We start from the raw sequence: 122,495 nt of genomic DNA on the forward strand, positions 1-122,495 counted from the left end.
CAGCCAGGCTTTGAATTCACTACAAAGTGACTTGGAAATAAATGCTCTCACTTAACACATCCTCTGTCTGTGGTGCCACCTCTCTCCTAGGATTTGTACTCTTTTATCTAACCTATTACAAGGCTGCACTGAGAAAGTAAATATGGATTAAAGGGCCTTACTTCTTGTGTTTTTACAGTTCTGTGGGTAATGTTTTGTTTCCCTCATGCTATTCCTCTTCTGCTGTTACCCCCAATTCCACCGATTTCAGCAGGTGTTTGGCCAGAGCAAGGAAGGTGGGATTTGTTTGTTTCTGAAAGAAACCGATGAGGGGTAACAAAAATAATCTCTGTCGATTGTTTTGGTTTACGATAACAGGACTTTTAACATGTTGACTATTTAGGGACATGTTGATTGACTGCAGTAAATTCTGTTTATTCAGATCTGCAAGCTCCAGGAAGCATCACCCATCCCCATGTGCAAATGGTCACCCAGAGGCAGCACCAGGGCCCTCTCTGGTGAAGCAGACGAGGGGTTTTTGGGCAGGGCGGAAGCTCCTGTGGTTAGAGAAGAGAACCACAATTTGCTAAAACAAAAAAAGAAAAGCTCACCCTTGGGCATTGGGCACTCTGGTGGGTTTCTGGTCACAGACCACCTGCCTTGCACAAAAGCAGCTTTCCCCGAGTAAATGCAAAGAAGAATTGACCAAAGAGGAATTGCAAAGGGAACAATCGAGCACCTGAAGAACCCGGCTGTGTGCCAGCAAAGCCTGTGCTTGGAAATAAATGATACACATGGATCTTTGCCATGAAACATCTATGTTTCACTGCTGCCTTCCACATGAGACCCCCTGAGTGTGGTCAAGAGAAGGATGAAGAATCCCTTCTGGGGAATGCAAACTGGGACCTTCAGCCAAAGGACAAGGCTTGTCCATGACTTCTGTGGAGCTGGAGCTGCTGTGGACCCCCAGAGGGCTGGGGGACAGCAGGCTGGGGCACCTGACCCTACCTCAGGCATGAGGAGCAGAACTCTGGATCTCTAGGGAAGTCATCAAGGCAAACTCTGTGAGATACCATTAAGAATTGATATGGATAAATGAGCCCAAATTCTGGACTAAAACGGAATTTTTTCAGAAATTTTGTTTTCCCCTCCATTTTGCCACAGATGCTGAGCATCACCTCTTTAACCAAGAGGGTCTTGATGACATCACATCCTCCCCAAAGTGTGACCCAGCCTCCCGAGTCAAGTGACAAAGATCATCTCAGCAGCACTGCGCCGTCTCCAAGGACAGACACCCCCAGCAGAAGATGGACGGGTCTCCTGCCCTGCTCCTCCTGCTCACTCTGGGACTCTGTGAGTATGGACACAGGGTGGTGCAGCCCCATCACCCAGAGGGGCAAGGAAAAACCTTCCACTGAATACAAGAAATTGGGCTAAAAATTAAAGGCTGGGGGGGGGGGGCAGAGGGGGATGGGGTGGGAAGCAATCCAAACAAGCTGACTGTGAGATGTGCTCAGTAACTGTGGAAGAACAGCCATGATCACCTCAGCCAGTGCAGGGCAGCCAGAGGGGTGGCTGCAGCATCACAAGCACCAGGAAGGGACCCTGGTCAGACAAGGGTTATGGAGGGGAGGGAGAAAGGGGAGAAAAGGGGATCCAGTAGAGAGTAATTTTAGGGAGTCACTTCAGATAAGCTGGAAAGGAGTAACATCCCTGAGAAGGCAGCTGGAAGGGCAGCACCCATCTGTAAAGCCCACATGGCTGATTGATGAGCACCCTCCATGCATGATCCCAGCAAGGACTCCAACAAAACCTTCCAGTCATCCAGACACCATGGTCCTCCTTTGCATTTGTTCTTCCATTCCATGAATAGGAAAGGTTTCTTCCAGAGGGGCCATTGGCTCTTCCCAAGAGGTTCCAGCAAGGATTTATCTCCTCCAGGCTACCCAGGGATCCATGGCCAGATGTATGAGATGAAGGTCAGGTTTCGTGACATCATCACCCAGCTCCAGGTGGGACAGCAGCTGGAACTGGAGTGTCAGACTGACAAGAAGGACAGTGGCATGTTCTGGGTCCACCAGGACAAGAGTGGGACCCTTCACTTCATTGTCTTCATCTCTTCCCTGTTTCGAGTCACCTTCAAGGGGAATCAGAGAACATCCACACGCTTTGAGGCCAGCAAACACAACACTATCTATCGGTTGGTAGTGAAGTCTTTCACACAGCAGGATGAGGGGAACTATTTCTGCCTCATGAACATCAACCAAATGTTGTACTTCAGCCCTATCTTCTCTGCCTTCCTGCCAGGTGAGCAACATCTCCACCACTCAACCTCGCTCAGCTTTGCCAAGGTGGACAGCACATCCTGCCTGTGCCTTTTTTACCCAGCCATTTCTCCCACAAACTACATTTCCCTGCTTGCTTGCCCAAGGCGTCTTGGGACCAACCCACTAATCCTTCTGCCAGAGGCTTACTTCTTGCTCTCTCTCCTCATGGTATTGCTCCTGCCCAAAAGCAAAGATGATTGGGCAGACCCAGCATCATCTCCCCAGCCTCACTTCTCCATTCCATCCATCGCTCTGATGGGAGAAGATGAAAGCAAAGTCCAGCACTACCCCATCCTTTCCCCTAAACATCGGTCCCAGAAGCCCTAGCAACATCAGGGTGCTCAGGCTTTCTGGGGAGGGTGGCAGATAGAAAGAAATAAGGACCATGCCATTCCTTAGCGGCTCTTGGGAGACCCTCCTTGGGGGAGTCACCATCCAAAAGGGGCTCTATGAATTCCATATGGATCTGAGCTCTCTGCTGTGAACAGGAGCAGACAAACCTTGGCAGGGCTGGGAGAGCAGAAAGGGCAGGAGAGATCTGTTTCACTGTATTTGCTTACATGCTGAATTTTCATTTACAGTCACTACCACACCAGGACTCATCACCCAGCACAGCATCACTGAAAAGGACCCCTGCATCAAGACTCCAGATCCAGGTACCCTGGATGTAGGGAAGGAGAGGGAAAGAGCTGGGATCTGGCCCACTGATACATAGGGGGATCCTGAAAGCATTTTAGAATGGGAAGAGAGTGAAAATCCATAGAGATTTACCAGAGCTGAAAAGATTAAACTTCAATTTTTCATCCCAAGTAGGAAAGACTAAGGATGGGGAAAAAAGTATGAGCGTGTCTGGGCACACAGGGAAGTGGGGGGAGAGGACTTTTACCCTTGCTAGGAGACATGTGAAAACTATTGGCTATGTGTCCTCCCCCAAGCGCCCAAGAAAATGCTGGAAGCAGCAGCATTAAGGAAGAACATCCCTGCAGGCCCAGGGGAAGCCCTCTGCCTCACCATCAGCCTCATGGAATGCCAGGCAGAGCACTTGGTAGCTCCCTTGGCTACAGCAGAACTGGCCCCAACACCAGCCCTGAGCATCTGATGCATCTTTCCCCTTCTCTATTCCTACAGAGACAACAATGCAGGAAGAGCTGAATTCCTTCTGTCACATCTTCATCTGGGTCCCCTTGACAGGCCTCTGCCTCCTGATCCTCCAGCTCCTGATGATCACCATCATGCTGTGTCAATGGAAGACTCACCAGAACCCCTCTAGATCCACCTCTGGCCTGAAACCACAGCCCTGTCCCTCAGGGCCACGGATGTTCCAGTGATCTGCTTTGGGAGGCATCAGAGAACCAGGACACAGGCAAGGTAAGACAAGGACCACTGTTAAAATCACTGTCTGCATATCTTCCAACAAATTGCCTCCACATTTCCACAGTGACCTTCCCTTCCCACTCCAGCTCTTTCAAATGGATTTGTAGCAAGAAGGTGCAATGATCTGACTGCAGGCATCAGGGGTTGTTTCTCCAGCAAAAGGCCTCATGTTATCCCTGGGAAGCATTTCCTTGAAAATGTGTTTTCTCTGTTGAGTGGAGTTGAATGTGAACTGTGACACAAAACAAAATTAAATGAATACCAAGCAGCAGTGTTTTTGCTTATTTCTGTAGTCCCTGTAAACTTTTTTATACTTTCAAATTAATTTATTCTTTCATGATCCACAGACTGAATATTTATTGCTAGACCTATTGCTATGAGAGCCTATAGATGTCAAACCTGTAAGGAAAAATGGGACATGGGTGTTTAAATCAAAAAGCATTTCAACAAGAGGAACAAATGTACAGCAAAGTCCTCACTACTGCATGGAATCCTAATGTGGGATAAACAGAGCAAAACAAAACTCTAAGCCATGTAAAATACACATATTTGGGCATTATTAACTGACATTACTGATAGTGACGCTCCACTGTGCATTGCTGCACTAAGATCACGGTCCTGCAGTAAGGTCGATGCAGCCAAAATCCTCCTGACACTGCAGATGACTGTAAGGATGAACTGGAAGCAGGATATCTTTGGGTTTGGGGGGTGTTTTTGTTTGTTTTGTGGGGTTCAATTGTTGTTATTTCAGTAGTCTTCTTTTGCACAAAAAATCAGCATCCAGGAAAAGAATTACACCACTGAGTTGTAAGCTCAAAATCCACTGCATGGTGGAATCTACTGACTTTTGATCAGTAGTTCAGAAACACAGAACACAGCTGCTCTCTTTCCAGCCCCATGCCAAACCCAGGAGGCTCTGGAATGGCTCCTGCCTCCCTCAATGCATCTTCACACCGATCATCCAACCCACTCTCCCCAGGGCACAGGGCACGCAGCACCAGAGAATTTCACATATCTCAGCAGTCTAACAACACCTTTCCTCACTCACCAACATGTTGCAAGGCCCAAATAAATAAACCCAGTGCCTAAACCATTTTCCATAACTCAGCTCTGAGTAGCAGCCCCAAGAACAAATTGCAATGAAATCACCAGCACCAGCTTTCTCACACACTCAGGAAAAAAGAGCTTTCTTTGCAAAGGAGGAGTTAAAAACAAAAAAAGAAAGAAAACAAGAAAGAAAAAACACACAGAAAAATAACAACAGGAAAGCCTGTATGTGCAAAGCTCCAGGAAGCATCACTCATGTGCAAGTGGTCACTCAGAGGCAGCAGAAAGAGCCCTCTCTGGTGAAGCAGACAAGGGGGTTTTGGCAGGGCGGAAGCTCCTGTGGTTAGAGGAGTTGTCATAAGATGTTAAAACAAAGAAAAAGCAAATCATACACCTGGGCATTGGGCACTCTCAGTGTGTTCAGCTCACTGACCACCTGCCTTGCACAAAGTAGTTTTTCCTGAGCAATTGCAGAGAGAACAATCAAGCACCTGAAGAACCCGGCTGTGTGTCAGGAACGTGTGTACTTGGAGATAAATGATACATGGATCTATGCCATGAAACACCTGTGTCTCACTTGCTGAGTAAAGATAATATTCTGGACTCTGCCATCCACACGAGACTCCCTGAGTGTGCTCAAGAGAAGGATGCAGAATCCCTGTCAAGAAACACAACCTGTGGCCTTCAGCCAAAGGATGGGACTTGTCCGTGACTTCTGTGGAGCTGGAGCTGCTGTGGACCCCCAGAGGGCTGGGGGCACAGCAGGCTGGGGTGCCCAATCCTACCTCAGAGATGAGCAGTCATCAGGCGGGAGGTCTAGGGGAGTCATCCAGGCAAATTCCTTCAGGCACAATTAAGAACTGATAAGGAAATATGACCGCAATTGAGGACTAGAACTGAACTTCAGGAATTTTCTTTTCCTCTGCATTTTGCAACAGATGCCGAGCACCATCTCTTTGCCCAAGAGGGTCTCGATGACATCACATCCTCCCCAAAGTGTGACCCAGCCTCCCGAGTCAAGTGACAAAGATCATCTCAGCAGCACTGCACCGTCTCCAAGGACAGACACCCCCAGCAGAAGATGGACGGGTCTCCTGCCCTGCTCCTCCTGCTCGCTCTGGGACTCTGTGAGTATGGACACGGGGTGGTGCAGCTCCTTCACTGGGAGAAGCAAGGAAAAATCCTTCCACTGAATCCAAGAAATTGGGATAAATAGTTGAAGGGGGAAAAAGAGCAAACCAAAAAATCTGACTTTGAGGTGTGCTCAGTAATTGTGGAGGGAAAGGTGGCATCGCCTCAGCTGGCACAGGGCAGCCATGAGCACCAGGAAAGGAGCCTGGCTGGACAAGGAGTTCGAGAGAGCAGAAGAAGGTCAGGAAAAAGGGGGACTTAGCAGTAACTGGGTTTAGGGAGTCACTTCAGATAAGCTGGAAAGGAGTAACATCTCTGAGAAGGCAGCTGGAAGGGCACCACCCATCTGTAAAGCCCACATGGCTGATTGATGAGCACCCTCCATGCATGATCCCAGCAAGGACTCCAACAAAACCTTCCAGTCATCCAGACACCATGGTCCTCCCTTTGCATTTGTACTTCCATCCTATGGACAGAGCAGGAGATTTTTCCCAAAGGGATCACTGGCTCTTTCCAAGTGGTTCCACAGGGATTTCTCTCCTCCAGGCTGCCCCGGAATCCATGGCCATATGTATGAGATGAAGGTCAGGTTTTGTGACACCGTCACCCAGCTCCAGGTGGGACAGCAGCTGGAACTGGAGTGTCAGACTGACAGGGATCATGGAGTATCCTGGGTCCACCAGGACAAGAATGGGACCCTTCACTTCATCGTCTTTATCTCTTCCCTGTCCCGAGTCACCTTCAAGGGGGATCTGAGAACATCCACACGCTTCGAGGCCAGCAAAGACAACACTATCTATCGGTTGGTAGTGAAGTCTTTCACACAGCAGGATGAGGGGAACTATTTCTGCCTCGTGAGCATCAAGCAAATGTTGTACTTCAGCCCTGGCCTGCCTGCCTTCTTCCCAGGTCAGCAAAACCTCCACCACTCAACCTCTTTAAGCTCTGCCAAAATCCCCAGCACCTCCTGCCTGTGCCATTTTTAACCAGCTGTCTCTCCCACAAACTCCATTTCCCTGCTTGCTTGCCCAAGGCATCTTGTGACCAACACACTCGTCCTCCTGCCAGAGGCTCCCAGCTTGCTGTCTCTCTTCATGGGATTGCTCCTGCCCAAAGGCAAAGATGATTAGATAGACCCAGCACCAACTCCCTATCCCCACTTCTTAATTTCACTCATGCCTCTGAAATCAGAAGACTAAAGCAAAGTCCACCACCTCTCTCTCCTTCCTCATCACACATAGGTCCCAAAACTCAGTGTTCAGTCTTTCTGAGGATGGTGGCAGACTGCAAGAAATAAGGAGGGTATTGCTCCTTACTGGCTCTTAGGAGACCCTCCCTTGAGGAGTCCCCATCCAAAATGGGCTCTCTGAAGTCCCTCCAGAGCTGAGCCCTATGCTGTGCACAGGAACAGCTGTGCCCTGGGCAGGGACAGGAGAACAGAAGGTCAGGAGAGACCTGTTTTATTGTGTTTCCCCACGTGCTGAATTAATCCATTTTCATTCACAGTCACCACCACAGTGGCACCCAGCACACCAGGACCCACCACCCAGCGTGGCATCACTGAAAAGGACCCCTGCCTCAAGGCCTTGGATCCAGGTAGCCTGGATAAATGGAGGGAGAGGGGAAGAGTTGGGGTTACATCCACTGATACTGAGGGGGATCTTGCAAGCATTTTGGGATGGGGGGAGAGTGAAAATCCACAGCACTTCAGCAGATTTGGAAACATTAAACACCACATAGTTTCATCCCAAGTAGGAAAGGCCCAGGATGAGGTACAAAGCAGGAGTATGTTTCATGCCTGGGCACACTTGGAAGAGGGGGAGAGGGGGAAGAGCCTTGCAAGCTCCGGCAAGTTTTACCCTCTTCAGGAGACACAAGAAAATATTTGGCTATGTGTCCTCCCTCGAGTGCCCAGGAAAATGCTGGAAGCAGCAGCACTAAGGAAGAACATCCCTGCAGGCCCAGGGGAAGCCCTCTGCCTCACCACCAGTCTCGTGGAATGCCAGGCAGGGCACTTGGCAGCTCCCCTGGCAACACCACAACTGGGCTTAACACCAGCCCTGAGCACCTGCTGGACCTTTCCCCTTCTCTATTCCTACAGAGACAACAATGCAGGAAGAGCTGAATTCCTTCTGTCACATCTTCATCTGGGCCCCCTTGACAGGCCTCTGCCTCCTGATCCTCCAGCTCCTGATGATCACCATCATGCTGTGTCAATGGAAGACTCACCAGAACCCCTCTAGATCCACCTCTGGCCTGAAACCACAGCCCTGTCCCTCAGGGCCACGGATGTTCCAGTGATCTGCTTTGGGAGGCATCAGAGAACCAGGACACAGGCAAGGTAAGACAAGGACCACTGTTAAAATCACTGTCTGCATATCTTCCAACAAATTGCCTCCACATTTCCACAGTGACCTTCCCTTCCCACTCCAGCTCTTTCAAATGGATTTGTAGCAAGAAGGTGCAATGATCTGACTGCAGGCATCAGGGGCTGTTTCCCCACCAAAAAGCCTCATATTATGCCAGGGAAGCATTTCCTTGAAAATGTGTTTTCTCTATTGAGTGGAGTTGAATGTGAACTGTGACACAAAACAAAATTACATGTATAAATGCTGAACAGAAAACTGAGCAGAAGCGTTTTTCTGTATTTCTGTACTCCCTGTAAACTATGTTATACTTTCATTATTCTTTCAATATCCACAGATTAAATATTTTGAGTTGGTTGTATTTCTAAGAGAGCCTACAGAGGTCAATCCTGTAGGGAAAAATGGGATATGGGTATTTAAAATCAAAAACTGCTCCAATAAGATGAACACGTGTACAACAAAATTCTCACTACTGCATGGAATCTTAATGTAGGATAAACAGATCATAATAAAACCTAAGCCATGTAAAATACACGTATTTGGGCATTATTAGCTGATGGTATTAACAGTGATGCTCCACTGTGCATTGCTGCACTAAGATCACGGTCCTGCAGCAAGATGGATGCAGCCAAAGCCCTCCTGACACTGCAGATGAATGTATGGAAGAACTGGAAGCACGGTATCTTTGGGTTTGGCATTTTTGTTGTTTGTTTTAGGGGGATTTGTTTGTTGTTATTTGAAAAGTCTCCATTTGAACAGGAAATCAACATCTAGGAAAAGAATTTCAACACTTACAGTGGTAATTAACCCCCTGTACGCAGCTTGACAGTTGAATCTATTGATTTTTGACCTGTAGTTAACAATCACAAGAACGCAGCTGGTCTCTTTTCAGCCCAATGCCAAACCCAGGAGGCTCTGGGATGGCTCCTGCCTCCCTCAATGCATCTTCACACTGATCCTCCAACCAACCCTCCACGGGGCACAGGTCACATAGCACCAGAGAGCCTCACACATCTCGGCAGCCTAACAGCACCTTTCCTCACTCACCAACATGGTGTCATACCCAAATAAATAAACCCAGTTCCTAAACCATCTTTCATAACTCAGTTCTGAGTAGCAGCCCCAACAGCAATGGCACCAAAGTCAGCAGCACCTCCTTTCTGACAGACCCAGGAAAAAGGGACTTTCTTTGTGAAGGAGTAATAAAAAAAAAAAAATGTAAAAAAATTAGGAAACCCCCCCACGCACACACACAGAAAACCCCCCACCTTACACTGAAGAATAATCAACAGGAAAGCCCATATGTGCAAAGTTCCAGGAAGCATCACCCATCCTCATGTGGCAGTGGTCACCCAGAGGCAGCAGCAACGGCCCCCTCCAGTGACACATACAAGGGGCTTTCTTGGCAGGGCGGAAGCTCCTGTGGTTAGAGAGGAGAACCACAAGTTGTAAAAGCAAAGAAAACGTAAATCATACCCCCTGCAAAGAACTGACCAAAGAAGAATTGCAAAGAGAACAATCCAGCAAATGAATAATCCAGGTGTGTGCCAGCAACTCCTGTGCTTGGAGGTAAATTATACACATGGATCTATGTCATGAACCACCTGTGTCTCACTTGCTGGGCAAGACAATACTCTAGGCTCTGCCTTCCACATGAGACCCCTTGAGTGTGCTCAAGTGAAGGATGCAGAATCCCTGCCAAGAAATGCAACCTGGGGCCTGCAGACAAAGGATGAGGCTTGTGCATGACTTCTGAAAAGAGGGAGCTGCTGTGGGCCCCCAGAGGGCTGGGGGACAGCAGGCTGGGGTGCCTGATCCTACCTCAGGCATAAGCAGCATCAGTTGGGATCTCTAGGGAAGTCATCGAGGAAAAATCCTTGAGGCACTATTAGGAATTGATAACTATAAATGAGCCCAAATTCTGAACAAGAACTGAATTTCTTCAGGAATTTTCTTTTCCCCTGCATTTTGCCACAGATGCCGAGCATCATCTCTTTACCCAAAGTCACAGAATCACATATCCTGAGTTGGAAGGGACCCCCAAGGATCCTCAAGTCCAAGCCTTAGCCCTGCACAGGACCATCCCCAAGAGCCACAGCATTTGCCTGAGAGTATCATCCCGATTCTTTTTGAACTCTGGCAGGTTTGGTGCTGTGACCACCACCCTGCAGAGCCTGTTCCAGTGCCTGACCTCCCTCTGGTGTAGAACCTTCTTCTAACATCCAACCCAAGCCTCTCCACATCCTCCCTAAAGAGCCACCCAGCCCCCAAAGTCAAGTGAAAGATGAGGGAGGCATCAGATGCTCCCACAACACAGACCATCTAGAATGTGTTTATAGACCCCTGCTTCTACCCCTTCCAGTGCTTCACTTGCCCAGTAATATTTTCTGGGTGATAAAGGAGTTAAATAAGTTCCAAATACAAAATACAGCCAAGATGACCCCAGAAGAGCCAGTAACTGGACTGGTCAGTTGAAGTCACTTCATCTGCCAACATCTGTATTTGATAGATGACCCAGCACGGGGAAGGCACCTGAGCTCCACCCAGACTCCTCAGATGAAGCACTTGAATGTTGTGCAAGTGCTTGGAAGCCACTCCCAAAAAAACCACACCCCTGCTGCTGTTTCTGCAGATTCAGGACAGAAAAGCAAATCAGGCAAGTAAAAACAGTACAGAAATCCTGGAAGAACAGTAAAGAGGCAGTGCAACATGACCTTCCTGTAAATAGGTTTCTTCCTTCTGATTCATCTGACATCAAATCTGTTTGACATGTAGGGTTAACATGATCTATCCATCAGTGGTTTCTCATCCTGAGCTGTGTTGACTAAATTGAATACATGTAAATTTTTGTCACGGGAGATCAATCATATCTGTTTGTGCTCCATATTCCTGGAAACCTCCTGTGTAAATCAGAAACCTTGGAAAATACTGAATTTGCTCTTGGTTCTGGAGGGGAGTGGGGGGGATTGTGTTTGTATATTTATTTCCTCTCCCTACAACCAAATGTCTCATGGATGATGCTTAATACTTGAACTGAGACACTATTTGCACCTTCCCCATGCCTTTGTTTCATTAACCAAAGTAAAGGAAAAGTCACAGCCATAACTTGACACTTACTAAGAAGGAAGAAACCAACAGCAGTGTCACAGAGTCTGCAAACAAGCACAAGGCAGAGGAAATACAGGAGAAAAGGGGATCTCCATTTCAAAAGCTGAACTCGGGTAAGGTTTGCTCACTGCAATCCAGGTCACAGCACCCACCAGCTTCAGCACTGAGTCTCTGTCCCAGCCTGCACTGGGACTGTGCTGTTTCAAAATAATCCCCTGGAAAGTGAAAACCTCTTAGTTCTACAGTGGAATAGGAACTGGACAACACTTCCAGGCTTTTTGCATTTGAATACACAGATACAGCTGGTCCTGTAAAAATTACAAGTGAGTGTGAGCCAAAACAGCAGTTCCTACATACAGGCCCAGCATGACTCAGTAAGAGCTTGTAGGAGGCTGTAAACAACTCCATTTTCTCTATTTCTCTATAGAACTCCTAATTTATTGCAAATTTGAAGTCATAAAGAAAGATTAAGTCACTGTTATCTCACATTTTTGTAAATCACTCTTCCTTTTTATATATTAAGACTTGAATTAAATGCAGAATAGTGATGTAACACCACATTACAGCTTTACTCACTATAAATCATTGCTGCCACACTTTTTTTTTCTCTTGTTCTCAAAGTTTCGTTCCCTACACTGCAGTCTCCTATTCACAAAAAGAAAACAGCATGAGTTGGGATGGATTAAAGAGCATGATATCCCTCCCCACTCAAGATTCAAATCAACCTCTGAAGTGATAAGCACAGAAAGAAAAATTGTATCTTGCAGTGGACAAACAAACCTTGCAAGGAAAACCTAACCCAAACTTACTGCATTAAACCAGGCAAGTTGGCTCTGAGTGATAAATAACTTCAAGCTCGAATTTTAGCAGCAGCCATCCTGTAAACTGTCAAGAAGAAAGAATCAAAGCAACAGGAACAGGGATCAAAAGCTCTGACTCGTTAATGGTAACACACAGTTTTCACAGCAGCTTCTCCACACGTTAATTAACCTTACAAATAGGAGACTGAAATCAATACAGTGTTTCCACAGAGGAAGACTGATTTTAGGAGGGAAGATCATTTGTTCAGCCATATCTAGCTGCAATGTGCAGTGACAAGGTCACTGCAGGAAAAGACTTAATTAAAAAATACTTCACAGAGCAGCTGAACATCGAGAGTACTAACAGGAGGTGAGGACATGAGCTAATGACAGCCATAGTGCCACAAAAATGAGCACTACCCTCAGAGATCAAAAAGGCCATGCACTATTTTCATTTCCTACTACCTGCTTTTAAGGTTTGATTATGTTTTATAACATAAGTCAGACTTGAAACCCCACAAGAACATATTACAATAGATTTCCTATTTCAGGCATTTCTAAAAACTAAAACTCAGCCTATTAACAGGCATAGAACTAACACGACTAACAAGCTGCCACTACGAAAATCAAGTTTATAAATATCCATTACTTTCAGAGTGCCCATAAGCTAAACTGAAATGTTCCTACAAGCATGGTCAAAAACTTCTTGGCTTAAGGCCCATCTACACGACTAACTGGTGCTCTTGCTGCTACAGAGAAGTTCTGGCACCGTTTGCAAAGAAGGGAGGAAGCACCAACACCAAGCCCAGCAGAGCCACAGGAGTGGCACAGTGATTTGGATACAGACAGAAATCTTCTGAGTCTCTTTACTTCCCTCCCACAACACTCTCACTAAAAGGCACTTCCTGCACACAGGGACTAGTTAAAGGTTTCACAATCAGGTCCAAAAGTGTAATGGAGACAGACCTCAGGTACCCCTGTGGCTCTAAAAATAAATACTTTTTTACTATGGATATTCCCAAATCCTATTAGGGACAATACATGCACACCACCATATTTTATAAAGAATTAAAACCTCAGAGTATTATTCACTTTTCCTCTGCAAGCACTTTCTCCAGTTACCAGAATCGTATCAGGCAGTAGCAGGAGAGAACCCCCATCACCTCACAGGGCAAACTGGGAATCTGTGCCAACCAAACTGCAGAGCTGTTTCCCAAATGCCCACCCAGCACAGCATCCTGTTATGATGAGCACACAAGCTCCCAATACTGAACGGTGAGCACCATCTCTTGGTGGAACTACACAACTGCAGGCAAGGATTTTGGAGTCTGTAACATATAGGCAGATAGGAAGAGAATTGCAATCATGTGGTAAAAACAGTTGAGCTTTTGAATTAGCTATGGATCTGTAGCATGCACTAGTTCAGGTGATATTTAATACCTAAGGCGAATTTGTACCCTAATTCCATTTAATAACTGTGCCATTCTTGGACTCTAAGCTATCAACACTGGTTGGTGTTCACACCACTGCCAAAATACCAGCAATGTAACAGAGGAAGATGCAGCACTCATATTTCAGGCCAGTTTTGGGGAGGAGGTTGTTATTACTGGTTGTTTTTCTGTTGTTTTTTATTTTTTATATACTTCATATGCCATTTCTATAAATCCAAAGCATTAAGCAATTGCAGTCAACAGAAAAGATTAAAAGCAATTCCAGGAAGACTAGGAAATCTACATGGAAAATAATATCCTCACCCGTTTATTGTTGATTTTACCACTTGGTAACGCCGCTGTTTTGAACTCAGTGTGAATACAATGTAAGTTTTGCAGAGGAAAAAAAAAAAAAATCACACACCTGTATTTTTCACGTTATCAAACACATCTGAAGTTTAAAATTTGTGTGCCTTGACTCGCTCCTCTTTTTAATGTCTCTGTAGGTTTGTCCATTGTCACTGATCCGATAAGAGTCCGACTCAGCGTCTCCAGTCAGGTGACAGACAAATTCAAAAGGTGTAGATTTCCCAAAGACGGTCTTCTCTGTAGTGCATTTGTGCTAGTGCATTCAACCAGTGTGTCAGTGTTCAACCACAGAAGCTTGGGGTTGGTTGGTTGGTTGGTTTTGTTTTGTTTTTTTTTAACTACACAATACAGAAATATAATTTTACATGTAGCTTTGCATGCCTTATGGCTGCTTGCCCTACTATAGGACAGTACAATAAATACAAATATATGCACACTAAAAAAGATTTAACTGCCATGATCTACGTCTGCATTATGAGTACAAATTTACCTAGTCAACAATATGACAAATTCAGCAGAAAAAGTGGCAATGGCAGTAATATTCTACTACAAAAACAAGGCTAGAAGCAAAGTGTTCTCAAGCTACAGAAAACTTGCTACCTCCTAATAAATGATGTAGGGCCCAGTTCTGCCAAGTGCAGAGTTGTGATCAGTAGGTTGCATCAGAACATGCTTTCCCCCCATTTAACAATGAATACTTCTACAATTTATTTGGTTTTGATAACTGTTTATAAATAGCACACTATAATGACTATTAAACTATACAGCAACATGACATTTATAGCCTAATCCTGAATACAAAGTTCAAAGAACATGACTACAAAGGCCAGAGAGCAAATGTCATCGACTAAAAGCATTTCCACTTCAGAATTTATTGAATGTTCTCTTACACAAACACTTCTCCATCGTGAAACCAAAGGAACAGGATTTCCTATTCCCTCTCTGCCCCAGTAGTAGTTTAGCCACACATCACCCTTATAAATTAGTGATGGATTTTAACAGGTAGCCCCTTGGGGCTATATTTTATATACTTTATATATATGCACATTTACTTTGAATTCTATGTAAAAGTTGAAAAAATGTTTGAAAGAAAAACTCAGAATATATCACAGCATTTTCAGCGAAAAAAATACAAATTAGTTTTATAACGACTATTCAATTTATCAAACCTTTTTTTTCTGAAGTATTTACCTTTAATTATGTACACATTACAGGAAATAAAGCTTTGTCCACAAACATTCTCTAAGATGACAGTTATCAATAAAATGATAGAATAATAGCAGGAAGAATATTAAACAAATGGGGGTGATCAATTTCTGCCTTTAAAAAGTAAAAAGTCACCGTATAATTAAGTACAAAAACCTGCATTGAATGACAACTGCTGGTGTAGTAACTTGATCAGGTATGGAGACCAAGAGTATAGTAAAGCCCTATGGTAATAATATTTCTGTAGCATTTCCACTTGGTATGTATATACTAAATGTTGGCAAAGTTTCTGTAGCATTAGCTTATACAAACACAGGAGTCCTCAGTCTGCTGCATAAAAGGGAACAAATGTGTTTTAATTCTCCTGAAATGCACCTGAAATCCAGAGTGTCACTTACAAACTGCATAATGAAACTTTTCTTCAGAAAAATATCTGTTTGGCATCTCCAGGGCTCTGTTCCATTGGACAATAGGGGCATTTTAATCTGGGGACAAAAATAACGTGTTAGAATTGGGGCAATGTGTGACAACTGAGCATTAAAGGTATCGAGTTTTACCACTGTAGCATGAAACAAATGCATTCTTAAGCCACAACACTTTACTTGGCTCCACTGAAAGTCACTTTTAGCTGAGAGAGACCTTATGATGTTTTTCTTTCTAGTCTTTCTCACCTTCCACCCACATGCCTCTGAATTATTAGATTAATCATGAAGAGGAATTCTTCGTAGCTATTATTTCTACTTCTGGATTCTCTTGTTGTATTTTAGAGTGATAGAATGGTTTGGGTTGGAAGGGACTTAAAGACCGTCCAGTTCCATCCCCCTTGCCATGGGCAGGGACACATTCCACTACACCAGGATGCTCAGAGCCCCATCCAGCCTGACCCTGCAGTAATTTTAGATCAGCTGGTGGCTTCCCTCAGCACCCAGTGCATTTTACCGTCTGGTTCTCAAAACGCTGTGATTTTACAACCCATTTAGATCAGCTCCTGCAGGTTATGACTGAAGACCTCAGCCTGGCCTCCCTGCTGAGGTGTCTCCAGTGATACAATCCTACTTGCTTATAATGTCTCTTCTAGCACTGGTCCATTTCCCCCCCCCTTCCCATCTCTCACATTTGGGCCTTTTACCTTTTCCACCCTCACCCTGAGTTAATATTGTCAGAGCTGTGCTGTCACTAAAGCTGATCAATGAAAGCATCAGAAATGAGTGATGGGGCACAGGAATGATGGAACAGCAAGCTTACTGGCTTAAAATGGCTAAAGTCACCCAGAAAGGCATCCCTTCAGGCTTCTCTAACAGGGCACAGAACACAAACATCAGTCGGCATTTTCATTCATGGCCTCACTTATTTTCACACTGAATTTCCCAAAACAACTCACAGCTCTAAATTAAGCTGACAGCCTCCACGGAAGCTGCATCTATTCCATCCAAATAACCACCAGTTCTTCCTCAAGAAAATCTGTATAGCTTTCTCTCTCCCATTTTCTGCTTCCCAAAAGCCTGCAGGTACGCCACACATATCTGAGGAGTATTTTCACAGTGATAATTCCCCTACCTGCTCAATTACTAAGCTGTATTTCCCCAGAGGTTTGATTTTATTTTTAAGGGATGTTTCATGCATTACTAACCTTGTTCCCAAGGAAAAACTGTGTCTGTAAAGGCCTCCGTTCTGATTTAAGACAACACAATGGGACTTACAACTTGAAAAATTACTCTCCTCATTAAATGCCTTCACATAAACTTGCTTTTCACAACACCAGAGGGTTTATTATGTTTTTCTCCAGTGCATCAACCTGGCTCATCTGGCTTTTAAACCATTCTCCAAGATTAACAACCTTCCACTGATTCTGTAATTATGGACTCAGTTTTCCCAAAGCACAGTATTCTAGTCTTAAGATTTGCCCTTGTCTGTATGTTGCTTGAAATAAAAGAATGGTACTTACTTGCTGCCATTAAACATTTTATTCAAAGCGTCTCTTGATATAATATGACCACAGACTAATTTCATAGGTGGATTATTATCTGTTGTTTGCTGACGAAGGATGGGACAGGCAAATATTGAATGATACCAGCACTTTTTACCAAGGTCCACTTCAATCTGTGAAAGAAATCAACAGAAAAATTTATCTTGGGAAACTGCATTTCCAGATAATTATCCCTTCAGGTCATGGCCCTTACTTAACAGATTTCTCAATTCAGCTGTGAAGGCAGCAAAACCCATTGTGTGGATGCCTGACAATTTCCCAGCCAAAAATACTTAACTGTGATCTTAAAATGGTGATTTATGTTGGGCATGGTCAGAAGCAACAAAGCAGAGTATTCTGCCAAGGGACAAGTGCATATGTCCGTGCAAATCTATGCCCTGGCAGGAAAATTGAGCTGTGACCCAGCAAGACTTTCTGGAAATCACTGGCTAGGAAATACAAAGTGGTTTAGATGACAGACTTTATTTAAGGGGGAAAGAAAAAAAAAGAGAAAAATCCTTGGATTGACTATGTTAATGTTCTACAGCTTCTTGAAAGACTCTCCCAACGCCTTCATGTCTTGTGACTAATGAAGTGGGTTAGAATCACTAATTTTCAGTACCAACACAGAAGACACTGGTGCAGCACAACTCTTGCCCCAAGAACAAAATGATTTCAGGAAGGGGCATGTAACAGAGAAAAACAGGCCTGTGGCTTCAGCAATTAACTGAGAACTGCAAAAATAACTGCCTGTGTACCTAAAGCTGCTGGCTCTGACCAGTCCTCTGTTCCAAAAGGTTTAACCTTCAACCAAACCCAACAATGTGACCTTTTCATGCTACTTAATCTCTGCCTTTGCACAATGAAAATAAGGCTTTCCACACCCCTACTGCCTCAGCAGAACACACTAGAGATCCTCCAGTTTAGAAAACGCAAGGAGACACGTGTATTATTAACTGCTGTACATCAGACAGCAATCTTTTTCCAAATTCTCCCTAGGTAATCATTCCTATCTGGACAGCAGGGTAAGAATTTGTCACACTTGGAGGTTACATTCTCAGCATTACAGAAAACACAGCTGGGAGAAACTCAACACACATCTTTATGCTATAAATGAATCTCTTCCAGCTGCAGTCGAAGAGGGTAACTCAGTTCATGCCCAGTTTGCACTAAATACGTTTCCTTTCCAAATCAGGAGCAGGTCACTGGAGAGCTGCACACGCTTGGTAAGAGCTATAAAGGGAAACTGGGGTTTCATAACAACTAAACTTCATTTCTACTGATATAAATGAGATGTGCTGGAAGCATAACGCACTGGATCCCAACTCCTGTGTCCCCAGATGCAGCACTAATTCTTTCATCTCCTGTCTGCCTGATAAAGAGCCAGTGCAAAGCAAGTCCTGGACTAAGCTCAAGCCTAGGTAGGGGAAGTTAATGTTTCCCTGTGGGATCCATTTTCTTTCCAGTTATACAGAAACAGAATAAGTGAAAGGAAAGAGCGCCTGTTTCTTTAAGGTCATTTGATCAAAGACCCTTTCAATGTGAAAGGGGATAACAAGTGAAAGGGAGAGCATCAAACAATACCCAGAGGTACAAACCTGACAAAGAGAGAGAATAGAGACAATAACAAGAAACAACCTTGACAGCCACACTAACTAAGAGGTCATCAATAAACTGCAACCAAACCTGGACTTTGCAGGAGATATTAATGCAAACCTGAGGGTCTCAGAGGACAGGGGGTCAGCAGAACTATAAAAATTGCAGGAAGAAAGTGCAGGGCAAGGGGATTGGGAAGGAATGGCCAGAAAGGGGTATAAAACAGGCCAGAAGGGCCATGCCAATATTTGAGTGCCCATGAACACATACCTGCTTGTGAATCTGGAGTGGTGCATTTCTGCTTTCACTAGTGGATTTCAATCTCTACCAGCCAAAGAGGAGGAAGGGACCTTGGCTATCTGTACTTATGTTTTATGCAATCCTTGTGTGTGGGTGCTGCTGAAGGCAGAGCTGTGTCTGTGGCAGCCTGTGCAGCTGGTCTGGTCGTGTCAGTGTCCTTTGTGTTTGTGTGTGTGGGTGTCTATGAGCCAAAGAGCCCTCCAAACCCTCAAGCTGCTGGAGGTGGAGGCCGTGTATAACATCCCATAACATTCAGCACAAAAGAAACCTGAAAACAACATTTGCCATCAGAAATCTGTCCTGGGACAGCTCAGCATCAACTCACCGGGAGTTCGTCCTTCTGGTTCCAAACACCCGTGCACTGCCTTTGTTCAATAACTGCCTTGATATTAATTAGAGCTGGTAATGCTACACAACCTGCTGAAAAACTGCAGAAAAGGGAAATGTTAACATAAAGTACCTGCTAGGAAACAAGCATTTTTCACATTTCTGCTTCAAAGGTTAACTGGGACACAAGAGTTTTGTACTATTTCATCCAGATCTCGTTATAACTGGAAGGAGCTCAGAAGAAGAGACAAGCAAGGGCTCAGGGGCGGGTTATCAGTTATCCTGTATTTTAGGCTGAGGCCCTCAGGTACTACATTCTGGACAGAAAACAACATTTAATCCCCCCTCTGAGTATTGTAATAAATTGATTTTCTCTAGCACCTACTTTGACTTTGAGCTGTACAGGAGAAAGACACCACTTCAGCTTATACAAGTGGTTGTTCTCAGCTATGGAAGAGCACATGCAGCTTCCACATAACCCACACATACACACAACCCATAAAATCTTTAATTATACCTAATTACCATGTAAAGAAACATGTCCTTCCACCTTCACCTTAAATCAAGAAAAGAAATGTAGAAGAACCCTAGGAAGGTAAGTGAAGGAGGGAAAGCATGCCCTGTGACAAGAACAGCAGTATAAAACTGCCCAGAGTCTGTGTCCCAACACTGCAGCCTCCTCTGGGAGTTGCCCGTTACTGGAACTTACCACATCATTTGGAAATATTTCAGCATGTTACAAAAGAAAATATGACACACAGTTTCCACAAATTAACAGATGATTTGATGGATTTAAGTCTAATTGACACTACTGTGGGCCTGGAAATCACCAGCAACAGAAGATTTGACATTGGTATCAGCCTGCTCTCTCTGTTTGGCAGATTATTTTACTATTTGTGCAAGTTTTATTGTCTGCAGAAGTCATGCCCTTCAACTCCACTCTGTCCTTCCAGACAATTGTTTCTATGTTTCTGCAGGAACATTCTGGCTGATTTACTTGGGAGGGATATGCCTGAAACCTACAGATCTCTTGCCTAAGCTACAAAAAAAAATTTTAAAAAAATCATATCCTCACCAACTGGCCATTTCAATCCTTACACTTTGCTTTTTGGTTACTTCAGCCCTGACTGTAATTTGTATTAACCCTGTGAAAAAGTTCAGACAGATAGTATTTGTAGAAAGACAAGCATTACTGCTTTAATGGTTCTGTAAGAAAACATCTCCCAAGAGCCCTTTAAAAGTGTAACAATTCAAGTAAACAGTAAATTCAAATGGTGTCCTGTAGTCCTTCAAGACCCTGAACCACAACCTCCATAGTACAAGAGTTATCCCACTGTCTCCACACTTGAACTTAGACCATGAGCCTGTATAGGATTAGATAAATATTGGAGAAACCAATCAGCCTTAAAAAAGTGCCCGTTGCTCATGTTCTAGGAAGAATGTATTTTATAGCAGGGATTTCACTTCACGCTGGTTTAATTCCTAAAGGATCTGCAGCACTCAAAGGTCACACCCATTTAGAACAGTCTTATTTATGACAAGAGTATTGATACCACCTATGCAGTAAATACATTTCAGAGCAATCAATTCCACATTAGGAGCAAAGCAAATGTCCAACCCCTTCAAACATCAGTAACAGGGATTTTCCACTTCACTGAAAATCTCTTGGCCATTTGCACTGAAAACTGCATTGCAGCATCAGTGCACGAGCAACAAAAATGAAAAGGACTGTTGTTAATTTGAATGAAGCAGGAGAAAGATGAAAGCCAAAAAACAGAGATATAAGCTTTGGATATCTATAAAAACCTTAAAATGAAACTTGAAAGTCTATTGTAGAAAGACAATCTGAAGTGCTCCTTTTGTTGTTTCTGTTGTATTCTGTGACTGAGATGCAAACAGGAGAAGCAGAAGGCTTGACAATTTACGAGTTCTCAACTAAGCACAGAAGTCTAACAACAGTAAACAGAAACAGGAAAAAAAAAGCCCCCCCAAAACGAGGAGGTAGTGAAGCTTCTGCTAAGTACCAAATCTAGCCATGAAAGATATATATCATTTATTTTCTATTTAATGTCTGAAATAAAAATGAGAACATCAGGTGGGTATATTGGGGGTATTGACATGCAAAGGCTAAATAGCAGCTAATCTGTTTTATCTTTGGAGCTCGAAGGAGATTAGGTTGGGTTTCCTTCACATTTCCAACTGCCTCCTACAGATTTGCAGTTTGTCAGGTTAGCTACTGAGCTTAAAAGTGCCTCTTTCTTCTTTGCAAATGAGGTCCAGCAAACAATTCAGAAATTTTAGCAGCTGAAATCACAACATAACTCTTAAGCATTCTTCTAAGAAGACCAGTAATGTGTGGATTAAAAACCAAAATTATCAAATGCTGACAGAATCATGGCCACAGTTCTAGGTTTTTTTTTTTCAGTTAAACAGCAGGGACAGTTGTCACAATTTTGCTGAGAGTAACTGGCTGATTGCCATCCTCATCTTTCACACTTATGTGTAAATTTCAGAAGCCAAATTCCATTCAGGAATGGTTATTCTTGAGCTGCAGTGGTGCAGGGTAAAGCTCAACACACAGGAACCCCCTGATTTCCAACCTTTGCAAACCTGGTTAGAGCTAAATGTAATTATATATTCTTTATTTAATGCAAGTTAGATGACACTACTTCCCAAAGGCCATTTCTTTGGTCCTCAATAAGAAACAGAAACCAAACCATAATGAACCTGGTTCCAAAAGCAAAGGAAAAGCAGCATTACCTAACACTGAGAGGTGATTCCACTGAGAGGCCCAGGAGAGCACAGGCATCCCTCGTGAAGATGTCACAGATGTCAGCCCACTGGTTTGCATCCAACAGGTGAACGTACGGGGAGTTCTCGATGCCTTGCCGCAGGTACACCAGGCTGCCCATCAACACCTGAATGTCTGGGAGGGACCAGGAGCAGGGAGATGCTTTATGCAACAAATAAAAGCTCGTGTCTGCAGTTCGAGCTTTCACATGGGAAACAGGCAGAATCAGTGACACACCCCCTCACCTCTACAGGACACTCCATTCCACTACGGACTGACTGGGGAGTTGTCTGCCCCACCACAGGCAGGGTGTGCTGCCTGGGAATCTGCTTTAAACAGGTTTAGTTTTTTGTAAGCTTTCTGACACACACACACTACCCTAAAAAAGTAGGCTTTGTTGGATTCAGATTGAGATCATTCATTTAACTCACGTGTTCCCCATTTTTCAAAAGTTTCACTTCTTTGTATTACCCCACGCAGCAGAAAGTAGTAGATGACTATTCCAAGAACATTTCTGTGCGTTTTTAACACTTTACCCTGGCACAGACCTATTACAGATGTAATCTACACATTTATTTGAAGAGTCAAAAACCTTAATGTTAAGCAAATATGCAAACATTCACATTTATTCGTGTCCTCTTAAGAGAAAAAAAGATGATTCAAATTGTAAGGATTCGGGTTATACACATTAAAAACAAAAATAAGAAACCTTTAACAAACTGATAATAATGGAGTAAGGCACATTTGGAACATGATTAATATTTTACTACAAGGTGCCATATCCCAGTGCTTTAAATCCCCTTAATGTGACCAAAAATGTACCTTTCTGATGATTTAGGGCGAACGGCTGGAAGTTTTTCGCGTACTGAAGTGCTTCTCTTTGATTTGCTGTTCCCCCCATCAATAAACTAATGAAATATAATCTGTGCAGCTTAAATTCCAACGAACTGTTCTGTGCCATGAGCATTTCTCTGTTGGATACCGCCCACCTGGAAGAAACGAGGAGGCACAATGGGACGTGACACAAGAGTAATTAAGTGTCAGCCTACACCCCATGAAATTACCACAATTATCTACCCTCTATTTCAAGGGAAGTATGACTGTTCCCTGAACTTTTGAGAGTCTCTACGGAGCAAAGAAAATGGCAGGACCTTTTACAAGTAAAGGAGCTACACAGGGTGCACAACACATGGACTGTGGTACTTCTGGTGCTGCTGTAGAGGTTAAACTCTGCAAAATTCAAAACTCACTGGACGGAAGACAAGGCTAAATTAGGCACAACAAAAGGTGGAAATAGCTAGAATCTACTGTATATAAATTAGTAACACTTGATCTTAATTTTAACAATAATTGACAGTTCTTCAGCTGCACATTGAAGAAGTTTGACCAAGCCTTTCAAGAATATTTTCTTATGTCCTCATTCAACAAACATGTTCTCCAAGCCACTATGTTTATATGTGTGCCCTGGAGAGAGGAATTGCATCTATGGGACCTCAAAGACAGACATTATTAAGACCTTACAATGGGAGAAGGGAAGTCAGCCTAAATATCATCCTTTACCCTAGATAAACTTTGCTTTCTGTGTTATTTTCAACTTGGACAATAAGAATATTTCTCACTTGCTGTGTCTCGTTCACCATGACAACACTAATGTTTGGCTCCTAAATAACATGAAAGAATTCTTAAACACACATTGAGTAAAATGAACTGGAATTTTCAAAGCATTTCATAAAAAGTTTTTTTATTATTTAGAGTTCATCCATCCCTTTCTTGTTTTTTTGAGAGGCTCTTTGGGTGTTGTTTCGGGTTTTTCTCCTTAATTCAATTTAGTCAGGCCTAAATCAATCCAATCTCTCTCTTAAGAACCTCAAATTTCAATGTTCTCCAGTACATCTGTTTCTCATTAGTGTTCATTAGTTCTACTATTTTCACTGTGGGGGCCCCATTAAGAAAAAAGCTTTTCACTTTTCAGTAACGAACTGAGGAAGTCTCTGTTCCTTAAAAAAAAAAAACCAAACAAAAAAACACAAAACCAAAAAGGGTATGTGAGGCCTCTGTTTTCTTCAATCAATACTAAAATAAGAAAATTAATCATCCTTACAGTATTGGTAAGGCTTTCAAAGCAAGAAGGTAGAGCATTAATGAGCAAGTATCCACTTTCAATTTGTTGTGGTAGAAGTGTCAGTGGTCTGACTTCACTGACAAGGCTTTGTAAAGACCCAGGAACCTTTCAGTAGGAAACAGTGAAAAATGGAGCCTTTGAACTAAGAACAAGCCCTACTGTCCCTAATTTCAAGCAGTTTCAGATGAGCAGCCTCATAAGACTGTCAGCACTGTCATCTCCACCAGGAGGGAAGAGCACACTCACTAACCAAGGGTTGTGAGTGAGGTTTGGGGTGCTTTTATAAGTTTTTTTGGTTTTTTTTTTTAACCCAGTTTCAACGAGGTATAGTGGCAATAAAGTTCAATCCAGGCTACAAAAACTAGAGCCTTAAGTTAACAACCACAGACTAATAAGCAGCTGAAGGACAAAAAATTATAAATAAACACTAAGGCTAGTCCACAGTCCCATCAATGAGATATTAATCTCTATTGCATCAAAAGAGCCTCCATCCTCTCCCTGCCAATATTCACACCCACATGACAGAGTGCTTCATCTTGCTGAGGCCGAGACTATTTTTCCAAATGAGCTTTTAGGCAGCCTTTCCATTTTTAGTTCTTTGAGTGGCAGCACAGATTTGTATCAAAAGAAAGCAACCACAGAAGCAAGGCCTGAGGTGTTTGGTCTGGGACATGCTGTTCCTACTTCCAACAGAAAAACAAAAAACCAGCAAGTGAGGTTTAAAACATCCAACCCACACACTCTCTAGCACTGTCCAAAATTGTTGGTAATCACATCACCTGTCTTCTTACCTCCTCTCAAAATGATACTCTAAGTGTTTTCACTTCTGAGTGACCTGTGTACCCTCTTGTTTACAGACAGAGGTGAAGACAAAATTACAGACAAAAGCTTGGAACCTGGAAGTCATTCCCACCAGACCTTCACATGGAGACCCAACCTGACCTCCAGAGGGCCAGAATCCATTCAGAAAAAAACAAACAAACATGTATTTCTCCTCCCCATCACCAAATTACAGTGAGAAAAGTCAATGGAAATTAATGGGATCCTGAAGAGGTACAGAGATGACAAAGTTTATGGTGCAGGGCCAGACTGGGCATCTACAAAAGTCAAGCTGCACACCCCACAAGGGAAAACAATAATGTTATAGCCAGTCATATTCTGTTTGAATCTGAAATGACGTATTTTTAAGTGTTGGAATTAGTATTAAAAGAAAATCTGGGAAAAAAAAAAGTACAGTTGGGGTCTGTTTTCTTCGGAGACACAAATATTAATTTCTCTCTATCACCTCAGCAGGGGTTTGAAAGTCTATTGGAAAAGTCACTAATCTGACAACTCCCTTCCCATGGCAGTGACCAGGAGCCACTTGTGTTTGTTTTGTTTCCAACACTGAGTTAAACCAAGCACAGGCACAGAGCACTGGCAGAGCCTGAGAGACTGGTTGTTGTTTTAATCCCAACCTTCCACGATTTTGCATGGATAAACCCTGCTATACTCCCCTTCCTGGTTCATGGGACTGTAATTAATCATCCTTGTGTGACACCTTTCTGCTTCAACACAGCCTGACCCTGCCATGGGCCAGTCTGGGACTCCTTTATGCACCCCTGGAGCTGTATTTACTGATGCCAATTTTAGCCCAAAGAGCACAATGCCACTCTCTAAGCTCCTATCATACGGAGATCATCCATCCAGGATTGGTTTCCATCCCTCCTCCTGAACACTCACCTCTGCTAGGAAATAATATGGGAAATCCCTTTACTGGCATCAGCAGTTCTGTGGAGTAACTGAGCATTTAAGACACGGGTTATCTTCTACACCAGACCATGACATTTTGTCACATGTGGATCATCCTCCCTATGGTTTTTACACAAACATCACTACAAATAAGGTCCCTCTGTGCCCAGCAGCAGGAAAGAGAAGCAGATAGCTTTTGCACTGTCCAGTTTAAACAGAATAAACATTATACACAGAAATAAGACAGTGTGGGGGAGGGAGACCAGCACAAAAACTATGCTGACAATACAACCTATTGTCTGCTCATTCAGCTGGAATAAGAATTCCTTTGCAGGACAACCATGCCTTCTCCTTTGTTTGAAAAATATTTAACTCATTGCAGAAACTAAAAGATACAACTAAGAAGCAATGGGTAAGGCATAAAGCCCTGCAAACTGGAGCTAAAATGAACTGAGGGACTTCAAGGGAACAGATATAACAGCAAATTACTGTTCCTTGGAGATTATCCTTCACAACAGCTCTGTTACTATTTGAACTATAAGAAATACATGGTGTAGCTGACAGTAAATCCTGTATCAGTTTAACATCAGCGTTGCTTCCCTTCAATTTAGTCAATTCAACTGCAATAAACCACCCCACCTTTTCACCTGTGCAACTATATTCAAAGGCCAAGTATTTAGGTCAAACTTTGCATGACCTAGAGGCATAATGCAGGATTTAGTTGATGAACTTTGGTATCAGAGTGTCCCTGCACCTAAATGCCAATAAGCACTGAATTGACACACCTCTGCTGGTTCATGTTAAAGGGAAAAGAAAATGTTTGTTAATATAAAAATGTACTTAACTGAATAATGCAAAAAAGATATGCTAAATATGTGAATTATGCTCAGGAATTAAACATGGAAATTTTGAATTTGCTTTTGTTTCACGGTTTCTGTTTTTAAAAGGTTGCTTCGGAGTTGGTTTAGTTGTTTTGTTTGGTTGGTTTGGGTTTTTGTGTTTTGTGGTTGTTTTTTTCCTTACTTCTGAGATCAACCCAGGCTTATGAAAACTTAAAAATTAGGCTGAGGGTTTTTCTGGGGCTTTCTTATTTTTAAGTTAAAAGCTATTCTGAAATGGCATGCAGTTATGTATCCACTACTGTAAATCATAAAGCAGCAGCCCTTGAGACATTTATCACCTTTCCCTCCTCACTGTTGCTTTTAGCATGAGCCTACATGTCTAAGGGTTGTAAAGTCTACTGAGGTCGAGAAAATATCCTGGTCTAAGGCTGACTGACAGATCCCAGACATTACCAATTCCCAGACTTGGTTTTGGTCTGAGCAGTCATCATTATCCACTGACTTGCAATAACTGAATTGTTTTGTTCAGAAGAAAATCTCACTAACAAGTGTCCCTTTTGTTAAAAGCATTAAAAAAAAATGGGGGGGAAGGAAAAAAATGAGTAGACTCACTCTAGTGCAGGTCTCAAAACTCTAACTTTTAATGCTTCCAATATTCGATTTAACTCCACAAATGGTTCTTTTTGACTTTGATCTATCGATAGACCAGATTCCTGGAAAAAAAAAAAAAGGCAGTTTTTAGTGAAAGCATGAAAAACACAGTGGGATTGATCTGTTGGTTTTCTGACAGTTTAAATATTGACCTAGAACATTCAAATAAGGAAGATAACACAGAGCATCTTTTCCACAGTTGATAACCTTCAACACCCACACTTATCCTTACCTGACAAAGTTCCTCAGCCACATCCAGCATTCCCTGCCGGAAGAAGTGCTCCACCATCACCTCGTTGAGGATCCTCTGGCTGTCAGCCTGCCAGCACCCATCTATGCCCACGCTGCTGATGTCCGAGTCAAAGTTCTGAAACACACGAAATTATCAGTTAATGGGCTGGAAAAAATCACCCCACAATCCTTTTTCCTTAATTATGCAGGACACCTGTCTCTCCACCCTGATGCCTTCTGCCTATTACTCAGTTGGCCCTCAATTACCTCCAAAGTGAAATGTATCTGTCAGCTGCTTCATTATCTCCTGTGTATGGAAGAACAAATCCTTTGGATTGCTTGTTTCAAGTCTGAATGCTATTCACTGTAAGGAATTACACTGGCAAATTACAAGTCCAGCTAGAAAGTTAGAAATCTAGTTAACTAACTAAAAATGGCTTTCAAGCCCACAGTGAATTTCTGAAGGAAGTATCTGCAGAAAAAACTTTTTCCATATGTAAAAACTGAAAATGTACAGGGAACAGAAAACAGAATAGTGTACACCAGAATCAAGACAGTGTTATCAGTGCATCACTGTCACTGCAGCACACCAAACTGGAAGTAAAGTTTTAACTCAAGATTATTTTACATAACTGGGGAGGGGGAGGTAGACAATGCTGAAAAAGGAAAAGGTCATTCTCCCCACCCCCAAACAACAATGAAATTCAAATCTCTGAAGACCTCAACATCCCAGCAACAGGATGAGCTTTGAAAGTCCAAGAGATCTTTTACAGCTCTAACCCAGATGATCCTACTGCTGAGTATTTTTAGGCCAGTGGCCTATGGACATATTCCAGGAATAACTAAAGATATTGTCACGGTGACTCTTTGGTAACACTTGGCACTGCTTGGCACTGTGCCTCTTGGCAACAGGAGAGAAACATTTGTTCCAATCCAAGATATAAACCAGGATTTTAATTGCTAACATGGTCTATGATGAGGGCAGGCAGGTTAACTTTAATAAAAATCCTCCTCCGTTGCCTAAAACAAAGCTACTGCAAAATAAAAAGCCTAAAAGTCAGCTCCTTGCTTGCTGCCTGATGTGATCACTATGGCCCTCTCTCGAAGGCTCTCTCCCAAGAAGGAACTTCAGAAATCAGGAGTTTAGTGAAAACAGCAGTGCTTCAGCTGCAGCTCAGTGAGGATCCACAGCCCTGCACATCACAGGAACGCCGATCTCACACAAACACCGGGTTCTGTCACAGCAGATAACACACAGCTGGCACGAGCTGCCTTCCTGGGCACAGCTCAGCCTCACACTGCACCCTCCTTTTACTCACCACTTAATTATTTCCTTCATCAGCACCTTCACATCTCCTCTGATGTTGCTCTGTGCCACCCTGAGAAAGGGGCAGTCTTCTCATCCCTTGCACACACGGCTCCAAAGCCACCACTCCCCTAAGGTCTCTCGGTAAACTTTCAGTAAAACATTAAGTGCAGCAAATTATCTCTTCCATCTCTCTGAGATGGTGGAGCAAGATGAGCATTTGAATTATCACCACTGATTCAAGTCTCACATTTAACAATATTTTCACTTGGGTATCTTAACCTGTAAGCTCCTTGCCATGTTGCTCATCTTTAAGCTGTATCTTGAAAAACTTAAGCATCTTAAAGATTTAATAATACTGTTCTTATTCGTGCCAACTATTTAAATCCTTACAGGCTCACCACCATTGCTGATTCCTGGTATCAGTGTCCAAACAGCACCAGCAGGTAACAAATCCATCAACAATGCACTAAAGGAACATCAGAGGCAGTATTCAGAACACACAGGCTTGCTTCTGGTACTTAGTTTCCAGGGTGGAGATCATCAATAACCTAAAAGTAATTGACTTTAAGCTGTATAACCCTGTAAGCAGAAACCTTATTCTTCTGGGCAGTCACCAAACATTAAAGCTGAACCCACGCCTCAAACATTGTCACATCCTCCTTGCTGCTTGGGGGCACTGGTAGCGGAGCCAATTAGCTCAGTGCCCTCACAAAATACTCATTTTCTTTTGAAACAACAAATCTTGCTGTGAACCTTTTTAAAACCCCATCATAAATTAGACTTTTAGTTCTCATAGAAGGTGGTACCGAGTCGTATCAACATGGACGTGCTGCAGATTCAAGTCACATGGTACAACCTGAGGACCTCAAGTTTTTTCACTTCCCCTCAGTCACTCTCTGATCAAGCCAGTCTTGATCAGGTTCTCATTCCAATAACTTTTTTGTTTTGTTTTAAACAGTTCCTGAGGTGTGTATTATATGTGAGATTCCACAGCTCTGCCACCTCTGGGCCCTGAGGAGCTTCAGGAACTGACTGCACATATTAGAGTGACTGTCACATGTCAGAACAAATTACCACTTGCCTTTGGCTTCTGTATTTCATAACTGCCACGCATGGATGATCTGCTGGTGACTGCACACCCCTCAGTTTTGTTTTCTAAATGCTAACAGTATGCTAACTGACAGCACGTGGGGTTTAATAAGATTTCAAAAGTTAAAATAAATTCTGTAAGTTAAAAACTCCGGAAAGCTTAAAACCTGAAAAGCACAAAATAACCTAAGTGTCAGTTAATATTCCTGAGAAACAAACCTTTTTTTAAGAGCCTAACTAGTAAGTCTAGAGCCAAAATATAGAAATGTTATGTGCTAAATACACCAATGAAACAATGAAACACCAATGAAACAACACACAACTAATAACTGCTAGAATGTGAGGACTTCAAGATGCACACAAACACAAGACCGACCATTTTAACCAACATAACAACCCTCCATGTTATTTGAAACAACACAATATGAAGAAGGATGATGATTTAGTACAGTTTTATTCCTCAGTTGAGATTACTTTGTCCATTCCTCCCTTCTGAATTCTGATCCAAAATACAGATAAAATATTTGTTTACCTTCTCTGTTAAATCTGTTAGCACATAAAATAAAGCACAACTTGCCAAGACTTTGCATTCATTTAGCCCCATTCTTCACAGTTATATGAAGTTCAGTAAAGGTTTTTAGTTTGTTTACATACAAGTTTTTACATGAAACAAACATTAACTTCGGTGAAAGTTTGCCTTTCCAAAGCACTACTTAAAATGTTGGCCTTTTAACAGGCTTAAAATTCTGGGGGAAAAAATGAAAGGAGCTGCCATTTACTCCTCTTATTTCTAAATGAAGGCATTTAACCACTGCTCAGATTGCTGCTAGAGGGAAAACATTTACCAGCCCATCAAAAAGCTTTGAGATGAATTCAAATCATTCCAGAATGATTTACAGAGACGCTGATGAGTGAAGTACCTGATAACTTGCTGAACAGCAGTGAGTTCTGGAAGCAGAGCAAATGCTCATACAATACAAAAAAACTGGATGCAAACAATTGCTTTCAAAGGAGAAAATGCTCTCTGGAAGAGAGGGCAACCTTTCATGGATCAGAAGCATGCGACCCATGTAGAACTACTATGAAAAAAGGTTTAGCTTATTAGATAAAGTTTCCAGGAACTACTAACTAAAAAGCAACACACAAAGCTTTGGCTTTTCAGACTTCAATGTATTTGATGCCAAATTTGAACTTCATTTTGCTTAAGGGCTTTTGTTCTCAGAGTGAACTCTGCAGGCAGACAGAAAAATCGAGGGCCCATCCGAGTTCACAAGCAATGGCTACAATAACTTAAAACCTGACCACACTAAACTTTATATCTAGGTATAACCCTGCCTCAATACAGGGAAAAAAGAAATTGAACCTGAAATTGCCATGAGCAGACAATACAGCAAGTTCTTCCACAATCCAGGCTTGCTAAGGAGGAAGTTTGTTGATTCCACACGCAACAACAGCTGTCATTTGGCTGTGTCACATAAAATTGGCACCAGTATTACCGTGTTTCCCAATCTCAAACCAGGCAACAAAATAATGAGTTACATTTATCTGTGCCTGAGCACGCACAGCCAGGGAGACCACAACCAGTGTTCTGGAGATGTTAATCTGTCTATAAAATAAGTTCGAAACAAAAGTCAAATCTCATGAATCAAGGCGAGGGCTGTGCTTCTTTATATTCTAATGAGTGTTTTATTTTGGAAGCAGCAGTATTTTGTCCAGAAATGTGTTGAGAATCAATTCACTACATCAATTACACTTAATTACTTCTATTGGTTTAACCTTAAGCATATTATGGTGAAGGGATGGGGGAGGGCAATTCCAGTAGGTTATGGGACTCGGGTGCCAACAAAGACTTTGCTGGCAGGTTTCAAACATATTTTCCAGCAGCACAGGGAAACTGCATTAACTACATATGGAAGCTTTCCTTCAAATGTCACTGTTCAGGGAAACGCTGAATTCCACCTGGATTTAAACATTTCACGTATTCATCGGAGAAAGAGGCCAACACACATTCTAAAGTACTCCCCTTACTAGCAGTTGGGGAAAACTAACAATATTCAGACTGCTTGCACTAAAAAGAAAAGCTCAACCAAGTTCATATTTAAGGAGACTCCTAACTTGTGCTCTGAACTTCATAAAACCACATCCTTCATTACAAGCAGAACTGGGGACTCCTGCAGTTCCCACTGCTTCCAATCTTTTGATGCAAACACCACAGACACTGAGATTGAAAATCCAGAGGAAGAAGCACACTGAATACAGCAAGCTGAGCTCATTTTTTAAGCAGCCCTTCTGACACTCAACAGGCTCAGAGCAGGAAAGGATTATTCAGATCCTTTCTATTGTTTCACAAAACCACACACTCGAAACTTAAAAAACGCTTTTTATTTACATCTATCCCTTTTCAAATATAAATAGTAAATAAACTTAAACGGCAGGACAGAAACAATACTGGAAAAACTCTATTTCCATGAAAACTAAAACAGCAATTTGGAGATTAGACTCAGGCCTAAACTTCTTTAAGCTTGCAAGTGTTGGGGTTTTTTTGCCTTGTAAGAAATGTCATCACCAATTTCCACTGAACATTCACACCCTCTATTATATGACCTGAGGCTGTTCTACCTCAGAGGATTTAAATGAAGAAGGTCTGGCCAAACCCCAGAGTGTATTTGTACAAAGTCCACTTGCTAAAGCAGAATAGGAAAGTTTAAAACTTAGGACAAGATTACATAGATTTATTTCAGACTTCAAGCTGGTAATAAGGATGGAATTTTACTCTAGTTAATTGGTTTAGGTACAGCAGCAAGGATTTGAGACAGATGCATCCTTAAGCTTTGGATAAGTGACGTGTGGATTAAAGCTATTACCACAAAGTTTGAGCTCTCCATGATGGTCAGCTGTACATATAAACAAAAAATACAACAGTTTCATGGACAATCTGCCCAATAATGCAGCATTAAGTACTTTGTTCCTTCATCACACTATTGTAACATTGTGCTTAAACAGATTATCATTACTAACAAAGCTTAAACGAGATTCCCAAAGGATAAATCAGTATCGGGTAATGCTGCAAATGTCTTTGTCCAGGTGAAAAGATTCATTTACAGGATCTTCCTTAATAAGATTATACGGTGCACCTCAAACCAAATGTTTAGATCCTGTCAACAGAGGCATGTTCTGATGTGAAACTATCACAAGAATGTCCAAAAAAGACTCCCTGAATACAGGGAGCCTCTAAAGCACAAGACTCCCTGAATACAGAAAAGAACACAGACGGAGAAAAGCATGGCCTGAAAGTATACATATAGCACCACTTTAGTATCATTTCAAAGAACTGTTAATATCTACCTACAAAAATATTCAGATCCCAGTTATTCTTGAACCTGGAATTCATCTCAGAACATCTCATATGCAAAGCTCCAAAGATAAGCTGCCCTATTTGTTATGGCATAGACACGCAGACTACAAGATGTTCAATCTATTCTACTCACATTAAGACTGTGTTAGAAAATTAAGCCCCAAAACCAACAACACCCCTGAAATATGTACAAACCGCCTTTCTTAAAAAATTCTCTTATCTTACAGAATCACAGAATGGTTTGGGTTGGAAGGAACTTTAAAGATCACCTCATTCCAACTCCCTGCCATGGGCAGGGACACCTCCCACTATACCAGGTTGGCCCAAGCCCAGTCCAACTTGGCCTTGAACACTTCCAGGTATGGAGCAGCCACTTGTCCTGCTTTCCAGAACAAAATGCCACTTCTGAGTTACCTGCTACTGACAATTAAGTAAACATTATATATATAAACCACAGTATTTCTTACCGAGACAGATACTGAAACAAACATCCTGCTAAACCAATAAAACACAAAATATACTAAATCTTGTAGTATCAATAGGAAGTGTTCTCTCAGAAATTAGGAGATCTGAGCTGCCCCAGAAGGAATACTCTGTCTGCAGTAAGTTCTGAAAGCAAGTACTGTACAGCCCCCTGTCTCACCTCTGCTTCTGTAGTTCTCAGGAAGATTTAGTTAAGATTGACTGTAGCACAAATCCAGATTTTCTAAAGCAGAGCACACACCACAGAACTAATGCTATAATACAATCAAACCACAAAATAAATACCTTATCAATGGCTTTTCCAACTCGGGATACACTGCTGTGAATGTCCTTATGATCGGAGGCCAGTTTTTGGACTGTGTCTTTTATTCTTTTACAACACTGTGTCATAACAAGTGAAATCGTCCCTGACAAGTCTCCATCTTGATCTAGACAAAAGAGAGGAAAATTACTCACTTTGCTACAGACAAATGGTAACGTCCAATCTCTTAAAATGCAACACATAAAGACAAAAAGTGGTATTCAAAGAAAGAAATGCAATCCAGGGAGTATTTGCAAAGCAAGATCAGTGTAAAAGGAGGCAGAAAGACAGGAATTCACCTGTTGTGAAAACTCACCTGGGGAATTAGGAATCCAGCTGGGTGCACAATAACAGTGAACAAGGGCAACAGTTTAAAAAATTAATGTAAAGTTCTCATGTATCTCAGTCACAGTATATGAATAAACATCTCAAAGAAACACCCAATCCACAAATGTCTCAGGGAATAACAGAATAACAGAAAGCTGCTGAAGCTACTACAGGATCAGTTCTGTTTCAGACAGACCCTGAAGGTACATCAGAACATCACGTTTAACTACAACAAGGTGAAAGCAAAATGTGGATTAATCAGAGTCCAGTTAATTCACACCCCACAAACCACCCACTTCTATTGGACTCCGTGTTTGAGCTGTATCAAACTTCTGCTTCCTGACTCGTGGAAACACCTCTGCAAGTTCAGCCAACCAACCTCCAGTTCCCCTCTGCAGATAAGAAGCAGCCCATGAAGGACCAGTGGACATTGTTATGAGATTTATTCTCTAGGAACTGTGACATTTTTAGCTGATGTCCAGCAATCCATTCTGTGAACAAAATAATGAACAAAGAATGTTTACAAGCCCCATCACAGCACTTCACAGTTCACACCCTCTGTGCCTTGCATCAAACATTGCTCAGGAGCTTTAGTCAGGGGAAAAAACCAATCATTTTTCAGTGCTTTACCCCAGTCCTTTCTTCCTGCTTTTGATTCAAAAATACAAAGAGAATTTTACTTCTGAAGGTCTCTCCTTCCACAAAGTTCATTCTAAATGAAGAGTTTTTTTCCTTTAGCAACACAGACATAGCAGCCTTCAGCTGCAGGAAGGCTACTTTTAAGTGAGAGAGAAGCCCAAAAATGCCTCCCCAGTATTCTGGGCCCAAAGCCCTCATGTGCAAAAACCAAAATCTCCAAAATATCTCTTTAGAAGAAGGATTTTATGGAAAATGTGTTTGCTTTTTAAGTTTGTTCGTTTTTGATTTCATATTTTAACACATTTTTTTGTTTCAGCAGCGTATTAAGAGCACAGTTTCTGGAGACAGCAAAGGAAATCCAGAAAAAACTGTGATCACAGTGGATGGATAATGATTCCACAGACTTTTTTCTAGATACCTTCCCCTCTGTTGTTGCACATTGAACTATCTCACCTCACCTCTAACCAAGCAAACAGCTCCTGTCCAGCCCCACGATCCCCAGCTGAGGAAGCTTCAGCAGCGTTTTTGCAGCAGCTACAGCTTTTAAGAAAGAAGAAAGCTTTAACTCCCTCCAGTCCCATGAAGCCAATGATCACCTCCCAGTCAAATGGCTAATGGGGCTCTCTATTTTTTTTCTAGTGGATGAGTGAGGAGTAATAAGGATGGAAACAGTCAATTCTGTGACTCTGTGCATCCCGAATTAAAAATGAAAAATTCGCTCAACTATTACATGGAGTTCACCTCCTAAAATTATTTTAAGAATAATCCCTATTTCTCAGTTGCTGTTTAATTTTTATGACAGACATGTAAAATCACATGAAAGATCTTTAACTGTCTCGTGGCTTTTGCCACCACAAAATGATCAGCCAGAGATTATGCAACATGCAAAATGGAAACACTCATTCTGCAATGAACAGAGAAGCTAAAATACACTTCTGGGTTTTTTTGCAAGAAGAGACATTAAGCCAAAACCCAAACAACTCACTGCTTTTATGCCAAGCAAATAAGTGAATTACTGGCCTCTGACACTTACTGCAGCAGAAACCAACTCCTGTAAATCAATGAAAATGTCTACACAGGAAAAGTCATCAGAGCTGTAAAAGGTTTCCCCTCTGCACCCCTCTCTTCCAGCTTCAACCAAACTACGAGCTGCTTGTAAAAAATCAGCAGGAGAAAGCCTGGAACCAGCCCTCCTGGTATTTCGGGGTTCACAGGACACCACAGCCCTGCACGTACAGTCACAATTAAAAAAAGAAATAAATACACTGGCCAGCAGACACTGGGCACAAAGCAGAGTCCAAAGCCAAGTTTACTCAGCCAGACACATTTATACCATCCAGGAACGTGCAGCTCTGCCTTGGCTGCTCCAGAAAGACACATGTATGAGGGGAAGGGAGAAGAAAAACAAACTTTGCCTTCCCACTCAGGACTGAGCACAGATAGGGCTGGTCTGTCCTCAGGCTTTAACATGAAAAAAGACATTTTAAGGGACTGGGGGGTGGGGCGGGAACCCCACAGTTTAGAGGTTAAAGCAGCTTCTAATGGTTTCTTTGTCCCCACCCATTTCCTTTTTATATCCACTGCCTATTTAAGGTTTTTTCATGCATCTTTGCTCTCAGATCTTGTCTTACAGCATTAACTTCTTCTTCAGCAGTGAGGGTTTTCATTTCTCTTCCTTTTTTCCTTTAAAATTGCATACTCAAGCATATTTCTGCAGTCCATACCCCTAAATTAGAGCTCCACATTGAGATATCTGGCTGTTTTCAACACTACCAATTTTCAAAAATCCTCAGGACACAGGGTATAAAAGCTGCAAATACCTGTTCTTGTTAGAAAGTTATAAATAACACGTTAAAGGAAAAAAAAAAAAAACCAAGAAGAATTTTGCCACCTACGAAGCCAGCTCACCCTCAGATACCAAAATTGAAGAGCCCCCAGATGTTTAAGCGTGCACTAATAATGTACTGGCTTCATTCTACTAAAAGAAAGCTCAGTTTGCAATGTGCTCTCTGGGACAGCATCACCACTTGGTAAATGCTGAAAGTATTTCCAGGGCCTTCACTGGACAGCCCCAAAAACTGCTAATCCAAGCCTGGATGGAAAACCCAACAAGCACCCGGAAGGAATCACACACTGGAACCTTTTAATTTTATCACAAAGTCAGTAAAAGCTCTGGACCTGCAATGGGATTCTCCCAGACAAACCTTTACAGCCCAACAAAGGCCAACACAAGTGCGAGGGTCACACCATGAGCATTCCAGGCCAGGTCAGATTGTGAAGACACACATTTTATTGACTGTCCTCAATGCCCAAGCCCAGACTGTTTCAAACAGCACAAACAACAGTTTGAAACACAGTTCAAAACAATGTCAGAAAGACCAAACTTTTTTTCATCCCAAACAAATGCCCTGGAATCAGAATTCCATGTTTGCTGTCCATAGAAACTGCTGTGTACACACAGAGCGGCTCCAGCACACTCCTACTGGAGTTCCTGGAATTATCCACACTCCTGGCTGAGCTTTGCACCTGTATTTGCACAAGAACCACAGCAAACACGTTTCCTTTGAACCAAACAAAAGCAAAAAGCAGAGCAGCAGCACATTTGCTCTCAAGTTTGGGCTCAGGAGCCTGCAAGTTCCTATTTTTAATCCCTGGCTTCCTGCGTGGTCCTGGGTAAATCACTTCAGCTGCCTCTCCACTCCCTCCCACTCCATCAACAAAACACGGCACTGCCTCCACCTCTGGGATTTCACAACCTTTACATGTCCTGTGTTTACAGCCCCAGCAAGTGCCCAACACCAGCTGACACACGGGCAGGGCCCGTGTTTACTCCCTCCTGAGAGTGGCTTTACCCTAAACACCGCCAAACCCTCCCCCCCAAGCAAAGGAACACAACTTAGGGGACATAGGAAAAGAGAGAGAAAAAATAAAATAAAATAAAATAAATACGAGTGAGGGGAAAAAAAAAAAAGCAAACAGGTCAGGCCGGCCCTGTGTTTCCCCCGGGGTGACCAACCCCTTTGTCACCCAACATCAAGGGTTATGAACACCCTGACTAGGGTCACGCCAGACCTGCTGACCGGGAACAAACGAACCTCTTGGGCAGCACAGACAAGGCAGGGGAGGCCTGGAAGGGCCGAGACCCATCGCAGAATCACACAGAATATGCTGAGTTGGAAGGAACCCCCAGGAATCCTCGAGTCCAAGCCTTAGCCCTGCACAGGACCATCCCCAAGAGTCACACCGTGTGCCTGAGAGTATCATCCCGATCCTTGAACTCTGTCAGACTTGGTGCTGTGATCACTTCCCTGGGGAGCCTGTTCCAGCACCCAACCACCCTCTGGGAGAAGAACCTTTTCCCAACACCCAACCCAAACCTCCCCCACTCCCACTTTTTAACTTTTCCATGTCAGAAAAGCCCCAAATCTCCGTGGGGTGGTCCTGGCTCAGCCCCCGCAGTACAGAACCCTCGGGGCAGAGGCTCTCCCTGGAAGGGTCCCCACCCCACAGAGTCCAAAGTTTTAGGGCCACAACACCCCACATTTTTTGGGGTTCCCCCCCAGCGGAGGTGCAGGGGAGGGAAGGAGGGGTGCGGGGGAGGGGTCTCTCCACGTACTCTCTGTCTGCAGGATCTCCCTGCGCAGCCCTCCCGCGTACTGGATCAGCTCCTCCAGGCTGCGCTCGCAGAGCTGCCCGTATCCCGAGAACTTCTGCAGCACCTTCTCCAGCTCCCTCTCCACCGTCACGCACTGGTCCATCGCGTCCGGGCCGCGCTCCCGCTGCTGCTGCTCCTGTTGTTCCTCCTCCTCCTCTTCCTCCTCCTGGTCGTGCTGCCCGTCCCGCCGCCCCCCGGCCGGGCCCCCCGGGCCCCCCGCCAGCGCCGGCCCCGGCCCTGGGCGGCCCCGGCCGCACTTCCACACAGGCACCGCCGCGGGCACGCCGGGACCTCGCGCCGCTCCGCGCAGGCAGCGCCGCGGACACCCCGCCCCGGAACCTCCGCCGAACCTCCGGAGGGTTGTTGTTGTCTTTTTTTTTTTCAGTCAGGCGGCGCCGCGGGCAGCCCCCGCTCTGTGCCCGCCGCTGCTCCCGGTGTTCCTAGTGGAATCGGGAAGCGCTTCCTCGTCGGGCGGCGCGTGGGGAGTTAACCCGGGGAGCGGGGATGGCGGGGGTGTGGTGGGTCAGGCAGCGCGGCGGGCAGCCCGGCGCGGGGGCCTCAGAGGCGGCGTTGCCATGGCGACGGCAAGGCCTGAAGGGGCGCCGGGCCTGGGGAGGCCTCGGCGGCTCCTCCGGGTTCTGGGATCGGGCTGGGCCACCCCTGGGGCCTGGGAGCGGCCCCTACGGGTCTCAGGGCCGGGTCTGTCATGCCCAGGGCCGGGGAGCGGCTCAGGGTCGTGCGCTGGGTGCAGTGTCAGCGCTAGGTTGACTCCCCCGGGGTACAGGGGCTTCGCTCCCAGCCAGGCTGCGAGGAGCGCGTCTCGCCTCAGACATCGCACAAGTGACACCGAGCAGCGGCTCTAAACAACGCCAGGAAACGCGCCGTGCCGGAAGCGAAGCGTTTAGCCCGTCGTCGGGTTGTTAATTGGTCGGTAAACTTCCGGACGGTAAAGTTTTTATGTTGACTTGAAGGCTGAAGAGGCGTATTGGACGGGCGGCAGCTTGTGAAAAAATGTGCTCAAGGAGATGTCTGAGCTTGGACTCCGCCTGGTGAGCGCCAGCTCCAGAGGATGCCAGCAAGTTGATCGGAAGGATCCTCTTATGAGGAAAGGTTGAGGGAACTGGGATTGTCCAGCCTGGAAACGAGAAGGCTCCAGAGAAAAATGTCACCCTTCCAGCACCTGAAGGGAACTTACAGCTAAAGATAGGGAAAGACTATTTACAAGGGCATGTAATGACAGGACAGGGAGCAACGGCTTCAAACTGAAAGGAGGTTTAGATTAGATATTAGGAAGAAATTCTTCCCTGTGAGGGTGGTGAGGCCCTGGCACGGGCTGCCCAGAGAAGCTGTGGCTGCCCCATCCCTGGAAATGTTGGTTAAAAGGCCAGGTTGGATGGAGCTTTGAGCAACCTGGGATAGTGGAAGGTGCCCCTGCCCATGGCAGGGGGTTGGAACTGGATGGTTTTTAATCACAAATTATGTTTAAACACATCACGTGTCTTCTGGTTTCATAGGTCAGCACAGTGGTTTAGTTTGTGAAGTTCTGTGGGCTCCTTGTTCATCTCAGCACACTCAAGCAAGGTCTCCTTGTTTATTTATTTGTTAACATTAAACAGAGCTTTATCTTCTGCAGGGGGCAACAAATCGTTTTTCCCTGTTACAAAAATAGAAAATTTCAACTGCCTAGGGAAAAAAAAAAGTGTCTTTATTTGAAGCTTTAAGTAGTCTATTCTGCTCCTGAAAGTTGGTTCGTCCTTGAATGGTGTCCGTTTCTGTGCAGTTAATCACTCCGTGTTTATGGGCAAATCAGATTGCCACAAGGGGTGACCACGAGGTGCAGCTGCGACTGTAAAAAGCCCCTGAGCACCTGCTCGGGTGTCGCAGCTGACCCTGAGCAGGGGGTTGGGCTTCAGAACCTCCCCGAATTCCTGCGTGAAGCAAGGAAGCACCGCCAGGTCACCGGGATCGCCTCACCCGAATGGCAGGGGTGGGACTGGGTGGGTGGGCGTTAAGGTCCCGCCCAACCTTGATAAAGTCCCGCCCAACCCAAACCGCTCCATGATTGAACATCCAGCGCCTTGGCTGAGGTGTCGGTGCTGGTCACTGTGTCACAGTGTCACCCTCTGTGTTAAATCTGCTTCCCTTTGGCCACTTGTACATAGTAGGAAACATCTGATTTAAAATTCCTCTGCCTACAACACAGTAGTGTCTGGGCTGCTGCTGTCTTGCTTGGAGACTTTCACATAGGCTTGTTGGTTTATTTAATACCAGGCAATGACAGGGAGTCCCAGTTTCATATCACACATAAAAACGTGTTGGGATGCGCCCATGTTGAATAAGAGGCACCTCAAGAGATTCTGTGTCAGTGAGCTCCTAAAAATTCATAGAATCAGGGTATCCTGAGTTGGAGGGGTCCCACCAGGATCATCGAGGTCCAAACCTTATCATTGAAGTAAATTGTATTTACAGAGTTGGCTCTTAGGAAAACTGGGTTTCAGGTCGTTTAAATGTTAGTTTGCTGAACTACATCTTGATAAACTCAAAAAAAATTAAGACAAAAGGTATAATATTTTAATGTGGTAAAGGATTAAATTAATATTTTAAATCCTTGGTTTTACTGACTTCAAAATGTTCCCTATGGAATCTGGAAAGTAGATTATTGTCTGTATTCCCAGGCTGCACAGTCAGCAACTGCTCTTAGGAGAGGGTGGGGGAGGAGAGGGAATCCTTGCCATTTATCAAGGGGCAGCAGATAAAAAGACTACAGGTTTGGCTGTCTGACAAGGGAAGGTGGCTGTCCCAGTTCTCAGGATTTGGGCTCGTTTGCTTGTAATGATAGTAAAAATGCTTTTGCTGCCAAAACTATTTAAAACCAGATCCTTGTTTTGGGTTTTTGTTTAAAGGTGGAATTCATGTTCCACATTTGTAACATTTGCTCTGTGATCATAGAACTGACTGACTGATGACTGTTTAATGCTTTTAATTAGTAGTGTTAACCCTGGGGTCTTTAAAAATGTCACTGTGTGTCATCTTTGTGTTCAGCCCAAATGAATTTTAAGTCACTGTTAAAATAATTTAGATTTTCCAGATAATTAAAACTCCCTGAAAGATTGTTTGCAGGTGACATGTCAAAGACGTTCTGAGTTGCAACTGGAAACCAAATGACAGGTATATCTAGAAAACAGCACATTTTCTGGTAGGGTCAGCTTAGAGCATCAGGGATGGAAAGGTGAGGAGGGAAAAGAGCACCAGACCACCTGGGAGAGGCACCGGATCCGTTTGGCTTTGCTCTGCCACACCTTTGGTGAACTCATCTACAATTCTTGCTTCTCCTTTGCAGCTCTGCTCTGGCCCATCCTGTCACCCGGGTGCTTCTCTGTTGGCATCTGCTTTGTTTTGGGTGGTTCTGGGGAGTTTTGAGTAGTGGCCTGAAACATCATTTTTACTTTCCTGAAACGACTCCAGGGTTTTGAGTTCTGGCAGATGATTGGCTTGGTGTCTGCAGGGGCCTCGTCAGCAGTTACCACTGGGGAATGTTGCTGATGGATTCAGCTCAGCCCGTGAGCGCTGGGAAGTGACACACCGGTGACAGCCTCCCCAGCAGGCAGTGCTGCAAATAGATCAGCTGTAATTGTTGTGAGATACCTTCTTCCTGCCGGGGGAAGAGAGAGCATCCCCGAAGGAGTTACAGGGGAGAGAAACACAGGGATCGGGTGGAGACGGGTCTGTGGGGCTCTTGAGAAACAAACCAACAAACAGTGTTTTCTAACTAAAATATACAAGGTTCCTTTTCAAATATGCAACTCCCACCCATCATTCACACCGGCGGGAGCCACTTCACACTGAGCAGCTCACTTGAAACAAAAAGTAGAGAAATCAGGCAACTTCTTGAAGGTGTGAGCAAAGCAATGGGCCTTCACAAAGCTTTTGAAAAAGAACCGTGTTTCTGGAGCAGCTCAGGGCTCAGAGCCTGCCTAGGTGTGTGGTTTTATGACTGTGCCCCGGCTCCACCAGCTGCAGGGACAAAGCCACTCCCTTGTATTTTGCCACAAGGGAAGGATTCATCTTATTGATGCTTTGCCACCTGCTCATCAGGGAATGGGCCCTGGATTTTGCAGGGAGAGCTTCTCAAGCTGCAGTGGCTGTGGAGGAGAGAGCAGCACCTCACCTGGACTCGCCTCCAGTACCTTCCCTCCCAGCTGGACCTGCCACTTGAGGCTTGCTGCAACCCCAGCACAGCTGCTGAAATCCCTTTGCATTTGCTCGAGCAGCACCAGCAGGGACAGGGTTTGCAGCCCACTTTTATCTTTTCCACATAAAAATGGTGAACAATAAAGTTGTATGTGACTCCCGGTGTGAGGCACAGCATTTTACCAGCCCATAAGGGCTGTTTGTGAGGAACTATGTCTGCAATCCTTCCACTCTTCCCCTTTCAGGAGCCAAAATGAGCCCATTCCTGAAGAACATACAGTCGTGATTTTTCTTCTTGAAGACGCTGTGGTGGCTCCCTGACAAAACAGGCTAAACCTTGGTTGTTTTTTTTTTTTTTTCCCTTTTTAAATCATATCAGCACGCTGAGAACCCTGTAAATGTGTTTTAAAGGCTCTGAGGGGCAGAGCGGTTTAAATGCTTTTTCCAGATCAATATTAGTGTGCCTTTCTGAAAATTGATAGTACAGAATTACAGCGCGTACACTCTGGAGGGTTTGTCAGTATTTTTAAAATTAAGCTGTGCTATTTCTGTGCTCATCTCTATGAGCTGCCAATTTTCATGCAAATTATGGATTCTTAAAATAACTAAACATACAAAAGCAATGTTGAGTTTCCTTCAGAGGAGAGCCTTCATGTCAACGCAGCAGCTTGATTTTAGTATGCTTTTTGTAGCAGGCTAAATTGTATCTTTGCAGCCCAACGCTCCATGTACAGCCTGGGACGGTTCTTTCTGGATCCACTTAAACGGGGATCCAGACTGTGCCCAAAACGCTTCCCATGTGAGCACAGACCCAACTTAGAGCCGTGTCAGAAGTCGCAGTGGTGCTCGCAGGTTGCATCTGGCTTTGGCACAAGTTCCCAGCGCCAATGCAAAGCTGCGGAGTCCGAGTTCCGACCCGTGCAGATGGAGCTCGCCGTGGAATTTGGTTTCTCGCCAGCCAAGGGCTGGGAGCAGGGCTGGGAGCAAGGCTAGCCTGCGGGAATGAGGAGTGGAGGGATCATCCCTACACCCAGCAGCCCGAATCCAAATAAACTGTGTCCACTAAGCTGTCCTAAAACTGCCCGAACAAATCGTCCCCGGTTCTGGCTCCGTAAATATTTTTCTTCCCGTGAGCCGCGTGGGTCGGGGTCGGATCCTGCCCCCTCCCTCCCCGATATCCGAGGTATTTCTATATTATTTTCCTCGCAGGAGGCGCAGCCGCAGGGTCCAAAGTTGCCGCGGGGGGCAGGGACGCTGCCGCCCCCCGAGCGCGGCGATGCGGGGTCGGGCCGCGGTGCTGAATCACGGCGGGGGGGAAGAAGGGAAAGGGGAAAAGGGAAGAAGAGGAAGAAGGGGAAGGGGGAAAAAGGGGAAGGGGAAGAAGGGGAAGGGGGCGGTGCCGGCCGCTCACGTCATTGTTATGTCTCCGCGGCTCCGCCGGGGCGGGGACAGCGACAGCGGCGGGCTGGAGGCGGGGGGGCCGCGGCCCCGCTCCCCTGACAGCCCCCGCTCCCCTCCCTCCCTGCCCGGCCTCCGGCTCGGCGCTCCCGGGAAGATGTGGGTGAAGCTGTGCTGTTTGTTGCTCTACTTCCTGGCGCTCTTCGTGCTCGCCCGGGTGTTCGAGGCCGTGGCGTGGTACGAGAGCGGCTTCCTCGCCACGCAGCTGGTGGACCCGGTGGCGCTGAGCTTCAGGAAGCTGCGGACCATCCTGGAGTGCCGCGGGCTGGGGCACTCGGGGCTGCCCGAGAAGAAGGATGTGCGGGAGCTGGTGGAGAAGTCAGGTACGCGGGGCTCCCCCGTGACCCGGAGGGACGGACGGAGGTCGGTCCCCGGCCACCCCCGCGGGGCTCGGGGCGCCCTTGGGATGGAGACCCGGACGCTGCTTCCCTTCGCAGGGCGGGTGTGGGGAGCGGGCTGGACCCCCCAGCTCGGGGATTAGTGGAGGGAGGCCGGGGAGCTCGGGGGGGGACGGTCAGACCCCGTTGGCGTTGTGAGCCCGGGCGGGCTGAGCGGAGGGAAAGGCCTGCGCTGGACGGGGCACCAGCAGTGGCCCTTCCCTTCCCTTCCCTTCCCTTCCCTTCGGGTTCCGCTGCGGGCGGTCGGGTCACCGGGGGTGGCACAGATGGGAGCGAATGTCGCCTGCCGTGAAAAACGGAGGAAAGAACCCAAATAGCTGCAGTAGATCACTGTTTACAGCTGGGGCCGGGTCCCTTCCCTGTATTCCTGCCCGATTCCTGGGGTTATTACAGGTACGGCTGTCAAGATGGGCCCCGAGGAAAGCGGTGGTTTCATAGATGAGGAGCAGAAGGGTTGGCTACCCAGGGATGAGGTGTTTTTATACAGGGGGAGCAGAACTAGATCTTACATATAAAAAATAGCCTGGGAAAAGAAAAGCAGGGAGGCGTTTCGGGAAGTAGGGAAAACCAGGTGAAGGAGGTGGACTTCTCGGGGGGGGGGGGTGGTGATGAACAGCAGAGGGTGAAAAGCAGTGGAGATGCAAGGAATGGCAGAAGTGTCCTGAAAGTAAGAGTGCTGCCTGGAGCAGGGGGAAGCTGGCCCCGAGGACTGGGAGATGGGGCTGATGTAATAGCTGTAGTGCCAGCCAAGCAGGAAAATGTGAGTAGCTGCTTTTAAATCAATGATCGAAGGGCTGCTGATCCAGAAGAGAGAGAAATCCCAGCAATCAGGATAGGCAATGAGGATCTCTTAATGACTGGACAGAAAGGGAGAAGGATTTGGACGGATACAGTGAGTCCCATTTAACTTCAAAAATGCTAGTTTAAATAATTGATAATAATACTGGGCATTTAAGTCCAATTTGCTGTTATTGTTCATTGTTTATTTATGTTTTTATGTTGTTTACTGGCTTTGCTGCTACAACAGTAAAAAGCAAAAGTAAAAAAAAGCGGTAGGTGTTTCCAATCCCTTTCACTCCTTGGCTGTCAGGTACTTTCATGATGTCATGATGTTTGGGTTGCATATGCTGCAGGGAGGTGTTTAACTCCAAACAAACTGTATTAACCAACTTCTTCAAATGTCATGGAGACACTTCTCATACCAGTAGGCTTTGCAGCATTTTTCCGTGGGTTTTTTTTTTTTTCTTTCCTCTTTTGGAAGCCCCTCAAGGGTTTCAGCTGTTACACTTATTTTTATATTTTGAAAGAAACAGCATTTTTGGACAAGACTTCGTTTCTTAAAGCTTAATAGATTAGTTACTAGAATGCTGGTTGTCATTAACAGCGTTTGTAATGATTGTGAAACGAGACATGAGAAGGAAATGAGATTATGAAGGAAACATTATCGGATAATTTTACTGTGAGCTCTTTAGGTCGCTGCAATTGGAGTTCATGGGAACTTTTTCCAACTGTGCAAACAGAAGCCAACAGCTAAATTATTCTGCCTGAGATTCTTAATTGCAATAGGATGAGCAACACTGAGTTTTGGTACAAAATTATTGATTAAAATTTTGGAAGTCTGAACTATCAGTGTAGCTTGCTTCAAAACTGCTATCCAGTGAAACATAAGCGAAGATGCATCAACCTGAATTGCTCTCAGCCACTGAACGTTGTTATTTGCAGAGAACGAGGCTTAGAAAATGTTCTTTTATTCCTTTGTGTGCTCAGTTGCATGTGTGGTACCTCTGTGTAATCAGAAGCACAGCATTCATGTCTTCTGCAGTCTGACAGATGAAGTCAGAGTGTTCATAGTCATATCACTAGAGATGGAATTATAATAACTTTAAAGTTTAGCTACCTTTGTACTGAAAAGGCTCTCTGAGCAACCGTGCAAATACAGTTAGTTAAACTGTTACTAGAATTTATGAAATGATCTTTCTCGAGTGCCATTTTAACCGGATTTCTCCAATTGTCTCTTTTTCAGGAGACCTCATGGAAGGAGAGCTTTATTCAGCTCTCAAGGAGGAAGAGGCCTCTGAATCGGTTTCCAGTACAAACTTTAGTGGTGAAATGCACTTCTATGAGCTTGTGGAAGACACAAAAGATGGGATCTGGCTCGTACAGGTATAGAAATTCGATCGTTTCTTTTTATATATTTATCACACTCCAAATGTGTTTCAAAGGAGGAGTTTATGAGGGTAGTTAACTAGCTGTAAAATTGTATAACAGAGAGATCTGGTGACAAAGATAAATTATATCCGGGAGATAAGGAACAGAGGAATAAATCTGTTTAAAAAAAACGCAGGAGAGGCTGGAAGTGCCAGAATTCCTATACAATCAGGAAGAAAAATAAAACCTGTTATTCTGTGGATTGCTTTTTGAAAAGCAGGCACTTCAGAACCAGAAAACAAGCAAAGCAGCACACACTTAAGTACACAGAGTATGCAAGTCCTTGGCCCTGGTATTCTGAGAGCCTGTGTGATGTGAAGTAGGTGCATTAGCACAGATGCTCCCAGCTGGCACAGGAGAGGTGCTTCTGGTGCTGCTCTTCCTTTTGGCTGCCTTACACGCTCAGACCCAACCAGTTTAAGTTTCTGTTTATCTGAGGGGCTTAGAGCACTTGTAAAATCTCTGTTGGCTTTTCACAAAGGCAAGAGCTCAGTGTGCTACTTCCCAGGCTTAGCAGGCTGCTTCTACAACACACTCTAGGGGCTTAAAGTTAACCTTCTCCTAAACCTGGTGGGCCCACCAGTTATGGAGTGTGCTCCCCCAGGGCTGCATGAGAATAAGAGATCAATTAGTAAAAGAAAGAAAGACTTTTGCAGATAGGATTCTGAAACAATTCATCATCACTCCTGAGAACATAAGTAAACCAGACCAAAATGTAGAATTATTTTCTGTGTCTACTTTTCTGTTAGTAAGAGGTTTGTTTTTTTTAAGGCATAGGTTTCCTGCTAACAGTCACATCAGGCAATCAGAATTCCCCACCAGGCAATTAATTGTTCAGTTGATAGCTCCCACCTGGTTTTTCTGGTCTCGCTTCATGTTTTCTACGTAACAGGAAGTCATTAAATCTTGATAATCCATTTATTAGACCTGCACTGTCACCACATCAGATCTCACTCCAAAATAGACAGTGAGAGGACAGACTAGAAATGGCAGTTGTGTTTTGGAAAAGATGTATTTGCAGTTTATTGAATCCAAGCCTGAGGTTTAAATCATGCAGAAGGGCGTTCTTGAAGCAGAGGGAGAGTGCTGAAAGGAAGTTTACATGTCTCCAAACTAGTTGATAAGTACAAGCATGAATATGCTATGAAAAATCTTCCCTTCTCCCCATGGACCTCAAAAGGGTGAAATATGGTAGTTCTCTGTTGTCTGTTGCTTGCAGAATTTTACTTGTAATATATTTTCCACTGGCTTCCTAATAGCAGATCAGATAGGCTGTGCTTTGATATCTCTAGTGTGATGAATGTTGTCATCATTCTGGGAATATTTGCACAGCTATTCAGTTGGTCACAATAGCTGCGGAAAAAAAAATTAGTGGAATTTACTGAATAATTTACTGAACACTATTTGTCTGTTTCTCTACAATAAAAACCACAAGACATGTCAAATTCCTATTTTTCATTCTTGCTTTTCGAGTTTTCGTCACTTCTGAGTTTTCATTTGCTCCATTCCCCACCGTAACTCCTGTCTGGATAACTCCCATGCTGGGTTTCTTCACGTCTTTCCACAGGTTTTTCCTTGCTTTTCCTTAAGCCTTATCCCTGCAGAGCCAGTTTTTACCATCTCTTCCCTGTTCTAACCCTTGCCCATCCTCCTTTACCATTAGGCATCCTGTGGAAACTTCACAGCTAATTAACCAGCTGGATGATTTAGGCAGGGAACAGTGGAGAGTGAGGATGTCTTGTGGATGGGCTTGGCGAGCACAGACAAGGTCAGAGATTCCCCTGCTTTGTTGCTACTGGCTGGGAAGCAGAAGGGATCTCCAGATCCTTTTCAGGATCTGTGTCCCATGGGGGCTGCTGGAAAGGAGCAGAGGGAGAGGAGCAGTTCTGGCTCAGCTGGCACAGTGGCTGTTGGTTGAGTTGGTTTTGAACACTTCATAACTCTGTATGGGAGGACTGGGACTCTGAAGATGATTTTTATTTTGTAAATGAAATGTCTGGTGTGGCACAGGCTGGCAGTGTGATAGCCGTCACTGTCTGCAGAGAATCAAAGGGAAAAGAGGAAAGAATTTCTACTTCTTGATGTGTTTGACACAAATTGAGATGTGAATTTGTCATCTAGAGTCAGAGAGATGAATTCCTTGAAGAAAGTCGAAGTCAGTACACAAGGAATCAGTGTTTGTGGGTTTGTTTCTTTATTTTCTGGAAATCCACATGCAAAGCATCCCCGTTCAGTGGTAATTTGTTTACCAGTGTAGCTGTTCACAGCTCCTGTGTGGCGCTTCCGTAGAGCCACAGACAGCAGCATGTTCTTTCTCCTATTAGCTCATGATCTCATCACCTTTCCCTTTATGCCATTCTTCTTGCTTGCCAGCTGCTGTTGTGCACTGCTCTGGCTGGCAGGGAGGGTGAGTGGTAGTTTGTGGAGCTGCTTCTCTTGTTGGTAGAGGAGTAACATGGAGTGTTCTTACTTTTCCAGACTCTGGTATGGCTCGTGCTCTCTCGTTAGTCTCTAGAAACTTGTCACATCCAACATTATCATAGCCATTGTGACTTTTTAAAAACCTACAGTAAGTGATCTGCAAATATAAATCCTCTTTGAATGAAGTTAAAATCTAAGTTAATGTATATTTTTATTTTAAAAGTCCCTACTGTAACGTAGTGGTAGAGAGAAGTAAAGGGAACTTTCTTCCTGGCATTGAATTACGGGAACAAACATTTTGATTGTGTCTAGTAGAAGCAAAAAGACCATTATTATGGATATAAAATGCTGCAGGCTATTCTGCATCTCAGCTCCTAGTTCAAGTGGTGTAGTCACAGTGCAAGGGATGTGCCTACAGCACTTTGGTAGTGGTGGTCTGTTCGTTCTTTCTTTTGCTTGCAATTGTTATATTTGCCTTTTGGATTTTGCCAGGTGATCAACTGTTCTTGCTAAAAGGAAATGAAGTAGAAACACTCTATTCATTTAAAAATACATCATTCAGTATTTCTGTCTTTTCCAATAGCCCTTCAGGATCATTTACCACAGGATACCTGATTTTTAGCTTTCAGTTTCCTTCTTGAGAGGCTTCACATCCAGCCAAGGGTGCAGAATACCATCAGCTGGAATGTAATAGTTCTCATGCTGCCTGTGAATCGGTGTTAATTCATTACAGAAGCTCATTTACTCTCAGCCTCTGACTTAACTGACAGCTTAACTGAGCTGTTCAGATCAGGTGCATAGATCACCTCTCCTCCCTTGAGAAACTCCATGTAATTTTGAGGTGGTTAATTGTTGTGTGCTGTGATGGATGTCATCCTTTGCCTATTTTGATCTGATTTCTCAAAATCTCTTTTCTCAGAAAAGCAAGAGATATCCAGATATCTTCAGTCCATATGGGTGGATTCTGAACCAGTTGTGAGTTCTTAGGAAAAGAGCAACTATGCAGAAATTCAGTTCCATCAGCACAACGAAAGATAATAAACAGAGAGTGAGATGTCTCAGAGTTAATAAAAGTGCAGACAGTCATGTAGAAACTCATTGACATTCCCTGGAATAAGTGAGCTTTTTTCTAAGCTTTTAATAAGTAACTCTCCAGTCCATTTATAATTAATTGTATTCCGAATGAGAATTTTCCAAGAACTTTTACTTCTCTGTTATCTACGGGAGCACAGTTGGCAACATAGCTGTTGATTAGAAAGGGCTCTATGAAAAGCACATAAGAATTAATTCATTAATAGACTAGAGTTTTTGAATCTTTATGGAGCCCTAAAAATCTTCCAGTGTGTGCATGGACTCTGTACAGTGATATTGGGCTTTCTCTGCTCGTTTACCCTCCGCAGGCACGAGGAGTTCGTGGGTGTCTCCAACTGGAAACTGCTGAGCCAGACTGACAGTTCTCATGTACATACAACCTTACCTGTTCATTAAATCAGTTAGAAATCGGGTTTGACTTTGGCAAAGCCATAGTTTTTTTCCAGTTCAAATGTCTGTATTGCTTCGTGCAGAGAGTGATTTGCTGAGGCTGGGTGAGGACTCACTGCGTCTGGGAGAAACCCTCTGTCTGTGTGTGTGTGTGTGTGTGTGTGTGTGTGTGTGTGTGTGTGTGTGTGTGTATGCAGCAGGGAATAGTGTCTCTTACTTCATAGGTTTTGTCCTTCTTGAAAGTTTAAAGCCTGTCACAGTGCCCTAGTGCCCAGAGTTGAGGAGCACTTGGAGTTGTCGTCTTTGTGGCTAAGCTGTAAACCCACATTTTGGCTATTCGTGTGTATTCAAAATTGTATGCTCTTGGTATGAGCAGGTGTTCCTGACACCTGGTATCTCAGCTAGAATTGGTTAAAATAATGAGAGCTGGAATACCATGAAGAGCTTGTTCTACATTTGCCCATCTCTGACTCATTCTCATGCTTTGTGATATTTTAGAATTTTTAGTTGTGAGGGAGGTTCAAAACTTACTGAGACCAAATCTTGTTACTGTGACCTGTTTTGAGTTCTCTGCATACCTGCCTGAAAGAGATTGAACAAGATCTGATTTAAATGCAGAGAAAGCAGCAGAATGCTCAAGTGAGGTCACTATCATGTCATGCTGAAGTCCTTCAGGGGTACCTGAAGAGGAGTCTGTCTTTGCATTTTGCATTGTTACAGCAAACTCTTAACGTAAGCTCTGTTTCCTTGAGCCAATTTCAGTCATATTTTTACTTTTATTTTAAAAATGTATGTTTCATAAAATAATCTTTAAAAATGCTTAATGATAACTGCAAATTAAGGAGCAGCTGGATTGATGATGGTTCTGAAGTAGCTGTTGCAATACCGACGCACCTACACAATACACTTTGGTTTTAGATTAGGCAAGAGAGGCAGAGTGCCTTGCTGACTTTGTCCTATTTTTCCAAGTGTTTGTATTTTTCTGTGTCTGGGGTATTTGCTCTTCAAGTCTGTTTGCTTCTTTAAGGTCATAACTATGACTGCTTTAACATATAGATCAAAACGATTCTATTCATTACTTAATTAATGTCTTTTGGGATAATTCTGTGTAATTAAATGTCAGGAGAACTCTTCCAGTGCAAAAGCTCCCTATTCAAATGTCTATTGAAATCAGGATTTCAGCAATTGCAGTATTGTATGTCCATAGTCAAATTCTATTTGCATTTTGTTTTCTGTGGCACCTGGAAGCCATCTTCTTTGGGATTTGTGGAAGCTAAACAAGAAATCTCAATCAGAACATGTAGAAATAAAGGAGATTTCCAAACCCCCACCTTTCCATTTTTACTTTGCACATCTTAGTGGCATAACTTAGCCTGCAGAATTTCACAGTCATTGGTTGAGAATCTCCTGAGCTCTTGGGATATGGTGTGGTCCTCCCAAATTCACAGATGGAGTATGAAGAAACTCGTGTTTGAGACTTCAGAGGAAGTTTGTGGGTGGATGCTCAGTGAGAGCCTGTCCTTCTCTCCAGCATCTTCTTCTACTAAAGAAGTGAGTAATTCAAATACAGAGATGGGAGTTCAAACCCTGCAGTCAGAGCCAGTCCTCTGGCCTGTTTTAGGTGTAGTTTCGGGAGCAGATCTGTTCTGTTATGTCAAGTTGTTAAATGGCAGGGTTACTGTGATCCTGTTGGATTCTCTTAGCCCATTAAGATGATTAATGGATTAATTGAGTTACCCTCATTATCTTACCTGTCACTCTGACATGTGATACGTTACAGATTGTGAACATAGCTAATAATAAGAAAAGCTGGAAGGGTTTGTGTTTGTGTTCCTCCAGATGTGGTGTTTGTTTCCCAGCTGTGGTAGCCTGCTCCGGTGAGCTTGGGCTTTATTTCTGTAACATTAATAGTGTGTATGATTGAAAGGGACCTTGACAAGCTAATTCAGCTCTCTGCTAGACTGTGGAATATGTGCTGCCTCTCTTACATTGTAAGTTGTCCAAATACTCCTATGGACTGTTCTCTTCCTGGGAATGTGTGTCTGACTTCTGGCTTGGGTGTATTCATGGCTAATTTGTTCCTGTCAGGCATAAATTGACATTGCCCTTTAGTTTCACTGACTCCTGATGTCAGCCTCACTCCTCCCAGTATGTGCAGTCAGTCAACCAGTGTGTTTTGTTGGGTATAATATATCCTGGGCTTTGCTTATTTTGCAGCCAGTTAATATTGATGGCTCATGTTTTCTTGTGGAGCAACTGATAGCCCCAGGCTTTTCCTCCCATCGCTGTTCCTGAGTGATGAACTCCCCGAGTGTCCTGTTCATTACTGAACTCAATTTCATGTGTGACACTCTGCATTACAAGATTTGTGCAGCTCTTCCTGCATGATGTTATAATCCTCTTTCCTACATAGATGTGCCTTCCCAGTTTTATGTCGTGTACAAATGGCTTTGGGAGACTTCAGGCTCCCGCAGGAAGGGCATTAGTAGGAATATCTGCTGAACTGAGCTCTAAGGTAAATCTGTTAAGAAGCCTGTTAGCACCTTGCTGGCATTTTGATGTCTTCTTGCCATAGCCAATTTCTTGCTCACTTTAAAGCTTTTTTTTTTTTTTTTTACTCAATATAGAAGTTTATCTCTAGTTCTCATGTAAATTTTCCATGTGGCATAATTCATGATACTCTACCAAACTACAAACAGGGCACTACATTTTCTTACACTTGAAATGCGGTTCTTTTTTTTCCAGGAAAAGAGGGATGTTTAGCTCTCAGTCAGGAATGATACATCTTCAGTAATTGCATGCTGGAATGGGGTGGAAAATGCAACCATCTCTGCAACTTTAAAATTTGTTCTGTAGTTTTCCATCCTACTGAGATCAAACTGGTGGGATTTTTTTTTTTTAATTTGTTCTTAAATATAGCTACTAACTTGTTGTTCTGCTCTCAAAATGTGAATTAGGCTGACAGGGGGTTATAAGAAATCTTCACAGGTTCTCGTGTGATTTTGTGTGCTTGTGTTACAGTTCTGGAATGGAGGTTTCCTGCTTACTCTGGTGTAAATGTGTTATTTGAGTTTTGTTTCCATCTTCAGGTGATAGTCTCTTCCCATGAAGTTGCTAACTGGTCCATGGCCAGCCATCTCCTCTTCATTGAAAGCTGAGTCACAGCAATAATTTAACTTTAAAAAGAAAATTATCTTACATTTCTGTCCTGTCTTCATTGTATGGTGATCCTGCTGCTTTTCCCTCAGTTCTGTTCCTATTCATATGACTGAAGAACCTTTTGGTACAGCTTGTAATAGTCTTTGTACAGTCTAACTTGAATTGCTCATTTCTCCTTACTCTTTTTTTTTCTTGCATATCTTGCTTTGATAGCTCTTCCTTTTGACCTTTTCTTTAAATCCTTGTAGATTGTCAAACTACTTCTAACATCTCTTTGGAAGTGATTGCTAGGAAGAGGTACAGGACTTGACAACCCTTCTTTTTTTCCCCTTATTTGAAACATAAAATCCTCATAGCTTTAACAGCATGGACTTGAAGAACTTCCAGGCCTCTTCCACATTCAAATTCCCGGACTCCTCAGTCACAGGTTTTTAAGCTACATTTCTTTCTTATAAAAATTCGCACTTCTTAAATAAAATCTGTTGCAAGTGTTTGCAGGTTATTTTTAATTTAAACTGAATTGCGTTGTGATTGCTTAACCTGCAGTATTTTCTTGGACTCCTTCATCCACAGAGGTGGTGACTGCTTTCCAAAATTCCAAACCCTTGCCTCCATGTGGTGAATTCCCAGTGCTGTAAGTGGGTGTTGCTTGCGAGGAGCAGCTGCAGTGGATATGTTTATTTGGATTTTTTTTCCATAATGATATAAAAAAGCATGAGCACAAGGAATTTTACAGAGCTTCAGTGTGCAAAACCACAGTAGGGTTCCTCTGTGTAGTTACAAAATACAGACTGCTGGTTCTGTCATTGTCCTTCAGCATAAATAACTTTCTCCAGAAGGAAAGACTTTTTCTTAGGAAAGGAATTAAACTAGTGCTAAAAAATTCACCAGTACAAACAGCCAGATGACAGTAAAACATAGTGATGACTCTATTTGCAATAAATCTCCTTCTCTTGACACTTTAAGTGAATATTTTAGTGTCAGACAGAAGAAACAGTGAGCAGGATCTGTCTCCCTGTACATAACATTAAAATGCTCTCAGTAGTAGCTCTGAGGATATTCTGGCTTTAAGGTGTCTTTATGAATTTGTTCTCTTTTAATTGAAGTGTATGAAAGGAAGAAGTTTAAAATATACAAAGTAATTGCTTCAGTTACATTGGGTGATGTAAAGAAGCCTCAGTAATACAACAGATTTCCCAGTTGGTTGTCTTGGTGCTTGAAGGTTACATTTAGCTAATCAAAAAGGCTTTTCTATGTGATATGTGTGTTTTGAGAATAACTTGAAGGATTCCTACCTAGATGTTCACCTCTGGTTGGTTTTCTTTAAACATTCTGGGCTCAGTGGAATGGGAGTGTAATCTGTGACTTCAGTTTGTTTCCCTTTGTAGAGCGTTCTGCTTGGTGAATTATTTTAAGTTTCTGAGAGGATGTTACTTACCACAAAGCAGATAATATTTCTGAGTCTCAAAGGCCAGGCACACTTTCCAGGTCTGTACATAGAGAACTGTTAATCATGGTGACAGACGAACTTCCTGGGGGCAAGCTGACATTTGAGGTTATTAAGTCAGAAGACGACTGGGATAAGTTTAATGGCGGGTAAACAAATATCTAACAAATGGAACTTTCAAAATTTAATTTAAAAATATATTTTAAGTGGTTGCCATTAAGCCTGCAGAGGCATGTGAGGCGCTTCTAAAATAGATAACTCGACGGCTGATGGAATAGTGCGTGATCAGTCATGTCATTCAAAATTACCTGCCAACTGCAGGCACAGGCAGGGTTTTCTTTTTCTTGTGGGATTTTTTTTTCCCTTCCCTGTACAGTTATAGGGCGGAGGATGAGCGCTGCTTCTTTATCATCTGTGTCAGCAGAAGCTCGTGGCGAGGTAACCTGAAGTACGACTTTAATATACTGGGTTAGAACAAATTAAACCTTGGGGTATATCACGGCGAATTATCATCATGAAATGGCCAGATGGGGCATTGGAGTTGGTGGAACAGTCATATAAAGTTACAGAGTGAGTCACTGGCAAAGCTGGAAGGAGTCAAGATTTTTAGGCATTATCTGGGAGTTTAATCACTGTTTTCCACCACTCAGGAGTGGCTGTTGGCAGTTTAATCTGGTACCAGGTACATGCATTATCCAACTCATTTAGTTGCTCTGAGACAACATTTCTTTGGTATGTTGTAACTTTTGATGGAGAATTATAATAAAATTATGGTCTTTTTTATTGCAAAGAAGAGGAACTTGCTGCACCCTCTTTCTTTCTCACCTCCTATGAACTGGTTAATGATAGTTTTGTTATTTTCACAAGGTTTTTAGTAACTACCACTCCTTTTAGGTACTTAATATTTTGATGCACTTCTGTCTTTCTGCAGAAACTGCATTTCTGTCTTAGAGCTTCACTCTCCTAAGACATTTAGGGTGATTCCCAGTTGTACACATCTATTCTATGTCCTGAGAGAAGGGGAAAGCAGTATCAAGTGTGACTAGCTCTCTGTTTTAACTGAATTTGCTTTTTATTTCAGGAAGCAAACTGACTGTGATACTAAACTAATATTTCCTTTTGGCAACAGGTCATAGCAAACGACAGAAGCCCACTGGTGGGTAAAGTCCATTGGGAGAAAATGGTGAAGAAAGTATCAAGATTCGGAATACGTACCGGCACTTTTAACTGTTCCAGTGACCCCAGGTATATCCTTAAAGGATTATCTGAATCCCAAGAATATCTTAAGGCTCAGTTGTGCTCCCTTGTTGTTACAGCAAGGGCTCGCTGTGTTGTGAAAGTACCTGTGACAGAAGGTGGCTTTATTCATGTTTTTATCTCTACTAAAATCTGCTCAGAATTCTCCATTACATTATTTATCAGCCTCATAAACACAGCTCTGCAGCTTCCTAAAGCATCGTGTGGGAAATGCATTATTAGACCATGGAGAGCGTGACACAGCAATCGAAAAGAATGAACAGGAGAGTTTGGCCTTACAGTCCAGGCATTCAGGGACAGGAACTGTGCTTGCTCAGGACAAAGGCGAATATATCAGTTGTAGAGTTGTTGTATCACCATCTGGAAAGGGGAGACACAGGTTAGCGTGAACCTTGCAAACAGTGCCTGCTTTCCATAATTACTGACAAATCCTGTTCCCTGTCAAATGTATGTTTATATGTAAACTGGCACACACCCTTGGACAACATACAGTGTGCTGTGCAGGAGTCACTGTGTTTACATGTGATTTCGAACAAGGAAGAAGAGCAAAGCCAGAGAAGCTATTAATAAATCTCTGCTGCTGTAAAAATAGGCTTTTTTTAAACATTTTGCTGGAGGCATTTGCTTTACATGACAGGAGACTTTGTCTAGAATTCCAGTGGCATGTATGGATACGCACATCTTACACAGCTTAAGTCCTAGATGTTTACAGAAATCTCAAAGTTGATCATAAGAGGAAATTCTTAGGCTTTGTAGTGCTTATGCAAAATAATCTTGTCTAATCAAAATGCTGGTATTTGAACATCTTAAAAATTTGGCAGTGTTTCTCTTTGCACAGCTTGTAAGTAGTCTTAATGTTCTGATCAAATACTATGTTTTAAATGAATTAGATTTTTTTTAATACAAGAAGTGTTTTGCTGAGTAAACCCTCGTGAATAGTTTTAACCAGGTTGGAGCTGAAATTCAGCAGAACACTGCACACTGCAGTAGGCAGGATACCTTCATTAGCAGGGTAATATGTTACATCTCTTTCTGAAAATGTTACATTCAGATTCCTGAGGTGAGGAGTTGTAATTGTCTAAACACATGTTGACAGACCAAAACCAGAGAGGGTGTAGGTAAGATGGATGGTGAATGAGGCTGGTGGTTCCTATTTCCATGTGCAGGGTTCTCGGAACAGTCTGGGTGCCTGTTGGCTCTGTCACACTTTGATTGTTGAAACTTGCCAGGCATTTCCTAAAAGGAGGGCTACATAAATTGAGTGTAGTGATCCTGGTAGGAGAGAAGGGATTATCTGAGTAATCAGGTTCATCTCATAGTTATGGAGGTCTGGACCATGACTTGGGGTTCAGCCGTGAAGATCCTCTTCTTTTAGGTGTGGATTTGGGGTTCATCCATCTGCCTTCCAGACAGTGTGGATATTCTTTTAGGCCAAATAATCCAGCAGAATGTGTCTGCTTCCTGCTGTGCTGGTTTTGTGGCGAGCTCCCTCACCTCACCCTTTAGCCTGTGTGCATCCTGCCAAAATGCCCCAGTAGGAAGTGGACATGTGTCAGCTTCATTAAAGCAACTGCAAACAGACCAGGTGCTCAGCATGTCTCATTTTTGGGCTCAGAACACAGATTCAAGGACTCAGCTCCAGGCCTGTGAAACTCTGCGGTCTAACCTGCCGTTTTCTTTGTAGATACTGCAAGAGGAGGGGTTGGCTGAAATCCACCCTCATCATGTCGGTTCCACAAACCAGTACCTCCAAGGGAAAAGTCATGCTTAAGGAGTACAGCGGGCGCAGGATCGAAGTGGAGCACATTTTCAAGTGGATCACGGCCCACGCCGCTTCTCGGATCAAAACCATCTACAACTCCGAGCACTTGAAAGAAGAATGGAACAAAAGTGACCAGTACCGGGTGAAAATATACCTGTTTGCCAACCTGGACCAGCCCCCGGCGTTCTTCTCTGCGCTAAGTGTAAAGTTTACTGGGAGAGTAGAGTTTATTTTTGTGAACGTGGAAAACTGGGACAACAAAAGCTACATGGCAGAAATTGGTGTCTACAAGACGCCGTCGTACATACTTAGGACTCCTGAGGGGATTTACAGGTATGGAAATAACACTGGTGAATTTATATCACTACGTGCCATGGATTCCTTTTTGCGCTCGCTACAACCAGAAGTTAACGATTTATTTGTTTTAAGCTTAGTTTTGGTTAATCTGATGGCTTGGATGGACCTGTTTATTACCCAAGGAGCCACTATAAAGCGTTTTGTGGTTCTCATAAGCACTTTAGGGACGTATAATTCACTATTAATTATTTCCTGGCTACCAGTGTTAGGTTTTTTGCAACTACCCTACCTAGACAGCTTTTATGAGTACAGCTTAAAACTCTTCAGGTACTCTAACACAACTACTTTGGCTTCTTGGGTAAGAGCCGATTGGATGTTCTACTCCTCACATCCAGCCCTCTTCCTCAGCACATACCTTGGTCATGGTTTACTAATCGATTACTTTGAGAAGAAGAGAAGACGCAGTAACAACACCGATGAAGTAAATGCTAATAATCTGGAGTGGCTGTCGAGCCTGTGGGACTGGTACACCAGCTACTTGTTTCATCCTATTGCTTCTTTTCAACACTTCCCTTTCGACTCGGATTGGGATGAAGACCCGGATTTGTTCTTGGAGCGGTTGGCTTTCCCCGATCTCTGGCTTCACCCTCTGATACCAACCGATTACATAAAAAACTTACCCATGTGGAGGTTTAAATGCCTCGGCACCCATTCCGATGAGGAGATGCTGGAAACCTTTCCGGACAGCGAGAGTGACTCTGACAGTGAAAACAAAGAGGTCTTCAGCAGCGACAGGGAGGCCTCGGAGGACGATGAGCTGAGCACGTGTCACAGGTGCAGCGAAGCAGAGCATCGGTGCGGCGCTGGGCCCTGCCCGTGTGCCAACAAATATTGTCATCCTGAGCCATGCGGACGGAAAGCGAGGTCCTACGGCTCGTGCAGCTCCGCAGGCGACATGGAGCCAGACTGGTCGGCCTGGCCCCCCGAGATGTTACACTGTACAGAGTGTGTGGTGTGTCTAGAGAATTTCGCGAGCGGCTGCCTGCTCATGGGCCTGCCGTGCGGCCACGTGTTCCACCAGAATTGCATCGTGATGTGGCTGGCGGGGGGGCGGCACTGCTGCCCCGTCTGCAGGTGGGCTTCCTACAAGAAAAAGCAGCCATACACACACCCTCAGCCTTTGTCGAGCGACCCCCCATCTTAGCTGTGTGTCCTGCGTAAGCTTTCGGGGTATTACTGCTTGCCTTTTAAATGTTAGTCACTTAAGAGATTACGTGGTTTGAAGTTTTTAGTTTAAATGTTAGTGCAGTGAACTAAAATATACATGATGCTAACGTTAACGACAGAATCATTTGGTTGCCTTGTATGTTGAACTGAATGCAAACTTGCCGTACAATAACTTGTTCTTTTCAACATCTGGAAACTTGATGCTGTTTTTTTGTAAGCACAAAAAAAATCAAGCCTACAACAGAAGTGTGTTCCAGCAAACGTTTACAAGTTTAGGATGTAGGTGAAATCAAAATTCTAATCGGAGACAATTGCTTAATTTAAGTGTTTCTTATTTTAGAGTCTGTTCAGCACATCTTTGTTGAATAATGTATGTTGTAAGACAGTACCATTTAAAAAAGAAATCAGTGAAATAAATTATTTTAAAAGGAGATTTGTAATGTTAATTGTTTTGATAAATATTTTGTGTGTATGGTTACGGATGTCTTGCTGGCCTGATTTATCTGTGAAGATAATAAAAATATAACACAACTTTTGTGACTAATAAATCATCTCCTAGTGATACAGGAATTCATTGCTCCAGGGTTATCCACTGGCCAAGCAGAAGGCAGTGGTGTTTCATTGGGAACTACTTCCTTCATGAGTCTGCTGCATTGAGGTGCTTCTCTGCTTGACCAGTGGTTTTCCAGTTGATTACAAACTGCTTTTCCACATGGAAACCTCTTCTACCAGCTGTCTCTGCAGCAGCCTCGTTTGCAGATATGTAGGAGGCCTTTAGGGCAGCTCCTCTACAGCCTCAAAGTAGACTGTCGTGGGGGAGCAGAATATTGGCATACAGTGAGAAAAGTGGCTTGTAAAGGTAAAAATTTCCAGGTTCCTACTGTGCTGGCATTTTGAAGTGATTTATGATTTCTTTGATAGTTCTTCGATGCCATAAAAAATTGACTCTGTTATTTTCTTTATACTTCAGCATGAAACTGTGGGTTTGATTGTACCTTTCAGAAATCATCTGGCTGAAAATAACAGAGGAAGTGTTGGTTGGAAAGAAAAATGTGTGGAAGGGAAGAGCAGATGATGATGTAAGCAGAGGAAAAGGCCAAACTGGAAAGGTGTTTTCAGTTGTTTCATTGTTTATTTCTTTCCTAGATCTTGCCCATGTGGTATGAAAGGAGGATAATGAAATAAAGATGATAATAGGAAATACAAGCACAGGTTCCTCTTGCAGTTACAACGCATCTCTCTGTGCCTTTATAGAGTTGGGAGGCTGTTCACAGAGCTGCTGGCACTGTTTTATCTGTCCAGGGTACCTGGGCTGTCTTGTTTTTATTAACAAATGTTTCGTGGCTCCTGTCACCAGGTGTATTCCCAAGAGGATATTCATGTAATGATCAGAAGAGCTGTTTTTAATTGTGAGTCCTTTTTCCTCTTCTTGTTTTCTTTTTCCCTGTGGCAGCACTGAAGGAGGGAGGTGGAAGGGGCATAATATCAGCAACTCTCCTGTGGTCCAGAAAGTCATTTTTATTCCACTTGAGGGCTGCCAGTACATGCCCTGTCTCTGTCATTACAGCCTCGGCACAGCATCAGAGAGGCATAATGAGGGCAAAGATCATTTCTGCTTCCAGTCTGTGCAGCAGTTTGGCGTATGTGCCTGTCATGAGTAGCTGAAATCCACCTCGTTTCAGGACTGCTCTGAAACCTGCACTGAAATGAGGCCTTGCCAGGGGAAAGGGGGAGAAGTTCTGTGAGTATAAATAAGGCTGCAGCCGAGGTGCTGACGAGCCGCTGTGTTACAGCCCCGCTGTAGCGTTTTGCCGGTATCTCGGCAATTTGCCAAACGCTGTGAGCGCAAGGCTCTGTCCTCGGGGCACTGGGGGCTTGTGGAGCGCAGCTCTGCTGCGAAGGCTCGCCTCCTCACCCTCACACGTAGCCCCAGCAGCTCCACTCCTCTGCACAGGCTCAGCCTTGTTCGCAAACCTTCGTGCACACCTGCTTTTAGCTGAAGGCTTGTTTTAATGACCTCCGTTGCTTTAATCGCGAATTCTTTTGATGGATGACCCAAGCTGCTGTTTAATTAGCAGGAGAGCCACTGAGGGCACATCCGTACGAGCAGGTAATTATGACCATAGGTAGCTTTCGGTCCCCTCGTGTCTGGGTTATATAAATTGTTGTGATCCAGTTCCTGGCGATGCATCTGTTTCAGAATCTACAGCAGCTGGTGTAGTGTATTGGGAGTCCCAACAGGAAAGAAAAAGCAGTTGGATGTGTTTATTTTACGAAATGCTCGTGTCAGTAGCAGCAGAAGCATCCAAGTAAGATTGTTTTCTACCGAGTGCAAGATCTCAGACACCCTTCCCCAACACGTTGACGGTTTCACATAAGGAGAAGGAAGCAAAGACTGTGCCTGTAACAAGGTCAGCACTTTCCCTGCTCGCCTGTTTTGCCTCACAGGGCTGGGTTGTGCTGGTGCTTGTGAAGAGTCTTAGAACCGAGATGCTAAACATTCCTGAAGTGGTGTTTTGTTCCCTGATGTCTCGTGCCTGGAAGCTGGAGACCAGTTGTAAACAGAAAATGTCAGATGACTGAGGTGAGGTTACCTATTTCAGAAGGTTTAATGAGGCTGATGGATGCTTTTGTGCTGCTGTTACAGAGGGTGGATTTAAATCATCTCTGAAGGTCTTTGCCAGTCTCAATTTCAGCAATTCCCGTTTTGTTAACACTGGCTTTCCCACTGATGGTGCCCAGCCTGAAATGAGCTCCCCTTTACAAAGCTTGTTTAGATCTTTGTTCTGCGTTAGACTTTTGGAAGGAAAAGACACAAAGGTGAGCTGTGCATTTTTGTAACTGTCATTAAAATATCTTTCTCTGGTAATTAAATGATGAGGGTAAGTATAATTGTGAGGTATCAAGAGTTATATTTAAGCTAATAGCACCTTTTTCTTCCTCAGCTTTTCCACTCAGTCTGTGCATCAGTGATTTATTTCTAGTCGTCTCTGCCTCAGCTTGTGCACCGGGGCGTGAGGAGATGGAATGACTCGCTGGAGCTCCAGCGGGGCGGCTCCAAGCTGTCCCTTCATTTCGGCCAGGTGACCCTGCGGAGTGGAGGGTGGAGATGAGCCAGGCCTGGCTGGTGGGATATCTCGGAAAGAGCAGCTGGGGGGGGCAAGGTGGGCACCGGCTTCTGTGAGCTTTCCCATCTGATCTCCCGTGGGACTGGAGCGTGGTGTGAGCGAGCGCTTGGATGAATAGGAGGTCACTGAGGTGCTGGAGCGAGTCCAGAGAGGGGCCACGGAGCTGGGTAGGGGTCTGGAGCCCGTGTGCTATCATGAGTGGCTGAGGGAGCTGGGGGTGTTTAGTCTGGAGAAAAGGAGGCTCAGGGGAGACCTTCTCGCTCTCTACAGGAGGTTGTGGCCAGGTGGGGGTCGGGCTCTGCTCCCAGACAACCAGCGACAGGACGAGAGGACGCAGCCTCAAAGCTGTGCCAAGGGAGGTTTAGATTAGTCTTAAGCTGAGCCAGGGGAGGTTCAGGTTGGACATTAAGAAGACATTTCTTCACAGAAAGGGTGATTAGACATTGGAATGGGCTGCCCGTGGAGGTGGTGGAGTCACCGTCCCCGGAGGTGTTTAAGGAAAGACTGGACGAGGTGGTGTTGGGTCATAGGCTGAACTCGGTGATCTCAGAAGCCTTTTCCAACCGCACTGATTCTGTGAATACGTTACAAATACCCTCAGGGTGCGAGGTGCCAAACGACCCCTAGCCCGGCCCCGCTCCCTCAGCCCGTTCCCGCCCCTCACGCGCCGGGCGGGGCCGCGGGCACCGCCCCGTGATTGGACCTAGGGCACGCGGCAGTGGGAGGGGCGATGCCCTCCGGGCCCCGCCCCGCGTGCGGTGAGGGGGCGGGGCCCGCAGTGGCGGTGGCGCAGGCGCAGTGCGGGGCCCCGCCCGTCAGGGGAACCCGGAAGCGCCGGGCGGGGCGGCCGCCATGGGGCTGTTCGGGAAGACCCCCGAGAAGCCGCCCAAGGAGCTGGTGAGGGACCGTACCCGCCCCGGGGGGATCGGAGGGGGCTGGGAGGTTGCCGGGAGGTGAGGCTTCGTGCGGAGGCCTGGGTGTGTGGCGTTGCCATGGCGGCGGGCGGAGGTGAAGAGGGGCCGGGCCCGGCCTAGGCCTGGGTACGCCCGGGGAGGCGGCGGGGGGAGACCGCACAGCACCGTCCAGTGTGTGAGGGGGCTCCAGGGGAGCCGGAGAGGGACTGTTCTTCGGGAACTGTAGTGACAGGACAAGGGGGAATGGGTGCAAATTGAAATAGGGGAAATTTAGCTTCGATATTAGGAAGAAATTCTTCCCTATGGGGGTGGTGAGGCCCTGGAAAGGGTTACACACAGGGAAGCTGTGGTTGCCCCATCCCTGGAAGTGTTCGAAGCCAAGTTGGACAAGGCCTTGAGCAGCCTGGTCTGGTGGAAGGTGTCCCTGCCCATGGCAGGGGGTTGGAACTGGATGGCCTTTCAAGTCCCTTCCAACCTCTTAACATCCCATGATTCTATAATTCTAGCTCCCCTTGCAGACACAATTAGGAACAGCTGCAGTATGGGGACTTGGAGGGGGAAGGTGAGTCTGCAGACAAACTGAGCGAGCCTTGTTTCTGCCAACAGCTTTCTGATGTCACAGTGAGATGAAATAGTCAAGCCATGGATGGGTTTCATTGTTGCCTTTCATAAATCACTACTAATATGTTAATTTTAAAAAAATAGTGTGTTAATAAAAAAAGTGGTGTTAATAAAAAATGTTTGCTATATGGTGAGGGGAAGATCAAGTACGTTAGAGGTGCTGGAAAAGCAGCAGGATGGCAGGCACATGAGTTGAGGGCTCAGAAAAGCTGCAGTGTCACAAATCTTCCCTCATCTCACTTCCCAGATCTCCCTGCTTTGCAGCAGCCAAGTCCCAGGAGAGCAGGTTGTGGTTGTTGCTTGTTGGGTGACAGAACTGGATGAGGAATGTTCCTTTGGGAATGTCTTTTCCCTTCCTCCTCTGCCTGTGTTGGAGCACCACATGGACTGGGTCATAGTCTCCTCTGCTCCCGAGTGGTGGTACAAGATCCCACAGAGAGAGCTGGGGTTGGAGACTGATGTAACACATCACACAACCGAGCAGCCCACACCACGTGGTGGTGCTGCACTGATGAGTTCTTGGCTCACGTCTGATGGCCACTCTTTTGCCTTTCCTGACTGATGAGCTTGTTGTGTTTCCCAGCAGCACAGCATGTCTGTGGGTCACCTTGGAGCTCTTGGAGGATGGTGCCAAACTCTTCTCAGTGGTGCCCAGTGACAGGATGAGGATTAGTGGCCATAAACTAAAGCATGAGAAGTTCCACCTCAACATGAGGAAGAACTTCTTTACACTGAGAGTGGGAGAGCACTGGAAAAGCTGCCCAGGGAGGTCTTGGAGTTTCTCTCTTTGGAGACATTCCAAACCCACCTAGATGTGTTCCTGTGTCACCTGCTCTGGGTGACCCTGCCTTGGCAGAGGGCTTGGACTGGGTAATCTCCAGAGGTCCCTTCCAACCCTGACAATTCTGGGATTCTTTGCAGAAAACCCTGCAAAGGCACTGTGGGACAGGTGTAGGGAGAGGTGACGTGGGTCCTCTTGCTGTCCTGAGCACTCCCTTGGGGTGCAGGCTGTGAGCACTTCATGGGCCCTAAGAGTGAGAGACCCATTAATAATAAGAAATGCCTTTCCTCCTGAGTGTAACAGCAGCTTTAGAAGGAAAAAGTAGTTGTTTCTGCTCCCTAGCTGGTGGGGGAACAGCACCACTTACCTTGTGTCTGACTGCACAAGATGCAGCCCTGGGTAGGGCTGGAGGGGGTGATCTGAGCACTGCAGGAGCTGGATGATGATAGGGAGGGGCTGAGATTTTTGGAGTGGCAGTGATTTGCCCTGGATTCATTTGTGTGCCCACTCTGTTGATAGGAGATAATTCGTTTATGAACGATACAAGTCAAATGTCTTCATTCCTTGTGAGGAGCTGGTGCATTCTGGCCTGCCTAAAACTGGGGATCTGCTATACATTTAATGCCATGTTGGGATTGTCTGAGTATAAAAAGTGGTTTTCCCTCCACTGTAGTCCAAGTTGGCTCTTTCCAGCCGAGTGTTCTGTTGGCTGACTCTGGTGTGGTGCAGTGCTGTGAGAAGGATGGTTTTGTTTAGGTCAGGAGTGGAAACAGAACAGTGTCATCAGTGTGGAGTTGTGCTCAGGGCCCCTATGTTCTGGGTGAGATGGGCAGTAATGGGTTTTTTACTGCTCAGGAAATTGCTGTGTCTTATGTAATTGAAAGCATGGAGTAGCCTGGGTGAAAGACAATGGGATTTCCTCCTTCTCTTGCACACAAAACAGGAGATGAGTGTTGGGAGCACCAGGGAAGGCAGAAGCACCCAGCTCTGCCTTTAGGACAGTTGTGCTAAGCAGCTGATTGCTGGGCAGGGCTAGGAGTGAGCTGTCCAAGAGGTTTCTGCTGTCAGAGTCAGCAGGGATTGGTGACAGCACACAGCCAGTTGTGGTTTAATGGTGTCTTTGTGCTGGGTTGTACATCCCAGAGACAGAGGCTGCGAGTCCTGCTGTGGTTCATGTGACTTGTATGTCAGACTTGCTGATTGTGCTCCTACAGGAAGGCCTAATATGTGTTGGTTTGTTCTGGAATAAAAGTTGTAGAGCAAATCTCTGTTTTACCTCAATCTCTTCCCCTTGCTTTTTTCCTCTGCACTTCTGTATATGCACAAAGCTCTGCAGGGCTTTGGGTTTGTTAATTTTTTTTCAGAAGATTTCATGCTTGGGCACCTCAGATGGTGGTGGTTGTTCTGCAGTCAAAACATGGTCTTGTTCATTGTGACCAAGAGCATTTCTGAGACTGGTAGAAGTCTAAATCTGTTGCCCTGCTGGGCTCATGCACTGAAGAGAACTTGTTTTACAGTTCCTTTGTACAGCTTATTCAGTTAGACAAAGCTTTTCATTTGAATTGAAAAAAAATAATCACATAAACATCGAGGTGGTTTTCATAGGAAACTGCTTGTGCAGCCAACTAGACTGGTTGAGTGGCCTGGGCACGAGCAGGAACAGTGTGCCAGTGGGTCCATCAACTAGAGATCATTTAATACTTAGGGGGTTTGTTTAGATAATGGGCAAAATCTGTGCTGCAAAGAATAAAAGTAGCACCAAAGCTTCTACTCTAAAGGTCTAAAGCCTCTCAGTGCCTCCAGTGGGGTTGTAGTCAAGACAGAGAAGGTACTTCTGAGGTGTGCCCAGTGACAGGAGAGGGGCTACAGCCACAGGGGGCCAGAGGAGAATTTTGAATCAGACGTGAGGGAAGGTCTTCACCACAGGTGAGATTCAGTGCTGGAACAGGTGCCCAGAGTGGCTGTGAAGTCTCTGCTCTCAAACAGTATCAAAACTCAGTGGAGGAGGCCCCAGACAACCTTTCTGAACTCTGAACTTGATTGTGCTTTGAGGAGAGGGCTGGCTTGGAGACCTCCTGTGGATCCTCCTGACTGAAATAGGGAGTAGCACTCTTGGTGCTGTCGGCCTGTGCCAAAGTCTCTACCTTATGCTGAAATCCCCTGTGGCAAGTTCCCTCTGCACGGTGGCATGGGTGTGATGTGAGAAGTTAGCTCGGCAGGGAGTGTCTGATTCACAAATCACCTCATAGAATCATAGAAGCATTTCATTTGGGAGGGATCTATAAAGGGCCTCCTTAACTCCTTGTCTGAACATTCAGAGTGGTGCAGTCACTGGTGGTATCTCTGCAATGTTTTGGGTTTTTTTAATTTGAATAATGAAATCACTTAAAGCTTGGGTATTTTGAAGTGCTGCTTTTGATACCGAATATTTAGGTTACATGAAAGTATAAAAGCATAGTTTTAAAGCTGGAATTTCAAGTAACTCTCACTTTTTCTTTTTAAGGTCAATGAATGGTCCTTGAAGATAAGGAAAGAAATGAGAGTGATTGATAGACAGATCAGAGGTTTGTACTTGTGTCTCATTTTTTGATTTTCCTCTCCTTGTCTGCCTCCAAGATTTTGGGTTTTTTTTGCTTTAATTGAGGCAGGCTATGAAATTTAATAACCTGCTGTACTCTCTCACGTCTGGAATAAAGATGAATGTGATCCTGGGACCACACTTGGTCTGTGTTACAAAATGGTGTCGCTGTGAGGTTCTCCAGGTAAAATTTTCAAAAGAACCTGTATGCTCCCATTAAGACATAATGCTGTTAAATCCCTTTGGATAACATGAATCAGACTTATTGTCCAGAATTTCACCCACCTTGATTTAATGAGTAGTATCAGTGTGGTATGTAATTCCACAGGTAGAAAGTTCCAGTGGTATGTGCTGCTGTGAAGTGCACATGCCAAACAAAAGTAGCTTGCTGGCAGCTTGGGAAAATTACAAACAGAAGTGAGAGAGGGAAAAAAAGAGTATTTTCTCAGTGGGTGGGTGTTTTGCTCTTAAATTATGAGCATTGCACTGCTGAAGGTGTCCTGAAAAGCGGAGGAGTTGCTTGTTATTACACTGCTGTTTGTTCAAAATTTGTTCTCCCTTCTACCTGCCTTTCCTGAACCTGAAAATGGGTTTGGGGCTAGGTTTTGTTTTCCCCTTTTTGTCTTCTACCCCGCCTTCAGGCTTTGTCCATAGGATGTGCTGGTAAAGGATATTTTGTGTCAGCATTTGGTTACCAGGCACATGCCTGCTTTGAGTGACTCCTCAAGGAGTACATTCTCCCTTCCTAGTTCATCCCCACCTTATGCCTCTGGAGTAGCCTGGCAGGGTTTGTGTCTTCCCCCACTTGTGGATAAGAGAGATGCTTGTGCAGTACAAAGTCTGTCTTTTTCGTCATCTGTAAAATGAGGAACAGAGTTTATGCCTTTTCCAGGAAAACTGATGTACAGGGATGTTCATGATGCTTGTGAATTGTTTTGCATTCTCCAGGGCACTTTGTGTGGCTGTACCAGGCACAGAAGAACTGCAGTGTGGCTGATCTTATTAGCAAAATAAGAAGTCACATCTTTCAAAGGAGCAAACTACCCACATGTTCACTATTGATGTTTTATGAAATTTTGTTTTCTCTTAACTTTATCCATGCCATAATAGTTGTAATGGCCCATGTAGGTATTGGGTTATGGGGTAATCTGATATTTTGGTGTGGATGTAAATCTGGTTACTGTAACAGCTTTAAACATGTCTGTATTTCAGAGTCTTACACTCAAAGAAATACAGTTCAGCACCAATCACCAACCACCTGCTATTCTGATAATTCCCATTAAAGTACAGAACAGCTTTGTGCCAGGATTTCACGTCTTACCAAGTGTCAGCTGTGGAAGTTCATGGTTCTGCTGAACACTTCCCAGGCTAGCAGGCTGCTCCTGAAGGATGACAGGCACATGCCACTGGAGGTTTTCTCAAAAATCACCCGCTGTAGTTGGATTCTGCTGTGCTTTGTCCTTTCAGCTGAGCCTTACACAGGAAATCCCTGCGGTCTTTGACTAAGGATGCTCAGCTGAGGCCTGTCTTAGTTTCCTTGGGGAAGGCTGTGCAAGATGTGTCTGGATATGGCAAAACTAGATCCACCTGGGATGAACTGAGTGGGCTTGGATCACTGGAACACTTGGCTCGCCCAGTCAGTGCAGTTACTAAAATAGCAACACGATGCTTGAAACCATCTGTTGTTGGACTCCTGTGTGTAGGCTGCTTTGGAGGGCTTAGAAGGTTTGGAGAAATGAAAGGTGTCCTTGTTACTTCAAAATGGAATTTTTTTGAGTTGATGCAGTTGGAGTAATGCAGGAACTTTGTGCTTTGCTGGGCTTGCAAGTCCCTCTGGCAGGTGCTTTGAGCTGCTTTGTCCCTCTGTGCTGCAGAGGGACTGGGGTGGTGACTTTGGCTCACTTGAGGGGCGTAGCTGGCATTGACCTTCAAAGATGGAGCTGATTGTTCTTGCCTGCTTGTGCCTCTAATCTCATATTCAGCTACTGGTCATGCCAGGGAAAGCACTCGAGTCTGGATGTAGTAACACAATACTTGTGGTCGTTCTCAGCCTGACAGAGTGAATGCTGAAATTCCCCAGTACTGCTGGGGTTCTTCTGGTGCTTTCTGCTTCCTGCTGGGCCACTTCAGCTCTTTCCTACCTGCTCTGATGTTCTGGGACTTGGCTCAGTCCCGTGTCTGACATACAAATGTCATCAAGCTTGTGACATTACTGCAAAAATTAGTGAGGAAGAAGCAAGGATATGTTTTTCTAATTGTGATCCTACAGCTTTCTGCCAGTCCTTCAGGATAAAGGCCCCATTGATATGGAGAGAATGACTGGTCTTGAGTACAGGGTTCATTAACTCCAACATGAAAAGCTGCATCAAAGTCTCCAGGTCGGCCTGTGCCAAAAAGTGGGTGTTGATGCCTTTGTTTTTATAAAAGGGCAACTTCTGGTTCTTGCCAACGTGTAACTTGTCAGGCATAAACCAAGAAGACTCAAAACTAAATTTGAGCAGAGCCTTTTCTAGAAATAATTGTTCTTGTGGTCATTTCCATCAACTATTTACTCTGGGCTTTTTGGGGTACCTGGCTCCTGCTGTTCTCAGCCAGTGTTACCTGACAGGGCAGAATTGTGAACAGTCACATCAGATGTGCTAGAGAAACTGATGGTATTTAAGGAAGCCTATTTAGGGTCTAATAGTTCAAACCCACCTCTTTGGTGCTCATGCTTAGTTCAATATTCCTGCTCTAGCTCTCTCTTAAAAAAAGCTGTTGAACAAAGCTGGGTGCCAGGAGAATTTGAACAGGCTGTTTTGAATCAAATCTAATGATTCTCCAGCCAGACTAGTTTTTCCTGATAAATTATCCATAGCTTCAGCCCTGGGCAGCCTGTGATATGAGTGTGCCGGTTTATAGGAACACCTAATGCATGTGGGTTTAAAGTATGAGCAGTAGAAACTCAGGACCTTGACTCCTTAAGTACAGGTGTATTGGCTAGAGTCCAGTTGAGGCTCAATAAGTTAGGCCTGACAGGGGAATAATTAAGTTCACCTGCAAGGATTAAGGCTTTTTTGGCAGTAATTAGCAAATCTGTGGTTCTAAGTAACTCCCGAATTTGTGGATACACCCTTATAAATTCACTATGCAAGTGGTTATGCCTTATTTTTTTTTAAAGCAGTGTATATGTAAAACTTTCTAGAGATCAACGTCCTACCTACAATCTTACTGAATGTGTGTTTTTTTCAGAAAAACACGATTCAGGGATTTAGGAAAGTGTCAACAGTTTTGCCTACAACAGTCCTCAAATTCACTTGAAGGTGGGCATGTGGGTGTGGGATTTTAATGTGGTCTGACATTTTTGCTAGTAAAATGCCTGTCTGTCTGCTGAGACTGATAGTTTGAACTCCTTGTGGCATCTTTATTCCTTCCTGGTGAAGTGGGTTTATCTGGTGATGGACAGGGAAGAGAAAATCTTGTAAGCAGAAAATCAGTGCAGTAGTCTTAAACTGTGCATATATATATTACATATGTGTGTATTGTTTTTATATATTTATATCAGACCAGTTTAATAGTCAATAGGAAGTTATTTTGAAGTTGTAAGTCGAGTAGTCATCTCAGAGTGCTTTGTTCTTACTGGACCTTTTTTGCTTCTTAAGAATTCCTTTTAGTCAGCTAAACATCATGCAGTAATATTCCCAGACAGTCCTTTAGGAAATTACAGAGCTGGATGTTCAGTAATGAGAATTTTCCTATTAATATTTAGTTGAATTCATCAGCTAACATGCAAATCAGCCTAGAACAAGGTCGTGGAGTAACAGAGAGAATCTGAAATCAAGCAGAAACAATTCTTTGTGGTGTTGAAAACACACCTCAACAAATGACTGATCTCTCTTCCAAATCCTTAGCAGTTTGTCACTACATGCTGTGTTTTTCTGTGCTCCAGATATCCAGAGGGAAGAGGAGAAGGTGAAGAGGTCAGTAAAGGATGCTGCCAAAAAGGGTCAGAAGGATGTGTGTGTGATCTTGGCGAAGGAGCTGATCCGCTCCCGGAAGGCCGTAAGCAAACTCTATGCATCCAAAGCCCACATGAACTCTGTTCTCATGGGGATGAAGAACCAGCTGGGTAAGAACAAATTCTGAGCCCAAGCACGATGACTGTTTCAGTGTTAGGGGTGAGGTCTGAGGTTTCTGTGTTCAGAACTGAGGTCAAATGCAGGCAGAGGTAGTTCCCCTAAGGTTCAGTCACGTTCCTGTAATCCCCTTAAAATATCCATAATAAGTTTTTCCTGAGTCCAAACATGCTCTTTTCCTTTGCATCCCATAATGAGTTCCCATAGGCAATAACCCCTGTCAGTTTGCAGGATGTTCTGGAGGCTGTTCCCCCACTCCCCTGCCTGGGTAGGTTTCCCACTCTGAAGTAGTCAGGGAGCTCCCAGTTCTAGTTTCCTGGGGTTCCTACCCCTTGTTGTTCCCTAGATCCTTGCTGGCTCCCTGTTTCCTCTGATTAGCTGCTCAGCAGATCATCTCACACCTCTCCTCAGAGCCTGAGGGTTGCAGTGATGTGAGAATCGTGTGCCCTGAAACTGAACTCCTTTACAATAATTTGGGGCACGTTTTTAGTGTGCATTCCTAAACAGTGTGAATGCATTCCTAATATTCCTTTATCCTTGTGGAGCCTGTGTCACTGATTTTGACAGAATCTGTAACAGGAGGTTAATTTACTTCCACAGAATTCCCTTTGTCTTGTAGATGATTGTTTCTCTAGCAAGAGTCTGGGGACACTTGACACCTAAATGGAGATGGATGAACAGTGTTTGATTTTCTTGGTGTGGATGAATCCATTTGCCCCTTGCCTTAATACCTGTTCTCTGTAAACCCTCCTTGGTCCTCTGTGCACCTCCAGAACCATTGTATTTCCCTTATTCCTTACCCACATCAGAAATCTGTTGTAATAAGACTTCTTGCAGTGTTTTCTGAAAACATTCCAGCCTGTAACAAGCAGAGCAGAAAGCTTTAGAGAGGGAAAGTCTTGGTGGAGGTTAACATACAACTGAAATGTCTAAGTATTCTCCCACCCCAGCATTATCAAAGTAGATTTTAACACTGGATGAGTGATAAATCAGGAGTTGTAGCATGAACCTTCAGTGTAATCTTACAATAGGTGAGATGTGGCTCCCCATGTGTTTCACTCAGGAAAGGGAAGCAGGACCATCCTTGCAGCTTTGAGGTGTCCCTTAAAGGGAAAAAACTCAAAGCAGCCTCCTCCTTGTAACAACTGCCAGAATCTTCATCTTCCTGGAAATGTTCTGATACACTTAGAGAGGTAATAGGAAGGAATCTAGAATTCAGTCTGGGGTTTGTATTAACTTGGGAAATGATCACTCAAGGCAAAGTTTCTGTTAGTTTGTTAGCATTACAAGTGTAAGGCTCTTAAAGACATTATTAAAATGAAAAATAATATATGCTGTACCTTCATTTTGCTTCGTTAAGGAGTGACCATTTTATATACAAACAGGTAAGTTCTCCATATCTAGGAAGCTGCAAAGTTAGGTGGCAGAATTCAAAAACCTCAAAGTTCCCTTAATTATTGCTTTTTGATCTTGGTGTATTGACACATATGAGGAGATTCTGTAAATTACATTATGAGAATAGCCTCTGGAAAGAGTATTGTTAAATTCAGTTTGAACTGCTTCAGTATTAATTTTGTAGCTTACTCCTTGCTGTGGAACTATTGCAGTAGAACTTCTGCCAGAGTTAGTTTCCAGTACCCAGTGTTGGGCAGGAGGTTCCAGCAGTCAAATGTGGGGCTGGACTGGAGCTCCAGTGGTGAAACCCTCAGCAAAGGCCTCTGGCTGCTGAGGGGCCTGGGCAGGAGCAGCTTGGGGTTCTCTGTTTGATGAACTGGTGGGTTGAAATCTCTCTGCAGGACATCTGGGTTGCTCCAGATGATCGTACAGGACCAGCAGATCTGCCATAAATGTGGCTTTTCCAGTGTGGGTACAAGCTGGGCTTTTCCAGGAAGATAGTGAAAAAAGAAGAAGTGGGATGCCTGTTTCTTTTTTTAATGAAATCGGCTGAATGTAAACAAATTTCCATGCAGGGAGGATTGAAATTTCTCTGCTTTCAGCAGTGCACAGATTATTTAAACTTTTTTTCTATGCCTCTCCTTCACAGCTGTCCTCAGAGTAGCAGGTTCATTGCAGAAGAGCACAGAAGTCATGAAAGCTATGCAAAATCTAGTGAAAATCCCTGAAATCCAAGCAACGATGAGGGAGTTGTCCAAAGAGATGATGAAGGTGAGATCTAGCACATAAATCAGGCTTAGGGGAACAAGAGGTGGTCCCTTTTGGGTGGCCCCTTTGACAGAGGGCTTGTGTGAGCTCAGGGCATTCTGTGATTCTATGGCCAGTCTGATACTGGGTTTAAAACATCTACACATCAGTGTCTCCATGTGATGAAAGTGCTCCCATTTGAAAGGATACCAAGCCTCTGACATGACTGTTACATTTTCAGTTACCAAAATTGTTTTGCTTTTTCCCCTCTTACCAGTGTAGACTGTTTAGTTCAAATCAGTTTATTTCTAAATAATTTCACCGTTGTGCACCAGGCAGTTTGGCCAGCTCTGGGTTGCAGGCCCTGCAAAGGAGTGTTTTCAAATGCAGATAGAAAAAAGGGCAAGCTGTGTCAAACAGCACTTTCACAGTGTGTTACACAGCTCATGCTGCATGACTGAGGTTTGCAAGTTGTATTTCATATACTTGGAGAAAGCTGGTTGGTGGTGTTTGGATGTGCAATGACAATGAGTAACAGCTTGAGGGTTTCAAAGTGAGAACACATGTATTTAATCTTCAGTTTTCTTCCTGCTTTTCTTGTGCAGCAGTTGTAGAGATATGTGCTTACACTGAGGTGTGTTGGCCACCCTCCTGCAACAGGACAGCCTTGATCCAAAAAGCTGGAGGAGCGACCAGGGGGTTATGAAATGCCTGGATAGGTGTAACTTGATCTCCAAAGTAGGAAGTGTGTCCTCTTACTCTGATGTTTCCAAGGGCATCACATACTGCCTTGTTGTTTTCTGCTAGGCTGGAATTATAGAGGAAATGCTGGAGGACACCTTTGAAGGCCTGGAGGATCAGGAGGAGATGGAAGAGGAAGCTGAGATGGAAATCGACAAAATCCTTTTTGAAATTACAGCTGGTGAGTTTGTGGGTGTTGCTGAGAGCAGAGGCCCCGCTCTGTTCAGTAAGACACAGCAATTTAAATCTTCATCTGTTCTGCTCTCTCATCTCTGCCTCTGGTAATGGGCAGAGAGCTCTGACAAACTGGTTTCTCAGGGAATACTGGCTGAGGTGCCTGGTGAGGCTCAGTAAACCAGAACTAATATCCATCAGCTGCTGTCTGTGCTGTTCTGTAATTGAGGCTCTAACAGATCAGTGTTGGTTTGTGCAGTGAATCTTCTTAACAAGGTGAAACTTGTATGATTGACTAGATACTGTTATTAATGAAGCCAAGAAATAAACTCAGCTGCACTGCCTTCAGTTGTAGGCTGTGGGGTGAGTCCTGGCAGTAAAATGCTGTGTCTTGAGTTGCTGGGGGAGAAAAAACCACAAAACAAACACACAAAAAAACCCTCCCAAACCCACACCTTCTGCCTTCCAGCTCATGAAGTAATGATCTGCTGGTTTAGTTATTTGGCTTAGCTAATGCTTAGAATGCTGCTTACCCAAATTTCCTGTGACAAGCACAGGGCTGTGTTCAGCTGTACCACGCTGAAGACGCAGCTCCCCGGCTCTCACCCTGCTGGCACCTCCTGCCCAGGGCCTGGCGTGCTGCCCTCTCTTTGTTTCTTGCATCCTCCTTTGCTTTTCCCACCCTGTTTCCTGGCTGGAGCAGCTCCCCTCTTGCTGGGCAGGCAGTGGGAGCTCCCAGGCAAGCAGTGGGGCTGGGGGGGGAGCCGAGAGCGTCCTCCCAGCAGCTGTGGGAGCACAGAGGCTCCGAGGGCCTGGCAGGTCAGTGCTGCTGCTGTCCCTGAAAGCTGCTAATTATTAAATGAAGGTGTAGCACAACTAACAAGCCTGTTTGTCGTTGCAGGGGCCTTGGGTAAAGCACCCAGTAAAGTCACAGATGCTCTTCCAGAGCCTGAGCCCATGGGAGCAGCCGCTGCTGTGGATGAGGAGGAAGATATCGAAGCGATGCAGTCGCGGCTGGCCACACTCCGGAGTTAGGGACAGGAGGGATGTGTACAGCTGGCTTTGCCTGATTCTGTCCTACCCTCAAAATGCAAAACTTATGTGAGAATACTTTATGTAATATATATATTATTTTTTTTTTCTTTCTGGGGATTGTGTTCTCCAAGAAACTACTGTAATATACTTCTTGGGGAGTGCAGTCTGTGAGATTTGCTTCCCATTTTCTGTTCAGCCCGTGTTCCCGGGAGGGGCTGTGGTGACATGGCACTGGTGGTGTAATGTTGCATATTTTTAGATATAAAGTCCTGAAATATATTCTCAGCTTCAAGCAGCATCTCTTCCTAAAAGGCACTTTGGCTTAATCTGTTACCAAAACCCTTCAGTGGTGTAAGATTTTTGTTTTCCTGAATCACTACAGATTTTATTAAAGCTGCTTTTAACGGTCACTGCCATGCATCAGTTTAGTTTGCATCACTTCAGACTCTTTTAACAAACAATACCTACTTCCTACACCTCCCTTTTGGTTTTATAAGACCCTTTTTTTGTTTCTTTTAACACATTTAGGCCTTTCACTGCATAGGAAAAGAGAAGCTTTCAGTCAGAGCAGCTGTTACAGAGCTGCTCCGTTCCAGCTCTGGATGATCAGAGCAGAGCCTATCTGAGCCAGGGCAGTGTCACAGTGAGGGCAGGGCAGCTGGCAGTGCTGGGAAGGTTTCTCCAGACTCTGTGGCTATGGCCAGCCCTCTCTGCTGCTGCTTAAATGACACACTTTGGAGTCAGAGAAGAGGTGTGTCTTCCCCAGGGAAAGCTTCAGGAAAAATAGAGGTTGTGGCTCACAAAAGGCAGTTTGCAAAGCCAACCATGCTTTTCACCTGAATTTGTCACTGCCCCAGGCACCTCCCAGGCAAAGGACAGAGTTTCTAATTTTAAGGAAGACTTACAAAAAGAAAACTAAGTCTATAAATAATTGTATCACAACAACAAGGGTGGAGAAACAGATGAGGCACAGATTCTCACATGGTGTCCAACTGCTCCCAGTTGCAGCCATAAAAAGCACCTTTGTGCCAGGGGGTGGCAAAACATCCCCAATGCTTCAGGGCTGTGCAACCCAGGTGTTCCATCTCCACCCCAAATGCAACAAGAATAGGCAAGTAGGAGAGTTTACTTCCTGTGATCTTGAAAAATGCAGAAAGGACATATCAGAAACGAAAGCAGTTGAAGAGCGGGGTGGGTAACAGCTGCAATAAAACTTTGACTGAACCAGCGCCTTGGTAAGAGCTCAAAATCCAGCTTCAACAATGAGTCTTTTCACAGACATGCACAGGGTGTGATGTACCCTTCCTGATGTGACTCATCTCACTCTCTGGGCAGTACCTGTACTGCAGCTGCCCACAAAGCTCCAGCTGGCTCCAAGGAAAGCAATGAGCCTGCTTTATTTCATTTACTTCAACTTGGTACTGCAAGAGAATGTCCAGCTGAAGTGTTGCCTTTAAGGATACTCAACTAGTTCAAGCATGAAATGCCAAATCAAGCCAGCTGAAGGGACTAGGACAAGGTATTTACTGTCAGAGGCCTCAGCACATGGATGTGGGGGGGAAGCTCCACTGAGCACAGTGAGGAGGTGTTGCTGCAGACAAACCTCCTTCAAGTCCACTTCAGTTAACCCCTTTAAGAGATTCCTACTCCCTGTGTGTCAGTGGAGCCTGTCCCCATTTCAGAGGGACAGAGCAGAGTAAGTCTCTCTGAAAAAGAATCCTGTCACCTGAGACAGACTGAGATCAGTTAATGCTGATGATAATCAGCAGGTGAAGTACTAGAGAGTTCATCCAGTTGTTGCATGAAACTCAGAAAAGTGACTTTTGGCTACCTAGAAGGAGGTTTCCTCTCCTGCCTGGCTCTTCCCAACAGCCATCCTTATCCTGCACATTTCAGTGCCAGGAAGGAACTGAAGAACAGAAAAGTTTGTTTTGTCTCAGGGTTGTCTTGGCAGATGAGAAATACACTTTTCCACTCTTGTCCCCTGTGCCTGTTCTAAGTTTTGTGATGTTTTCAGTCTTTCTCCAAGTAATTCTGGAGTTCTGTCTGTGCCCTTTCACACTGAAACTCGTTTGACACAGACCACACAGTGCTGGCAGCAGCCCAGAAGCAGCAGTCAGTCAGCTAAGTCATTCTTGGGTTAACCAAAAGTAGCTATTAACAGATCTGTCACTAAATTCAGTACCCTAAGCTTTCAAATACTTTAGAACACAGTGTGAACAGTTTATGATACACCATTTTCTTTTGCATTTCAAAGCACTGCATCAAATTAATTACACTTTAAAGAGTCAACTGAAAAGGGCAGGCAAGGAACAGTATCTGAAATAGAAGAATTTTTATGTAGACCATTCAGTGTTAAAAACCAGAGAATCAAACAGTTCAAATTAAAGAGCAGTTTCGAACAGAAGACATTTGATCAAAAATTTCTTTTTTAACATTTAGAAATTTAAATACATTTACCTAAAGATGGTTAACCCCCATCTCTATGTTACTATACAATAGCTTAAAGCTACTTTTAAATGCTAGTTCTATGTTAATGTGAAATTCCAGAACTGCATTCTTACTCTTTATGTAAATTGGTTATTGAACTCAGTGATTCCATTACTTCCTCCCACCCCAAAATAAATTTTGAAAATTGAAGCTTTACAATGCCTTGAGTAATATTTTTCAAACGAGTAATTTGGAATAGTTCCCAACAGTTCTATAGGAGGTATTTTGTACAGTTTGGAGAGCAACTCCATATAAAGTTCTATTGCAACTGAGCATTCACAGTATGCCACAGTCCATACATATTACTACATATACATATCAGGTTTGTAAACATTGGAAGAATACACAGAACATAGTACCACAACCCTCTGGTACTGCTGAAAGGAAGATGAGGTAACATTCATATAATCTCAAAGTCCACAGAGGTCCTGACTGAGTAGGTAAAACAGCTGCCAACGCTTCTGTTTCATAGTGTGTGTGGTTAAGGCGCTCTACGTCACGGTCTGCTAAGGCTGGATTCGTTAGCTCTCAGTATCCCAACTGCATCTTTAACAGCGTGGTATATGACATTCTTCACCTGGCAGGAAAGGAAGAGGTGTTTGGTTATACAAGCAAACAGCACAGGTCACTTCCCAGCTTTCCCACCTCCCTCCCCACCCCATTCAGACACAGCCTTCACATAAATCACCAGCCTGTGAAAACAAGGTTCAAATTCTAACAGGACATCAAGTGAGCCCTGTGGCCTGAGGAGAGCATTGCAAGCTCAGCTGGGGGGAAAACAAGTGACAGAAGGAAATGATTCAAAACAATCTCAGGAGAAGCTTCAGGTGGCTTCCTCAAAACTACTAAAAATGCCAACAGTTCAAAAACCATAGAAACTCCTCTCCAAGATCCCATGTGTTACAGCTGATCTGAACACAAAAGCATTTGGGTTGTGTGGCCACAGCCCTTCTGGGTTTGGTGGGGGCTGTCTGTTGGGTTTTGGTGGAGTTTTTTTTTAAAGGGTCAAGAGGGACAGGGTTCTGTTGAGCACTGGGAAGTTACCTGCAGTTTATCTTCATGGTTCGTATGCGTATGTGACAGATACCTAAATTCCTGAGTGAGCCAGAAGCAGTGTTTGACATGCTCTGGGGATACAAAGTCTTCTGCAACTTTAATACAACTGTACAAATTATGAACCTAGAGAGAACAAACAAGCATTAGAGAGAACAAACAAGCATTAGCCACGTGCTCAAAGGGCTGCCCGAGCAGTCAGGCCATAAATGTCCCTGGTCCTTGCCTGGTGTGGAGCTCCTGCTGGGATGAAAACTACATCTCCTAGAAACTGTACAATAGCCCAGCCTTGAACTCCGTACTCCTGGTGAAGGCGTTTCCTCAGCGGTCGGTCCAGGTACCAGCTCTGGTCATGAATGGGATCGTGATCCACGGGGTTTTCTTGGCCTTGTTCTTCCGCAACCTGGAGAGTCACAAGACAACGGGCATTTTACCACACCAGTCCGACTGCACAGTCCAGTTGTATTCCACACACACGTGTGCCAGAGGGACTTGTACCATGTGTTCAGGTAGGAGAGTTACACAGTGGAAGAGTGGATTCCTGCTCAGTCCTTAGTTTGTCCAGGTTTCTACATTTGTCAGGTCCCTCTGGCTTCACAGAGATGTTGCAAATGTGGATACAGGAAATACAAGTAATCCCAATGGACATCAGAAAGGAACAGAAGGGTCAAGTAACTGATGTGTTCACAGTGGGAACCACTGTCACACACGGGACCAATGCTCTGACGCTACTAAAGCTGCAGAGGGACTGTTTCCAAGGGCATGGAATGACAGGACAAAGGGGGGGGATGGCTTTAAAACCAAAGAAGCACAGATTTAAAGTATTAGGAAAAAAATTAGTGGTGAGACACTGGACCAAGTTTCCCAGAGCTGTGGCTGCCCTATTCCTGGAAGTGTTCAAAGCCAGGTTGGATGGGGCTCGGAGCAACCTAGTCCACTGGAAGGTGTCCCTGCCTGTGGCAGGGGGGTTGGAACTGGATGATCTTGAAGCTTCTAACCCAAACCATCCCGTAACTGGAAGAAACTCCCAAGTGTGGAATTCAGCAGGTGTCTGCCCTGGAGGCCACAATCAGTCAGTGTGCTCACTGACCCACACGATACAAACCAGATTTTCAGGAGATACAAGGCTGGGAGGCACAAGGCAGAAATTTTAGGGCTTTGGGGAGAAAGTTTCTGCACAAAGTTCCTGTATAAATCCAGCCTGCTGCAGCAGTCATTTACAGCCAGGAGCGTAGCCCAAAAACTCATTTGGGAGGAGAAAACCAGCTTGGTTCTACTCCATGACAAGATGCTGAGAGCCCCACACCTGCCACTGTGTGAGCTACAAGGGACTGAGGTGTGAGACAGATGTCAAAACTCCAAGTGCTAATGCTCATCAAACTGACTATCCTTTTTTATCAACTCTAAGATTTGTTCTTTGTTAATACTGAACAGATCTGCTGCAGCTTCTCCAAGCTTCCACTAAGACAGCAGTCAGGCTGACCACACCAACAGTTGTTCAGATCATCCCATTTATCCTTTTAAACTCAACATATTGTCCCTTTCCACTTTAGAGCACCAAAGAAGTTTCAAAATTAAGACCACAGAGTACTCTGGACTGTTGTGGTGAATTTAAACACTGAAACAAGCCCTTTGGATGTAGCAGCACATCTCTATTAAACCCTTAACTCCCATGAAAACATCACCCCAAATACCTCATTTTTCCTTTAACCCAAACCTCATAAAGGTATGGGGGAAAAAAAAAAGGTAGGAAGACGGATAGAACAAGGAAGAACTTTATGCAGCATATATTGCTCTGACATTTCTCAAGAACATGTCACAGGCTGTTAAGGAGGGTCTACTTTAAAATTTAACTATGGTTTTGTTTTAAAGAAAACAGTTCTTTATCATTACAGATCACTAACCATGATGTAAGAAGTGTGGGTAAAAGGAGTATATCTACATACAAGGTAACTTTAAGCTTCAACTCCTCATCCTCCTCAGACCCTACAAGACTCAGGGCACACAAGTTTTGTCTTGAATACAACTCGAGCATATTTGTTTCCAGAACTGCTGGGATAGGAAGGGGGAAAGCCCGAGGATATAAATACTTGCAGGGCCACACAGAAGATCAGTCTCTAAGATGTAACAACTTACCTTTTTAAGGAATTCCCGGATCTTCTCTGTATCTTTAGCAGCATAAATGTGCCACAGAGCTCCGGGCTTTTCTCGGCTTTCAGTAAAACGTTTAATTGTCAGTTCATCAGAGTCACCATCTTGTATGGTTTTGAGCACTTCTGCTGAGAGTCAACATGAGCAGTTACACTAAAGGACCTTCCCTCCAACCACAGAAATACCCCCCTCAGAACACAGCAAAGACTTCACCTTCTTCCTGATCAGCCTGGCCTTTGGGGATCCCCACGTAAACCATGACATTGGCGGCATCAGACACATCCAAATGGAGGTTTGTTGTGCCGTATTTTCTGTCCTCTGGTGTTATCAAGCCTGGGAGGGGGAAAAAAAAACAAAGAAAGAGAAGCACATCCATTAGTAAGAGAGATAAACATTACACTTCTCTCAGCAGCACTCTCTGAAGAGATCAGAGAGCTTTTACTTCTACCAACAAATGCTTCCAGAACAACAGAACAGTTTCTGTCCAGGACCTTGCCCCATCTTATGTCTTCCCAAATGATCAGCTGACAAGTTGACACCATTGATCTGGATCTATATCTAGCCTGAATGATATATAGAAGTCATATTTAAGTCCTACTAGAAAAGGGTTTCTATAGCAGTTTAGAATAAGGCAGTCTCTCACTCTAAAAGGCAGCTGCTGCAGTATTTATCAGCCACAATCTCTATACTGGCCATGATGATTTAGTTTCAAATGTCTTTCGAGTAATAGCAAAGGAACCAGCCACAGAAAACATTGCTGAAGAAGAGATTAAAAAGGAAATGACACAGCTCAAAAAGGAGAGTAACAAAAGCAATACAGCCAGAAGCAGAGAAACAACAAATACATGTGGCCAACTACAGGAAAGAGAAGTTGTGGAGCAAGCTGATTGGAAGACTGGGAATAACTGCTATTGGGCTTGAAACCAAGTGGACAAAAAGACATTTAATAAAACAAATCATGCTCTGGATATCACTAATACCTATACATGAGCCAAAGTCAGGTTTTCAGATCCATGGGAATAATCAAATTACCTACAACAGCATGGATTCACACAATTTACAGTAAACTTCAATTTGAAATGTGTGGCCAACATGACCTTTAGATAGAAAGATTCCTTACCATAAGCATTGTACATCTTGGGACCCAAATCCGGTCGCACAAAATAGTTGGGAAGTCGAGAGGCAAGGTTGAGCTTCCCACCTCTCCTGGTGTATTCTGGCAATGGAATATTCTTCATCAAATCATCAAACCTAATGTAATACAGCAAAATATAACATTAGGAACTGATAAAAAAAAGAGTGCAACAAAAGCTCTCTGCAGTCAAGAGAACGTACTCCTTCCCCCAGGGAGTTTACTGGACACCATGAAAAGGAATAAAAAAAGGCATAGGAATACAGCAGATAAACAACTTTAACCTCTCTGGACTAATGCTATTTTCTTATGTAATCATCTCAACTAATACCATACAGACTAAGTCAGAATACTTAAATATGTTTGGGAAAAAAAAATAAGCTTCAACTGAACCCTGGACTTCAAAATCATCCAGGTTTTTAGGAAGCTTCCAAAACTTAAACCTCTCCTGAGCAATTTTAGGTGCTCACTTTACTTGGCAGTAAATACAACAAACTACATAAATTTTTAGGATGAAACTTTTTTAGGATTTCCATTTATGTCAGGCATCTCTGAGAAACAAAATGGTTCACACGTGGCCAACTGCTGCACAAAGTTGAAGCAGGTTTCCAAATGACACAGTATTCCTACATTCCATTATTTTGGGGCTATACCACACAATGAACAGTTCCTTTGGGAATTCATACCGAGAAGGCATCATATCTCTGAAGTCTTCTCCTGGAGGCCAGTCTTTGAGCTTCAACACCATCGGCTCTCCCTCTTCTGTTCTCAGGCGACCTAATTTGAAATATTAGTAAGTCTTAGTTTTTAATACTAGTACTTCTCAAATTCCAAAGATTCAAGACAAAGAAACCCTTATCTTAGTTTAAAATCATGTTCTTTCCACAATTATTAATGCAGAACCGAAGACACAGAAGTTTGTCACAACACTGATAAACTCTGGTGTCACACGAACTTGCCTTCTTGGCTCTTCTGCTTCACGCAACTAGGGAAAAAGCTGACAGTCTGGAATCTTCATAGCAAGTAGGTTCATCTTTCTCAGAATGCCTCCCCAAAAGACTAAAGGCAGCCAAACATACTCCTGAAGTAGAGTCCTCCATGGGAACAACAGTTTCTATCCAGTCCACAATCCCACAAGCATAAATTGTGAGAATACATTGCAGACACTGTCCAAGGTGAAGAGGAAGCCTGGAACATACTTTTATGCTGCTCTTAAGGATCACAAATCTGTGCTAGGTCAACGTTATTGCTGCTGAATATTTTACCCATTGGAATGATGATTCATGGTACTTACTTGAAATATCTTCAAATCCATCCCAGAAGTCCCCCACAGTAGCTCCAGTGATGATCTCATTGGTCCTGCAGTTAACCAGATCTACTTCCTGTTGGCCAAACTCCTTCCTGAAGGACTCTGGTCTCCAGAGGTCCGCATTTAATTTGTGATGTACTCCTGACACCATTACAGGCTAGGAAGAAAAAGAACATATTCTGAAAAATTATTAAATGCCCAAAATTCTCACTACAACAGGGTAATGCATAAAACACACTGAACTGAATGCTGGCACTTTGAAAACATATTTTCCAAACTAAGTGCTCAGCCTGCCTTACCAGAATTCTGCCATGCATCTGATCATTCTTTATTTCAAACAATGAGGCCGCTTTTTATATAGAGCCATAATTTCACCAATATGTTTAGAAACTGATTTAAATAGTAAACCACACATCCTTTTATCAAAGGCTCTACCAGTGCTCATGTTGTACTTTGATGAAGGCTTAGTGTTGCTTATCACCACAGCAAGCTGGTACCTGTGCTTCAACCACAGAGCAAAGCACACCAACCACAGAGCAAAGCACACCAACCACAAATGGAAAAACACAAAGCTTAAAGTACCTGTCCCTGCTTCCAGCACTCCCTGAAGACATTCCAATTACTTTCGTTGTTGGGATCTTGAAGACACAGCAAGCGGTTGTCACACAACCAGTAGTGAGGGGTGTCAAAGCCCATTATCGTGGGCTTTATAGTCAGTCCTTGAGGCTTCTTAGGCAGGTCTGTAATGGCTCTATTTTGCACCAGGGAAGCAAAAATGTCATCAAGGATTTTGGGTGTACTCTTGAGTCCATTGTCTGTCTGATAAAAAAAAAGGGAAAAGAGAAAGAACAACAAAAAGAAGTTGGTGCACTTTTCTTTTGCCTTGTCCTGCAGGCATTTAGGAAGGTATTTGCCACTTCCAAAATTTTTCACTTGAGCTCACATTTGTGCAGAGAAACAAACAAAAAAAAAATGCAGAACTTTGCTGTCTAGAAAAGCACCATCATTAAATGCCACTGCCATTTCTGACACTGTCTACAGAATTCTGGTATAACAAGTTCTGCTCTGATTTACATTTTAGCAACTCTGCAGAAACTCAGCAGATGCAGCACAGAACAGAAGTTGCTCTATATGAAAGAGGAAAAATGCAGTTCCAGCAAGGAACTCTCAAGGCCAGTATTTTACCCCACCATTTTCAAGTCACATCTGTAAGACAAGACAAAGCCCAGAAACATCTGAAGTGAACCCATCCGCAAACGACATGTGGAAGAGTCACCCACCACAGAATGTTCCTCCCTCCAGCTCCAAGTTCTTCTTTTGAGACTAATGGACACCCCAATCAATGCACCTGCCAGATTCTAGCCTAAGGAAATTAATTTGCTTCATCACTTGGTTCCCAATCCCTTATCAAGCAAGACTTGCTGATAGTACCACTAAGCCATTACTCTGGAAAGCACTAACTGGAGCACTGAGACACAGAAACTGAACTAGTCCTTTTTCCCAAACAAAGACAGAATTTCACCTGCTGTGACAGGTGCCTGTGGCAGTTGCTCACAAGTTTAGAACACTTGCCTAAGCCTGGAATGAACTCAAACCTGTAAAACAAAATTTTTCCTGTACCTTTCCTCCAGAAGAGTTCAACAGATTCCGCAAGAAGCCCGTGTTGTTGTTGCTCACAGGGGTCAATATTGCACTGTTGAATGTCTGCAGGGCTGCTGTTGGCTTGGCTAAGCTGGGGAGTGTCTGCAGAGGTTTGTTTTCATTCTTTGAAATCGGTATGAGGAGTTTCTCTGAAGTGAAGGAAAGAAGACAACTGACAGTGAAGCAAGGCTTAATCCTCTGAAGGATGAAAAGTATATACTTTGGATTTTTGCCCCCCCCCCCCCTTTTTTTTTTAAGACAAGATATTCCTATATGCATATACAGGTATGTATGCACATATATAGAAATCTCCCCTCAATACATGCAGATGAAATACTTCTTTCACTTAACTTTCTTCAATACTCCAAAGTTTTTAAAATCACGTATTTAAAATAAATACATTTTCAAACTGAACTTTCAAGAATACTTGCATCAATGGGATTTTAATCCAGTTTTCAGAACAAAATATGATAACCCTGGCAGGTTTTACTCCCAGCCATTGCCATGGCCAGTTCTGCAGCACAGGCACTGAACATCCATCCCAGCAGGCAGATGACATCCTTCTCAGCACAAGATGCTGCTGGGTCTGACCTATATTCTTCTGACAAACAGCCACAGAGAGTTTACTCTTCACATGGTTCTGCACATACCTTTGTTTTCTTTATTCACGTTTCCACTTGTTAGATTTGAAAACCAATTAAATGAAGGAGAAGAATTTACTGAAGCAGTTTGTTTGCTTCCAAGTGCTGACTTGAGAGGAGGGTCGTGCGTAGTGACTTGTGGGCTCAGGACAAAACTGTTATGTTGAAGGCTGGGCCTGTCTCCAGATGCCAAGTGCTGAAAAAAACCAAAGTGAGAACTTGAGCAGACACAGACACGCTCTACTCAGAAAGGGAAAGCAGCAATAACATGTCCAAATACATTCTTTAAGAAAAGAAACATGGTTTGGCCCTTCAAAAAAATCTGATCTCCACAAGAGGTCAGCATTGCAGCTCAGTGTCACCCAGGGATGACAGTTCAGCAGGATTTGGGATCTCCCGACTTCAGGAGCAGCCAAGAAGGCACAGAATGCCGAGTTTCCCAACTGCATTTTCTGGGACTGCTTTGGGAACCAAATGCATTTTTAACAGCAGCACTTTCACAATTCTAGTGGTATCTGATGCTCAGCCAGGGCTAAGCTGGAGCTCTAGTTCAGTGGACTAAAACAGATATTTAGCTCTCCTAAACTTTTATCTTAAGGTGGTAGTAGAAGCCCACTCACCTGCCAGGTCTAAACAAGCACAGGATTGTACATCCCCTTTGCAGACAATTTATGTGCTTGTTTGGAGATTCTGGGTAACAGACTAACTAGAGCTACTGCTTTGCCCTGGGATTCCTGTGTGACTGGTGATGTTTCTTCTCTCTATTCAAAAGCTTTCAAGTCAAGAAATTATTCTGCTCCTTTGTCTGCTTATTGCTATGTTCTATATTTCATCTCTTATTGACTGCTGATGCTCGGTAAGAACCCCAAACATGACATAATAGGAAACGTTTCAAACTTTAATGAACTTATCCTCACACAACTAGAGCAGTACCTAATTCTACAGAGAGATACCAATAAATTCCAATACAGCTGTTTGCCCAGTCACAGGAAATCTCAATTCAGAAGACTGAAGCCAGGTCAGTCACAGGTTAACTTCTGAATCATGTAACAATCTCCCTCACTTTTAACACCTGACAATATTTTTCATCTCTTCTGTTCATTACCAACACCAAAATCAAGTTCAGCCACTTCTTAGACTTAAGATAATATATTTCTTTTCAAAATAAGTTTACAAATAAGTACATAACTATAAAAATTTACTTAATTCATCTAGTTTCTTGCAAGATTCTGTAAAACTAAGCTATTAATTTGTGTTCTATTTTTAAAAGCAAAGAACACTACATCCATTTACAAATAAACATATTGTAGGGTTTTGTTGTTTGGGGTTTTTTTTTAATATAAGGAGCATACACGTTCTACCAGGACTCTCAGAGAAATCATTGCTTCTCCACACTGCTCTAGCCCTCACAATTTTATTCATGTATAGCTCTTATGATTTCCAGTGCTCTTCCATCTTATTTATTCTTTTAGATGCTGCATGTTTTTTATCTCCAGGACCCAAGGAACAGTCTACACTTCCCAACCATTCCCACTGGTCTGTTCTTCAGACTCTTCTCTTATGGGTTCTCTCCATCTAATCCTACTTTTGCTCTAAAAATCCTCACTGAGCATTTGTCAAGGACAGGTCACTACTGAGGCATCAGTGTGCCAAAGGGACACAAGGAGACCTTCCCCAAAACTTAAGGAAGGACTTAAAGAGCCAGAAAGATGAACAGTGAATACAAGCTGTCCCTACATGGTGGGGTTATCACAGAGGTCAGGGTTGGCACACCCACAAAGACAAATCAGCAGTGGCTTCAAGCCTATGCAGTAGACTGACACAAACATATACTGCACAGACATAGTGAGAGGCAGTACAATACCTGTTTTGAATCCTCCTTTAGAGTTGGTTTTGATAGTGCTTTGAACTGCTTATTTGCACAAGGACAATTTGCTTTTATTCCCCATTTTGTTCTCACAGAGTGAACGATATCACCAACATCATAGAGAGCTGGAGGAAGAGAGTCATTAGTGAGCTCACATGTAACCAGAACATCCAGCATTCACCGAGTTTTTAAGAAATTGTGTGTGCTTGCAAGTAGACAATAGTATGTGAATACAGTTCATCATTAAAACAAGAAGTTCTGCTATTTCTTGGTAAAGATCAAAGATAATAAAATAGTGCCAAACACACAGGCTGTTCCAGTCTTCAGATAATAAATACTAAGCTTTTATTAACTTTATTACTAAAATAAAACCTCACTCGGTACAACATCAACAACATACAAAAGACAGCAAAGCCTACAGAACTTTTTTTATCCCAATCAATTATTCCAAATACCTTTTCCGGGAATTATTTGTGTAGGCATCAGATTCTCTGGTTCATGTGCCTGCCCCTTCACACATTTAAACCAGGAGAAAGTATCCGAGTCATCATCTGTAAAACAAACCATTACACTGTTTTATTAGTGCACCCTGCTCTGGAAAGCCACATATTTTACTATTATTGATATATTGAACCACAGGTCTATAACACGTTCTTTTTGTTGGGAAGGCTTTTTGTCTTGTTTAAAGGTTGTTACTGACTTCCAAGTTCAAAACACAGATTTTTCTTTCCCCTCTTCCCTCTTTGTCTACAGTAGCAATAAGCATTCCTACCTTCATGTGAGCTTTTTTTCCTCATCCTGTAGCAATCCACACAGACCCCAAAGCCACACTTGGAGCAGACCCAGTGGAGGTTGAAGATCGTGGTGTCACAGACGTCGCACATCTCTCGGACGCCACGGACCGCGCGCTTCCAGGCCACCTGCCCTGTGGTCAGAGACAGCTCAGTCACTGTCAGCTCAAACAAAACTCAGTATTTGCATGTTAAACACAGTTACTTAAAAACTACAGTGATATGACTCAGGCTTTTTTTTTGCACTGGAACTCTGAAACAAAGCCTTTGCCCTTACAGACTCACAAAAGCAAGTCTGGAACAGAGTTTAAACAATCAAATCCACTTTGCTTCCTCCTGTGCAGAATCAACCACATCTCTTACTCCTGACATGTATTTGCCCAAGTTAACATGTCAACTGCTACCACCTTCCTAAGTGGAAATTCCACAGCTACTCTAGGAAATAAATTAAGGTACTATAGCAAGCTAAGCTTAGTGTCTAGCTTGCCAAAACCAGCTTGTCCTTGTTCTCTATTCAGCAGCACAGTGGGCAGGTAGTTCTCTTCCTTCTAGGAGGTTTTCTGTGTTTATAGGTGTATATTTGACTGTGTCAGAATGGTGAATTTTCTTCCCCAAAGCACTGAGCACTGCTGTTCAGGTTTCCTATTATACCCATTATATTCCACTTTCCTCACTCCAAGTCACTTTTTCAGCTCACTCCAAACATCCCAAACATGGACAGTATCCTCCAAAAAAACCACATGCCCATACAGGGCTGTATTATTTTTCTGTGATTATATACAGATTTTAGCTTGATCTCCATTTCATTATGTTGCCAGGCAGAAAAACAGACTAGACAAAAAGCACACACCTGCCTCCTCCTACCACCTTCCACACTTGCAATTTCTCTGAAACTTTCCTGCCCACAACATTTCTTAATTTTAAAAGAAAGTTATGAGAGACCATGTCCTAATGTGTGCTAAAAAAAACCACACCAGGATCCAAGACATCTGTTGCTTTTCTTCTGAATAATGCCTATTAACTATGTATGGAACAACAGTGGAATAGCTTGGCACAATTTGTTCTTAAGTAGGAGGTAAAAATTGTTTAACTACTTGCTTCAAAATTCTTTCAGGAGACACAAGTCTAAATATCACCAGCTCCATTCTTCTCTGCCTTCTGAAAACATAGAGGATATTTACCATTTTAGAGGTCAACCCTCCAATTTCCCCAAAACAGGATGAAGTAATTTGTTATCTTTTGAATGTCACTTCATATTTCAGCTCTTGGAACCTTGTCCCTTTCTACTCCTCCTGTTTCTTTTGGTTCTCCTCTGTAGTTTGATCCTGTCCCTCCTTTTGGCACTTGGTGGCCAAGGAGCAACATGACCTAACAAGCTGTTCTTTCTACACTGGTCAATGTTTACTGCACAGGGATAATTTCACTCCTGCTGTACTACCAATCCTTTAAGGAACTCTCTTTAAGGAAGCTCTCCCAAAAAATTTTCTCCCTCATACTTGTTTTGTCTTGTGGCTTTACCTACCAGTCACTGGTGTTTAAAAAAATTGTCTCTTGTAATTCTATCTGGTAAAAGAGAAGGGCTGGACTTGATACACACTGTGAAGTGCAAAAATACTCAAACAAATGATTCCCTTAAAGTAGCTGAACAAAATATTGTCACATTTTTGAAAAGGTCAGTTTGTCAGAGAGAGAGTTCTTATGAAAACGTATTATTTCAAGTGAATTCTACCAAGAAAAATTTATCATAACTTCAAACCACACTAGCAGAAGAATCTCCCTTTTCCCTGTGCTGAGTGAGCACTTTTTCACTGAACTGTCAAAGAACAACACATCTAGACTGTAAATTATTTCTTTATATAAAGGGTATTAAAAATAACCTCCATTTTAATGAAACTGAGTTTCCTTACTCTCACCAGCCAGGGCAATAAAACAATCAAAAAGGAATTAATGATATTTTGCTCCTTTCACACCAACCAGAACTCACATGTGACTGTTTTTTTAAGCAGAGGATGTTTCTGGTAGCTGTGCTAACAGGTGCATGCTCTGCTATTAGCAGACCCCTCCCTGTTGTCGCATGAATTCCACTCAAAAATTCATCCTTCTGAAAGTGTTCCAGTATTCTAGTCTGCACCTCTCACTCTCCCACTGGATACTTTGGCTCCACAGGCCAGAGTATCCTCCAGTTCAAGGGAAGAGCAGAGCTCACAGATTCCAAGCAGCCCAGGATCAGACCCCACAGCAAGCATTTCTGGAATATCTCAAGTCTTCCCTTCCCTTCTGAAGGGCATTTAAGCCTGTTCAGCTTTTCTCCTCTTCTATTCAGGGCTGAGGAGTGACTGCCAAACTCATACAGTCTTTATCTAACGTCAACAGCACCCAAACACAGCAGACAGTGGGCAGACAGTCTCCTAAACTGCACTGCAACTCAGTCGTGCACTTATAATCCAGAACACAAATACGGTTTTAAGAGTCATTCTACTTTGAGAAGTGATTATGCAAGATCACAGACTTCCCCCTTTGTCTGCTCACATTTGCTACAGAAGAGTTTCGATGTGGCCAAACCCAGTGTTAGGGGATGCCAGGTTTGCCCTGTCTGCACTAATGAAGTTCCCAGTCAGTCACCCCATCACCAGCCCCTCTCTGGTCTGTGCCCAGAGTAGGACTGGACATGATCACTCCTAACAGTGCCACTGGAAACTTGCAGATGGAGGAAAAATATCTCTTTGTTGTCCTGAGAGGCAGCAATAGGTCCATGATGCATTAACAAAATAGGACCAAAGCAACTTAACAAAACCTGGTCAAAGTCAAAGCTGTATTTCATTTACATGCTAAGAACAGGTTTTATTGTCAGCTACCTCTTGGTTTCCTTAAATTCTGGGGTTTCTTTACACTTTGTTTCATAACAGAATTACACCCTCTTTAACAGGAAAAGTAATTTGAGAAATTGAGAAATGTCTTCTGACAAAGGGTAAAGTTACTTTTCCCCTTCCCTCTGCCTGCAAGCAAAGACTTGTTGACACAAGTTCACAGTGGCTCTCACCACTCCCGTCTCTGAGAAGGAAACACTCAAGTCTTATATGACATTTCCAAATACATGTAATGTATTTTCACACAAGTCAGAAGCTTAAAGCTTCACATAAAGCTGTGAAAACACCCATTATATTTCAACACAAACTGATCTTACTGTGTGGTTCAATCGTTGCCATAACTTCCTTTTCAGATATCACCAGCTGACAGAAGTGGTCTCCAATGTTGGCAAGGATGTACTTGGCTGTGTCAAGATCCAGACCCACAACATTTTTGGATAAAGGCAGCCACAAGCTAATAGCCTCAGGGTCATAATTATTTGGAGTTAAGAAGCCTTCCTCACGCAGTATTCCATGCTTATTAAACTGCAACCTGAGGAAAGAGGGGGAGAAGGAGAAAAACTCATAATCTGAAACGTTTTATTGGTTTAAACTCATTCCAATCAGTCAATGCTTGAACTGCAAACATGTGTACTGTATGCCAATGAGTTTACTCAGTGGTTACAACAGACATGGGTAAACATACTGGTCACTAGGATGAGGCATGCTTAATGTACTGCTTGTTTTAAACAAAAAAGACTGAAAATACCTAGTTTTTGTAGTAAGGTAGATTTCCTAACTAAAATGTTCGGGTTTTTTGTTTTTTATTCCACATAAAACCAAATCAGGTTAACAATTTTTAAAATGCACTGGCATTAAGGATCACATCTAGGAGGAGGCAACAGCAAGACTTTAATCTAGAACTATGTACAACACAAGAGAAGTGAGAATGCTTTAAATATAGAATATATTTCACTAACAATTCATTTGGAAGTAGCTGTCAAAAAGCACCAAGCAAAATTTGAGTAAGAGATTCTTGAGTGATTCTGAGTAGGTGGAAAGAATGAGATCTGTACTGTTAGTAGTGTCTTAAATTAAAACACGAAAAGTTCTGCTCAGGACTTCAGGAACCTTTTTACTAAATGCTGTAGAGGAAACTTGATTCTGATGACAACACGTGCTCACTTAGAGTGTTAAGTGTGGCATGAGAACATGTGCTGGCAACTGCCATCATAAGACAAATGCCATCTCCAGACTTGGGAGATTTCACATTCAATAAAAAGGGACAGTTGCACCAGCTTCAAGGTCTAAAATGAAGGATTCAACTGCTTTGAACTGCACTGCAAATCTGGATTGGTACCCTGAGAAGATGAATTAGCACAGACTGTTGTTACTTTGGTCTCACACATCAGGTTATCCCAAGACTTAATATGGCAAAATCTCTAATCTGAGGTTAAATAACAGATTATTAATACATCTTCATTTTTTTAAACTTTTAGCAACAAAACCTGGAAGGGAACAGTGTTGCAGTGATAAAATAAACCTCAATAAACAAATGAAAGAGTGGAAGAGTATTTTTTCATGATCTTTGTAATCTTTCTGCTTTCAATTTTTTCCTCTTCAGAAGGTCTACAGGCCTACAGTGTTTTATTCTACCCAGAGACCCAAAAGAAAGGAATTCCTCTGAAAAAATATGATAATAAGTAAGGTTCCCATCTCCCTTGAGATCACTAGTATTTTTGGTTTTCCTCTCTAATATCAGAATTAACTTCTTCCTATAAAACACAGTCCATGCCCCACCCTGTGTGGTGGGCAATGAAAAGCAGCATGCAAGAACATCTAAACATGAGATCAAGGAGTTCATGGAAATTATTTACACAATTTGAAAACAAAGGAAGAACATATTAAAAAACAGTCAGGCACTGCAGTTTGACAACAACCACCCTGGGCTTAGAGGTGGGCTTCAAGTAACAATTTAACACCTTTCTGAAACTGTTCATCATGGTGTCTTAAGAACTAAAGAGATAAAACATCAAAAGATGGACTGTTAACTCAAGAATCAGGCCTGGAGGAGGGTTGGGGTGTAGGTGGAGAGGGTGTAAGCAAGTAGGTTGGTGAGTAAAGGAATGAAGTTGCAGATTAGGTTTGGAAAAGCAACCACCATTCATCACTCACTGTTTTCCCTGATGTTGCCTTGCTGACCCCTCCCCATCTGCCCTCCTGAAATCTAGTGAGTGCTGTGGCAGTTCAGACTCCAGCTGAGAAGACCCAGCCACTTACTGCAACCTTTCCACAGCTGTGGATACATGGCCAACATTTTGTGTCCAACCACTAAACTTCAGGAGACATGCACAGTATCTACCTCCTCACTAGTATCTCCACTCAAACTCAACTCACATTATCCCACTGGCACTCAGCCCAGAACAGCAAAATCAAGAGCTCAAAGTCCTGCCAAAATACTTTCTACTCAAATAAGGTAGTTGTAACATTTCTAAAGGCTAAAAAAACCACGGGCAACCGCTCATTAGCTGGGTATATTGGCCTCATAGCTACACACCATATCAAGCAGCTTTGAACCAGAGACCTACAGGAGACCATTCTGACCAAATAACTGGAGTTTTAGTCTGTCCTGGAAGATTAGATCCATGTCATCCCTAACAGTGAGCACTCAACAGCCCCCCTTTCAGAACAGGTCAGATGTCCAGCTCAGACACAGGCACGTTTTTCACATTTAAGGAGTATCCAAATTGTTCTCACCTTCTGAAGTGAAAGAACCTACAGAAGACAGTGGAGTCTCTCTGGTCCTTGTTCTTCCTGTAGCTGTCCAGGCGGCACTCCCTGCACTTGTGCAGGTGAGGGGCGATGTTATTGCAGGAACCATCCTGCACAAAAGCCTCCCCACTCTGCTGCAGCTTCTTCACTTTGGCAGCATCGGATAAGATGGATTTGCGCGCAATTACTGTGGGGAAGAGCACGGATTAGAAAAGCTTCAGCTTCTCACACACAGGTGTCAGCAAATGTTATTTTAGTGACAGATCCACATAAAATTTTCACATTACATTGAAACAAAGTTATGCTAAAAATATTTGCAGTCAGCAGAAGCTTCTTCTCCAGCCCCCACAGTCTCAAGTCATGGCTCCACTGGAGTCACACACTCTGTGGACTCAAGTTTAACAGCTTCTTTTAGTCTTCCACAGAGGCATACTCTGAAAGATCATCTGCTTTTAAAGGAAGTTCTTCAGCCATTAGAGCTGGAGGCCTGAGCAGACCAGAGCACACAGCACCATTTCACAAGAAATGAGGACAGAAGTAAAACCTGGCTGTTTCTCAGTCCTGTTTTCACCCTTCATGATGCAACAGCTTTCACCATCTTTCTGTAACAGATGCCAAACATCTCCCTTCCTCCCACACTCCAGTGAGGCCTCACAGGGCACAACAGAGCCTGCCTGGCTGGCTGTGTACATGTACTAATTATAGAACAGGACACAGTAATCTAAGACCAAGCAACATAAGATTGGAAAGAAAGGGAGATTGCCAGAATCCTGAAGGATCAGCTACACCACCTGATACCCAGCAGGACACAGGACAGCAGGAGTGCAGCTCCTTAAACAACAACAGCCTTTCCCATTCTGTCCCATATGAAAAACTGAAGAGTTCACCAAGTGGAAAAGAGAAACAAGGTGGGTTGTTTTGGGGTGGGGCTTGATTTTTGATGGTGGTTACTGGGTTTTTGTTTGTTTTGCTTTCAGGACAGTTTTTTTAAATGAAAGCTCCTCTTGAACAGAGCTTTGAAAAAAACTTCCATCTCTCACCATGCTTGTAAAACTTAGGACCGCTGCTAAGAAAAGGCAGTCTCATTATGCCATCACCATTTGTACTGCAAACAGAATTGTGATTTTGTAACCTCTTCTGCCATTCTGTCCCTGCATACATTTTGTAACAACTTATTTCTAGAAATCTAATGATCAGTCCTTTTCCTTTGTCAGAAAGGGACATTTTTCTCAAGTTTATTGCATTCCCCTTGTAAAAGAATGCACAAAATTACTTACATTCCAGATTCGCTCAAACAATTTTAAGTACTGATTTTGCATATGCAACAAAGGACCCATCTCTATGTAGCTAGACAGAAAACACAAGGGTTTTCGAGTGACAGGAAATTTTAAAAAATACTTACTATTATCCTGGACCTTGGCACTTCCAGTCCAAAAGCTTTCACTTTCATTTCTGTCATAGAGAATCTCATTTGAATTTCTTCTAATAAAAAACTCCATGTCTGCAAGTTCATCGATCTTGTTTCCTTTGTGGCTGTTCTGGCCACTGCAGGTGCTCTGTGATTTAGCTCCAGACTCATTAAAGGAGAGAAGATGAGCATCTGAGGTCGAGGGTCTGCAGTCTAAAGTCCGCTGCAGCTCAACAGTGCCACTGCCTCTGGGTATTGCTATGGAAGAGCTGGGATTCTGCAACTGTTTCACAGAAATGCATTCCTTGGGGAAGTTCGCTGTGGGCTTCGTGAGAGGTTCGTTTGCGTTTTTCAGGTTGGTTCCTTTTTCATTAGTTGGATCAGTCAAAGGTGAGGATCTTGAGGTTTTCAGAGAGGTGTATTTCCCATTTTTACCGTTAGGATTTTGTATTTGTTCCTTAGACACGAACCCCACTTTAGGAAAGGCCGTCAGATCTCCCTTCAGTGGTTTAATTCCAGTACTAAGACAGGAAGGATGACTTTCCGGTAAGCTCCGTCTACATGTGCTGAAACACACGACATGCAGTAAAATTAGGCAGAGAAAAAGGTGTCAAACAAATCAGGGCATCAGCTGCTCAATCGAGTCATACTTAAAGCTTGAAAGAGTAAATTTAGTTATTTAATTACGTGCTTTGAATTCTGATGTTCCAAGATTTTAAATTTTGTGTGAGGCCCAATAGGTTTGTGTTTTTGAGGTGGGTTTTTTGGGTTTGATTTTTTTTTCCAGAGTTAGACAGAATGATAAACCTCTATGCCCGTGTAGGTACACACAAGTTTGGGTGCTGCACCTACTCCGCTACCTTTTCTCACAATTAAGTAGTTGCTTTCTCCTTTTCCCCATGCAACTGCTGAATAACCAAATTAATTTCATTTGCATGTCTGTGTGAAAAGATTCTCAAGGCACTTCTGGCTGACACCACAGGTCTATATTGGAGACAGCAAAACCTCTCAAACAAAAAGCTAAAAAGAAGAAAAATCATGTTTTCCACATTTAGCATGTGAGACAAGACACAAAACTAGTAGAACCAACCCTAAAGCACTTCAAATTTGAGTTCTCCTGTCACGCTATTTCTACTATTATGTCCATTTTGTGACAGAACTGGGGGTAACAGTTCAAAGGTAACAGTTCAAGCTGAACTGGTGTTCAGCAGAAATACAGCTGAGTACAAGTACTTGATCTGCAAGGAGGCAGACACCTGCCTGAATGTGTTCTGTTTTCCTGTGGGCAAGGGAGGAATGCATTTGACAAGCAGGGACCACACCTGTGCATCCATATACAGATGGATACAATGAGGCAGTGACACTGGCCTGGGACACTGAAAGGGCCACTACCTCCAAGATAAAGATGAACATGGCATCAGAAAGTAAATTATTTATCCAGGCCAACTAAGTCTAACACTTTTCTACATCAATTTTACAGTAGAGTAATCACTACAGCTATTTAAAATGACCTCTGAGTTTGTTGTGCTAAGAATTGGAGTTATTTCTGAAGGGAAAAACATCTGCATAAGCACAAAGTCATTCCTTACCCCTGAGGAGTTTCTGCACCAAGGTTGGGTGGTGAGTTTGCTGGCAGGGGCAGCCCTGGGTGCCTTTGGTCTTTATTTGCAGGAGTACATCCCAGCAATGCTTCTCCCAGCACAGTTGGTACTGACTGCACATGTCCCTGGCTGGGAGAAACCTGCAAGGGAGATGTGGGCAGTTAGGAAAAGTCAGGATAACAGAAATATTGTTTTGCAGGGTTCAGCTTAAAAAGAAAAATATATTAATGCTCTTCCTACCATATTTAATAAAGCAAATTAAAGACTCACTCAGTTCCAAAGATGGAAAGACTTTAGAGTGTCCTTTTAAACCTCATAGGTTCCATGAAAGACTGTTTGTGTCAATTCATTTTCCCCCAATAAACAACAAACTTTTCTGGGGGGAAAGGAAGTATATTAAGCAAGTGGAAAGGAAGGCAGAAAGCTCTGCTCTTTGTAACTGCCAGTACAACAATGTTTCTAAGCTAATTGCAGTAACTGTAATTCGGAAATAGATTTCTGAGCTCCTCTGAAAACCCCAGAGAAAATGAAAACTCTGAAGTCAGCCTGACAGCATTACCAAAAATCTAGATGTGAACTTCCTTGTAGCAAAAAGATCTTTGTACCAGGATTCTAGAAAGTGTTAAACAAAGAAATCCTGTCTTGATTAAATCACCAGCCTCACAAATCTATAATCCATTTAGGAACACAACAGGTCCACCAAGTTAGCAAGTGTCTTGAGAACAGTAGTTTTCTGTGGGGGTCCTTCCTCAGCTCCAACGTCCATATTTTACTCCCACATGCTCAACTTACTGCTGGAAGTTACGCTACAGGCTTGTTAGAATCAACTCCAAAATATTTCCTCTCTGCTCTGGTATTACACAGCTGTCAAGCATCAAGTCAAGCTCTCAAAAACAAATGCTGGAGATAATTAACTCCATATCAGAAATCCCAGTACTATCACATACCAAGTAAAACAAAAAAAACATTACTTCAGCTTATCACTCCCATATATTCACACCCACCAAAACAAGAGAAACCAACACAGCTCATGCTTTCCTTACTAGAAAGTACACTCACTTGTAACTACTTGTAACTTGCAAAACATCTCCCAAAGAGTACAAAAGTGATAAAGGCTCCAGTCCTTCAAAGGAATGCAGACTGGAAAATTAGATGTAACTAACTTTACTACTTTAAGGAAAAATTATGTTGAAACAAGCTCTGAATGGAGATCATGGCAAATCTTCTGCAAGCGTTTGGAATGTGAAATAAAGACCAGCTTTGTCTGTATCAAGCAGGCTGCTCAATGGCTGGATGTGCAGAAAGCTGAAGAAAGGCAAACTGAACACCCCAAAGCTGCTAAAGGTGCTCAAGCACGAGCTGTAGAAACACAAGTAGAGTATGACTGCAATGCACTGCTACTTCATTCTGACTTGCTGGTGGCTCTTCCTCGGTGGTAAATACAGGACAGGACACTCTCTTCATTGAGAAATCTTATCCTGTACTTGCTGCCTCATGCTGTATCTTTGTGAAGCCACTGAAGACTGCTAATAATTATATCCACTGATGAATGAAATACACAGAGTTGACTCTGCACAGAAGCAGAGAAACACAACCTTCCCACACCCCCACCACTCCAGAGCTTTCAGAAGTCTGGCTACTCCTGCCTGAAGGGCAGTTTTTGGCCTGAAACACTGGGTCAAAATAAGAGGGTAAGTCTGATGAACTGTTCTTCAGCCAAGCCATCATTTTTCATTTGCATTTCTACACTTAGTAGCATTGTCTTTTGACCTTCGAGAGTTTATTTATCTCAGTGATACCTGGCAGGTCACTCACAAAAGAAATGAGAGTAGATATGGAAGTACCAGAGAAGTAGCCACACTCCCTTTCTCTACTGAAAAAACCTTCTTCCACACTGCTGCTTGTGTAGCTTGAATCCCCAAAGGATGCAAGTGTAGCTGAAGATTTTGGGTTCAAGTACAAAACAGTTTAAGAAGGAACATGAAAAGCAAAGGTTACAGACTTGAGAACTACTTTGTGTTTTCTCCCACTACAGAATACATGACCAGGCAGGCCAACTCCTAAGCAGAAAGAGGGGGTAAAAAGTGAAAAAAACCCAAAAAAACCCCAAAAAAACCCAACCAAACAAAACCAACAAACCACCAACCTTCAAGGTTTAGTAACTTTTGCTTCTATTATCACGAGGCAAGATGTTCTACTCATGCCCAGACAAGTCTGAAAGGACTCAACACACCCTCCAAGAGATTTATTTTCCAATCTAATCCTTATTTGTTTTGAGAAGTGACATAACCATTACATAACAGTCATATATAACAGAGCAAGACATTACCTCAGGAGAAGATTTTGTGTGTTTAGCATCACCACTTCCACCATTCTCAGATGACTTCCTTTTCACACCCCCAATTCTTTTTGATTTATCTGGAAGAGGTGATCAGAATTAGTCTATTCATCACAAATACTCTACTTGGTGTTTGAAGGACAAACAATAATAGGTCTTACCACACTTCCCATTGTTGTCATATATGATTTCAACATGAATTAACTCTGGATCAAGAGTTTTTAAAGCTGGAATCTTGGAACAAGAAACAGAAACAGTCATTTAGAAGGTGAAAGTTACTATTTGAATATATTTATCTCAGATATTGTGGTATGGACTTAGACACTTCTAGGATCTTTGAATACCAAGCTGAGTTTAACAATATGCCATGTGACAGTGTCTCTGCAGGAAAACACACACAAACTGGTGTTTCAGGGCACTGTCTGCAGAGCACAGAGAGCAAAGAAATCGGAGTCATGTTTGCTCCACTCTTCAAATACAAATTCCAGGTCTCACTCATTTTGCACAGAAGGACATTTGTTGCTTAACAATCTACCAGCAGCACACAAACACTTTGGGTAATTCTGCACTACACTGATCCCTGTGTTTTAAGATTACAGTAAAGACAGAAATAAAAATTGTGTTGGTGGGGATACAAATAGAAGTTCTTACCCATTCCCCATATCTGTTTGTAAACCCACAGCAACTGGTTCCTACCTCCTGGCAGTTGACTTCCAGAGTCCTGGTAGCTGGATTGCCATTGACAACAACTGCTGTGAACCACTGAGTAGATGGATCCAGGCTATAAATTCTAATTTTTGAACCAATGATATTTTTTCCACCTTAAAAATTGGGGAAAAAAAAAAAAAAGAGCTTGAGACAAAGGAGGCATGAAGATCATCATAGTTATCAATATGAATTTGCCAACGCTACTGCATACAAAATGTAAGAAAGCAAAACAAACTGAGAACCTTTAGACAACTTTCACATAAGCTGGAAGAAAAATTATACAACTGTGTTCCAGCTACCTCCTTCCTGGAATAGTTCAATGAAGCTGTGTGGAGGCTAAGACACACAGCAGAGGCCAGACTAACCTCCAGATTTCAGACTGTGAGGCAGATCAGTGGACACAGAAATGAAGATTCAATGACTAGATGTGAATTTCTCCTCTCTTTACAGTATTGGAAATGGCAACTCTTAAGTTGCAATATTTGCCTTTCCATAAAAGCAAGGCATTCCTTGTACATGCAAGCACATGACTACAAATATGCTCGTATGAACCAAGTAATTAAGAACTGGAAGCTGGCAAACCTAAACCCAACAAATTTAATTTGACTAAAAAGGAACTCTCTATTCAAAGCTTTGGAGGCTTTTATAAACAAGCAGCAAACAAAAAAAAAAAATCAAGTTACTTGAAACAATAAACTACTCCAGCTAACTTCAGTTGAGAATTTCTAGAAGTTTGGTTTCTCTTTCACAAGTAGCAGGCCCCCTGTGTGCACTTAAATTACACACTCACTCTTACAAGGGAAATACTTGAAACTTAAATCTGTACAATCCTTCACATTTTGCATTCACTGTCAAAGCAGAATCAGTATTATTAAAAAGCTTTTATCCCCTAGAACAGGTTACCAATGAATTAAACCATCACTGTGAAGAGATTTCCCTTTGGACTTGTTGTCAGTTTTCTGCTCCAGAGTCTGTTCATACCTTGGACCAAGCGTGTTTCATCCAGGTGTTTCTTAACCAAAGCCTGGATTTCTTCATTTACATGTTGATCATCCTTAAGAGAAAGCCTGGAACTGTCCACATCCTATTTATGAAAAAAAGAACGTAAGTTTGTATTAAGGATAACGCTTTTGAGTAACAAAACCCCATAATATTTAGAAACAAGATGGAAGCAACTGATACAAGTCCAACAAGTTTCTCATTACTGTGTTACTTCAGCTCCAGGATGTCGGATTTGAAGCAGACACCACTTTCTTACCACTAATTTGCATCAACCATCTGCAAGCCAGACTGAACTGAGCTCTCCAAGTTCACTTTAACACTGTTCTGAAAACAACTCAGTTTTGTTTTAGTAGATTGCTAAGTAAAATTAAGAAATAGGTGGTTCAATATAAGATTTTAAGTTCTCAGAAGTAGCAACTTATTTGTCCTGAGCAGATGCAAATATTTAAGTTTTATGTTTCTATTCATGACACTAATGCCAAGATCCAATCCATCTCAAGATACCATTATAAAATGTACATACGAATGAAAACAGAGTCAGCTACATCTAAATCATTCATAATTATTGGGCATCATGTATTTATATTACAGTTGAGGGGGTTTTTTCCCTTCCTTGGTATGTAAAACAAGCTGCTTGTTGAATTCTCGAATTAGAATTGATTCTGAAATGGAAAGTTCAGAGTAAATTTCCACCCAAGGCTCAAAGAGTGCTATCAAGAAAAGAGTTTTAGGGGTTTTTTGGGGTTGGTGTTTTGTTTGTTTGGTTTTTTTTTTGTCCCAGGCACTGCTCTGTTATTTGCAAGAGACAGAAGACTGAAGGGCCAGATGCCAGTAAAGCAACCTTCTCCTCTGCAGTGTTGAGATAAGGCTTCTACATAAAGACACCTCCACCCTGCTGTTGAGCCAACACAGGCAAGACAACCACATACAGCTCAAATTTAGCTTTTAGTGATTCTTTGGTTAGTTTCTCAAGAGAACTTGTACATTTGCTGACTGTTAACAAGTCAAAGCAGAAACTAATGATGGGACTACTGGCAGTCTCAACCTGGGACATCTATTACTATTTTTATTTCAGCCTGTTTATAGGTCCTGAGAGTTGTTTCCTGAAAAGGCTAAATCCTTTATCCTTAGCAGATACTATTCTTGTAAACACCTGACCAACCAGTCACAAGGGGCAATCTTTCAGCCCATCTGTACCTAATTTTCACTAATAAACTGTCCTCATGGTGCTCAATGAAGGGACTGTAATTCAACCATCTCATTTACATTCTGCCCAATTCCTCATTTGTTTAGGATTAGCAGTGATGTGCTTCTGTTAAATAGCAAGATTAATTCCTGACTCCCCTGCAACTCCTTTCATGGTAATGACAGTCCTATTCACAAGAACAAAGGGAAACTATTCCAGGTTATCCCCAAGATCAACATGATGCAACTGCTGTCACCTGAGCTGAGTAACTGTCCCAGCACACTCCCCCAGCCAGCTCTCCTCAGTGACCACGTCCTGGATCAGCTTCAGGAGGTTTTTAATCGACACATTACATTCAGAACAGATATTTATGAGTTATGGCAATAAACACCTACCTGGATGGGTGTCAAAAGGTCCTTAGACAGAAAAATACATCTCTCCTCGCCCAGATACCGCACTGAAACCAGTGATCCCATACCAGCTTTGTCCACCAAGGACTTGTAAGTCTAGGAAAGTGATAAACATGTTCTTAGAAACAGAGTTAAGAAGACCTCATCATTCATCACTTGCATTTAAAAGATTACTTTAGTTTTGCATCTATTTCGCTGTTAAGCTACTATATCTACATGTAACTCCTGAAAGCAAATTTCTAATAAAACTTCTAATACATGCTTAATGAAGGAGTTACTGGACTACACTTGAAATTAATTTCATCTATTAGAATGAGTTTGGAATTCAGTGCAGGTGGCTGTCATTAGCATTCATTCATCTCAACATGAACAATTTACTGATATAATAATTCTAATGGTGGATGTGTTACTAAAAACCCTCCTTATAGCAGACTGAGGGAATAACCAGCAAATCAATAAATGGTTTATAATGAAGGTCTCATAACTTGTACATTGGCAATATACTGAAATCTTAATTTAGGCATGTGTGATGACTTGGACAGCCTCATAGTTATACCACTGCAGTGCAATGATGAAGCTGTGTTCAGGTACACCAGAGGCTTCAAGAGCAGACAAGGAAAAAAAATTTCCTTTAAAAGCTTCTGAACACTTCTTAATATGTTCAAAGTTAAATTTTGCCTAGCCCTGCAGTAACAGCTCTGAGTGGGAAGGCATCAGGAGCCTGGAACAACAGAGGTGCCAAGAATAAGATATATTTGTGCTCCATTTAAAAGAAAAAAAGAGAATCATTCTGGTAGAACATATACTTGGGTTTTCTACAGACTGATCAAAGAAAGACCTTCTTCCCCTTTCTTGTTTTCACCTCAGTTAGGTCACCATTGGCAGAGGGGCAGGATCACCCCAGGAGGGACAAGAGTCTCTCCAGGAGCAATTGGGCATTACAAGAGTTCTACAGAGCTACTCCACTTGTTAGGAACACAAATCCACACACACCTCTTTTATGACCTTTTCTTTCCTGCCCTGCATGGTGGTAAAGGGAGAAGAAGCCTTTTTTGCTAAGGCAAGCTCCAGAATTGGCAATCACTTTATCCTACAGAGTCCCTCTGCTAAATGAGCTTTGGAATATGTACCCTGCATGAACTGGCATGTCAAACACACCAGGAAGAAAACCTTGTGCACAAATTCTCCACTAAGAACTGTTCAGACACTTGGAAATGGACAACAGCTAAGTTTAAATAAGCAGGTTTTCAGACCATCTTATCAGCAAAATCACCACTAGAACTGCTGATATTAATCCACAGCTCAGGAAATAAAATTAAGGATTCCTATTTCCACTTCCTCCCTCATCCCACTTGGCCCTACTTCCAATAAATATCTGCTTAGATTAGCTTTGCTTAAGAAAAAAAGATCAGCTAAAACACAGCAGTATTAATTCTACTGCACAGTTTACACCTAGCAAAAAGTATTAAAACATGAACTACAAGTTCAGCATAATTCATGTTCAGCAAGTTCACATGTTTGCATCTTCATTTATCTCACGACTACTTTCTTGAGTAGCAATACCCAAAGTAGTCAAGTAGAACTATACTGGCTGAATACATTAAGAAACATTCCCTGTTCACCTCTCCTGGGTAATTTGCCTATCCAGCCATGCATAGCAGTTACAGGAAGCTTAGTTCTCTGCCTTATACAGTGTACCTCATGTTTTTAAATACAGAACCCCCCAATCTCACAAATCACCTGTGCCAGGCAGACATCACATAAGAACCATCTGAATTATTTTTGTCTCAGGATCAAGAACCACTGTAGAATTAACACTACTTGAGGCAGAGCCAAACAAGAATTTTAAAGTAAAAATACAGGCTTATCCTTAAAAACCTATTATTTACCCTTTTTCTCTACTCTTATCTGCAATTTCACGCAAGAAGGAAAGAGCCATGAGACCAGAGGGAGAAGCAATTAACACTGTACAGAACAGTGGTTTGGGAGAGAAGCAAAGTCACAAGAACACATTCTTGTGTCCACAGGCAAAACACACCAACTTCAAGTGCTGACAAGCTCTGTCCAGCTCCAGCTGTACAGATGTTTAGTCTCCCTTCCCATGACACCTAAAAGTGAGGCTGTACTCGAGGAATCCACCCTTGTGACAGCACTGTCCCCAGAAGGTGGAACTGCAGAACCAAAGTGAGTCAAGCCAACGTGCACTTGCCATTGCAGGCCACTGGACAGCAGGCATGGACTGGGATTTTCTTTCAGCCAGCACCAGCTTTTGCTCCACCAGGAATGCTATCATTGTATGGCTGTAGACTTCTATCCATCTTCGTTTTTCCCATGGCTCATCATCAAATTCCACACAAATCTACAGAAAAGAAGCAAAGCAAAGGAGTGACTAACCATAAAATTCAGGCACAGTCAACATGGAAAAGGGGAAACAAACACCAATTTACTCAAAAATAAAGAAATCATTGCCAGTACTATAATACTAGCATGATTATTGCCTTTCTGTCACACAAACAAGCAATTGCTAAAGCATCCCAAGACTGACCTGGTATTTTATAAGTGATAATCAATGTTAACTGGCTTATCATCATTACTGTCAAATAAAACAGTAATATTCCCACTTAACTTTACAACTTCCCATCTCAGGAAGTCCAGTTAAATGTGTTAACACTGTCACCACTGTTCACAAGCAGGGAAAAACACAGCCACAAAAACTAAAACCAACAGTAGTGATACACAGATTTTCCACAAATTCTAGAGTACTTGAATAAAAAAGTTGTTTTTTCCAGAAATATTTTAAGAATAACAGTCCCAAAGAATACCTTTAGCCAATTTATTGACAGCACAAATGACAGTAAACCAGTAAAGGTGACTAAATTATGTAATGGTTGCTTTTAACTGCTTTTTATCCTTACAAATCTCAGAAGCAACCATAAAAACTTTCCAAAGGGAAAACAACTGTCACTTCATGGCAAAAACATGGTGGTTTAACAAATGTCTTGGGGATGGCATTACTCTTCTTTCATAGGCAACACAGGGACATCAGCAAATGACTGGGAAAGACCACAAATAAAACTTTGCCTGAATACAGGAATCAGAACATGTGGGAGAGGACTCTACTCTTGGAAAAAAATAACCATTCCCTCTTTTCATAAAACATAACAATCCAGTCTAAATATATTTAAATAACAGCAGAGAAATCTCAATTGAGTGAATCTTAGAAACATTTCCTGGTGTTTACCTTCCCTCTCAAGGGAGAGGCAAGTGAAAACCTGCACACAAAACAGCACTACCACAGCCAGGAGTCATCGAACTAATGGGTGCAGAAATGAACTTAGTCATTTTGAGGTGCACAGAAACAATGAAAGAGATAAGCAAATAACAAGTAACAGAACCAGAAGGGCTTGTTTTGTCTACAGCATCAGCACTGCACAAACAGGAAAATACAGTTGAGTCAATAATTTCAACAGCAGTTGACAGTCCTTCTACACAAAACGTAAAGTTTGAGAAGTAAGTACTTTACTCCTTTACAGTACAAATACTTAATCCCCCCCTCTCAATCCATTACTATTTTGAGTCTATCAATCATTGTTCCACGGACCCACGAGAGGAAACGAGATGGGACGTGCTTTGGTACAAAGCCTTCCACGCCTCCATTGTCCGCCCTGCAACTTCTTTTAACACTTGAACTGGAGAACTCATCAACTCAATCGCTTCTGGCAGAACCGCAACCAGTTACAAAGCTCACAATAGAGTCCCCAACAGCACCTGCTCCTTCTCCTTTCTGCAGAAAAATCCTTAAGGAGAGCTTTCTGCACCAACCTCCTCCTCACTCCAGGCACGGCACAGGCACAGCCCCGTGCCCAAAGATGGACAAAGCTCCACCCCCGCCGCAGATCCACAACAAGAAGCTCACAACAAAGTTTGCGCTTTCGAGAAAGAGTTAGAAACACCCACGGTTTCTTTTTGTTTGACAGGGAAGAGGTGCTTTTTGCAGTTACTCAGAGGTCACCAAGTTCCTCCCATTGCAAAAAAGAGGCAAAGAAACGGTTTAAAATGGAAAGATGGTGCTGTTCTTGCTGTCACAGGACAGCCACGGAAGTCCCTTGAAGAAATCAGGACAATGTACAAGACGCCACTGCTACAATGGAGTCTTGTCCTTGGGGAGTAAGAACTCGCTCTATACTCACTGTATATCCAGACACGGCTGAATACTTTTACTGACTACAGATGCCAAATAAAGCCTCTTAAGAACTTCACAGTCAAACTGTAAAACTTCCACACAAAATACACAGCTAACAAGTTACACCACGCTTGCAAACCACTGACTCCGTGTTCAAAAACCCCGTTGGTAATCATTAATAAGAAGTGGTCACCATGAAAGAGGAGTCCGAGAAACCTCCAACACCAGACACGAACTCGGTACGTCTTTCAAGACCTACGTACTTTCAAGACCAGCTACTCCAAAGAGCAGGACAGGAAAGTCATCAAGCCCAACAACCCTGGAAGGTTTCGGTTTCATCTCTGGGGGGAAAAGAAACCCGTTCCCAACTGGCAAGACCTTAAAACTACAGAAATAAAACCTAGGCACGGCGGGTGCGGCAAAAACCCCTGGTTTTCAGAACGCTAGTGGAAGAAAAGCACATTTATAATTAGTTTCCGGCATTAGTAGGAGCACACCGGGGACTCCTTCGGCAGAGGTGCACATGATTCCAAGCGTGTTGGCCAAGCAGACCTTCCCCCCACCGGGAGCAGCGTGTGCTCACACGTGTACACACACCCACGGGGTTCCCAGGGCGCAGGTAAAGCACTCTGGATTTAGCAGGTTGCCGTGAAAGTTCCCGGTTACCTTCAGGTCTGGTTTGGATATGTCCGTGTGTGACACTGCCCGGATCCTGCCCGATTTCCAGGGCCATTCCGAGATGCGGGTGGCGTCCCACGACCTGTCCTCCTCCTCCGACAGGCACAGGAACCTCTTCCCCACGAGCAGCGACCAGCTCCCCTCGAGCCTCAGCACCATTTTAACTCATCGGGAGGCCTTCGGGGAGGAAACCGAGGGGAGGAGGAGAGAAACACATAGAGCAGGGCGGTGAGCGCTTCCTCCTTCCCCTCCTGGCCCCTCCCGGTTCTCCAAGCGACTCCGGACGAGCCCCTGACACCCCCCTGCCCACCGTCCTGTTAACCACTGCCCGGCGGGGGTGGGTGGAAGGCAACACCAAGAACGTATTTCCAGAATGGCTGCAGCGCAGCTCCCGGCCATTCCCACCCCCGCCGCCTCTTTGTTCCCTCCTCCGAGCAGCCGGAGCGCCGGGCGGCAGCCCAAGGGGAGGAAGGCAGGCGACCGGGCCAAGCTCCTTCCGCCTCACCAACACCCCGTCCTGCCTTGCCCAGGCAGCCCTCCAGCCCTGTCCTTGCCCTCACCTGCTCCCCCCCGGCCCCACTGCCGGCGCACCCCGCGGTCACTCCGGGCGCGGGTCCCGCTCCCCTCCGCGCCTCCCCCCCCCCGCCCCGATCGCCGCGGCGTCCGAACGACACTGTCGGCGCGGAGCCGCGCACACGCCCCCTCACCCGTGCGCGCGCCCCCGTCCCGCGTTCCTATTGGCTGCGCCGCACCGGCGGGGCGGGGCCCGCGGCGAGCCTCCCGCCGCGATTGGACCGTAGGGGCGGAGCCCGATAGTCCGGCCACGCCCCCGAAACCGTTGCTCAGCAGATGGCGGATAAAAAAAATAAAAAAAAGCTGTAACCTTCCGCGGGAGCTTCGAGGGAAGGAGTCCCTCAGGAGGGCAGCCCGTGGTGCGCCCACAGCCCGGCCCCAAGGGAAGAACGAACGCGCTTCGGGCCGCGGTGCCTCTCCAGGCCCGCGTTCCTTTCTCGGGCGTGCCGACCCTTCAGCTGTAGGGCCGCCTTCGGGGACGGCGGAGGAATCCGAGGGAGACCAGAGGGTGTGAGACAACCGCTTATACGTGCGGCTCACGGCGTACTCAGATATAGCACAGGGGGCGGTGGTAGCCGCGGGGCGCTGCCGCGCATGCGCGCGGGGGCGGGGTCGGCACCTGCGGGAGTGCCCCACAGGCCGCCATCTTGTTGGGCTGAGGGAAAATGGGGTCGGCGGGGCCCTCCGTGCTCAGGGAACGGTGTAAGGCGAAATAGGACAAAAATAAGGCGTGTCCGAGGTTCCTGGGCAGGATGGCAGGCTGTGGAGGCGCTCTGGTTGTGGTTGGTGCGGCTTGTGTGGTTGTATCTGCAGGCAAATGGCTGCCACCAACTCATGCCTTTAACACTAGATCTGTGTGTTCTTAAAAAAGACAAGCCAAGGTCACAGAATCACCCTTAAACATCACCCAGTTCCAACCCTTTGCCATGGGCAGGGACACCTTCCACTACATCAGGCTACTCCAAGCCCCATGCAACCTGACTTTAAACACTTCCAGGGATGGGGCAGTCACAGCGTCTCTGGGCAACCTGTTCCAGGGCCTCACCACTGTCACAGCAAAGAATTTCTTCCTAATATCTAACCCTACTCTCTTTAAGCTATGAGAACCAAGGAATTAGAATATGGCAGTGATTGGCTGATGATGTTTAGCAGTGACCTAACAGGACCCACATACCCTTCATTACCACTAGACTTTCCCACCAGAACGTGTGGGAGGAAGAAGACCAAAAATAAAGGACCCAAGGCCAAGAAGCTGTTGACTCATCCAGTTTGCTGGAAACCCTCAGTGCTCAGCTTGAGCTTTCTCCATGGCTCCATCCATCATCAGAGTTGTCTGAGCGCCAGAAATCCCCATCAGGCAGCAGCGGGATATTCCTGCCACGTTCTGGTCTCACACTCCATTTTCTCCAAGAATCCAGCCCCACACTTGCGTTAAATTCATTTTTAAAGCCTTTCCCACCAATTTGTGTCAAGACTCTCCACTGACCACTTGTCTACTACATTCAAACAAACACATTTACATATGAAATCAAAAGGCACGAAACCTTCCTCATGTGCCATTATGAGAGAAATGCTGTTCTTGTTCAGGCAGCCCAATTTTCATGATAACTGTAGGGAATCGTCAGTGATTTCTATCAGTCAGGTGAACCTAATAATTTTGCAGCATTTTCTGCGGGGAAGAACAAGGATATAAAATAAATAATAGAAAATTAATAGATGAGCAACTGCTTGTAGCCTGAAGAACTACTCGTTAGCAGGCACTGAAAGAAGAAACAGCCATGCTTGCTTCTCAGATTTAAATATTTACTGTATAGACCAGAACTACAAAGTGGAATTTGTGATAAGGTATTTTATGAAGCAAGCTAGATTTGAAAACACCAAATTACTTGTTTAATTGTAGGCATCAGACTCTTGTAACAGCAGCTGTACAACGTAAACATCACACAATATTGGTGTTGCATAACCTCCTTATTTAAAACCCTTGGGTTTTATGCATACAGAACTCTTTGCCTCAAAAAGGAGCTGATTAATACACGCAGGGAGAGGGATGTCAGGAAATAAGGAAGCAACATTAGTCAACCCAATAAATCAAGCTGTTGGTAGCACTCCAGTTGCCTCATTAGGCATTCCATTGAACTTTTTTTCCCATTAGCACCAGAAAAAAAGGAAACCTTTAAGGAGAGATTTCAACGACAACAACGTGAATTTTGTGAATGAGCAGCTCCCATGTGCGAAGAGGAGCATGAAGGTTGGTCAAACTTGTTTTAAAATTTAATGTTTTGAGTAGGTACTGACCTAAAAGGCTGAGAGTAAGTGAGCAAGCACGATATGACGTAGTCCATGAATGCCCTTGAAAATGAACTTACACTTGGAGATCATGCAGTCAAAATGCAACATTCTGAATGTACATAAAGTAAAACAAATTGGCAGGCACCAGAAGATGGTGAAGCAGACACAGCACAAGTTGACAGAAGCCTGGACAAAACTCAAGCATCCAGAGTAGAAACAAATTTTCAGTCTTGAAAGAATAGAGGTATTCAAAACCCAAGGGTAGAAGCCACATAATGTAAGAATTTTTTTCTTCTGAAGCAGGGAAGATAATCAGCTACATGCTTCACTTTCCTAGGATTCCTCATTCCTTGAAATTAGATCAGGACCAAATATCCATTTTTAATATCTGGCTTCTTTAAAAGTTATAAATTTGAGGTAACCAGTAAAGTCCTGAGTCAAAAAGCAAAATATATAAAATTTAAAATTATGACTCTAAAGTCTCTTAATTTGTTGCATAGTTTATTTTTCCCAGAATTACAAACATACCATACAGAAAAATAAGTACTATTGGTTTTCTTACCTGGTTATTTTATCACCACTTGCACCAGTCTGCACAAAAAACTAATGTCTGCTGGGAATATTTTGTGTGCATATGCCCACCCTCACTCTCACAGCGTGTCAACAGAAACATCAGCATGTTCAGAAATGACTTTCAAACCCACACTGTGGTAATGGCACAGCTGCATTTACCTCTGCAGAACACAATGTCTGTCGAGGTACCTGCAAAACAAAGCAGTGCTGTAAATATGCAGAACTGATTAAACCTCAAAACAGGAGATTTCAACCCTTTCTTCTGCCTGCAAGGAGAAGTCTTGAGCATATTTTTTTTACCAGCTGGCTCTACCCGCTGGGTTGAACTGGTAATAGGTAAGCCTTTAGCTCCTACATGGGAGAGGAGTAATCTCTGCAAACAGATGCTCTTTAAACAGTAACTTCAGAACACACTTGAATAAATTCATCCTTTCAGCCACCAGTAAGTAACAGAAAATTTCTCTTGTGTTGTGTGCCACTAGGAAAAAGCAGAAGAGGCTTTGAGTTTTGAATTTAATTCTTTGAATTTAACAATTCAGTTTAAATTTGAATTCAGCAGTAAAACTCTATAGCCAATTTTATGCCTAAATAATTGCACGTTCAGGCATTTACACCTACCTCTCTGCATACGAAATCTGAGTGTGCTATTCAAATATTTGTGCTTTAAAATTGGCCTCTCACTATCCAAGGTGTTTGATATCACCAATCACAGGCACTTTGCAAGAAATGGACATTTCAGTTGGAGTAGGGCCCATAGGTAGCGTTAACTGTCATGGCATTACGTCCTCAGAAGTTGTTTTCCATGATAGGAGGGAGCAGATTGTTTTTCAGGGCTCTCCTGCATTTCCAGGATAAACCTCGAAGTTTGTGTGCAGCTACAGCAAACAATGATCAGGGCACTGGCTTTTAAAATCTCTACTGTAGCAACATTTTAAAGGTCTCCACTCTCAGTCAAAGGCCCTTTGGACAGAAGGCTGTACAAGCAGAGAGGGAGAATATGGAGTCCTTTATCTTCTAGTGATTGGTGATGGAGACGTAAGGACGTGTCATTAAAGTTGGAAGTGCTTATGGTCAGGCTACAAAAATACCAGCTGTGCTAACTAGGAACAGGGCTTTGGGAGATACCCAACAGTTCGTTTCTCTGGTATGTCTTGAGATGTGATGCTAAAGAATGACTGAAAACAGACCACCAGAAACTCTCCTCTTCACTAGCACCAAACTGATGGAGGTAAGTTACTCCTTAGGTAGCTAAAGTAGATCAGTTACTACTCATATCCAGCCCAGCTCTGGTTACAGCATGAAAAGATAAAAGCCTGTACGAGCTCTTTCCTCAGGTCCAGCTGTGTCACCTCAGCACACCTCTCCTGGATCAGCTTTGCAAGACTGGCAGGACTAGTCCTGGGTCTTTTTCTTCCACAATTATCTCTTTACCGTAAGTTAAAATGAAATATTTTGTGTCTCACATTAGTTAATATTGTCTCCCTGTCTGAAGCTGAGGGAAGCACGTATTTTGACACCAAGTACATTATAATTTTATGCAATTAAGTTTACTTGCTGAAGGAAAAACTCCATAAGAAATGCTGAACTTTTACTCTTTTCCACTGCCATACATACTCTGTAGTGGGGACCAACTTTCTTTTGCTAGTGATGAGTTAGCAGGACATAGATTTGCTATCCCAGCTGTAGAAACAGGAAATCATGAGAGGACTCTTAGGATGATAAATCAGGATCAATTGTTAAATTTTAATTGAATATTAATTTAACATTTAATGATTTAATTATTTAATTGGATGTTAAGTATTGTCTGGGGATTGGGATTGGATATTAAATTTTGCAGATTCATTCTAAAGTCAAACAGATATTTATAGACAGAGTAATGCAATAACCTTTACAGAATAAACATTAGACATGAGATGTGGTGAGTAATTCCATGCTGATTTTGTTTTTCCTTGGCTGCTTCACAGGAAGAAGGCCTGTTTTGGAAGAAAAAAGCCCTTTCCCCTCAGGTGTTAATAAATTATCAGTTAATAATATAAAGGGTTTGAGTTATCATTCTTTAATAAAAGAATGCAAATCTATATAATCTTGATGGGTATAGCTGAATCAAGTCTTAGAAACCACCACCACAGGAATGTCTCTGTGATGTGCAGAAGGAGCCACTGAAAGTTAGGTAAAGTGACACAGTGAACTTTAAACAACATTGTTTAATGAACTGTGGAAAACCATTCTTTGTTAATTTGCTTTATTTCCAAAAGCCTCACAACAAAACTGAAAGCTCATGTTGGTCATATTTTGATACTTAATAACGTCCAGGCTCTTTCATCACTGAAACAACCTGGCTCAGGCAAAGACCAAATAGCCTTTGTACCATTCCCTGCCACTGCCAGAGAGGATCTTAAAGCTTGTTACAAGTGCATCCTGCTCTTCCTTTTAAACAAACCTGTCTTGTGATTGAGTGTCTTCCCTCCAGAGAAATCTTACACCTTTCTCTTGTGGATCTGGCAGGAGATTTCAGCAGCTCCTGGGCACGTGTAGGTGTCAGGTCAGCAAGTCTTAGACTAGGTGATAGGAATTGCTCCAATATTGAACTGGCCTGCTACGTACTTTTCCAAGATCATTTGGATGAAATTCACAGTGCTGCTTTTGATTATTCAAAATCACGTGTTTTCTCTTGAAAGTTCTCTCAGCTTTGGTAATTTAATGTAGTTTTTGACTGAACATGGGGAGAAGTGGTGATTGTTGTGAGTTATGTGCCACTGTGAGTATGTGCCATTTGGATAAGAATCTTGACTGTTCTTGAATGTGTATTCACTTAAAAAGAAGGTTTTTTAAATTCTGTATATTGTGCTGATATAATGTTAACAAAGCTGAAGTAATGTATCACTAAAGCTAAAAAAAAAAAAAAAAAAGTGAAATATTAAGATCCCAGATATTGGTGAATATAGAACTAGGAATATTTAAAAATTGTATGTTGCTAAATGTGACCTAGTTGGTATAACACGGAACTGGGAGCCAAATCTGGAATCTAATACTGTGTCATTAGGCAGATAATTTAATTCACCTCATTTCTCTGTAAGATGGAGATAACAATAATCATTCTTATGAATTGCTTTGTGTTATGCACCTGAAAGATGATGAGTATTATAGGTACTAATTAAACATTATTTTAATCTTCAAATTTCCTTTTCCTTTTAAACTTTTTAATAAGTGTTTATGCTCCCTTAATGCCAGAGAGGAAAAAAGCATTATTGTGAAGCAGCTGCTAAGAATTTTTCCCAGAAGATATTTAATATTAAATTGGGATTGAGTCATCAGTTTCAGATAAAGGGGCAATGCAAGAAACAATATGTGAGAGTTGAGATTTTGAGTAAAATATATTCAAAGCAGAATTAGAGTAGCTGACACACCTGTGCCATCAAACTGGCTCCCACCTTTCTTGTACTCTCAGTCCAGAAATTGGGAATGGGCACTGTAATTTCTCTTCAGCTTAGAGAAATGTAACAGCATTGCTTTAGAACTGGGCAGTTGTGAGGCCACTGGGATGGCAGCTGGACTCCAGGCTGAGTCCTGCACTACAGCTGTACTGGTAATTGTATCACTCACTGTATTTGTCATTGCAAACCACTCAGTAATTTTCTACTCTCTGTAAAGTTCCCCAAGTCAAGTACATGTCAGTGAAACTTAGGAGAGACCTTTCCTTGCCCATCTCTCTTTGCAGCTGTCACAGACTAATGGCTGCTCTCCAAACCCCAGCAGAGGTTTGCCTAAAATTAAAACAGCGGTTCTGTAGCAGATTCCTGACTCCAGTGAAACTAGGAATTTCATCCACTGATTTTTTTAAGAGATCATATGTCAGCCTTGACTTCCTGTAGGAGAAAAATTGCAATCTGTACTGTCTCTCATCTCTTCTTAAAAGCACAAGAAGGCAAATTTGAACTTCTCCTGCTTCCCAATATCTACTGCCCTAAACAGCATAATTATCTAACTGCAGTTGTCCAAAAAATGGAAATTACATTTTCCAGTTTCCTTTGCAGAGGAACTTTTGCTGCAGCATAGGTTTCCAGTGCTGCTCCTTACTCTTATTTCCACATTATAACAGAATAAAATTTACAGCTGCAGTTTTCTAATGAGAATGTAAGAGACACAGCCAAGTTACTCCAGGCTGTCTCTCTTGTCCAACAAACTTGGACTTATAAACAATGAAGAGTAGCTTAAAACCCGTACGACTACCTTGGGATGGCTGGAAATGGATTTGTTTCAAAAGCAAGCAGGGAAATATTTTAGGTAATTGAAATAATTGGCAAGGCTGAAAGGGATTTTGTAAATGCAGTGTTAGGAAAAAAAAAAAGTCAGCAGCTCATTGGAGGGCTTTGAGTTTTAGCAGGCATGGGTTGCATGTCAGGTGTTTGGTTCCCTGACTCACACCATGAGATGATTAGCGTTGTGCCTCTGGTTGCAGCAGAGGTAGGATGTGCCTCACTTTGTATAACATGTAGGTCACAACTGCCAGTACAGAAAATACGCATTTAATGAGCTTCATCCACCAGCAGGCATCTCGTTGTCTAGGCCTACTCTTCAGGGAGCAAAGAGAGGCATCTCCAGAAGGAGGTTCATACTAAAATAGATGTCTAGAATAAGTGGGACAAATTATCCTTCAGAGATGTCTGATCTTCCTCATTTGCTGAAGAGGTCCCTGATTATTGCCTTTTGTTCCACACTTTCTGTAAGAGTAAATGCTGAACTAGATACAGACATAAAGTGGGATGGTATCTCTGCTTTTCTGGTTTACACGTTGTTACCCAAATTAGGTAGGCATTGAAGTTTTGGGGGTTTTTCTTTACTGAAAGCTACTGCAAGTGAATGCTGGTATGAGGCACTAATGAGATAACAAGGAGTGTAGTGCATGCTCAGGGCTCACAGGTGTCCTGTGGTACATGTGACCTTCTGCTCATTAGAGTAATAATGTCTGTAGTCAGGAATCACAGGACTTGGTTGTGGGTGTAAAGGATCTTTTAAAGAGCAAGGAAAATGACAGCTTTATTCTTCTGGTTCATTATTTTATCAGATTCCTTTAAACACATCTGTTGTTTGTACACGAAGAATGCAAAATAATCACTTATGAGCACAGGCTAGAAAAGACCTCAGAGAAGTTCTGAATGGTTCAGAATGTTTACATTTGGCTGTTCCCAAGCAGTGTGTTAGACATGCTACAGTGCAAAGGAGAGAATGAGCCCTTTTCTAGGTTTACCACTGTAAACTATGTGCTTGCTCCCCAAAAATGTGTAGACTCTTACAAAGTTAGCAAAAAGCAAGTAGTGAAAACAGAGGTTTAACTGGCAATAGAAATGTTTCTGTCATTGTTAGGACTTCATGAGCAGGTCATACCAACTGATGGCTTAAGAAATGCTGTGTTAAAGGATGTGCCTGGGAATAGTGCTACTGGTTCACTGTGTGCAACTGGTGTTACTACTTAACCTCTTTCCACTTATATTTTCCCCTCTGGGATTAACAAATATTTACCCACCTTTAAAAAGTACCTTCTGTTCTTCAGAGAAGTGCTGAATAAATATAGGGTAGTATTACCCTCAACAGCAGGTAATCCTGTTAATCTAACATGCACCCTGTGTTTATGTTGAATATGTTCCATGCCACTTGATCATTGTAGTTAGATTAACAAAGGATATTATAGGGATTAACTCTTAAGTAGTGGCTGTAGCTGCCCACCATGTGTGTTTACTGTAGCCCAAAACCAGGGCTGGAAATCCTCTTGCCTATAGTGAATAGAAGGAATGCACTTGACTTCTGCAGAACCGATTTTCCATCCAAAAGAACAATGTCTTGACCTAAGAGGTTTGTAACACAACCTGTTGCACAGTGCTCTGATAGCTGCTCTGCTGCTGGCATCAGGGGAGAGAACCTCAGTGCAAAGACAGCTTCAGGTCTCTGCCCACCACACCAGCTCTGCAGAGTTGTTGTAAGGTTAAAACTATCCCATTTCCCACTGCACTTTAAGTGCCACAGCTCACAAAGTCACGTGTAGACTACTTTGTAAAATATTAGCTGGAGACAGGGTCCTCCCCACTGTAACAGCCCTGCTCTGAGCTGGAGGTTGGACCCAATGACCTCCATAGCTACTTCCAACCTACATGAGTTGTTGTACAGTCAGGTGTAGCCTCAGCATCATGGAGCTTGGCAGGAGTTGAAAATCACACCCTGGCTCCTGAGGACATTCCTGTGTAGCTGTCTCAGCCTAAGCTCTGTGTTGCTACAGCAACACCTTTATCAGCGCCCTGACTGGTTTCAGGGTAGTTCTGGGAAGACCATATGATGTGCTGGCACACTTCCCATGGGATATAGATACACCTTCCCAGTCCTGCTGTTGGCAGTGCTATTCTGTGGCTGCATTTTGTCCATTTCATTTCGGTGGCATTTGGAGAGTCTCTGGGCTGTAATAGGCGTTAGAAGTATTTTCAACAGAGGATGGCCAAGCTGGAGTCTGAGGGAGAAGAGAGCACAGAAGACACTCCATCACCTTCATACAGTGCAATTGAGGGTCTCTTACTGGGGTGTGTAGGGAGCACATGTGCTTGCAAATGCAAATGCTTCTTTTAGCACCTCAAGAGGTTGGAATTTGCAGTTTTCTGGTTAGAGACTAGTATAGAAAATAGAGTTGAGCACAATATTATTTTTTTTTTCCAAGCAGTTGGCTGTTGTCTTTTTTTCTCCTCATCAGAGTACCTTGTGGTATTGGAGTATAGACTGCTAGGAGTTCAGATTTCCATTTTCAGCTGCAGCTTTTTCAAATCTTGTGCTAAGCAGATGGGCTGGATCACTATTTGTGGGGAGAAACTACTGCTGCTTTCCTCAGTCAGACACAAATGGTTCAGAAACATGTCAGAATATCTTCACTTCCCACATCAAGTGTTGGGAGTGCTCTGTATGCAGTTGCCACGCCACTCACTGGCCTTTGTGAACTGTAAGCAGGTACCAGCCAAGAAACTGTTATCTGATCTCATTAATAGTGGCATTAAAGTGAGATATTGTAAGGCTTCAAAAAGGAGCAACACTTGCAGGGATGGGAGCCTCTATAAATAGCCTGTAGAAGGTAAATTGAAAACTCTTATCACAATGGTTGTATTTTTCCTTTGTCTTTTTTTTTTCCTTCCCCTGAAGCCCCTAAGTTGTTTGTTTGGGTCCTGCTTCTTTTTCTGTTTCAGTTTTGGAATGTAGCCTTTTTCATCCCTGGGAAGACAATTAATTTTTGTCCCTGCTGCACCATAATGAGAGGGAGAGAAGCAGGATGATGCTGCAAGTTTTTTCATACACCCTGCCTGCAGAGAAAAATTTAGTTATATAACTTGTCCATATAAAGAGGCATCTTTTCCCTGACATCCCTTTTACTTTTTTCCAGAATTAAATAGAACTGGAAGTAGCTTAGTGTGGTGGAATTTCATGTTCATGACTATGCATCATGTGAGAGTCGGTGTCTTTAATATGCTTTGACACTCAGCATTTCTCTTTGCATGTGTAACTGAGGACAAGGCAGTTGTAAAGCAGTTGTAAAGCAGTGGGTGGTTTACGCACCTTGAGAGGACACACATGGGAGACACAGGTATATTGTGGTGTATGGGAGGAGGAGGAAAGTCCTGGTAGAGGCATGGGAGAACCCTTGGAGAAATTAGTGCAGTCCCAGCGAGGTTGCTGCTCACCTGCAAGTACCTCTGAGCAGCTCCTGTGGGAAGGCATCTTTGCCAGGTGTGCCAGTGCAGCTCGTTTCCTTCTGCCTCCCTGGGGGCTCTGTGCAAAATTGAAACCACATCCTGCTTTGTGCTGGGATTTAAATTGATCCTGAAGGTCAATACCAGCTTTTTATTAAAACTTACCATGAAGTAGTATTTATACAGTTATTAAAATATGTTTTTACACAGCCATGTTAGCCTAGTAATTGCTCTGTCATTTCATCTATGTACAGGATACTGCTAAGTAGAGCAGTGCCCGTGATTAGTTGGTTAAAGGTGATTCAGCAAGGGATGGAGAAGAAGCCCACTGTGCTTTCCTCTCTTATTGCCTTCAGTTCTTTCATTACACCACTCTGTGAAGTCAGCCTGTCTCTAGACACTGCTAAGACCAGTCTGCAGCCAGTTTGCAGCCAGTGCTCTGCCTTTCTCCTGACACAATCAGGGCTATCGATAGCCTCCTGCACATTCCTTCTCTGTTTCCTCAAAGGAAGCTTCCCTTCTGCTCATCAGAGGGGCCCCTTTCATTATTTACAGCTTCTTGTTATCGTCAGCATTCCCATTTCCATGGCGCCTCAGTGAAACCTCAAGGCCATGCACTGACCATATTTCTCTCAACATCCCTCCTTAGCAAATGTCACGTTCACACTGGCACTTAATTGCCTTCCTCCTTTCTCTCTGTGTCTGCTTTAAGGACAAGAACATGGTCGAGTCATCCTTCTCTACATTTACTATTGTTGTCATCATTAAACACTACACAGTAATAAAATTCAAAACAGCCCATCCTTCCAGTGCAAGAAGATAAGAACTGACCCACTGGATCAGACCAAAGCTCTCTGCATCTCAGTATGTCCTCCCTGGTGGTAGCTGATGATTAGGGCCCAGAGGGACACACATCAGCAAATTTAAAGAGTAACCCTGCCCTGGTCTTGATTCAGTGTGCATCATCCACAGCAACTTGCCATGGCCATGCAGTGTCCTGTTTTAAAGCTAAAATAGGATTGGTCTTGCTGCTGGTTTCCAGTTTTGACAGGATGCCTTATTATTCAAAGTCACTATTGTAATTATTTTTTTTATTTTTTTTTTTTAATTGAACTGTTTCCTTTTACATTTCAGTTGTACACTGTCCACAGCAGAGTGTGTTTAGGACATAAATGGTGACAGGCCATAAATTGGAGACATGAGGTGAAAAGATGGTAGCACCTAACAAGGAAACTACTCTGAGTAACAGAAGTACTGTAACAATAGTGGTAATTTATTAGTGTCTTTATTGACTTTTAAGGCTGAAAAAATAAGTCCCAATCTAAGATACCGTCCTTTTTTTCACCAATTTATGTAATCCATGAATTTTTTTCAGTCCTTGTGGGTCCCTTCCAGCTCAGGATATTCTATGATTCTGAAATAGTAGAAAGGAAAACATGCTGAACTGGAATGATTTCCCATGGAACTGGAGGGTCTGCAGATGCCTCAGAGCCACTAATGAATTAATCTAAGACATGGATTTATTCCAAGACAGAGGCATCTTGTCTCATGTAAGTTACATAAGAGGATATGGGAAGCAAAAAACAGGTGACTCAGAAGACACTTTTGATGCACAACTTCAGGTATTCAGAGCTTAATATTTGAGATATTGAGTACCAGTGACTAAGCTCTGTGCTGCAGAGTCTTGCATTAGGATATTTGGGGCTAAGCTGACCCATTTTGGTTACCTAAAGCCAAAAGATACATTCAAACCCGCTGGTCTCTGTTTCCTCCAGGCTCTTGTAGTGAGTCATTGAGAATCAAGAGTGTTTCTCAGAAATCACAGTTCCAGACCAAATGCCAGACCACACCACTTTTGAGACAAAATAGGCATTTCTTAATCTTTCTTTGCTAATGGCCATAGCTCTGAAGCAAGTAATTCAATAATAAAGATGGAAATGGCAGCCAGGAAATGCTGACTGTCTCCTTGTGCTTTAACAATCCTGCCCATAGAGTAGGATTAACCTTTTCCTATCTGCTCTGTATTTGTTAGTAAAGTAGTTTCAGAGATGGGCATTACTGTGTTCAGGAGCTGCATTCTTCTTGGATTTTTGCTCTAATGTCCATGTTACCTCTTTGGGTTTTCATTTATTTGTTTCTTTTGTTTTGCTTCCCAAGTAGAAGTCAGAAGATAAGTGCAAGGAATCACCTATTCTGTTCCAGTGGGTGGAACACCAAATATTTATCTTTCAAGAGGTTGAGTATATGTATCTGTATATGTTTATATATTTATGTATGTGTGTGTATTCCTTGATGGAATGCAGAATATTTATTTCCTGATCAAACTATTTTTCTTCTCCTGATACTTTTTAGGTGCCGTAGCAATACTACACAATATATGTGTGCACCTTGGCTATCGCATGTGTATTTTATTTATTTTTATATTCATTTTGTTGTTTTGGTTTTGCCACATGAACTTCAGCACCCAAACATCACCACAAGTTTTCTGTCTGATATTTTTCTCTATCCCTGGGGGCATTTCCTGGCTAAGTTGTCAGTCCTTCAGCTGTTCTGAAATGCTCTGGTGTAGGTTCAGTCCACTGGAGGACTTAAGAGGTGTCTGCACTTGCCACTTCTTGGCCTTTTTTAGATCTGGTAACTGTGCATATATGCCAGTGGCTCTTCTTGTTCTAAGAAATCTTGGCTTGGCAGTTGTTGTTCAGCTGTGAGGCAGAGATCCTCCCTCCCTGGGGCCAGAGAGGAATGAG

General features: G+C 43.4%; 6 protein-coding genes across 10 annotated transcripts; 4 read left to right on the forward strand and 2 right to left on the reverse strand.

The window, feature by feature from the left end:
* Nucleotides 1-1,267: 1,267 nt before the first annotated feature.
* LOC116786222 (T-cell surface glycoprotein CD8 alpha chain-like) lies at nucleotides 1,268-3,773 on the forward strand. The gene is made up of 4 exons (XM_032686649.1): nucleotides 1,268-1,332; nucleotides 1,921-2,286; nucleotides 2,888-2,962; nucleotides 3,435-3,773. Exons 1-4 carry the CDS (start codon nucleotides 1,287-1,289, stop codon nucleotides 3,632-3,634), a joined length of 687 nt encoding a protein of 228 aa, XP_032542540.1. The 5' UTR covers nucleotides 1,268-1,286; the 3' UTR covers nucleotides 3,635-3,773.
* Nucleotides 3,774-5,597: 1,824 nt separating this feature from the next.
* LOC116786224 (T-cell surface glycoprotein CD8 alpha chain-like) lies at nucleotides 5,598-8,354 on the forward strand. Its single transcript, XM_032686651.1, has 4 exons — nucleotides 5,598-5,854; nucleotides 6,405-6,767; nucleotides 7,365-7,454; nucleotides 7,960-8,354. The coding sequence occupies exons 1-4, from the start codon at nucleotides 5,809-5,811 to the stop codon at nucleotides 8,157-8,159; spliced, it is 699 nt and encodes a 232-aa protein (XP_032542542.1). The 5' UTR covers nucleotides 5,598-5,808; the 3' UTR covers nucleotides 8,160-8,354.
* Nucleotides 8,355-13,863: 5,509 nt separating this feature from the next.
* On the reverse strand, nucleotides 13,864-39,102 carry RMND5A (required for meiotic nuclear division 5 homolog A). Its single transcript, XM_032686333.1, has 9 exons — nucleotides 38,814-39,102; nucleotides 34,216-34,358; nucleotides 27,696-27,830; nucleotides 27,425-27,525; nucleotides 22,940-23,106; nucleotides 22,087-22,252; nucleotides 19,325-19,427; nucleotides 17,083-17,237; nucleotides 13,864-15,622 (listed from the first exon to the last, which is right to left on the reverse strand). Exons 1-9 carry the CDS (start codon nucleotides 38,953-38,955, stop codon nucleotides 15,559-15,561), a joined length of 1,176 nt encoding a protein of 391 aa, XP_032542224.1. The 5' UTR covers nucleotides 38,956-39,102; the 3' UTR covers nucleotides 13,864-15,558.
* A 5,337-nt stretch (nucleotides 39,103-44,439) lies between these two features.
* Nucleotides 44,440-60,703, forward strand: RNF103 (ring finger protein 103). 2 transcript variants are annotated; one of them, XM_032686331.1, is made up of 4 exons: nucleotides 44,440-44,824; nucleotides 46,923-47,062; nucleotides 56,746-56,861; nucleotides 58,558-60,703. In XM_032686331.1, exons 1-4 carry the CDS (start codon nucleotides 44,464-44,466, stop codon nucleotides 60,134-60,136), a joined length of 2,196 nt encoding a protein of 731 aa, XP_032542222.1. In that variant the 5' UTR covers nucleotides 44,440-44,463; the 3' UTR covers nucleotides 60,137-60,703. The 2 variants fall into 2 exon arrangements, with proteins under 2 accessions (XP_032542222.1, XP_032542223.1); XM_032686332.1 differs by lacking the exons at nucleotides 56,746-56,861; nucleotides 58,558-60,703 and adding exons at nucleotides 50,448-50,503; nucleotides 50,929-51,031 and having other exon boundaries at nucleotides 44,516-44,824.
* A 1,174-nt stretch (nucleotides 60,704-61,877) lies between these two features.
* CHMP3 (charged multivesicular body protein 3) lies at nucleotides 61,878-76,798 on the forward strand. 2 transcript variants are annotated; one of them, XM_032686336.1, is made up of 6 exons: nucleotides 61,878-61,900; nucleotides 68,107-68,167; nucleotides 72,110-72,289; nucleotides 74,341-74,462; nucleotides 75,246-75,360; nucleotides 76,255-76,683. In XM_032686336.1, exons 2-6 carry the CDS (start codon nucleotides 68,140-68,142, stop codon nucleotides 76,386-76,388), a joined length of 579 nt encoding a protein of 192 aa, XP_032542227.1. In that variant the 5' UTR covers nucleotides 61,878-61,900; nucleotides 68,107-68,139; the 3' UTR covers nucleotides 76,389-76,683. The 2 variants fall into 2 exon arrangements, with proteins under 2 accessions (XP_032542227.1, XP_032542226.1); XM_032686335.1 differs by lacking the exon at nucleotides 61,878-61,900 and adding an exon at nucleotides 64,061-64,184 and having other exon boundaries at nucleotides 76,255-76,798.
* A 1,908-nt stretch (nucleotides 76,799-78,706) lies between these two features.
* KDM3A (lysine demethylase 3A) lies at nucleotides 78,707-109,686 on the reverse strand. Of its 3 annotated transcripts, none has more exons than XM_032686328.1 (26): nucleotides 109,156-109,265; nucleotides 108,584-108,772; nucleotides 105,944-106,093; nucleotides 103,720-103,830; nucleotides 102,118-102,220; nucleotides 101,125-101,249; nucleotides 100,590-100,662; nucleotides 100,420-100,508; nucleotides 98,079-98,230; nucleotides 96,484-97,055; nucleotides 95,067-95,268; nucleotides 92,648-92,862; nucleotides 89,445-89,597; nucleotides 89,128-89,223; nucleotides 88,670-88,797; nucleotides 86,815-87,001; nucleotides 86,144-86,313; nucleotides 85,106-85,342; nucleotides 84,509-84,680; nucleotides 83,901-83,991; nucleotides 83,203-83,333; nucleotides 82,296-82,415; nucleotides 82,068-82,207; nucleotides 80,158-80,334; nucleotides 79,923-80,057; nucleotides 78,707-79,455 (listed from the first exon to the last, which is right to left on the reverse strand). In XM_032686328.1, the coding sequence occupies exons 2-26, from the start codon at nucleotides 108,752-108,754 to the stop codon at nucleotides 79,375-79,377; spliced, it is 3,981 nt and encodes a 1,326-aa protein (XP_032542219.1). In that variant the 5' UTR covers nucleotides 108,755-108,772; nucleotides 109,156-109,265; the 3' UTR covers nucleotides 78,707-79,374. The 3 variants fall into 3 exon arrangements, with proteins under 3 accessions (XP_032542219.1, XP_032542220.1, XP_032542221.1); XM_032686329.1 differs by lacking the exon at nucleotides 109,156-109,265 and adding an exon at nucleotides 109,479-109,686 and having other exon boundaries at nucleotides 78,709-79,455; XM_032686330.1 differs by lacking the exon at nucleotides 109,156-109,265 and adding an exon at nucleotides 109,303-109,326 and having other exon boundaries at nucleotides 78,709-79,455.
* Between the last annotated feature and the right edge of the window lie 12,809 nt (nucleotides 109,687-122,495).

This window comes from Chiroxiphia lanceolata, chromosome 4, assembly GCF_009829145.1.
Source record: "Chiroxiphia lanceolata isolate bChiLan1 chromosome 4, bChiLan1.pri, whole genome shotgun sequence".
Taxonomy (NCBI): Eukaryota; Metazoa; Chordata; class Aves; order Passeriformes; family Pipridae; genus Chiroxiphia; species Chiroxiphia lanceolata.

Excerpts from the sequence above, each read along its gene's own strand:
- LOC116786222 (XM_032686649.1), top strand. The coding sequence starts at position 1,287 with ATGGACGGGTCTCCTGCCCTGCTCCTCCTGCTCACTCTGGGACTCT. Across the intron at positions 1,333-1,920 it reads CCTGCTCACTCTGGGACTCT|GCTACCCAGGGATCCATGGC; the intron begins GTGAGTATGGAC and ends TATCTCCTCCAG. Across the intron at positions 2,963-3,434 it reads CATCAAGACTCCAGATCCAG|AGACAACAATGCAGGAAGAG; the intron begins GTACCCTGGATG and ends CTATTCCTACAG.
- LOC116786224 (XM_032686651.1), top strand. The coding sequence starts at position 5,809 with ATGGACGGGTCTCCTGCCCTGCTCCTCCTGCTCGCTCTGGGACTCT. Across the intron at positions 5,855-6,404 it reads CCTGCTCGCTCTGGGACTCT|GCTGCCCCGGAATCCATGGC; the intron begins GTGAGTATGGAC and ends TCTCTCCTCCAG. Across the intron at positions 6,768-7,364 it reads CCTGCCTGCCTTCTTCCCAG|TCACCACCACAGTGGCACCC; the intron begins GTCAGCAAAACC and ends TTTCATTCACAG.
- RMND5A (XM_032686333.1), bottom strand. The coding sequence starts at position 38,955 with ATGGACCAGTGCGTGACGGTGGAGAGGGAGCTGGAGAAGGTGCTGCAG. Across the intron at positions 27,831-34,215 it reads TTGGAAAAGCCATTGATAAG|AACTTTGACTCGGACATCAG; the intron begins GTATTTATTTTG and ends CGTGTGTTTCAG. Across the intron at positions 15,623-17,082 it reads AAAATGTTTAATGGCAGCAA|ATTAAAATGCCCCTATTGTC; the intron begins GTAAGTACCATT and ends TTTTGTCCCCAG.
- RNF103 (XM_032686331.1), top strand. The coding sequence starts at position 44,464 with ATGTCTCCGCGGCTCCGCCGGGGCGGGGACAGCGACAGCGGCGGGCTG. Across the intron at positions 44,825-46,922 it reads GGAGCTGGTGGAGAAGTCAG|GAGACCTCATGGAAGGAGAG; the intron begins GTACGCGGGGCT and ends TCTCTTTTTCAG. Across the intron at positions 47,063-56,745 it reads ATGGGATCTGGCTCGTACAG|GTCATAGCAAACGACAGAAG; the intron begins GTATAGAAATTC and ends TTTTGGCAACAG.
- CHMP3 (XM_032686335.1), top strand. The coding sequence starts at position 64,140 with ATGGGGCTGTTCGGGAAGACCCCCGAGAAGCCGCCCAAGGAGCTG. Across the intron at positions 72,290-74,340 it reads GGGGATGAAGAACCAGCTGG|CTGTCCTCAGAGTAGCAGGT; the intron begins GTAAGAACAAAT and ends TCTCCTTCACAG. Across the intron at positions 75,361-76,254 it reads CCTTTTTGAAATTACAGCTG|GGGCCTTGGGTAAAGCACCC; the intron begins GTGAGTTTGTGG and ends TTGTCGTTGCAG.
- KDM3A (XM_032686328.1), bottom strand. The coding sequence starts at position 108,754 with ATGGTGCTGAGGCTCGAGGGGAGCTGGTCGCTGCTCGTGGGGAAGAGG. Across the intron at positions 89,598-92,647 it reads GGCAACGATTGAACCACACA|GGCAGGTGGCCTGGAAGCGC; the intron begins GTAAGATCAGTT and ends CTCTGACCACAG. Across the intron at positions 86,314-86,814 it reads CGTGAATAAAGAAAACAAAG|AGAAACTCCTCATACCGATT; the intron begins GTATGTGCAGAA and ends CCTTCACTTCAG.